This window comes from Neolamprologus multifasciatus, chromosome 4, assembly GCF_963576455.1.
Source record: "Neolamprologus multifasciatus chromosome 4, fNeoMul1.2, whole genome shotgun sequence".
NCBI classification, from domain to species: domain Eukaryota; kingdom Metazoa; phylum Chordata; class Actinopteri; order Cichliformes; family Cichlidae; genus Neolamprologus; species Neolamprologus multifasciatus.
The window spans coordinates 27,463,339-27,565,596 of NC_140442.1; the positions used below are offsets into that span (position 1 = coordinate 27,463,339).

General features: G+C 40.8%; 6 protein-coding genes across 13 annotated transcripts; 2 read left to right on the forward strand and 4 right to left on the reverse strand.

Annotated features, from left to right (window-relative positions):
- Positions 1 to 2,809: 2,809 nt before the first annotated feature.
- Positions 2,810 to 19,132, reverse strand: LOC146520694 (uncharacterized). Of its 5 annotated transcripts, none has more exons than XM_085156023.1 (7): positions 17,974 to 19,132; positions 15,475 to 15,770; positions 15,134 to 15,380; positions 12,355 to 12,444; positions 9,292 to 9,498; positions 9,021 to 9,200; positions 2,810 to 4,419 (listed from the first exon to the last, which is right to left on the reverse strand). In XM_085156023.1, the coding sequence occupies exons 1-7, from the start codon at positions 18,106 to 18,108 to the stop codon at positions 4,252 to 4,254; spliced, it is 1,323 nt and encodes a 440-aa protein (XP_085012149.1). In that variant the 5' UTR covers positions 18,109 to 19,132; the 3' UTR covers positions 2,810 to 4,251. The 5 variants fall into 5 exon arrangements, 4 of the variants coding, with proteins under 4 accessions (XP_085012149.1, XP_085012150.1, XP_085012148.1 ...); XM_085156024.1 differs by having other exon boundaries at positions 9,069 to 9,203; XM_085156022.1 differs by having other exon boundaries at positions 9,021 to 9,203.
- Positions 19,133 to 20,662: 1,530 nt separating this feature from the next.
- rab11fip4a (RAB11 family interacting protein 4 (class II) a) lies at positions 20,663 to 43,602 on the reverse strand. The gene is made up of 15 exons (XM_085156009.1): positions 43,238 to 43,602; positions 31,389 to 31,476; positions 30,867 to 30,955; positions 28,053 to 28,198; positions 27,783 to 27,944; positions 27,253 to 27,387; positions 26,009 to 26,044; positions 25,676 to 25,784; positions 25,241 to 25,344; positions 24,856 to 24,996; positions 24,110 to 24,191; positions 23,742 to 23,879; positions 23,464 to 23,610; positions 21,156 to 21,299; positions 20,663 to 21,075 (listed from the first exon to the last, which is right to left on the reverse strand). Exons 1-15 carry the CDS (start codon positions 43,388 to 43,390, stop codon positions 20,959 to 20,961), a joined length of 1,791 nt encoding a protein of 596 aa, XP_085012135.1. The 5' UTR covers positions 43,391 to 43,602; the 3' UTR covers positions 20,663 to 20,958.
- Positions 43,603 to 43,959: 357 nt separating this feature from the next.
- coil (coilin p80) lies at positions 43,960 to 52,193 on the reverse strand. Its single transcript, XM_085156011.1, has 7 exons — positions 51,855 to 52,193; positions 49,880 to 50,852; positions 49,698 to 49,787; positions 46,819 to 46,866; positions 46,627 to 46,696; positions 46,335 to 46,423; positions 43,960 to 44,737 (listed from the first exon to the last, which is right to left on the reverse strand). The coding sequence occupies exons 1-7, from the start codon at positions 52,103 to 52,105 to the stop codon at positions 44,690 to 44,692; spliced, it is 1,569 nt and encodes a 522-aa protein (XP_085012137.1). The 5' UTR covers positions 52,106 to 52,193; the 3' UTR covers positions 43,960 to 44,689.
- A 1,211-nt stretch (positions 52,194 to 53,404) lies between these two features.
- scpep1 (serine carboxypeptidase 1) lies at positions 53,405 to 62,173 on the forward strand. The gene is made up of 13 exons (XM_085156990.1): positions 53,405 to 53,562; positions 53,765 to 53,904; positions 55,319 to 55,408; positions 55,532 to 55,687; positions 55,828 to 55,902; positions 57,813 to 57,885; positions 58,057 to 58,094; positions 58,516 to 58,644; positions 59,331 to 59,415; positions 59,580 to 59,693; positions 59,809 to 59,946; positions 61,665 to 61,828; positions 61,937 to 62,173. Exons 1-13 carry the CDS (start codon positions 53,502 to 53,504, stop codon positions 61,997 to 61,999), a joined length of 1,326 nt encoding a protein of 441 aa, XP_085013116.1. The 5' UTR covers positions 53,405 to 53,501; the 3' UTR covers positions 62,000 to 62,173.
- Positions 62,174 to 62,215: 42 nt separating this feature from the next.
- On the reverse strand, positions 62,216 to 77,069 carry engase (endo-beta-N-acetylglucosaminidase). 3 transcript variants are annotated; one of them, XM_085156988.1, is made up of 14 exons: positions 76,785 to 77,069; positions 74,825 to 74,901; positions 74,540 to 74,741; positions 72,620 to 72,768; positions 72,309 to 72,463; positions 70,099 to 70,247; positions 69,770 to 69,938; positions 69,592 to 69,698; positions 69,074 to 69,185; positions 66,216 to 66,403; positions 65,946 to 66,088; positions 64,465 to 64,564; positions 64,264 to 64,375; positions 62,216 to 63,758 (listed from the first exon to the last, which is right to left on the reverse strand). In XM_085156988.1, exons 1-14 carry the CDS (start codon positions 76,868 to 76,870, stop codon positions 63,381 to 63,383), a joined length of 2,127 nt encoding a protein of 708 aa, XP_085013114.1. In that variant the 5' UTR covers positions 76,871 to 77,069; the 3' UTR covers positions 62,216 to 63,380. The 3 variants fall into 3 exon arrangements, with proteins under 3 accessions (XP_085013114.1, XP_085013113.1, XP_085013115.1); XM_085156987.1 differs by lacking the exon at positions 76,785 to 77,069 and having other exon boundaries at positions 74,825 to 75,581; XM_085156989.1 differs by lacking the exons at positions 62,216 to 63,758; positions 64,264 to 64,375; positions 76,785 to 77,069 and having other exon boundaries at positions 64,465 to 65,041; positions 74,825 to 75,591.
- Positions 77,070 to 78,157: 1,088 nt separating this feature from the next.
- On the forward strand, positions 78,158 to 96,526 carry csnk1da (casein kinase 1, delta a). 2 transcript variants are annotated; one of them, XM_085156992.1, is made up of 10 exons: positions 78,158 to 78,659; positions 86,278 to 86,388; positions 89,691 to 89,839; positions 90,034 to 90,262; positions 90,348 to 90,518; positions 90,613 to 90,761; positions 91,153 to 91,321; positions 91,413 to 91,522; positions 92,329 to 92,387; positions 93,614 to 96,526. In XM_085156992.1, exons 1-9 carry the CDS (start codon positions 78,584 to 78,586, stop codon positions 92,374 to 92,376), a joined length of 1,212 nt encoding a protein of 403 aa, XP_085013118.1. In that variant the 5' UTR covers positions 78,158 to 78,583; the 3' UTR covers positions 92,377 to 92,387; positions 93,614 to 96,526. The 2 variants fall into 2 exon arrangements, with proteins under 2 accessions (XP_085013118.1, XP_085013117.1); XM_085156991.1 differs by lacking the exon at positions 92,329 to 92,387 and having other exon boundaries at positions 78,159 to 78,659.
- Positions 96,527 to 102,258: the final 5,732 nt, after the last annotated feature.

Sequence of the window (102,258 nt, forward strand, 5' to 3'; positions counted from 1 at the left end):
TGACGACTGAATTACCCTGTCAACTGAAAACGAGGCGGTATAACGTAATAAGAACAATTTCATGAGCGGAAATGGGCGTTTTTATTGAGCTGTAAACTCCTTGCAGTGGGCTATTGTTTGGAAATGTTGTGTTTACAATTAGCATGAAGTAGCATCAAGATATAGAAGTCAGAAGTAAAAGCAGCACAAGGATGTAGGCGGAACTATGTACTCTCTAAAACTGTTATTCTTAAGTCAACTTCCTTTTTATCCGTACAAAGACAAGAATCATCGCGCCTCATATGCTGTACGAACATTTTATTTTTTAAATCTCACACTGCCGCATTTAAATCTTGGCAATGAAGCCTAAATGACATAAGCTTTGTGTTCTGCTTGTGATTGGAGGTTGCAAAGTAAAACAGCCCACAGTAAATTTGCTGCATGCGGCTTCTGTCCTCTTCTCCGACCCATTACCGCCACCAAGCGGCTGACTCCGGTCGCTGCACTGTGTCGTTAGGCCTGAAAGAGGAAGTCGAGGCCTTCAGCCGGGAGGCCCGTCGAGACGCAACAGTCTCAACCAAGTAACGCAGAAACGTAATCATTTGCCTGAAATAAAGTACTTAAAAAACTTTTTTCTTCATAAAAAATATTTAAATAATGGCTTTTGACTTTTTCATTTTTCTAAACGGCCCTTTTCGGCCGTCATATTTCTTCGTTATTAAATTGATAACTTATAGAAAATATTATCTAGATTATTATCACTCATTAAATAATATTATTTTATAAAAATTATACAATTTAATTTGTAACAACCCACTCATATTCAACGCATATTTCGATTTTGTATTAAACAAACAAAGAAAAACACGTTTTTGAGTCGTTTAACGCACCAACACAGCTGCTAATATTACACGCCCTGGTTCGTACATCATTGGTTGTCGGGGTCAGGTATGGCACACCGGTCTGTAGGTGAGTCAGCGAAATGGGGGCAATTTGGATCCGTTTAAACACGGGAGTCCGATCCACCGAGGCCCGCACACGCTGAAAAATCCGAGCCTGGTCATCGAAACGGCAAACGATTTTTCATCAGTGACCAGCGTCCATACGGAGCAAACGCTCCATCCGCTGACGAGTGGAAATTAATTCACTGCCAGCCGCGCCGGAGTGTCGCGCGGCGGGAAAGTTCACAGGCTACCGGAGGTCCGACAAGAACGCGCGACCGGCTCATTCACTTCTCCTTCAGATGGAACACAATGCGCGTTCCCGGCATGTGCACGCAGTCTTATACACTATATGGACAGATCAGACTTAAAGTGACGACACCTGTAGACTTTAGACTGACATAATAAACCAAATCATTCCCCTCTTTATAAATATTTCATCTCTTACTGTGAGGCTTCCCGGTTTAACGATTGATCACGTTAATGATTGTGATTGTTCGATTAAAAGATGTCGCTGCAGTGTAAACGCCCACGTCCTTGTTGTACAACTTTAGCCTACTTTCACGACCAAGGCATTTAATCACTCTCCATTTAAATAATCTGCCTCCCCCCCCCCCCTTTGTTTTTAGAACTCAGTATATTAAAAAAATATATATATACAAATTCCTCCAAGTAACGTAACGTCCTTCCATCCCAGTACAGCGGTCTCTTATCACGTGGCTTCAGTCCCGACTGACTGGAACCTTTAAGATATAGAGACAGCTTTTACCCACAAAAAGCTAAATGCAAACATCCTAAAGTGCCCATTACTTCATATGGGGCAAACCTGAGGTTTGAAGCACCTAATTACCATTCAATGATTTTCTTTTCTTATACTTATCAGACTAACATTCAAGCTGCACTGTGCCGTTTGTTTTCACATTCATCTGGGAAGAAAAGGTTTTCACCTGGATGTATTTGACATCAAATCCTAGTATGAATTTGGACAAGAATGACTTGGAGTGTTGAACTGTTATATGTTAGCATAAGGACTTTCTGGCAAAGTCCAAAAGTCTATGTGGGGAAAACCTTTGAGGCTTAACTGTTAAACTACAGACACTTACCTGAAGACCATTTGTCATGTGACGATGTCCATGCAGAAGACCAGGCATCTTCATCTGATTAGCCATTCATTCAAAAAGTTCACTTTTATTTGAATTAAAATATAAATCAGTGCTTTGGGTGCATTTCAGACAGTGATGTGACGAGCAAACAGATGTGAGAAAGAGCTACACGTTTGTTTGCTTTGCTCTCCTTTTCTCCCCCAAAATCCAGAAAATAAACTCGCCAAATCCATAAACCCATCATTAAGTTTGCGGAGGTCACAGAATGAGAGAAATGAAATGCTGTTTTTCCACGGAGGTCTTTAGAAATATAAGAACAGTCCTCTGCTGGGCATTACAAAGAGCACAGGTTTAACCTCTGAATATTTCAAACAGAAAAATCCACCTAAATGCTACATAATCGTTTAAATTAACCCACGTCTTGCAAATATACACACCCCGGCATAGGTCACTAAGAAAACACAGCAGACTGGACTGATGTTAAACAGCAGCATATTACAACTACGAGGTGCGATTCCTCGGGTCCCATTTTGCTCACGTGTGGACTATGATGATAACGATGAAAACTTACTTATTCTGCAATTGCAGCTGCATCACAGTCTTCAGCGGGGCTTGGCTTTTCTGTCACACAGAATTTAATACTTTCCAAAACTTCAGGCAACTTTTAGACTCTGTAAAGTTGAGCGTGACCTCTCAACAGCTGCTGTTGAGCAAAGCAGAAATTCTACTTCCAAGTCAAATATTTACGTCTACGTCCTCTCTGCGAGAAGAGCAGCACTGATGGTGATAATAATAAAACATTTTATTTGTATAGCACTTTTCTAAATACTCAAAGACACTTTACAAGGATAGAGAAAGCAACAATGAAAACATATGAATAAAAATAGAAACAACTTTAAAAAGAGAAAATACAATGTCAGTAGAACTGTGGGTATTTCAATGAACACCATGTTAGCGAGAGATAATCTAACAGAACTACATACTGGAGCCAGTCTTTCACTGTCAGATTGGACTAAAGTCTTATTAACTTGGCCAGAAGTGATTGGCTGCTTACTGAAATCTAGGCTTTAACTAAACCCTGGGAGTAGTGAGAGTCAGGTGGTGTCTTGTGTGTGTTTGATTTTTCCCTACAGGAGCTGGAGGTGTGTGGGAGCCAGGCCTGGTGCGACCGCTAAGTCACTGGTGATGGCGTGAGCGAGTGGTGGTGGCAATGTCACATCTTTACAGCAGACACAGCTCTCGGTAGAGGGGTGGAAGTGAGACCGTGATAATTATACAGCACTTCTTCAAATGCTTCGAAGTGAAAGGAACAAACCTGGTAACAGTCAGTTTGGAACAAAAGGGATGGAGACTCGCTGTGTTATCTTCTAGATTTGATTCCCAGCCAACATATTATTAAAACTACAATAACCACAAACCACCAGTTTAGAAAAAACGTGAGCTTTCAGTTGTGTGTTAAAAGAACAGCACCCCGACTGTCCTTGTTCGGTGGCTTCAGTCTCCACAGCACACCTGAGCTGAGCGGGCAGGAACAGGGAGAGATGGGTTTTTGCAGAAATGTTTCTTTTGTGGTCCTTGCTGAGAGAACGGAATTCATTACACCTCCTAACGCACAATATACACAATGTTCGTTCTGGAGCCGAGGGGCGGGTGGAAAAAAAAAAATGTTTCCCCCGTCCTTACTTTTTCCAGAAACCTCATTGGACGAAAAAATAAAATAAAATAAAATGTTATGTTTAAAAAACTTTAACAATTATTTTTACAACTTGGCGCCAGGAATCCATTATCATTCATGGGTTTGGAACACACTCTTAATAAAAATAGGCTTCATTTAACATACGGAAAAGGTGGTGGGAAGACACTACTCATAATGGGAAGGATAAATATTTCATAACTAGGGTGGCAGAGGAGGACGAGGGAGATAAATTCTTAGTGAGGACAGATTAGGAGACAGACATTTTAACTTATATCCAGTACATGGCATAGATCATACATGAGGGTCAAGGCAACACATCGTTTTAAACCTACTACTAGTAATCAATCTCAACTAGTTCTCAACGGTGCCCTCCCCCAATCCCAAACAACGTTCCAGAGGAGGACTGAAGGAAAAGGCAGGCGTCCGGCAGTCGTCCGTCCTTGACGCTGGATCTGAGAGGGTCGGGGTGGAGAAGGAGGGTGTGTGGTCATAGATGTGACGCGAACAGGGAGGTGTCGGGTCCCCAGGTGTCTCATTGGTTGTAGAGGGAGCGCTGTTCCCAGGGCATGGCCTGGATGGTGCGTGGCACGGGGGAGGGCTTGAGTGTGGGCGCTCCGTTCGGATGAAGGGAGTGGCCGATGGGGTTGATGGTGGTGAGGGGTCGCTGGGGGGGCAGAGAGAAAGTGTCCTGGTGCTTCGGCTGGAGAGGGAGGTGGAGAGACAGAGAATTGTGTCACCGGTGCAGAAAAAGAGTCGGTGGATAAAATAAAACGACAGTCATGAATAATGCAGCGGATGGACGAGGAGGAGTAAAAGGAAAGAGTCACAGCGATGCATGAACAGTGGGAAAAGCCACTGCGAGGGCACAAAACACAAAAAGCAATGGCGGTGCGAAAGCTGCAACACAACACCTGACTGCTGTGATATACATCGTCCCTTCTTACTCAGGTGGAATTAAACCATCAGGGCTCATCAGGCAGTTAACTCCATTTTTGACTTGCTGTGGGAATGTGCACGAGTGGACGCGCAACACAGAAGGAAACGGGAAATGTTTCCTGATTTAATGACGAGAGTTTAGTTTTTGGTCGACGGAGTTTCTTGTTTTCGTTAGTTTCCACACTGACTTTGTTTATTTTAGTTTACCATTGAAAAATCTTTGGTTATTTCACTGCTTTACTTCATGAACACTCTTACAGGTGGTACTAGAACAAGAGCCAGTGTTAAATAAACTTCACAGTCAGTCCTATTGATGTTATTGGTTTTATAAACAGCATGCTGAAACACTCGACCACTCTATGAAAGACTAAGCCTGGACAGTCTAATACAGGGGTCTGCAACCTTTAACACCCAAAGAGCCACTTGGACCCGGTTTCCACGCAAAAGAAAACACTGAGAGCCGCAAATACTCATTGACATCTAAAATGAAGATAACACTGTTTATATTGTTTTTTACTTTTATGCTTTGTGTGAACAACTAAGGCATAGGTGTCAAAGTCTGGCCTGCGGGCCAAATTTGGCCCGCAGGCCAGATAAATATTAATAAATATTATTAAACAATAAATATTAATGTTAGCCCGTGACTTTGTTCCAGTTTTGAATTTTGGCCCACTGTGTATTTGAGTTTGACACCCCTGAACTAAGGTGTGTTGCTTATGAAATCCATGAAGTGCTACAGAGAAAATTACATTTTATTTATGTAATTAACACATTTGAACTCTTAAAGAAATATAACAAAAGGAAAGACACCCAGCTGAACTAAAATGATCCAGCAAACAAAAACTGTTGTGAGCTGCCACCCTTATGTCTCCTTTGGGCTTTTGGAGCCTTGACCTGACTTTTAAAAAGTAATTGGAAAAAAAGCACTATGCTGCTAAAAAAAATAGATATTTGCAAAATTCTGCCTAAATATGTATTTTACCTGGTTAATGTGTGTGGCGGGGCGTGGTCTGCAGCGCCGCTGCAGGGGAGGAGGACGCACCTGAGCGGCACCCGCAATCACGCCTCAACGTTTGTGCCATCTATGCTGTTGTGTTGGTGTGTGTCGGGCTGTGAGCTGAAAAGCTACAGCCGGCTGTATGCGTACAGCAACCGTGTGTGAAAAGCTTGTTCATGCAAACATCGTCGGGTCTGCCGTGATTTAAGATAAGATAAAAACTTTATTAATCCCTCGGGTGGGTTCCTCTGGGAAATTTGGTGTTTACAATGGGACTTCTGCTCCTGAACCTCTGCGCACAGCATCTGCAAATCGGGGCTTTACGAAGTCACTTTCATCTTTACGCAGGACTGTAAGCTTTCATCTGTGAGGCGTGAGCGGTGTTTGTTTAACAGCGGAGAACAGCTGCTGACAATGTGGATCCGAAGATCCATAACTGGCCTACCTGGGGTTGATAGTCTCGATAAATGCACGGCGTGTCGGCGGGTACACCGGCTTCCACGAGTGTGACGCTTATTTTGAGCGATGAAAAAATAATAAGATATAATTTTATTTTCATATTTCAAAATCACAATAATCTTCCAATTCAGAACTACTAGTAAAAAAAGAACTAACATAAATAAAATACACTTCAGCTAAATACTTTTCCCAAACCACGCGGAGCCGCACTGTAAGGACTAAAGAGCCGCAGGTTGCCGACCCCTGGTCTAATAAAATAACGGCACCAAAGTGGAATGGTGGTTAGAAGAAGGCTCTGGGTTCAAATCCTTCAGTCTTCAGCAGGTTTTCTCATTTCTTTAGATAATATGACAAATTATAGCAGCATAAATATATTTTAAATACTCCAATCTTATTTGTATGCCTTGTTTAGAAGAACTAGGCATTTATTCTTTTAATCATAAACTACTCCATAGAAGGAAAACCTTTCAATTTGACTGTAAAGTTAACTGGATGATTATTAATTCTGAGACATAAAGAACTTTTCTGTGTTCATTCACAAGAGGAGCCTTATGGAAGCAAGCACATTGATTAATAGAGCCACTGGTTCTTTATCATCAGCTAAGAAACACTGGTTTTCTCTTGAACTTTTAGCCACTAACGCAGCACCGCTGAGCAGCCGACAGAGCAGATGTAGACCTGTACTGCTTTTACAAGGTTTTTACACTGATTTTTCTGCCTTTTATTCACAGGTCCTGTCTGTCTGACCCGGAACATGTTCCTCCAGGGTTTTTAGAAGTGTTTGCAACAGATCTATGTTGCAGATGTCCAACTTTTTTAAACCTAGTTTTGGACTGCTGTATGAACATGGATGTCATAAATATGTTTCAGTATGTGATGGCGTAAAGCCTAAAATACAACATGGAAACGTGCAACACAAGCTCACAGGGTGACTGGTGTGAAAGAGCAGAAGGCACAGCCCCAGGTTACTAATGTTAGAGAGCCTCATACCGCCAGTGAAGGTCCACAGGTCACAGCCCACGACAAAGGATCACCATAGCAACCACATTTTAGCCTGTTTTCTTTGCTGGCTGACTAATTGAAAAATGAAATTTCTACCATAATTGGAGGCCGTTAGTAATAAACATCCTTCTTATGGAACGGCGGTATTTGATTCAATACAATGATTAAGGTTTAAATTAAAGCCAGGAGTGCTGCTCAGATGGGCTTATCAGCTGACAGGAAGAAGATCAGCACTAAACTGGCTTTATTGTTTACAACCAAGCAATGACTGAAGCCCTTTGTTACAGCATTACTGTAAAGACCATAGGGCTGCACGATTAATCGTTAGAAAATCGCAATCTCGATTCATACTTATGTGCGATCTCATTTCCAAATGACAACGATTTTTTAAAAAATTTAAAAAAAGACGACGATTGTACCGCATTTTGATCCGGGACATAATCTGCATGAAAACAAGCGCTCACTCTTCCTGCTCAACAAATGACGAGGGCGGAGCCTTATACCACGTGATACAGAAGCTGGCTGCTAAAATTAGCAGGGAAAAAACAACGGAGAGCACGCCAGGGATGACGAGAAAGTGACAGGAGAAAATCCGTCCCGGTCAACCACCCAAACATCAATAACAGGAACCTTATACAGCGCTTCCCTATACCCGTCGAACTCCCGCAGGTACAAAGAAATTACGGAGGCGATTACTTATCACCTGACCAAAGATATGGCTCCATCAACACTGTGCAAAACGAGGGATTTAGGAAAATGATCAACACCCTAGACAAACGCTACACAGTGCCGTCCCGCAACTATTTTTCTATTGTTGCACTACCTGCTCTATACACGCAGTGTCGAGCAACGGTGGAGACGGAAGTTCAAGCAGTACAACATTTTGCGGCAACGACAAAACGTGAGACATTTGTTGTTTTTATGTTTATTTATTGTTTTTATGTTCAGTCTCAACTGTTACGAAGTTGATGTGCAGTTAATAAGTGCAATAAATATTTATACTGGAAAAGAAAATCGTGAGAGAATCGTGATCTCAATTCTAAGCAAAAAAAATCGTGATTCTCATTTTATGCAGAATCGTGCAGCCCTAAAAGACCAAGTTAACACTAACATGTAGTATAATAATACACTAGAGTCAGTGAATCACTGCCTGTGTACGTGAGGCTACAGACTGTAAAACTACCTGGATTCTTTTAATAATTTTTCTTAAATTAGAAAGCTTAGATTTTACATCCTAACCTAAGTTACAAGTGACCACGCTGAGCAGAGGGTCAAAGGTCAGCTCTGAATCACAGCCTGTACAGTTATGAAGGGGGAAGCTATTCACAGACACCCGAATCATTTTTGTACCACGCTGAAAAACTTGTTCATTTCATTTCTGAAGTTGAGCGTTCTAACACGGGACTCCTTCCTGTTACCCAGTAATAAACTCTAAAAGCCTACAGTTGTTCTCTTCGGACAGCGCTTTAAGATCCAGCGTAGGTCACAGATTCGCCGCTACAGAACTGTGTGAGCACTTCACAGAGAGTGGACGCTGAAGGAGAGCATCTTGAAGTCTGGCTCAGTGGTAGCTTTGCGCAGTTCTGCTTACACAGCTGAAAATGACACGTACAGTTAACCGACACTAATTTGGCGTTGTGCAGACAGACTCGCCACTCGCTTCACTCTGCAAAGAGGAAGCCACGAACTCATTTCTGTCTCTTAGAGATGAAACTGTTTCCCGATAGCAACAGAAAATGTTTCTCTGCGACTTTGTCAAGAGTGAGAAAGACCTGTGAGGAGAAGCTGCTGGTAGAGAGAGTATTATAGCACTAGTCTCTCTCTCCTGGTGTTATTAGGTAAGATAGAGGAAAGGCAGCGAGCCAGCAGAAAGCAAACAGCGAGTGTGTGGCGGTGCTCTCTCATACCATGGGGTTGGCGCTCAGCCTAGTGTATCCTGAGCTCATCTCCTTTACCTCAGGCACCAGGGGCTGAAGAAGGGAGTAGGAGGAGGACGGGGTAGCACTGGACGAGGAGACGTGTTTATTGGAGGACGAGCTCCTCATGTTCTGCTGGCTGCCCTGAGAGGACACTGAGCTGGGGCGGCCCTGCTGAGACACAAAGAAAGCTCGACGTAAACGCCGACAACAACAGAGCTACGAAGAAACAATCGCTCACCGGAGCTCCTCCTGACATTACCTGGTGGGGGTCAGGCACAGGCTGACTAGCCACGCCCCCACCCTGCCCTCCTTGGGACATCGGTGAGACGCAGTGAGAGGGGAGAGGTTCCGGCTGGCCGTGTCCGCCATGCGGTTGCATCATGGAGTTAGCGTTATTCTGCTGCTGTTGCTGTTGTTGCTGCTGGCGACGAGGTGTAGCTGAGAAGTTGGAGCGGCGACCGCCGGACTGGATGGAAGCAAGGGTGGGAGAGAAAGACACAGGAAAGGGTGATTGTACCTGTCGTTAGACACGCTGTTAACAGAAGAGGTGACAGATGAATGTGATGTCACTGTCGAGGTTGGTCTCAAACCTCTTGTGCTGTTCAGACCTGACTCTTCCACATCTATCTCACACCTTTCACTGCCCTGTCTAAACCTATTAATATGATGAAGATGGAGTGGTAAAGTTACACCCACACCCACGCACGCACAAACATATACACGCGCGCACACACTCAAACAGAAATTCAGTATTTCTATTAAGGTTGCTGCTCCTAAAACGGGACAGTCGACTCCAATCTCGTCTCTGTCATTTAATCACGGAAGACGCCGTCGTCTCATCGTGCCGTCCTCCAACCCCGACGGCGTCAGGATTTCTGCTGACATTAATTTAAACCTAACATGCTCTCTGACGGTTTCCCTGAGCAGCACATAAATACCTCTCACCCATACCTTTGCCTCCTCACACCTCTAACAAAACGAGCGATTTTATGGGAATTTGTGGTTGGTTGACTTTTTTTGTCTGTTTTACAACCTTCTCATCTTTGTGGATATCTCTATCTATAGAGCAGTGACATGGAAGTGAAAACAAATGCGAATGTATGAGACTCGGGCAGTATTAAAGTATGTTTGAGTATTTAGAAATACAAACACTAATGTGTTTTTAATAATGAGATATTAAAATGTAGCATTGGGATTCTGTATTGTGCTGCCATGGCAACAGTAGAAACAAAGTAACTGTTGCACTGAATTGAGCCCAGCTGATAAAGGTGAGCCGATCAGGAACAAAGCTGCATGACTTCAGCCCGCTGACGTCAGCAGCTGCAGCAGCTGTCTTCAGCTTTAACAGCCAGATGTTTCCTGAGCTGCTGATTTTCTAATCAGTAACAGAAATTTAAATCGACATGACTGAGCTTGTCTGAAAGCTTAATGTAGCCTGCGCTAAATTACAGTTTGGGCTACATACAAAATACTCAAAATACGGCCTTCCACAGCAGGAAAACCACACGTATAATCAATACATTACAACACTAGAGATCAATGCACTGATAGGGCGTTTTCACAAACTCTCAGATTTAGTCCATTTAAACCAAAGTCTGGACAGTGTTTGACTTTGATGCTATTTATTTGTGCAAAAAGACAGTTATAATTCCAGGCGTGGACCTTTGGAGTAGCTGGTCTCAGTCCTGTTCCAACAAACTCTAGAACAGTTACCTTGATGGTGAAAACATGATCCAACCTCAACCCAACTACTAGTTATGGTAGTTGGATGCGACAGATGTCCAGTACACGTTTGCCCATTAACTAAATTAGGAGCTATCCACTAGTCCACAATTCAACACCAACTTCCTGTTTTTACTTGTGTCTGCACAGACCTCAGACATATCTGGCAGACTGAACATCCTGATGTGGTTTGTAGTGACACGTTTTGGTTCACCTGCTGTTTTCTGTGTATGAAAAGAAACCAAACTGTGGGAAAACGCTACATACATATCAACTGATTCAGACCCAAGTAAATAAACCACAGGTCTGACAACAGCAAAATTAGAAGTTGTTTAAAATAATAATTTAGCTCATGGCCTCTTTTGGTATCAAATTTTTTTTTGTTTCCTTAATTTGCTTCTTTCTTTTCTGCAGTTTCCAGGACTGATAGCGGCTGATGCTTGTTAAAATCTGCTGATGCGTCACTGCATCCCTACAAGCTCACACTTCAAGCAGAGATGCTGCTCAATATTCACCATTCATCAAACAGCTGTGCAAAGCTGGGGTAGACTTGTGGATGTGTTAGCTCTCCCTGGCAGGTTTGCACTGGATCTCATTTTTGCTGGTTTGTTTTGTTTTTTTAAAGAAGATGACTGCAGTAGTCTTTACTGTTCCATACTTGTGCTGTTTTTTCAGTTGCCTCTGATCTCACAGCTCCGCAAAAAGGTCAAAAGGTTTGCCAAGTAAACTGACATCAACTCTACTTAAATATGGTCAAAGAAGTATTGCTACACACCTGCACGCCAAAATAAGTGGAAAAAGTAGAACCCATAACAGGGCTTGCAAAATTTCAAAATCCCTGGTAGCCCTTCGGGCAGGGACGCTTCAGTTTTTGGTAGCCCAAAATAAATTTAAGTAGCCCGAATAAAAAAGAGAGCAATTTTTTGCTTGATGTTTTGTTTCCTTTACAATATTATACATTTCAATATGTCACATATTGACAGTGGCTCACCGATGCCAATGACATTACCCAGCTACATTTCCGAAAGAATGCAAAAGCATTGACATATATTTTTCCATCCTACGATAGGCCGACGGGCAGGGCAGAGATAGATTTTGGTAGCCCTGACTGGAAAAATCGCTAGCCCCGGGACATCGGGCTAGCGATTTTGCGAGCCCTGCATAAGTCTGCTGGTCACCGTCTCTACTTTTGATTGGATTGAGACGTGTCCCATGACTAAGGTTTAGTTTGAGAGTTCGACATTGATGCTAATATTAGCTGAAGTTATCCACTTTGCCCACCTTGCACTCCATCTCAAATATCAGCAGTCAAGTGTTAGGAAACAAATATTTCTGTTATGAGATTTTAGATGTTATAGTCAACAGCAAGCTCCAAATATGGAATCCAAAAGTGTAGCGTATACATTCTGTGAAGCCAGCGCCAGGAAAAAAGAACATTGTGATGGTTTTTTACTAAAGAGCCGCGCGTACATCAGAAGCAGGCTGCATCAGGAATTGGATCTAAAATCTAAAATGCCCGTATGCGCTGGTTCTCCCTGAAACTGCCGATTCTGCCTCACACGCCACATCCACACACATGCTCACTCACGCTCACACCAACCTGGTTTTTGGCCGCGGCGCTGCAGCGGTGCTGGGCCAGGTCCAGCATGGTTCGGTAGCTCTTAAAGCAGGACGGGCAGTTGAATCGGTTCTTATGAACCAGCCCCATGCACACACAGACACACACAGACACACACACATAAGTTTGGATTACTGTACTTGTTAGGAAAATCAGCTGAAATGTATTCATTCTCTGTCATCTGAGCCCTGAGCCTTTCCCTAATCTCAGCCTAACCCTAGTCTAACCCTAGTGCCGCGGCACACTTCCACTACAGGAAGACTGGATAAACATTCTCCCAAGCAGGTCAGTGGAGAGAGGAAGGAAAACACAGTACAAACTACACTGTATTACATGCACACACACTTCAGTGTAGAAAAAGTCCTAGCCATACACATCAACATCCATACATGCCAGTGTTCCCACTAATATACATATACATACATATATTATTATATATATATTATTGACCCCCACCTCTGTTCCAGCAAAATCAAGGAAACATCTTTACAAGAAAAAACATAACACATTTTCTGAAAAATTAAAGTCTTCATTACTCTTCAGTTTAAATATTCACCCAATGCAAAACTGGTGTGACACAACAGCTAAAGCGTCAGCAGCTTTAAATGAGTGCATCGCTAATGTTAAAGGTTAACAGCTGTAACATGACTGAAGAACAACATAACATACGTTTTGTTTGATTAGACAATAAGTGTGTTTTTTATCTGTTCAGCATCTCTATCGAGCTCTAGAGCTACTTGAACGTAAGGGGAGTAAGGGCTAATGCCAGGTAACAGAAAAAATTATATAAATGATCTTTCATATTGTTCTTTATGTTAAAAAAGATGCTAGCTTTGTTAGCAAAGTGTAAGCTACAGCATACCAAAGCTACAAGTCAGGATCTCCCTGCTGCTGCTTCATCATTTGAGTCTTTTAATCGATGACGTGAAGCACGACACTAAGGCTACGTTCACTCTGCAGGTCTTGATGCTCAATTCCGATTTTTTGATCAAATCCGATTTTCTTGTCTGCTCGTTCACACTACAAATAAAATGCGACAGCAAACGCGCTCTAGTGTGAACGCTCAAAGCGGCCCGCATGCGCAAAAGAAGACGTCACACACAACGCGCTCTGTTTAGACCCAGAGCAACAGTATTGTTTGACTGATGGTCCTTAATATAAAGACTTTGGACTTCACGTTTCCCAATTTTTGCTTTAAGTTATTTTGTTATTTACATAATAATGTAAATAACCTAATAATTATCCTTATTGCTGTTTTAGAGGAGCGGTGCTTCAAAGGATAGTTGCAGATTTCTCTCAGAATCTGCAGATTATACAGTACAAATAAAATGTTCACGTTTCTCCAACGTTGTCTTCCCAGCAGTTTCACCGGATGGTCAGGAAGCGTTCGCGATGTCTTCTCCGGCGCTGATAATTGGCGTCTGTCTTGTGTCAGTGATGCAAAAGGCAGATTTAATGCGACTTGACCATCAAACAGCAGTCGCTTTCTAAAACATCGGATATGTATCGGATTCAGCACCACATACGAAAGTGACCCAGATTGGATTTGAAAATATCGGATTTGTGCCGTTCACACTGTCACACCATGATCAGATATGGGTCGCATAGGGTCAAAAAAATCGGATTTGATGTGCTTTCGCCTGCAGTGTGAACGCAGCCTTAGTTGCAAGATTACCCTTTAAGAGGTTAGCTAGTGAGTGCAATGTTATTCTACAAACTAGTTACTGGGAACAGTTGGTTTACTCATGTGTATTTTATGTGCATAGTAAAGCTGGGAGCTTGTAACAGAGGACCCAGCAGATACAATAAGGTTGGCTTACATGGAGCTCACATTACATCAGTGCATTGAGCTAGCAGGGTCTGGCTGTTTCACTCTTATGCAGGTGCACTTACTTTATGACCAACTAAAAGCTAAGCTGTAATAACTGTTAGTTTTTCTGATGATGGTATAGCATTTTATCATGAAGGTGATCACACGGAACAGCTTTGTATTGATGTGCAGTGTCCCTTATAGCAGTGGTCCCCAACCCGTCCATGGCCCAGGTACAATGAGTTGAGTATCGAGTGGGAAATGTATGGTTTTCAGGGTTTTTTATCGTTTTTATCGTTATTTTGTTATCGTTTTTATCGTTAACTCGGTTCCCTGGGTCTTTTCCCGTGTGTTATGAATAAATCTTCTTCTTTTTTGGTACTGGTTTTATTTTGTTGTATTTATCCACGACACCTTAAAGGCCGGTTCGTGAAAATATTGTCAGACATAAACAGGTCTGTGGTCCAAAAAAGGTTGGGGACCGCTGCCTTATAGTTAAGAGGACAAATGGACCCAAAATGCACAACTCCCACAACACATCAACACAAGGGTCGAAGGGTCAATTTGCAACCAGTCTGTGTATTCATTAATTTATGCTAGGAAAAAAGAGAAAGCAGACTTCCCTTTAATGATATTCTATATTGCTCTACTTGTGTAATTACTTTACCACTGAAAATAATCCCTAACGAACTACATTTCCTCCTGTGAGTAAAGTTTAACAACTACGATACCCAGGTGTTTCAGGAAAACACTGAGCCTTTTTCTTTTAGATCACGCTGTAGAATAGACACACTCATCAGTGGGATGTGTTTTTGTAGCAAAACAAGTCACATTTAAACGCAGCTGCATTTTACATTTCTTTCAAATACAACACAAAAAAGCGGCTTCGAGAGAACTACAGTGTTAGTCACATCAGTTAAGCCCACGCTATCATCAGAAACACAGACCTACCTGGTTGGACGCAGCGGCGCTGCAGCGATGCTGAGCCAACTCTAACATGGTTCTGTAGCTCTTGCAGCAGGAGGGACAGTCAAAGCGGTTGGGCCCATCGTCGTGGATCCTCTGATGGTTACGGAGGTACCGGGCCAGGCGAAAGGCCTTCCCACACAGGTCGCACATGTAGCGCTTCTGACCGTGGATTCGCATGTGGTTGCGCAAGGACATGTAATTGGTGTAGGGCTTACTGCAAAAGTCGCACCTGGGTTTTGGAGTTGAAAATGGCGTGAACATTAGTAACAAGGAAAGGAGTAGAATGTTTCATGCATTTACGCAAACAAGCCTCACGTCCCAACCTGAAGTCTCCGGTCTTGTGGGTGAGTTTGTGGTTCAGCAGGGAGCTGGCGTGTTTGTAGGCGCAGCTGCACAGGTCGCAGACGTACGGCCTCTCGTCTGATTCCATGTCGTCTGACACTGTCGTTGCTGGTGGCGGCGCCGGTGCTGGTGCTTGGGACTCCATAGAGAGCCTGGAGCTGGAGAGCGACGCTGAGGAAAGGCTGGAGCTGGAGAGCGATGCTGAGGAGAGGCTGGAGGTGGAGAGGGCTGCTGAGGATGAAGGAAGCTGATCGCACCAGCTGATCGTTGAACTTGGCTGTGACGGTAACGTTAAAGGAAATGTTAACACTAACTACATTCATACATTAAAGAAAAATGAGCAAAAATTCCTCAACAGCGACGCAAAAGACTCATCGATAAGTGCAAACACTTGATTGCAGTCACTGCAACCATTGACTGTGAATTACTTTCTTATACAGGGCGAGGTTTTCTTCCCTTAAATGAATTCATCATGCAAAAAATTAAATCATAACACTTGTTTATAGCACTGGATATTCTTGATATTTATTTCAGCATTGACCTCCTCTCTCTTTCTGACCACTTGAAACACCTGACAAACCTGCACATGCAGCTGCCTGCTGTGATATGTGGATATCTGGGATGATAGACAGCTCTGAGACAAAGCTTTACACAATTCCAGCCAATCAGAGCCCAGATCTGACATAGCTTCAGTACCTAGTGGGAACATCTAAACACTTCAAATAAAGGGTACAGCCCTTCGTAAATATTTATTACGATGTATTAAACTTAAACATTTAATTATATTTGCATTAAATGACAGCTAACGACTCTTATTATGTATTTAATACGTATAATTTTACTCTTTCACACGTACGTATCTTCACATAAGTTCAATCAGTATGTTGAGAGTAAATTCTGAAAAACTACTGCAGTACCACATGTAGAACTACACTGTGGGCCTAGAAACACTAGAACCAAACAGACACAGATTCTAACAACTCAAAATCCTCAGGTCATTCATTAGACTGACACCAAGCATAGAGCAGAATGGAGTAATTAGATAAATCAACGCTTGTGATGCTTTAACAGTTCAAACACAGGCCTAATATCAGCCTCTAATGTGTATCCCTAAATAAGATGTCATCTATCAATGGGAGTCTCTGTTTATCTGTTGTGCCACATCAAGTTTTCCTTGCCCCCTGTCACAAAGGGGGTAATTAAAGAAAAAAAAAAAACCCGCACACATTACAGCAGCAAAATGATGATTTTAATGCTCAGTGTCACTATAATCATTCTTACAGCTAGTGCATCCCAAAAAAAAATCACTACGTTAGATAAACACCAGAACTGTCTGCTTGTGTGACAACTTGTTTTCTCACCCCCAGAGTGACTAAAACATCAGGACAAACACAGAAATGTAAACATTAAACTTCCATATTTGGCACTACATGTTTAAGATGCTACGTGACAACACACCAGCAAGCGTTTTATTGTTTTTACATATCAACTCCTACGTGGAAGAGTATACACTGTGAGACAAATATCATGCTGGTGTGTCCACTTTACACTGTTGGACACTAAGTGGGAGAGGGAAGGAATACAGAGTGACACACCGCAGAACGACTTCCACAAGTCACAAATCACAACAGATTCCTTGGACCTAAAAGCTACGGGACGCTATGGGAGCTACAGTGAACTCAACGGTTCATACCCCCGCAGGCCGTCCCACAGACTATTATGTTTCGATTCTAAAGATTAAAGTGTGGTTGTGGTCGCTGATAATCTGTCGGAGAATGAATGAAGTGCAGTCCTCCGCGGGGCGTCTTCCGCTCCCGTTTCCTGCGAGGTAGCCAGCCGTGTTTACTTTGCGCTGCTCGCTAATATTGTAGGCCTGATACATGTAAAACTGGTTCTACTGCCCAGAAATGCACGCTTATTTTGGTCTTACACCAAAGACAGGTTAACGTGTAGAAGTCTACACATTTAAACTGTTTTTCCAGTCATCCAGTGTGCAAAGACTGCTGCTGGCTAAGCGTACTCGGCTTTGACTGAGACAGTGTTGTGAGAAGTTAGCTTAACCGCGGTGCTTAGCTGCTCCATCATTATTTTCCTAGCAGGTAGTCACTTGGTGTTTCTCTTTTCAAGACAGCAATGACAGCATGCGTGGACATAAACGTCCAATTTCGCCAAACCGTTTGTGGAGTTGTAACAGAAACGAAATTCAAAAGGAACTAGTTATTAGCTACTTAGCTCTGCAGCTATGAGTCAAACTAGGCCGGAAACCGCTCAGCATGACGTTAGCCGAATGCTAACGAAGCTGCTCTGTGACACAGTCTGCAGCTTCAGCTCACCCACAGACACTCAACCAAAACCCACGTGTAACAGAGAGGCTGCGCTAAATGCTTAGCTGTAAAATTGTTGCTCCACTAGTTATTTGGTGCAGCTATTTCTACCCATGGTCGCTAGCTAACAGTGATGGCAGCTGCTGGCTTTCTTACTCCGGAGTCGTTGGGGTCCTTTTTCCAGAACAATTGAGCGCAGTGGCCGAAAGACTCTGTCGATGTAACATAGTTCACCCCGTTTCTATCTTGGAAGTCTCCATGTGTGCTGCTGGTATTTGTCCGAGCGTACATCGTCGGTTTTCAGATTTTCGACTATGTTTTATTTTTTTAAGCTGAAAAGAAACAGGGCCGCTTTGTCGGGATCTTCTTCCGAAAAGAAAAATATTGTTTCTGTGAAATGAGTGTTTTGGCGGCGGGTATATCGAAGCGTGTGGAGCATTACTGCCGCCTCCTGGACCGGAGTATGACAGCGAAATGAACGCATAGACGCTAAATTTCAACCAAAGCTTCATATTTTCTTTGCAATGGTTTTAAGACTAAGCGAGCAGTTTATTTACACATCTATGCTGACGAAAATCTTTACCATAATGCAGTGTGTGTAATTTTTTGAGAACGAAATGACCCAACAGCTGCCAAAACAATATCATCAACTTTTTGAAGACTGGTTTTATAATTACATGAGAAATACTTTTTAAGAGTTTCCTTGAATTTTTTTGAGTAATAAACATGACAGTATTTCATTTAACGTAATTAACTTATTTACTAAAACTAACAAAGCCACACTAAATTTTACCTTCGTATGTAAATGGTCCATTTTACAGGCCTACAAGTAATTTCCAGTAATTTTGATCCCTCATAGTTTAAATAGGATGTCAAGTTGGTTAGAAGGTTCCTTTGTAAATGCGCATGCGCCATTAGCGTGCTGCCTGCTGTAACCCTAATTTCCTTCGGGATTAATAAAGGATTCTGATTCTGAAAACAGCACCCATTTAATATGTATACAGTTTTTTAAGGGGTTCTGCTATTGAAACTCCAACATAAATAAGACCTAATGATATTAATGCCCAAACCTGTTCAGAATAAATCCTGTTATTTAGATATGGTGACTTAGTTGCAGCTTTCACAGAGCTTAAATATGCTTTCATGTGACCAGTTCCTGTATGTAAAAATGAGTGCTAAAAAGAAAAATAATACCCAAAAGGAATCAAATTTCAACGCTGTAACGTGGGGACAAACACCCAGTTAATAATTCACATGACTTCATTAAACATATTAAAGCGACTGTATGTATGTCCCAACTGAGGTTGGACAGAATTCCTATCATTCTGTGTACAACATGACATCACACCTGCATTAACATATTTGTTACTGTGTACCCAGTAACAAGAGAAGAAGACTACGAATAAGCAACCAGGACCAACTTTGTGGTGCTAAGCGAATGGATTTTATTTACACATCTAGTCACCCATTGCTCCATGTGTGGTACAAAAATAAAAGAAATCAATGTGAACATGTGGATTTTGACAGAACAAGAATGTTTACACCCTATTTTAAAATCATTGTTCCAGGTATATAAACTTTGCCTACGAAACAAGTGTGTTACTATATCACATGCTATGTGCTTTCATAGTTGGGCTACAGTGCAGAACCTGATTTTAAAGGTGCCCCACAGAGTTTTCTTGTAATCTATATTCAATGCAAAGAACATCATTAGTTCACACTGTTAAAATCCTCGAGCTTCACCACATGTGTCACATGTATTCATTTCCTTGCAAAGCTAAATACAATTTCCTGAACCTGAATATTTTCATATTTGGTGAGAAAATTTGGAATAAGCTCAGATCAGAACAGCACGACACGATCTGGACTTGCAGTTTTTATGGTGTGCGCACATTTCTACACATTTATTAATAAATGCATGTTACAGTTCTGGATTCATAGATACACATGCTAATTTGGCTGATATACAAGTACATGTAAGCTATCCAGCTCTGCAGTATGCTGCTCTTCATCTACTAGATTATTTGTGGAAAACACAAATGATTTGGCACATAATTCTGTTCATTGGCACCTTTAAATATCTCTATAGTGAGAAGTCTTCAGAAAGTAAAGGCTTCATGTAGTTACTGACATTAACATTTGGAACTACTACTGAAAACCGATATAAAAGCATATGGTTCAATGTAAACACTGGCTGTGTTCAAACAGCTAAATTAAAGGGTTAGAAATGCAATCAAATGATCACAAGAACTGAAAAGTTGAGTGTCACCAGAAAGGCTTACATCAGTGTTCATGTACTGTGAAGCTATCTACAATCTCTACAGAACAACTAGTTTCTGATTTTACTACAGAAACCTTCCCATTTTATTTGCTTCACTTCTTAAATCTGTTTTCCACTCGGTGCCTGTAGGTGAGTCAAAGACGGTTGTCCAAATTACATAAAATACAGGAAAGATTTTTTTATGTACTTTCAAACATATAGTGATAAACATCGGTGGATAAGATTAAAATGGCAAAGTTGCTCTACAGTGATTCCTTATAAAGACGCGTTTACTTCGGGTGGATGTGGAGACCAGCTGCTGTGGTAATGTACATACATTTGTGTGCAAGTGTCAAACATTCAGGATGTTAGCTGCTATGTAAAGTTGTAATCCTTAACTTTTTAGTGACATCAGATTCTGATTGTACCCAAACCAAAAACTGCCCATTTATTGCATTATCAGTAATTTGTGGTAACATCCACACATTAAAATGTGTTACCAGATTCAAAGTGGTGACACATTAAAGGGATTAAATATGCAGGGTTAGTGTCACCCTCCAAGTAAAAGCAATGACACCCAAAGAGTTGATGCTGAAATGCAGGAAAGCTTTAATGTGAACGGTTTGCTGTACTGCAGTTCACCAACAGAACATTTCCTGCATTTTGTACTGCAGCTTAAGATTTACATCTCACAGGGGGGACCAAACGTGCACAATATCTGTGAAAAAAACATCACTGAGTGAACAATGCGAATGTGTTTGTCTGTAGTGTAAACAGCTCCATCAGCTTCAGCCAGGACAGGAATCTTATGGATTACAACTTTACGGACTAAAGGAAACAGTAGATCAGCACAGCTTCACTAATACAAATGTGCATTGTGTTTAATTCTTGATCTCCAGGATGGAAGGATTGTGGTCGAGAATGGCCAGAATGATTTTGTCCATGTACTGCCTCAGACGCAGGTTGATCTCCTCCTGCTCCTTCAAAGCATCCACAAGCTGAGAGAGAAGAGGAATGCATTACAAGCGCAGTTTTATCAAGAATAACCATTTCATCCAACCAACAGTAACAGACCAACCTCATCTCTGGAAGCGTTGTCAATCTCAGCTGCCAGGCACTGGGCCTTGGTTTGACAGGAGAACAGGTTCTTGGCCTCGTACAAGCTCAGACTGAGAATCTGAGCGTTCAGGTCGTCGTTTTGATCGCGCAGTTTGTGGTTCTCCTACAGACACAAAGGACCCAGTCCTGACTCGATGTGTGTGTGAATTTGAGAAAGCAGTGAGCTTGAAAAATCTCACAAATATAACCGAGCCATATCCATTACATGTGATTAGGATTGCCTGCCTTTGACTGTGGGTGCATATCTCACTCTCCCTCCAAACATCACATACACTTGGGTTTCTCTTTAATTTTTCTGAGTTAAAAGGAAGATTTTTACTTTATGAAAATATTGTTTTAATGATTTAATCAAGTATGAAACCACCGCTGACCAATGCCAGTTTGGCAAAACTGGGTATTAACAGGGAAATGCAGGGTAGCCCAAATGAATGGTCATTACCAGTAATGGGAATAATGGCGTTAAAAGTAACGGTGTTACTTTTTTCAGTAACTATTTTTCGACACACAGACTGTTGAAGCTGTCTTCAGCTTACTGGGAGCTATGGGGGTGAAACAATCGCACAAGTGCTGCTGATTGGCTGAGAAAGAATAGAGTAGTCATGGTTAAACCAATCACATGACCGATTTAAGATGACATAGCAAATCCTAGTTAGTGTGTAGTGTAGTGGATTGTTTTGCTGTGTGTGTCAGAACAATGAGTTGCTGCCATAAAGCCACCAAAGGCAGATAACAGTATAAACGCTGTCTCCAGGTAGAAAACAGGACGAGTGATGCACTTCCTGTTGTCAGGCCTGCAGGTATCAGGCCTGCAGGTATCAGGCCTGTGATGTTCTCCTTTATCTCATAGTGGACAGAAATTATTTTTGCACAAATAGTTCGTGTGGCATCTAATTTGATGCAGAACACCTGATTGTTCTGTAAATAGTTTGAAATTGTTAATAATTTTTTTCTTTAGGTAAATAGCTGCATACAACTTTGTTGTTTGCAAAACTTGTGCATAGATTTGTAAAGTTTACAATGTAGATTTGCATTTCAAATTATGAAAATGATTCGTTTGTGGTTGTTACAGTAAAAAATGCAACTTTTTTCTACTCTGTTTTTTGTCAGATTTCAGATCAATTGTGCTAATGCAGTATTTCAAAATGAAAAAACAAACAAACTGTAAATTCAGACATGTGAGGTTGTGCTGAAAAGAACGATACCAAACAAGGCGAGGTAAACACTTTAAAGGTGAAGCGTAGAGGTAAAATCAAAAGTAGTCAAAAACAGCCACCCTGGACCCCAGAGGGTTAACCATAACGCAATACTTACTTTTCCTAGTAATTAGTTACTTTTATAATATTGTAACTCAGTTACTTTTTTGAAGTAGTAACTAGTAACTATAACTAATTACTTTTTCAAAGTAACTTGCCGAACACTGGAGATTACCCTGTGACTGTTGGGAAGAGAAAAACAGACAAGGACACAACAGAGAGCATTTCTGACCTGACAAAGCGCCATTGGGCTTGCTGTGGACTTTACAACTAAAGACTAATATTTGGCCTCTGCAGCTCAACATAAACGTAGAAGTTTGAAACAGAAATTAATGTAAGAGCAGTTACGAAATGGAGCGCACGTTACAGGCAGAGATGGGCTTGTAACGCGTTACTGTAATCCGATTACTTTTTTCAAGTAACGAGTAAAGTAAGGGATTACTATTGCAAAAACGGTAATTAGATTACCGTTACTTTCCCGTAGGAACGCTGCGTTACTGCGTTACTAAAACCGTGATTTTTTGCAAGAATGTCTCATGACAGTGACGTAAGCGAGCGCGACGTCGTGAAAACAGCTGTGTGCAGATCAACAATGGATCATATATCGAGTGCAGAGAGAGTGTGAGCGTGCAGCGTTTAAAGCGTGGAAGTACTGACCTTACTTTAGGTTTAAATATTAAACTAATTTGTTCCAGTCAGAGAATGTTGCATATAATTAAATTTTTGCTTGATGCATAAAGTTAAAAGATTAAAACTGATAAAACAAGTTTTAAAAAGAGACTTTTCCATTTGATTACATTTTGTATGATGGATTATGCAGAAAAAGTAGAATTGGGCTGAAAGATCTATCGCTTTATCACCTATTCAGGTTGTAAATCGTGTTGTTAAAAAGCAACTAAGTAACCAAGTAACTAAGTAATTAATTACTTTTGAAAATAAGTAATCAGTAAAGTAACAGGATTACTTTTTGGGGAAGTAATCAGTAATTAGTTACTGAGTGTGTTCTGTGTGGACCTGTTTCAGTCGCTTCACTTCATGTTCCATTTCCATCTCCCTGGTTTTGGCGTTAAACTCGGACAGCCCCTTGCCTTTCCCAGGATGTTCCATCTCCAGTTTAAACAACTGCAGATACTCGAGCTCCCGACGGAGATCATCAATCAGCTGCAGACAAAACAGTCGGTCAAACACAACTCTAACATGTTCCACATTAACCTTTTCTTATCTTACCTGGTGACTACAGCGGGAAATGAAGTTATTTTCATAGAAATGATTGCCTGGGAGGAGTGTCTCACCTCCTGCATGGACTCTTTTTCCTTCTGAAACTCGTGACGGTTTTGCCAGAGCTTGTCCATTATCTTCCTGTACAGGTCCATCTCATCTTTCAGCCTCAAACTAGTGTCCTCCAGTTTGTCTGTCACCCTCTGCTTCTCCTGCAAACGAAACAAGTCAGGAAACAGTGGCTGAGAAAAAGAAACACTCGTGCTTTTATGATATATGTAGGAAAATACGCAACATTTGAGATATGGGAACCTAGCAGCAACCAAGATGAGTACAGACAAACTAAAAGAAAAAAGCTTGTCAGGGTGAAACTACTCATGAAGTTTATATAAAATAATAAAATGATTACATCATGATGACACAGGAAGATACTTCAGCATACCTGATCCATTTTTTCAGTCTGAGACTTGAGTCTGCACACATTCAACTTCATCTCTGTGTTCTCTTCTTCTAACTGCTGTAACCTTAGGGTGAACAAACAAACAGCTTTAGTTTGGTATCACAGGTACCCCAGTGAACTTTAACCTCCTAAGACCCGAACTAATTTATGGCGTGCATTTTCAATTTCTCTTTGCTATTTGGGCTGATTGGGACCTGATGAATATAAAAACAAAGAATTACCTGTTTTGTATTGTTTTTTACCAGATTTGTGTTTCTGAGAAAAATTAGATCCATTTGTTTTACATGTTGATAGAAGTGGCAGTATAATGTCCCTGTAAGTGGATATCAGGCCCTTGTAGAGCACAATTTAGTATTTTTGTCTAGACAACCCAAAATGTGTCCACATATATGGACGCCAGGTCCTCGGAGGTTAAAAGACACGAGTAAGGCTTGGTGTTTTTAAAGTGCCAGAACGCTGACCGTCTTTGATCAGCACAGCAGCTTTTAAAATTGCGCTGCACATTTCCTTATTTCCTGTCTTAATAGCAGGCAACGGCAGGGTAACAAGGGTAACAGCAGTTTTATTTCATGAGCCCTACAGCCAATCAGTGTCTGATGGTTACAGAATACCTGCCTTAACAGCAGATGTGTAGTTGATCTTGTGTCAGAGCCAAATCTAGCACCAGTCTGTTTAGGAGTTGGATTATGGGGGAAACTTCCCTTCAAGTAAATTGCTGGTTAGTTTACCTGTTACAGAGCAGCTCTATCTCCGTGTTTCTATCTCTCTCCATCTTGGTGTAAGCCTCCCGGTGTTTCTTCACCTCTTCTTTGAGACTCTCTGCAGACTTTGTCTCTGCATCCTTCACCTGCTCCTCTAGCTCATGAACCCTTGGAAGCAAAAACACAGAAGTCATTCAGACTGGTACAGACTAGTTAGCTAGAACCAAAATGCTGCTCAGGTTTATATAAGATCTACGGACTAATTCACATCACATATATCTCATATCTGCACCACATGTAAAGAATGATCAAACAGGTGCAATTAATGTTATTTGTGTGAAAATAAACACCACGCCTTTTTGTACAGGAACCAAACCCAGCCAAAGCACCCACTCAGCTCAGGTATTCTTACCTGTGCACAAGGTGGGTGTTGTCATGCTTGAGCTTAGACTTGAGGTCATTGTTGGCCAGGCTGTCACTTTCCAGTTCTGTCACCTTTTTCTCCAGGTAGCTGACCTGAGTGACACATCACACAGGTAAGGCCTAAAGGTTAAAGAGCATCTTCTTCATTTGCATACAGACATTCCCAGTATGCCTCTACACAGCCCGTTGTTAACAAGAAATTAATCACCTGTTTTAAATTGATCCATCCTCCTACACACTAACACTATTTTTCCCCACCTCACAGATTTCAATTTATTTCAGCATTGTTTTTATTTTTCATTAGCTAAAACGAGGCTGCTGCTTCACCAGTTAGACTCTTAGTTTGTGACAGTCATTGTTCTGCTCTGGAGATGTGCTATGAGCTAGAGGATCATCCAGCAGGTGAAGATTATTATGCGTTTACTTTCTCTGTGATGTCAAGGTCACAGGAGTCGATGCTGTCTGTGAACAGATCCTCTGTGCTGCTGCCCTGACTGGACCCAAACACGCTGTGATTGGCCTGGAACAGCTGACTGCAGGGAGAGAGAAAACATATTTACACTGCATAAACATGTAAATCCTGTATATGCTTTGCATTAGTGTCTACTACCACCATGTTCTTCAGTGGCTGCATTTTTTATATTGTAATGAGAAAGATGCCAAAACTAAGCAACAGCTTATGATATCTACAGTGCACAGATGATTTAGAGAAGCAAGAATTTAAAAAGGTGCTTTGGAGGAACGTCAGGTCACTCACCGTCCAAATGCTGTGCTGGAAATCTTCCTGTTAGGACTGCAAAAACAGGAGAGGAACCGAGTCACACATACTGACAGTAACACAGGCTTCAACTATCCATTTTAATAATCCAAAAGCCTTTGCTACAACTCTTTTTGCTGGTAGTAAAATTAGTGCGATGACGCCTCTGCTTTCATTCACACAGTGGTTTCAAACAATGTTCTTCTGTGGTTGCCGTACGATACAGTTTCAACCACAGTCAGTTTTCTTGTTTCAGCATCGCACACAAGACACAAAAACTCACAACCAGTCATCCCGCCACATTGGGATACAGTTGCTATAGCAACAACTCGTGCTCACCCTTTGATGTGGATGCAGCATCTGATGTCAAGAATGAATAAGAGGGGATTTAGCTGGATGGCTAAGACGGCTAATCCAAGCTTTGTTACATTAGGGCGATGCTGAGGCAGCAAGAGTCATTTCACTTCATTCCTTCTGTCATTACCAACAGCACCAAAAAAAATAGATAACTGTACGAATGTGCTATACTCACTGGTAATTAAAGCTTGATCTTTTAGGCTAAGCTCTCGCCTCCCTGCCTGCATTAGTACTGATGCTACACCATCAGTCTTACGAACAAGACTGCAGCGTACTTGCAACATCTCTATCTAAACCCAGAGGTTCGAATCCACCGTTTTCTCACTGAAAATGAAGGCCTCATACTTGGAAGTGCTTCCCTGTCTTGAAAGGGTAATCAGGTGTTCCACAGCTAGCATGGTAGCCACGGTGGTCCTCTTGGACCCGGGGTTCAAGGCTGAGCAGTGTGATACCCCAATGATGGGGTATTGTAGCTAGGGTGGCAGAGCGGATCAGCCACCAACCAGAAGGTCGGTGGTTCGATCCCAGGCTGCTCCAGTCTGCATGCCAAATATCCTTGGGCAAGATACTAACCCAATGTTGCTCTCCAATGCATCCATTGGAGTGTGAATGTGTATGAATGTTAGATACTTAGCACTTAAGCTTAGAAGTGCTTGTGTGAATGGGTGTGATTGGGTGAATGAGTGTGATTGGGTGAATGAATTAGCTGTATAAAGCGCTTTGAGTGCTTGGACAGAGTAGAAAAGCGCTATATAAGAACCAGTCCATTTACCATGATGCCCACACACCATTTTTTCTTTTTTAAAAATCTGAAATTCATTCAGTCTTAGGATGAAGACCGTTCCAGGTCACTCCCAGAAATGAACATCAATGAATGTGTGCTCCACCTGTTGGCCTTGAGGTTTCTCAGTCGAGCCTCCAAGTCATTGAGTAGATTCACTTTCTTGCAGCACTGCGAACAGTAGATGTCCAGCAGCTCACTGTTATACAGCTGCCGCATCTTTTGAGGGGTGTGGCCAGCACTGGAATTATAAAGAATGAATTGATTAATGTCCACATATATAATCAAACATAAATAAGCATGTCTGAAAAAGTGAAAGTCAGCTTCTCGCTGTTAGCTATAGATATTTGCAGTGTCTGCTGAGCATATCGGCGTGCGTCAATGAAATGTCTTCCAGTCTCTACTTTTTCAAGCCATGGTTCAGAAAACTTGCAGTACTGTCTAAAACTATGCACTGCATTCAAATCAAGCAGGCCCATTGTTAACAGCCCTGTGCTTTTCCCTTTAGGACAAGCAAACAGCCAAAAAGTCTGATTTGTCCTTTTCTGCATGAAAACTGTGTCTTAAGATATGTTTGTATGTAATTCTGCGTGTGCATACGATTAAGGGAGTGCTTCCTTCTCATCAGACACCAACCTGGAGGGAAGCGAGGATCCAAGATCTGAGAAACCATTTGTTCGTGTTTCTTCTTCAGGGCAAGGGCTGCTGGGAGTAAAATCTACATCCTCCCCTTCACCGTAGTCTTCAAACTGCTCCTCTCTAGAGATGACGGGCGCAGACGCTGAGCCAATCAGGCGGCTAGGGTTGCATTCCAAAACAAAACAATAAAAGGGAAAAGAACAAACCCACAATCAAAAGAAGTTCTAAGCCTTCCTAAAGTCCCAACTCAGACTGGTTATGACTGACCTGCGTTGCTGTGTTGGGTGAAGCGAGTCAGAGCTGTTGGCGTTTTCAGTGCTGCTGTCCATGTCGCACTCGCCATCAGCACACGTGCTTTCCTGGTAGGACCGTGTACACATGATAATTGGAGGGCCAAGCTTTGCCTCACCATTCTGAACATACAAGCAAAATTATGTGAATTAGGATTAAAAATTGAACTTTACAGGACTTCAGAAATAGGAGTAACAGTCACATTAGACACTTCAACACGAGGCATCGCTTCATACAGTAGCAAAACAGGACAAATTGAATTATAAGTTAACTTTACTTTTTTTTTTCAATTTCAAAGCAGAAACTCTTGAGTTCAAAATCACATCATCACACAGATGTTTACTAAAAACACATGTAAACAGTTATTCAAAGAACAGCTAAAATCATGCATGAGATACAAGTCCGATACAGTGCCTATTCACTGATTACACTGAACAACAGATCATCAGCATCTTAACATATAGTTCTTAAAAATAAACATTTCAAATAAAAAATGCCAAGATTATAATCTTGCTTACAAGGAAACTGTCATGAACCACCGTGTGTAAAAACACAAAAGGTGAAGCTGGCGAAGAAAACAGCTGGGGAACAAAACACAGCTGAGAATAATCAGGTAATAAGAGAGGCAGGAAAACTGAACCTTTCAAAGTAAAGGCAGGAAGTAGCTAAAGGGAGAAAACAGGCCAAAATACAAACACAATAAGGTAACGAAAGGCAAAGACAACTAGATATAAGACACGAGGAGCCGAAATAAGCTCAGGGTCACCAGTAACTAAAAATTAAGGCAAAAATGACAAGACTTAAATTACAAAGGAATTAACAGCAACAACACAAACAGAAAACTAAATACTATCAATAAAAGAAACCTAATACAAAGATGACCTCAAACTAGAAAGAATCCCACTGCATTTAGACTAATCCAGGAATGTCAGCCTACATTTATTAAAAGGCTATTTAGAGAAATCAGTCTTGCCTTCCAGTGCTTATTTTAGCAGATTTAATCAAACAATGGAGTTTTAAGGGTTAGACCATAGTTTAAATAGAAGTTTAAAAATGTTTCTGCTTGTAATCTACTGCTGTTTCAATACCGCATCACATACTAACTGTATGAGAGGTACAAACTCAAAGAATTTCAGCTGTTTAAGTTTAATCTCAAGATATTTAAGATCATTTTTATTGTCCAAACATTGGATATTACTAACAATATCCAGTGTTTGGACCTTTGTGATTAGCATTAAGGTTAGCTTTAGGTGTGAGCCAAACATTTTCCCCAGAAATCACTAAAGCAAAGAGGGGAGTTTAAATCAGCGACACAAAGCGACGGCTTTAAGAGAGAAACAGCAGTACAGCCGGTATTCTGACCTGCTCTCGTGATTTGAACAGAATATGATGAAGTTGTATTTGAGGTAGTGTCTGTGGCTGATTTATCATGTGGGAGTTAGCGTGCCCCAGATAGCATATTATTAATAAATCATGCTGCTGTCTGGCTTAACCCCACTGTAGTACCACGACAAGGTCACACCCAAGCGCTCTTTCACACACACAAAGTCAAGTTTCTCATCATTACCAGTAAAAGCTCCATACTCTGTTCTTACTTAGGATTCTGCTGGATTGTGGAAGTATGTTTATAAAGACACAAGACAGACACAATACGGCATCTGAGGGGCTGCTACCCACCTTTCACTCATTAATTATACACATTTTCTGTCTGTGATGACGGGGTGTGGGAGCATATGTATATATATTTATATATATACACACAAACAACATAATATATCCCAATTCATCCACACACAGCAACACCACATAAAATGAAACACAACTTTAAGCTTTGTGCCAGTCTGTGTGCTTTTCCTTTATTGGACTAATCTTCTCTTTCAAAAAGTTAGAAATCAGTTCGTCTGACACATTCGTACAACTTACCAAGTAAGTGTGGACACCATCTCACTCATCTCCACTACAAAGTCACAAATCACACTAATGAGTGTGTACGTGTGAATGCATGGCATCTGCTGTGGTGGAGCTAAAAGCAAAAATCTACTGTATTCCCAGTGCCTGAAGGCTCAGTGTCCTCAGAGCTTAGACACAAATACGACTGCAGCTCCAGCAGTAATGTGGAAAGCACGGCGAAGCTTTAGCTGGGACAAAACCACACCTCGGCTCTCTCTCTCTCTCTCTCGCTCTCCGTCTCGCTCTTGTCTCGCTCATCCTCTTGTTGCTAAGCAACGATCCAGTTAGGCTAATCTCTATGAGGGACATAATCAGCCACGCACAGCAACATACATATCACACAGTAGATTTATGATACAAAAATAATTGAGATATATTTAAGCTAGTACACATGCTAGAAACAGCATCATCAGAGCTGTATGGAAGCCCAGCAGTGCAGGTTTATATAAAAAAATGTTTCTGAAAAGTCAGTCACTATATCATATTTTTGACACTTAAACTCTGGTGTTTAGGTTAGAAATCAGTGCCTCGTGATTTTCATCTATTATGACTATAAATCTAAACCTTGAGAAACGCTGTTCTAAATAAATAAATAAGTAAATTAAAAAAAATAAAAAAATAAAATAAATAAATAAATAAACAGTTATCGATGATCTTAGCTTCACTGCTGAATTATTGCTGTTTCACTCCATGTAAACAACGTCCACTTTCACTCTGACATCTGAGTTTACAAAAACAAAAAAGTGTCTTTAAAATTATTTGCAGTATTAATGGAGACGTTTCAGGGTGTGTTTTCACATCATGCCACAGAATTATGTGCACCATTGAAGATCCAATCACCTGGTATATATAGCCATTGTCTGTGACAGAAGGCTGGCTGGAGGCATGGCTGCGAGGACCCACAGTCATCTTCATTATTTCTTCACAACCTAGGAGGACAAGTGTGGGGAGGAAAGTAAATAATAAGAGGGGAAATAACATAAACAGACTGTTTCCTCTGTAATAAAACCAGTAAGTTTGAGCTACGTGAATAAAGTGGTATCATCTTCAGTGTTTACATGTTTCATTTTATAATATCCAAACTCTTTTTGTCATTTTCAAGGTAAAATGGGCCATGTAGCATTAGAAGAAGAGTATGGAGCAGATTGTTTCCATTCTGACATGAAAGTGCTGACAACACTATGATGTCTGTATAAACAACACAAGTGTGAAGTCAGCAGATGTTTGTCTTAGCTTAGCAAGAAAACTAAATAGTAGAAAACAGTTTACTGAGCTTTAACTAAATGTGACAAGGTTACAAAGTTACAAAGCTCACACATCTTCTCGTGACAGAGAGCAGGACAATCAAAGTCCATGTCTCACCTTTGATAGCAAACACTCCGTGGCAAAAGTCTTTGAAGTTGATTTTCCCATGAGCGTTAGGATCCAGGTACCTCGTCAACTTCTTCACCTGCAAGACACAAAAGTAAAGTCAGCCTTTTCTAAAGGAAACCCGCTTTACTAAAAACACAGAAGGTAACTCGTACCCTTGTTAACTGACATCAGCAAAAATCTTAAAGGTGTGCAGAGAAAAATATTAGACGATTCACACAAGTACATCAACCACGTTTTACTGTTAGAGGCGTCTGAAGAGACACCAGGGTCCAGGTTCACAAAGACTGCCTGTAACTACGGATTACAGAAACCAAACTGCAGACATCACAAAGAACTCCAGATTTATCCTACTTTTTTGGAAAAAGTGGCAGACTGAATAAAAAGTATCGAGTCCCTGTTTTCCCCTCCAGAAGATGCCTGTCTTACAGCAACGGTAAAGTAGGAAACATCCTATTGCGTGAAATTAATAATAAACTGCACAGCTATTACTGATGTCCTTAGATTAGGGCTGTTTTTTTCTCCCATTTTGTCACGGTGCTGGGCCATGAGGGCCAGGGTTTAAGTTCTAATGCATATTTTTGTATCCACATGTGTAGTTTAACGCATCTAGTTGTTTTCTAGTTTGCAGTTTACTTCTTGGTTTCTTTGGATGTATCCCAATTCAGGGTCTGCAGCCTTAAAGTACGCAGCCTCAACGATCCTCAAGGGCCGCGTACTTAAAGACCGCTAAGGCCGGAAGTGCGAGGCTTGTGAAATGGGACGGTCTAGCCTCCGTTGCGCTGCCCAGGTTGCCTAGCAACCATGATACTAACAGCTGGAAACGTTTCATACAGCTTTGTTTGACAGAAATGAAGGAGAAAATCTTTTGTTCATTTGTTTGTTTCTACATGAGCTTTGATCATTCTCTGTAAGATTAAGCTCAGCTATTGAACGGCGTATATTTTAAAGTAAAGGCTTTAAAACTAAGTTAGTACAAACGTCACTAATGTCACATAACTTTGCTGACATGTGGCCAACAGTAATGTTTTAATGTTCTTCGTTATTAAACATTTGCACATAAATAAGTGACATAATATTCAGTACTTAGTTTACTAAGTTACTCTTCGGCCGCCCCTCATCTGCAGTTTTTTTTCGGCAAAATTATCCCCACCCACTGCCACGCTATGCATTCTGGGATATGTTGGGCCACGAAGTCTACACCGCCACGTCCTTAAGATTCAGGGAAATGAAGGACGCATTTGAGGGCCGCATTTGGAGCAGCCTTCGAATTGGGACAGCCTTCGTCGCGTCGCTGTGACGTAATCAGCCTTAAAATGCGGCCTTTAAGGCTGCAGACCCTGAATTGGGATACAGCCTTAGTCCCCTTTGTAATCTCCCTGGTCCGTGTGTCTACCTGTCATGTTTCATGTCTCTGGTTAGGTTAAGTTCATGTTCTATCTCCATGTCTATGTCTCTGTGTTTCCTGTTTTATTTTGAAAGAGTCTGGTCTTTGTTCATTGTAGTTAGTGTTACTCTCCCCTGTATCGTCATTATGTTTCCTTCTAGTCAGCTGTGTACTTCCCCTGATCACCTCATGTGTGTATTTAAGTCCTCAGTCTTCCTTTGTTCGCCGTGTCGTCTGTTCAACTTTCCCCGTGTCACGCCAGGCTTCAGGACTCTGTGCTGGTCATGTCCATGTTACTTACGTGTATACGTTTCATAGTTCCTTGTTGTTCCAGCACAGAGTCCTGTTCACAGTTGCCTCCGTCATGTGCGTCATTGTCACCCTGTCTTAGCTTTCCCTGCTGTCTGAGTTAAGTGTCAGTTCTTAGTTTTCTCAGTTCAGCTTCTAGTTTAGTTTTGTGCTTTCTGTTGTTTGCCACGTTAATCAGCCCAAATAAAGGCTTGCTTTTCGTTTCAAGTTCGGTACTGTCTCCTCGTCTGTGTCTGCACCTGGAACCTCACACTCCCACACTCGGTCCGCCCACCACAGACCGTGACACATTTGATCTTCATACATCAAAATGGAACTTAAAACAATTTTTTTCTATTTATTTGAATCTATATTACTAAAAGAAATAAAAAATATATACAAATTTTATTAAAATAATTGAAAATCTATGTTGTAAAGGAAAAATTTCCCGGAAAAAAATTAATTATCTGGGATGTTTATCCTCATATGCAACTATGAGTACTCTGACAGTACTACTACTACCCTGATATAGACTGTCAGATGTCAGAGTTACGGTGGCCCCTAGAGACAAAGCACGTACAAACTCCAAAACACTTGCAAACTCCAAAACACTTGCAAACTCCAAAACACATGCAAACTCCAAAACACTTGCAAACTCCAAAACACATGCAAACTCCAAAACACATGCAAACTCCAAAACACTTGCAAACTCCAAAACACATGCAAACTCCAAAACACATGCAAACTCCAAAACACTTGCAAACTCCAAAACACATGCAAACTCCAAAACACTTGCAAACTCCAAAACACATGCAAACTCCAAAACACATGCAAACTCCAAAACACTTGCAAACTCCAAAACACATGCAAACTCCAAAACACTTGCAAACTCCAAAACACATGCAAACTCCAAAACACATGCAAACTCCAAAACACTTGTAAACCCCAAAGCACATGCAAATTCCAAAACACAACGGAAGTGCTCCAGGACGCTAGGGGCAGTGTTGAGCTTTTGTTACCTAGTAACTACACAAGCCAGGATGTACCAATGACCGGATTTGGGGTCTGCAGCCTTAAAGTCCGCATTTTAAGGCCGATTACGTCACAGCGACACGACGAAGGCTGTCCCAATTCAAAGGCTGCTCGAAATGCGGCCCTCAAATGCGTCCTTAATTTCCCTGAATTTTAAGAATGGGTCGCTGTAGCCTTCATGGCCCAACATATCCCAGATTTCATAGCTCGCCTGTGGTGTGGATAATTTTGCCGAAAAAAACGGCTGAAGCGGAGCCGCCAAGAGTAAACTTTCAGAAGTAAGTACTGAATATTATGTCACTTATTTATGCGCAAATGTTTTTTATAATGAAGAACATTAAAACATTACTGTTGGCCACATGTCGGGAAAGTTATGTGACATTAGCGATGTTTGTACTAACTTGGTTTTAAAGCCTTTACTCCAAAATATACGCCGTTCAATAGTTGACTTTAATCTTACAGAGAATGTGATGATTTTATGGATAATTAAAGTCAGTCATATATCCACAAACACAACAGGCTGAAAGTCAGTGATGCTGCTCGGTTTGCAGTCCTGAATATCACGGCACAAGCAGGATTCACTGCACTGTTAATGTTAGCTATGTTATATTGCTGCCACTGTTCGGTGGTGTAGAGCCAAACGGACTTTAACGTGTGTTTGAACGAGCTGACGGTTCACTCGTTAAGCTGAAAGAAAGGTGCTTTAATCACAGGAGTCACACACGTGTCCACTGTACCATCTGGGAACTCTTCTTGTTTCGTAATAACACAGTCCTCCTTCTTTTGTGCTGTTTTGTAGCAGTGTATACACCTGAGGCTGTCACCTGTCTGTCTGTCCTGCACTCTCTCTCTTTTTCTTTCTCTCTGATTGTGTAATAAAAGTATGAACATGTATTTATAAGTTACATTTGTGTTTGAATCCTGCAGCTTATCACGCATTTGATTTCCATGTGTGACAACTGCAAGTGTCCAGAGTGAGGACAGACTGAGGGACTCACTGCTGCACATCATCTGTGAGGCTTTGCACCCCTGATGATCCACCAGGACTCAGCAGTGTGTGAGGAAGAGGAGGAGGAAGAGCCAGCAGCAGCTGACAGATGGAGAGAATAGACAGACTGTTCCCTGTTTGTGAAGGACTGCTAGGAAAGTTTAACATAACTAATTGTCTGTCCTGAATCAGTCTTATTAGGTAATGTTCAAATAATTTTATCATTCCAGTGTTTGCAGTGTGGGAGAAAGTACTCAGGGCCTTCAAGTTACACACTATGAAAGGAAGAAACAAGTTTAATATTCAGAAACCTAAAGTATGTATCAGCAGCTGAATGGACCTAAAAATAAATGTTTGTTTCAGTTCTATGAAGCTTTGAGTATTTTGGATTAGTAGCAGTGCTGTGTTTGTTGCATCATATTGCTGTAATTGTTTATATGCTTTATATATTCTGAGGTAAGTTGATCTATAGTGTTACATCATATTCTATAATGATGCTATGTGTTTGTATACTTTCTGCCCAGTTTGACCCATTTAGCAGAAGTCAGCCTGTTTAAGGCTCTGATATCTATTCTGTATGACTTAAAGCAGTTATGACATGGTCTGATTTTCTCACCCAATAAAGGAATATTCAATATATCAGTCTACTCTTCATTTTATCAGAAACAGTTATCACAGCTCATATAATTTCTTTTTACACACGTATGTAAGCAATGAGCCAAATTTAGTAATGCCAACATACTGAAGGAACAACATTTCTCTCTTATATATGATACACCTATATATGCACTGTCAAAGATACTTGTCTTTGAGTGAAGATTTAAGGTGATAAGACCTATAAATAACTGCAACTTGAATCTGTACTGTGGCTCAGTATTTGACACAGAGTTCATGTTCACTGCTGTAATAGCTAATAATGATTAATATAATAACTATAATATTGGCCATATTATATTTACATTACCAAAGTGATATGACTTTAGTCTCATGAACAACATTAGCTAATTGTTATTTACTAACTAATCTTAAATGACTGTTCAGTACAGAAATGAAGCCCAAAAATCATGTTTTACTGTCCTGTGGTCTCAACCTCAGATACTTATCAAATCACACAAAGCTCTTGTAGAAACAAACAAACAAATGAACAAAATATGTTTTCCTTCATTTCTGTCAAACAAAATTGTATGACACGTTACCAGCGGTTAGTATCATGGTTGCTAGGCAACCTGGGAAGCGCGACAGAGACTAGACCGTCCCATACAGACAAACTTGCCGTTTATTTTGCAAATCGAGCTCAACACTGCCCCTAGCGTCCTGGAGCACTTCCGTTGTGTTTTGGAATTTGCATGTGCTTTGGGGTTTGCATGTGTTTTGGAGTTTGCAAGTGTTTTGGAGTTTGCATGTGTTTTGGAGTTTGCATGTGTTTTGGAGTTTGCATGTGTTTTGGAGTTTGCAAGTGTTTTGGCATTTGCATGTGTTTTGGAGTTTGCAAGTGTTTTGGAGTTTGCATGTGTTTTGGAGTTTGCAAGTGTTTTGGAGTTTGCATGTGTTTTGGAGTTTGCAAGTGTTTTGGAGTTTGCATGTGTTTTGGAGTTTGCAAGTGTTTTGGAGTTTGTACGTGCTTTGTCTCTAGGGGCCACCGTACAGAGTCGCCCCTTGGAGGCTCAAATGGAGTCAGACAACTCTGACAACTAAAATCTAAAATGTGACAAATTTGTAGTTTTATTTGTAAAAGTAAAGAAGCTTTTAGGATCGCTGTTCTGTTGACACAAAGATGAAATAAGTCAGAAGAGGATTATAGCTCCAGGTCTGGAAAGTGGTGGAACTACTCTGTGACACAGGCTTTGATCTCGCTCTCAGCTTTCTCAGCGAGGATAAAAAAGATGAAAATAAGAGCTGAGGGTATACTGTGGGACAAGTTGTGTTATATCAGCATCTATAGAAGCACAAACGGACACGTCCTGGAGTTCAGTGTCACGTTATCACAGAGGATTAAATGTAAACGTCAGCAGCTGTCTAACCGGTTCAAAAACCTGAAGACTCTTTAATGTCACACGAGCAGAAAGCAGACACTACAAACCTCTTACAGCATTAGAATTCATGAGAGGCTCTCTTGGGTCATCATTTTCAACTTTAATCCAAAAGACAAAGAAGGTCCATCCAATGCCAACAAAACTTAATGCATGTATATAATAAAACCATGACAACAGTATTTTGTACAAAACCAGAAAGTAGCGCCACTGTGGATCTGACACTCACAGGACGGTTAGACAGGAGAGAGCTTCAGGAACAAATACTCAAAACAGAAATACAGGCTGTATCCCAATTCAGGGTCTGCAGCCTTAAAGGCCGCATTTTAAGGCTGATTACGTCACAGCGACGCGACGAAGGCTGTCCCAATTCGAAGGCTGCTCCAAATGCGGCCCTCAAATGCGTCCTTCATTTCCCTGAATTTTAAGGACGTGGCGGTGTAGACTTCGTGGCCCAACATATCCCAGAATGCATAGCGCAACGGTGGGTGTGGATAATTTTGCCGAAAAAAGCGGCAGATGAGGGGCGCCCGAAGAGTAAACTTTTAAAAGTAAGTACTGAATATTATGTCACTTATTTATGTGCAAATGTTTAATAACGAAGAACATTAAAACATTACTGTTGGCCACATGTCGGCAAAGTTATGTGACATTAGTGACGTTTGTACTAACTTGGTTTTAAAGCCGTTACTTTAAAATATACACCGTTCAATAGCTGAGCTTAATCTTACAGAGAATGATCAAAGCTCATGTAGAAACAAACAAATGAACAAAAGATTTTCTCCTTCATTTCTGTCAAACAAAGCTGTATGAAACGTTTCCAGCTGTTAGTATCATGGTTGCTAGGCAACCTGGGCAGCGCAACGGAGGCTAGACCGTCCCATCTCACAAGCCTCGCACTTCCGGCCTTAGCGGTCTTTAAGTACGCGGCCCTTGAGGATCGTTGAGGCTGCGTACTTTAAGGCTGCAGTCCCTGAATTGGGATACAACCACAGACTGCAGCCAACAGGAGCACACTAGCAATGCAGCCCACTTGAAGAATGACACTGACTATAACTTACTTTGGCATCTTTAAATTACGGATGGTTAAAACTCTTTTTAAAAAAAAAAAATTGGTGTTTTTTCTATGTAGCGTCAGAAAAATGTGAGGAAAGTTAGATCGAGACCACAAACCTGACACAATTATCAATAATTTAATTTTACCTCAGGGTAACGAGACTGCTGCAAGCTCAAACTAATAACAAGAACAAAGGAAGACAACGAGAGGCTACTGGGGAACCAAGTCCACACAAATATAGCACCTCATTGTACTTATACAGGTACCTCGATCTGTCACTAGGTACTGCTGATACTAGGGGCGCTTTTAGCTTCGCTTCCTGTACCTTACAAAGATAAGTTTTCATTCATGTACCTTCATACAGTACTACAGAGTTAAAATAGTGCAAATGTGCAAAATATAAAAAAGTAAGAGAGATGAAAATGGAAATATTCAGCTCAGAGTGCTGAAACATTTCATGTCATGTTTTTACAAAGACTATAAAATGCAGTATTGTATTCAGTGGCTAAAGAAAAGTACAAGAAGCTAATAAACTAAAAGGATTCATATTACGTTTATGGACGCTGCTCTTTGCCAGCCAGCTCTCATATCTCAGATTTTGTGTTTCACAAACATTTAACAACACAGTACATCAGCGGTAGATCTTTCCAATTGGTCTGCAAATTGTTTTTACCATACAGTGAGAAGGTAATTCTGCCAAAGGGGAAAACGACAATGATTCAGTGCCAGGCTTTCAGCCAGGAAACGTATTAGACTCAGCGACTGCGACAAGAGAGATTCTGTGCTAATAAATGTCGCACTTGTTTCACTTAGTGGAGTCCATCTACTTAACATGAAATGTGCAACGCTTCAGAGAGAACAGTGAGAGGAGGGAAGAAAGTAACGTCTAAATATAGAATAGAGAGCTCACCGGATCCCAGTTGGCCGTGTCCACATTAAAGTGATGAATAGTTTAGCCTGCCATGTTGCGTGGACATAGATGAAAAGATATCAGGTGTTTTTGTATGTATAACAAGAAATCAACAGCAATGAAGTATTGGTGGCCTATGTATTAAATAATAATAATGGACTGGATTTATATAGCACTTTTCAAGGCACCCAAAGCGCTTTACAACTCCATTATTCATTCACACACTGGTGGAGGCAGCTACAGTTGTAGCCACAGCTGCCCTGGGCAGACTGACAGAAGCGAGGCTGCCATATCGTCCCATCGGCCAACACCAGTAGGCGGTAGGTGAAGTGTCTTGCCCACGGACACAACGACCAGGACAGAAAGCCCGGGGATCAAACCGGTGACCTTCCGGTTACAGATGCGCTTCCCAACCTCCTGGGCCACGGTCGCCCCATGTGTGCCCATGTTTTTCACATATTGCATTGAAAAGAATAAACCAATCGTTTTGGTTTCATGTTTTATTCATGCTGAATAAAACATGAAGTTCATTTTGTAAATTCTGATCATTCTAATTGTCAAAAAGAGGATAACTGGAGTATAACCAAAGCATGCATCATCTTACTAAGACCGATCTCTCACTCATCACATCTATTTTTCAAAGACCAAAGTGATGACAGAAATGCTCATCTCTATGCTGTTAGTGTCACTGGGTGTTACTATAGGTAATTCTCCTTTATATTATCTATGGTCAGAAGCAGATCAATGAAAAAGCTACATTAGTGTTGCATGCACATACACTCACCAGTAGAGGTGGGAATCACCATACATCCCACGATACGATATTATCACAATACTTAACGCACGATACGATATTATTGCAATTTTTAAAAAATATTTTGCGATATTCAGATTCTGTACATAAAGGTAAACTTTATCAATATTCATTTTATCTAATATCAAAGTCTCACACTCAGTCTTTCTCTCATTTCAGTTTTATTGTTGACAAACTGAACGGTTTGTATTACAGTCTAGTCCAACTTAACTGAACAACCATCTGGTACAATTATAGCTATTCTGAACTATGCAGTTTATGAAAACTATGCAGCCCCTTCAGCAACTGAAGAATTTGAAAGTAAATTAAAACAAAATATAATTTTACATTAAATAAAAAAGTTTTAAACTTAATTAAAATAAAACATGTCTTAAATTAAAATAAGTAAACTGTCATGTTTATTGCTGCCAAAAAAAAGTTAAACACATTTGGACAGTGAAGGAATGTCAGGATTCTTGCTCAGAAAAAGGATCAACATGCTCTGAAGTCAGAGCACAAAAACCTTTTTTGTAACAAAATATCGATTTCTGCTGTCCCTGTATCGATACATTATTAGCAAACAAAATATCACAATACTACACAGTATCGATTTTTTCCCCCACCCCTACTCACCAGCCACTTAGATACAGCTGTTCAAACTGAACATCAATGCAAATAATCTGATCAAATTGAACGGCAGCAGTTCAATGTGTTTAGACATGTGATAAAGACAGCCTGCTTAAGTCCTAATCGAGCACCACAACGGGAAAGAAATGTGATTTAAGTGATTCCAAACATACAGGGTTGTTTGCGCCAGATGGCCTGAGTCCTGTCAGCTAAGAACAGGAAAGTCTGGATACGGTTCACACAGACTCACCAAAACTGGACAGCAGAAGATCAGAAGAATATTGCCTGGTCGAATCGTAACGTTCAGATTATAGGCTCATAATTTTGTATAAACAACATGAAAGCATGGGTCCATCCTGCCCTGCCTTCAGGTTGGTATTGGTAGTTTAATAGTGTGGGAATATTTTCTTATGACACTTTGGGCCCTTTAGTAGCAACTGAGCATAAATCCTACATTGTACCTGAGAGTTGTTGCTGATCATGTGCATCCCTTTATGAGCAGCAGAATGTAACACAAGTCACATATTTCAAACTGGTTTCTTGAACATGACAGGGAGTTTATTGCACTTAAATGGCCTACACAGTCACCAGATATCAGTCCAATAGAGCGTGGGATGGGGTGGAATAGGGGATCTGTAGCAACTGTGTGATATTATCATGTCAACATGGAGTTTCCAGCACCTTGATAATTCTATGCCATGCAGGATTAAGGGAGTTCTGAAGGCAAAATGACATCCAACCCAGTAGTAACGAGGTATACCTAATAAAGAGGCATGCAGGTGTATGGTCGAAATGAGCACAATAGGATTTGTTTATTTTAGATGATAAAATATAAAAATGTACATCTTTATATTATTGTGTATATTTCCAGTTTTTGTGTTTTTATCTGTTGTACAGTGTCCTTGGGTGCTTTGAAAGGCGCTATTTTTAAATAAAATGTATTATTATTATTATTATTATTATCTTTAGCAGTAAATTTCTACACAAAACATACAGAAATATGTCTTCAAAAATATGATGAAATAATACAGGATGTGTGTATAACCCACGATCCACAGACGCTGCTGGAACAAACAGAAATGCAGAGCTGCTGGTGTTGTGAGTTGTTTTGAGCAGCTGAGCAGATCATTTAATTACTTAATAATCAACCAATCCACTTGCTAGTGAAGCTCCCGTTCCCATGGTGACAGAGCACAGAGATGAGTGGAAGTGCACGAGGGGAGGAGCGACATGAGGAAGTAGCTTCATTTTAGCATGGCTGAGCTATTTTTAGTGACATGTCCTGGGTTTTCAGCCGCTGTTGCACTTTAAAGCAAACTCCACAGTCACAAGCAGACATCACTCCACCTCTTCAAATATGTAAACTCAATCAGCAAAGGACTGGAAACACTTGCAGACTAAGCCCACTTAAAGTCATCAGTTATTATTTATAAAGCTTTCTTATTCATGTAAACCTGAACAACAACAAGCATATTTCTAAATAAATTGAAGATATACACTGTGTGTGTGTATATATATATATATATATAGTTAGGTCCCTGGTTCGGGACTATAGCCCTGCTTGGGGTTATTATCATGGCACACAAAAATCATCATCCAATATGGAAAATTATATAATTCTGCTACAGAAAATATTAAATACTCTTTGATAAAACATCACTTCACATATTTGGGGCTGTAATAAAATGTTACATAGCATCACATTTTTCATTAGCTGCTCCCTGACAGCTCAACGGGTCAGACGCATGACAAAGATATGGTGCATCTCCAGGATCAACTCTGACCACTGAAGCAAGGCTCATCGATGGTTAACCACGGTAACTATGTGTGGAAATCTACGTGTGGCTCGGCTTTCTGGCATAATCCCCTTAAACACGCTCGTCCCAGGTGTGGACAAACTGTTTAGCTGCAGCGAAGGTTTCAGGGCGACATTTATCACAGTGTTTTAGGAACAACACAAACACGCTGATATCTGATCTTGCACACAGAATGTAAAGCCATTTCACTTTGTGTGTTTGTTATCAAGGTTAAAATGACAAATGAAATTCTTCACTCCAGTCTAAACATTCAGACTGGAGAACAAAGCACTGCTAGGATCCTGCATTTGCCCACTTTCTTCTATTAGTACAGTCAGTATCTAGGATAATATTACAATATTGTACAATAAAATAGCCAAACATGTTTCTTATCCTGACAAAATCAGAGCACCTGTATTAAACAATATATTTTATAATGCTGCAAAAATCAGATTTCAGAATTGTTTTTTCCCGCACTGACTTTATACAGCCACTGACACTGATGTATTAGTTAACCCCTATTGAGGAGGGGGGATTACAGAAGACCTTCATCATTAATAAAAGTGTAGCTATAAGCAGTAAAGCTGCATTATTAGGCTTTCTAATTTTACAGAGGCTGTAATGCCCCCATTGTCGCCAGTCTTCAGCTTTCCTAATGTTGTGAGGCTGGAACAGTTTAACTGAATGGGAAACGAACAAAGCATGTCAGCCACCACCGAGGATGTCAAGTCTCCTGTAGCCTGTCCTATGTCATACCGCAGCAAATAAGCTGCTGGCACCTCTAACACACCTGTGACTGTTAATAAGCAGGACAGGTTGTCTGTTGTTAAAAGCTCCACGTATTACAGATTCACCATATTGGAAACATTATATGAATATGAATGCAGATGTGCTATTTGTCCTTTGTTACCCAGTCCCTTCCAGTCTCTCACCTCGTCTCCTTGACCGAATTGAAGACCGAGGTCCATCAAGTGCTCCACCCGGATGAAGCCGTCAGCATCCTCGTCACAGACGTCGAAAACCTCCTTGAGCCTCCTCAAAAACTGTAGGAGCTGTTCTTGTTCGGGAAAGACACGTCCTTCCATTATACGGGCTTCGTGCTGCACACACACACACACAGCTTATATTCTGGTTTTCCTCAATCAAACGGACTGTAAGACACCGACTCCGACGGTCGCCATCACCATCCCAGCCTTCAGCTCCGCCGGACCGACTGGTACCGCTACTGTTATACAAGCAGCGCGGCACGCTCAAGAGGCGCGAGGAGTGTCGGAAATACGCGACGACTTACGAGTTCATCACGAGGCATTACGTCACAGGCCAGTTGCTAATTCATAATCCAGGTGCGCTGTCACTTTCCTCCCGCTTTTGACGACAAACTGTATGGAAGCCCAGTTTGGCCAATAATAAAAGAACTATATGACAAACAAGATTGAAATACTCAATCATACCATGTGAGACTATTTACCCTACCACATGAAAACTAAGCAATAAGAATATTTAATTAACATTGGGAAACAAAAAAGTCGACTTAATTTAAACATAAAATTAGCATAAATAGTATAAATTAACATAAATATTAGCTACTATAACTGAACTCTGAACTAACCATGTCGTAAAAAGAATTTTTAGTATATAACTGGCTTCCAGAAAACTGAATAAGAAAACTTAAGAATTAATGTATTAATTGGAAACTGTGATACTTCAAGCAGTCAAATACTGCTCAAAAAATGAAAGGAACACATAAATCACCGGTTGGATCTAGATGAATGAAATGTTCATCTTGAAAACCTTCACTGACGTACATTAGGTAATTTGTTGAGAATAAAATGACAGCATTCAGTGAAAACACAATAATTGTTTAAGTGCTGGATTTGAGGGGAAAAAGAAAATCACAACAGTTAAAGTTGAAAAGTGTGTGTTTTGTTAATTATCAGCATAATTACATTTTAGGTTAAACACTTTTTCAAAATGAATTCTGAGCAAGGTCTTTTTGTTACGAAATAAAACAGTCAGATAATTTTGTGGATAACGCGCTAAAATTTTGCCCTCATGTGTGGCTGAGGATGCAGTTTTTTATTGGAAAAGCAGTTTATACAAGACTTATCACAGTCACATCTCTGTACAAAAAATAAAACCGTTACAGTGTGCCCCAGAGCTCAAAATCATTACTCATCCCTTCAGCTGATTTAAGCATAAAAACCATTTCATCTCTAAACCCAGTTTAAACAGAGCTGTTAAAAATGTGCTAACAGAGAAGCACAGATAAGAACGTTTAAATGGACCAGAATTAAAACCATTGGATGTTTTAGCTTTTAAAAGATAAGTCCAGGTCATTAAAAAAATAACTATGTGGGTGTATGAATTCACTCTTTTTCTCAAACTTAAATGATGAGTCTTGGCTCCAGCAGAGACTCCCACCGTTCTGTCACCTATGAGAAGAAAGTGAACATGTTACTTTAAGGACTAGTCAAGTCAGATTTATTTATACAGCACAATTAAAAATAAGAGCTGTGCAGCTAAGAGAACAGAACAATGGAAGACAATAAATTCAATCGTGTCTACGACGATGTAGGCCAGCGGGCAAACACTGTGTCTGAGTCTGACAACGCCAGAGCACCACAAGGGACTGTGCGCTCGCCTTTCCTATTCCCCTTCTACACCACAGACTTCAGCCACGGCACAGAGACCTGCCATCTTCAGATGATGGTTGTAGGATGGTAGCTGGATGCATGAGTGGGGGCAATGAGACAGAGTACTGGACTGTGGACAACGTGACAAAGACCAAGGAAATGATTGTGGACTTGAGGAGGACCAGGAAACCAGCGAGCCACGTTTCAATCCAGGGGGTCGAAAATAAAACTTGTAACCACATAATTTTCACAGGGATTAATAAAGTATTCTGATTTTGATCTATTCAGAGTGTAAAGGCTTTACAAAAACCAAAACAGCACTTACCCATGCAAAGACTTAAAAACAAACAGTAAAACCTTAAAATTAATCTCAAACTGACTGGCAGCTAAGACGAGTGATATGTGGTCCTGTTAACTCATGAAAAAAGAGAAATGTCTAAAACAATCAGACCTTTTGGGGTTTTTTTTGGGGGGGATAATAATTTATTTATTTATTTGGGGGGGGGGGGGGGGATAATAAATAATAAAGTAACATGACCTATAGGGGTGGGGGAAAAAATCGATTCTGTGTAGTATTGTGATATTTTGTTTGCTAATAATGTATCGATACAGGGACAGCAGAAATCGATATTTTGTTACAAAAAAGTTTTTTGTGCTCTGACTTCAGAGCATGTTGATCCTTTTTCTGAGCAAGAATCCTGACATTCCTTCACTGTCCAAATGTGTTTAACTTTTTTATGGCAGCAATAAACATGACAGTTTACTTATTTTAAGACATGTTTTATTTTAATTAAGTTTAAAACTTTTTTATTTAATGTAAAATTATATTTTGTTTTAATTTACTTTCAAATTCTTCAGTTGCTGAAGGGGCTGCATAGTTTTCATAAACTGCATAGTTCAGAATAGCTATAATTGTACCAGATGGTTGCGTTCAGTTAAGTTGGACTAGACTGTAATACAAACCATTCAGTTTGTCAACAATAAAACTGAAATGAGAGAAAGACTGAGTGTGAGACTTTGATATTAGATAAAATGAATATTGATAAAGTTTACCTTTATGTACAGAATCTGAATATCGCAAAATATTTTAAAAAATTGCAATAATATAGTATCGTGGGATGTATGGTGATTCCCACCTCTAATGACCTAATGTATGTAATGTAAAAAGGGTGATAAAGGGTCACACCCACAGAATTATCACCCTACTCAGCATCCATACATATATCTTTAGCCTCTTATCTCATGGTTTTATTTTGCTCTTATCAGTGTCACATTCAGCAGCAGCAGATTGACTCAAGTAGCTCTGATAAATCTGCTTTTAAACCACACCCACACTGGCTTTACTTTTACACTACCTGTGGCTTCAGAGGGTTATTAACAGCATATAAAATCTTACCCAAGACCCTCTGGACACAGCATACTCCACCCTCTCGGAGCCATCTGGATTTTGATAGACTAGATCAAATTTTCCAGGTTCTACGGAAGCTTTGGAAGAAGAAACAAGTTAGGAAACATTAGAAAGAGAAATAAATTAGGAAGGTTAATTCTTAAATCTCTTAACTTCTTCTGAGAAAGTGTTCAGTTCTCTGAAAATGAAAAGGTTTTCGCTGTAACGTATTATATATCACTACCAGTGATATATAATACCAGTTAAGATATTGTATGCCAGCGGTGAACTGATCTCCTACCTTGAGAGACATTAAGGAGTTCAAGTTCAATCTGTCTGTTGATTGGGTCAAAGCTCACGATCTTTCCCTCCTAATGTAAACAGAACCATAGTTGGTCATAGACAGTTTATACCATAGTCTGTATTAAATAAGCTTTTATTAGTAAAATCATTCCAAGGTTGTGATTAGGTCATCACAACTGACTGCACTCACCTTGTATTCAGATACCTGAGGTGTGTAGTTTTCAGTTAGCTCCAGCAGCTGCATATAAACACATATAATTAGGAAATTAATGCAATTCACTTTTTTATTCACACATTATTATTTATATAGCTTCAAATCACAACAGCAGTCGCTTTAAGGGGGCTTTATTCTGTAAGGCAGAGGCGCTACAATAACACAGAGGAAACAAGAGCACTCTGACAGCGCAACTCCCCTCGAAGAGCGAGGGCTGGAATACGTCTGTGATGCTTTATGATGTTTTTATTACAATGCATCAGAGAGCAACTTAGTATCTTCCCCAAGGAAATTTGACATGAAGCAGCCAGCCATGTATTTATTTTATTTTATTACAATATGCCCTCATAATTATAATATTACCCTGCTTTTATAACAACACACTGATGTCTGACCTTTGACCTTTAAGCATTACATACTAAAATGATGTATTTTATTATCTTTACCAATATAATTGAAACAGAAATGGCCGAAATCTTTGGTTTCAATAAGCTGAAACAATGTGAGTGCGGCAGGGTGTGGTTTGTGGCTCAGCCGCAGGGTGGAGCAGCGGGTTCAGGGTGCAGTGTCAGGGGAGTCTGACACACACCTGAGCTCCATCATCTAGCCATGGCTCCCTGATAAAAGACGTGCTGGGACCTGAGGTGGGAGTTGTGTGTGCTATAAGCAACTGCAGGCAATTATGGGCAAAATAACCACTGGCAGGGCTCTAGACTAACTTTTTGCCATGGGTGCACCGGTGCGCACCTTTAAAAAGTTAGGCGCACTCAAATTTTTCAACCGCATCACTGAACACCGCAGTTTTACATGTGCACTTTCTTTGGGGGGGAATTTATTTCTAAATTATTCGTGCATTTATTGCGGCATATAATGCGTTTTCTGGATACACTGTGCTTTTTCAGCATTCAAAGATTGATGGCACCGTGTCAGAGCACTGGCTATGAACTTAACAAAAAAAGTTATCAATCGTTCTTTTCATCTTTTCTTATTACCCACAGCTACATCCACTTCTGTCAGGCCTAGGCTGCTCACTAGGGCTGGGTATCATCACTGATTTCTATAATCCATTTGATTCCGGTTCTCAAAGTCCTGATTCTATTCAATTTAGCCTCAGACAGTCAGAAATATTTTAATTCTGATCATTTATCAGTACTGATACATGTGAGACTTCATCAGAATTGTGAACATCACAGCAGATGCCTTTGTGTCAAAGTAACTGAGAATAAAACACAGAAAAACATGAAGGAGATTTTTCTGGCCTGGCTTTTTATAGCAGATAACCGTCGGTGAAGTTTGGTTGGAGAGAGACAAAACCTGCAGCTCAGAATCAGCGCAAACAGACGTAAACACAGAGCGGACCCGACGCATCAGAATCGCTGAGCTCCGACAGCGTGTCCGTCTACGGGCCGTCGGGTGAGAAAGCCGAGAAAGAGAAAGCTGATTCTGATGCGTCGGGTCCGCTCTGTGTTTACGTCTTTGTGTGGAGCCCATGTACCTGCTCTCATTTGCTGTTTGGTGGTTGTAGAAATAGTTTTGTGAGCTTTAATCTGAGAATCTGGCGTTTCTGGTAAAACACATTTATATTTAAAAGCCGATTCAGGATTTAATGAATCAATATCGCTTTATTCAATCTACTCACCTCCCTCTTCCAACTGCACTTCCAACTGGACCACGGCCAATCAGGTCCCGCCCCTGACTATCTCTGATTGGTTTAGTCCACGATAGGGGCATAATGTGTGTCTGTTTTTGACCACACGGAGAGTTGCAGAGATTTTTTTTTTTTTTTGTTACCCGAACAGTTTTTTAGTCGCACCATTGAAAAATTTGGTCGCACTCTAGAGCCCTGACTGGTGATCCAAAGTGGACAGGATAAACAATCCTCTGTTTCCAGGTGAACAATTAAAGGACTACCTATGAAAAAAGCTGAAAACTGGTGATTGACTTATGAGCTACTTAAATATATTAAGGGGTTACCTAGGCAACTGAAATACTCAAAGGTGACCTGCCGTCAGCTTCAAAGATATGGGCAACAAACTAACTGCTTCCAGTGTGGATGCAGTTTTAAACAACATAAAAAGCTGCTGATAATGGGTTCACAAAAATCTTTGTAAAACATGGTTCCTCATTCTTAGCGACTGCTACCCATAGTGTTAGCTTCTGAACCACTGTAGCTAACGAGCTAGCCTCTAGCTAGGCAGGGCTAACTACTGCTATTCAGTCACAGCAGCTTTTTTGACTTTTTCGACTTCTCTATAAAGAGTTGCAGAGAAGAAAAAACCCCAGAGGCTCACTAACAGTGTATTTGCTTAGAGAACACTGGATTTAAACATTACATAAAATACTGCACTGTAAGATAAACTCATGGCTTATATGTCTGTGAAGCATTTTGATTTTTCACATAAGTTTACACCTGAACAGAAAATCTTTGACAACTGTCCCCCCGCCCCAAAGCTAAGCTAATTTTGAGTATATTAGCTAAAACAGTGTACTACAGCTGATAAGGATGTTGAAAAAACAAGGCACAGAAAAGCCACGCAAACTTAGAAGAGTTGACCTGATTTGTACAAACTGAAATGGCTTGCAGTGGACAGATGCAAGGTCATTGATGTCTACATCCTTGTGCATTAAAGAGGGAGTATGCTGCATTGTAAGAGGGCTGATCAGCTTGTTTCACTAACTCATCTACAGAAGGCAGAGGGTACAGCAGATTTAGACTTTTTTTTCAAAATAAAAGTATGACATTATTCTCAAAATCATCAATAGTATTTTTTTCTTAGTGTAGCCCTAAAACTCCTTCAGAACAACACTATGCTTTCATTTTTAACCTGGAGATGACTGCAGCTTACAACACCCACCTTAAAGGCAATCCTCTGCCCCACCTGTGGAGGAGCAGCTAACAGGGGCATGGAGTTGTAGTCCTGCTTGGGTACACTCACAGCTTCATTCTATAAATGGAGACAGAAAGTCAAGAATACCTTTTAATTCATTTTGAGAGCAGATATTACATTTAAATTTTAGGTTTCAGATACAGACAAACCTGCAGGATCACTGACGTGTTGGTCAGTGAATCATTCTGGTAAGACGGCTCTGTGGCTCCATTATAGCTGGACCCAAAGCTGCTACTGTTCCCTCTGCTTGCTCCTCCTCTACCCCCACCCGTAACACTTGCTCCCTGACCACCGCCACATCTGGCTTTCCCTCTGCCGCGACCTTGCCAAGGAGACTGAATACCTATGCCACCTCTGGGCTGCTGCAGCGGCCTTCGTATCACCAACTGGATCTCGTCTTCACTGTCCGAGTTGGAGCCCTTTGCTGCTGTATGAGGTGGCTCGGCTATGCTGGCGGGCTGTTCTGGATCATCGTTTGTAGGCTGCGGGGCTGAAGGAGCTCGACTCGATTCTGAGCTGGCAGCCGTGGTTTTTAAAGGTTTGTTTCTGGGCTGGGTTTTCACACTGGCAGCCTCATCAGGAGAAGACTCTGTTTCTGAAGAGGATGACGACGACAGTGGAGGTTTTTTGGGGGCAGGTTTTGTGTTTGATGGGACCGTGGAGGGAGCAGGAGTGGAGGTGGGTGTTTTTGTTGTTTTTTTGGCTACGACATCTTCATCACTGCTGCTACTACTGGAATCTGAAGAGGAGGCTTTTTGTGGTTTTGATGCTTGGAGCTTCTTGGTGCTTTTACTCAGCCGGCTGACAGCAGCTGGAACCTTTGGGAGATCAGCTGGTTTGGGAGAAGCAGGAGCACCTTTTTCCTTTGGCTTCTTCTTCTTCTTCTCTGTGGGTTTTCCCTGTACATTCTCATTCTGGTCATCACTTGCCACTAGGTTGGCACCGTCTGTCATTCTGTCCTCGTTATTTTTCTTCCTCTTTTTCTTCTTCCATTCGACACTCACTCCATTTTCTTCTGGCACAGTGTCTTTTGTGGCTCGCCGTCTCTTTCTGCCGCTTTCACTTGCTGCATCTGGATGACTGCTGTACCCATTCAACTCATTCATCCAGCCCACCTTCACCCTGACACAAAAACAGAACACATCTTAAAGGAATAGTTGAACATTATACATTATACAATTGATTTATTATGTCAAATTTCCTTGACACAAATAAAAAAGGTCAGTAGCAAACTATCCAGGGTGTACCCTGCTTCTCACGGACGGACAGATGACAGAAATGAACGTCAAACCTGTTTCCTTACCTAGTTATCCAACCCTTACAGGGAAGTTAGAACCTTAAGACACAATCTTGATGACACAGGCTAACACTGAGAAACAGCAGGCAACCACAAAAGCACATTTAAACCTACACATGATTTAGAATCAGCAGTCTGCCCAACATGCAGATCTCTGTGTTGTGACAGGAAACCCACACAGATCTGAACCCCAGAACCATCTCATCGTCAGATGACAGTGCAGAATACTGAAAAACTGTCTGTTGTAAAGCATACAGCATTTGGTTTGTTGTAGCTTTTGAACTAACAAAATGAATACGTGTGAATTTAAATATTGTGTTGCTTATGTTAAGACTTAAACTTAACAAACTTGAGGTGTGTTGGTCATTTGAAGTATGTTACATTGGTGCATACTTCAAATTAGGTTCAAATTAGATTAGTACAGATTTAAGACTCTGGGGTGACAGGAGAATAAATGGTGCCACAAATTTTGGAAAATTAAGTCTACATGAAGTTTGTTTCAAATCCACACTTCACTCAATAGCCCTGTGCCAAATACGCGTATTTCGTTTTTGCAAACAGAGCCTAAGAATAGATAACATTGAAAGGATGTTTTGGTTGTATTTTATTAACGTTTTTTTCCCCTTTATGACGAGAAAATGTCTAAAAAAATCACGATATACCGTGCCATGATCCAGGTTTTTGTTCATACCACCCAGAGCTAGGCAAGCAGCGTCCACATGGTACTGAGCTGAGTGTTTAGACTCATGTTGTAACTAAATAACTCGTATTAAACATTCCAGAATCTATCGGCGCTTTGAAAGTTACAACTAACAAAGCACGCGCACCTGACGCTGTCGTTGTCCCGCACCACGTAGATGCTTTCCGTGTGCGGCAGGTAGCAGTCTTCTATGAACAGGCTGAGGATGCTCCCGCCGCTGAATTCAAACTTCTCCCTGATGACGCTCTCCAGGTCGGCCACCACGCGACACACGTTTAGGTCTACGAGCAGCCAGCACATGCGGCAACCGACGACAGCCGGCGGCGGGTAGTCAAAGTACAGGCGCAGTCGGATAAAGTTGTTACTGTGGGCAGCCATGACGGCTACAGCACCAAAACACGCCGGCTGCTGTCTCTGCGAGCTCAAAGACGACACTTCCGCTCTTCAAAATAAGAGTGCAAACTCAAATGTATTTCATTTCCCTATTCAAAGAAAAGATTATTATAGTAATAATAACTCTGTAATGACAGCTATACCCACATCATATCAACTTATCACGTATTCGTTTGTAGTCTCAGACTTTTATTTTAAATTATCACTTTTCAACGGAAGTGAGGCGCACGTGTTTGGTGCTGTCAAGACCCTCGTTTACAATATTGACCTCTGCTGGCGTGGAGGAAGTACTGAATTATTACAGAGCTCCATCGCAGCCAAATGATCGAGAAATATTCACCAGAGGCTCGTGTCGTAACTTAAAACTAAACTCAAACTGAACTGAAAAATGACTTAATAAAATAAAATAAAAGCTTATCTTCATTCTTGTTGGGATTTTTTCTTTGTTAAAGTCCTTAAAACTGACTTTATGACTCATTCAAGCATTAAAAATGCACATAACTAACGGGTTGAACCACTGGTCTGTCTACACATAATAGACAACTTATATCAGCATGGTTATCAGATTTTCCTTAAAAAACGAAAAGGAAAAACATTAGGACCAAAGAAAAAGTGGCAAGCCCAGAACACTGTCTACATCAGATGACCAGTTTCTGGAATCATGTCTGCTAGAAATAGGAAAAATCCAGCAAGACCTGGAAAAATAAAAAAAAGAGATATATTAAGACCTTGATCCATCTACTCTTGGCCAAAGTCTTGTCGGAAATGGTCTGAATGAAAAGGTCGCTGTTAACAAGCAATTCCTAAGGAAGGGTAAAGGCTGCAGTATGTCACAGTACACAAAAACTGGATTGAAAATGAGGGGAAACAAGTCAAATCTAAAATGGTTCTAACTATTATCAGCGTGTTTGTCTCTGTAGGACACAGAGTAGGAGAGTCACTTTTATCCTAATACAGCAGTTCTGCACCTAAACTCTGAGCCTTTCCTGCCTCCTTGCCGTTTCTTTTATAACTGAACTGCTCACTTTGTCTGAACTGTGTGCATTTACATTGATGCTTTATGTCTGTGTTATGAGGTGCAGTGCTCTCTGTGCCTGTTTTAATTGTTAATTGCCCCTTGGGGATAAATGAAGTGTTTCTGGGATTTGAAATGAATGTTAGATCAAACTCATCGTCTTTTCTTCTTTTCTTTTGATGTTCATTGAGGTTTTTCAGAGTCCTTAAGTCACTTTACTCCCTTCAGTGCTCTGAGGTTATTCTAACTTTACTTTGTGACGCAATATTTAAAAAAATGTGTCGGTCAGCTGACCACGGGTTTGGTCATGTGACTTCTCGTTGCAGTTGAAATTATGCGGAGCCTTTACAGCTAGACACTTTAACGATGGGTTCCTTCCGAGTAGACTTTACTTTGTGTTTCTTACTCAGCGTTGTGCTGTCTAAAGGTAAGATATCCGCACTGTGGACGAGGCTCTTACAGACTTCTCGGGGTTTTTTTTACCTCCCACTTTGACTTCAAAACGAAAGTAACGTTTTGATCGCTCATCACAGACTGGTTTATTGTTTCTGGTTGAATGACGATGTAACCCTGTCACACTGTAACCGAACACCAAGTTAACGAAGTGGATGTGATTGAATTCTGCGCAGGGCTCCCCTCTGCTCTGCGGAGCAAAGAAGCCTGGAACTATGTGGAGGTGAGAGACGGGGCCCACATGTTTTGGTGGCTCTATTATGCTGACAGTGTACAAGCCCAGTACAAGGACCTGCCTCTGGTCATGTGGCTGCAGGTAGGACTTCATGATTTTTGTTTTCCACCTTAACTGGGCTTCCAGCGATGTCAGCATTTCAATCAAACTCCCGATTCGTCCCATTTACGAACATTTTACGCGTTTAGTCGCTTAGTATCAGTCCCATTCCGTTTAGACCAAATAAACTGTCAGTGAGATTTTCTTTTTACACGAATAAATAAATAACCTATATAGGAATTTAAACTGTGAATTCCTAACTTTGCCTGCAACTTCCCCCACGACCTTATGCTGACAGCTTAAAAAGTTATTTTTCATTTAGGCAGTAGGCTGTCTACAGTCTGCACCTACAATACCTGCACCGTCTGTAGGGTCTCATATATTTTTGTAGTTCATTCAAGTTGAAGCATGCAGAAGTTTTTTTTGTACTGGACACAGAGAGTGATCCATCCCCAGACACTCAAGCGTTCAACTAGTTGGAGTAAGACTTAAGTGAGGGTCAGTCTTGTCTGTATGTTTCTGAGGAGGAACAAAAGTCCACAAGACTAATAATGCTTCAAGTATTTATGTCTTATTTAGCGATTCTCATCCCATATAACTGTCTGTCTTGCCCGTTGTATGCAAATACTGATTGAATAAATAATAAAGTCCACAGGAAGCTAAGAAATCCCCTGAAGCTGTTCGCTGGGCATCATTAATCACTTAACAATCAGGTCTGCGACAAATCGAGCACATGCATGGTTGCATTCTCAAACATGTGCAGCATCATGCTACTATTCCATCTTCCTGTACAGTGATGTCTGCAGGAAGTTGTGATGTTCAGAGATTGTGTCCCCGTCTCAAATGATCAGGCCTTTGGTTAAAAATGGAATGGGGCTTAGACTGAGAGGTGGTAAAAGTGAGTAATGGCAGTGTTGTTTTTATTTCTAACCACAAAAGAGGAACAATTATGGTCTAATTTTAAACTTTCCACTTTATGACCTTGTATTGCATTATTTTTCTGATCCCACCCCCTGCCACCAAAAACAAACAAACAGTAATAGAGACGTGTACTTTAATAATAATAATAATAATGGATTAGTTATATATAGCGCTTTTCAAGGCACCCAAAGCGCTTAACAATGCCACTATTCATTCACTCACATTCACACACTGGTGGAGGCAAGCTACGGTTGTAGCCACAGCTGCCCTGGGGCAGACTGACAGAAGCGAGGCTGCCATATCGCGCCCCTCTGGCCCCCTCTGGCCCCCTCTGGCCAACACCAGTAGGCAGTAGGGTAAAGTGTCTTGCCCAAGGACACAACGACCAGGACAGAGAGCCCGAGGATCGAACCAGCGACCTTCCAGTTACAGATTTACTTTAATGGATTTACTTTAATGGCTCGTTTAATACGAATGTGGCTTGTGCTGAGTTAAATGGCAAATATTACAATGTTTACCTGTGCGTGTGTTTTAGGGTGGCCCAGGAGGATCTGGAACTGGCTTTGGCAACTTTGAGGAAATTGGACCCTTGAACAGAGATCTAGAGCCCAGAAAAACAAGCTGGGTAAAGATTTATTGTAACTGAAGAGTGCTTCAAAGAAAGTATAAATGAATAGATTAGCATGCTGACGTGTGTGTGTGTGTGTGTGTGTGTGTGTGTGTGTGTGTGTGTGTGTGTCACCTTTAGGTCCAGGCAGCCAATTTATTATTTGTAGATAACCCTGTGGGCACTGGCTTTAGCTACACAGATAGGCCAGATGCCTATGCTACCAATGTGTCCACTGTAGCCTCAGACATGCTGGTGCTGCTCAAACACTTCTTCTCAGAAAAGCCTGAGTTCCAGGTATGTCCATTATTGCATTTTTTATTTTTTTTGCCTGTTTGTCAGAAAGATGGGCTCATCAAACGTTGTCTAAACACTAAAGTGACTCCAAAACACATTAGTATTAAAGGACCTAAAGTGTACTGTTCTGTTCTTCTCAGAGCATCCCCTTCTACATTTTCTCTGAGTCATATGGAGGGAAGATGGCAGCTGCTATCTCCTTAGAGCTCAGCAAGGTGAGGTGACTTATTTTGGGATCTTTCTGTTGTCCTTAGCACAGCATTCAGTTCAGTGTGAGCTCCCTGCTATTGGAAAGTCCCAGTAATAAAGATGTCATGTGATAGAAAAGGGAAGTAGAGACAACGTGACGTTTAAAGAAAAAAAAACCTGTCTGACAGCTTGTAAAGCCGATTCTTCTGGAGAATTAAGCAATAACTTTTATTGTAGTTTGTTTTATTTTTTTAGCTGGTCACATTTTTTATATTATTTTATGAGAGAGAGATATTTAGAGCTGTTAATGATTTATGTTCTGTTTAAAGCACATTGATTGAGTTAAGTAACATGAAATGTGCTTTATAAATATAGCTGACATTAGCGATGTTAAATTGATAGGTATGCTGTATGAAATCAGATTATGATGGCCATTTGTACCACCAGTCAAAAGTTTGGACACACCTTCTCATTTAATGGGTTTTCTTTATTTTCATGACTTTTAACATTGTAGATTCTCCCTGAAGGCATCAAAACTATGAATGAACAGATATGGAATTATGTAGTAAACTCAAAACATGTTTTATATTTTAGATTCCTGAAAATATCCACCCTTTGCTTTGATTACTGCTTTGCACACTCTTTGCATTCTCTCGATGAGCTTCATGAGGTCGTCACCTAAAATGGTTTTCCAACAGTCGTGAAGGAGTTCCCACTTGTTGGTCCTTTTGCCTTCACTCTGCGGTCCATCTCTGTGGAGGCCAGGCCTCCATCACTCTCCTTTATGATCAAACAGTCCTTACACAGCCTGGAGGTGTGTTTGGTGTCGTTGTTGTTGAAGAATAAATGATGGTCCAATGAAACCCAAACCTGATGAGATGGCATGCCGCTGCAGGATGCTGTGGTAGCCATGCTGGTTCAGTGTGCCTTCAATTTTGAATAAACCCCCAACTGTGTGACCAGCAAAGCACCCCCACACCATCACCTCCTCCTCCATGCTTCACAGTGGGAACTTCCTTTCACCTTTTCTGCTTTGCACAAAGAAATGGTGGGTGGAACCAAAGATCTCCAATTTGGACTCATCAGACCAAAGCACAGATGTCCACTGGTCTAAGGTTCATTCCATGTGTTTCTCGGCCCAAAACAAATCTCTTCTGCTTGTTGCTTTTTCTTAGTCGTGGTTTCTTAGCAGCTATTTGACCATAAAGGCCTGATTCACACAGTGTCCTCTGAACAGTTGTTGTAGAGATGAGTCTGCTACTGGAACTCTGAGTGACATTTATCTGGGCTCTAATCTGTTAACTTGAGATTTGTGAGGCTGGTGACTCGGATGAATTTATCCTGAGCAGCAGAGGTGACTCTTGGTCTTCCTTTCCTGGGACGTCCTCATGTGAGCCAGTTTCATTAAGGCACTTGATGGTTTTGCGACTGCACTTGGGGACACATTCAAAGTTAGCAATGTTCTGGACTGACTGACCTTCAGTTCTTAAAGTAATGATGGGTTGTTTCTCTTTACTTAGCTGATTGGTTCTCGCACTAATATGAATTCTAGCAGTTATCAAATGGGACTGTCAGCTGTGTACTAACACGACTTCTGTCCAACACAATCTCTCTGTCTCAACCCCAATAAGAAGGCACAAAATTCCACAAATGAACCCTGACACAGCACACCTGTGACGTGAAACCATTTCAGGTGACTACATCATGAAGCTCACTGAGAGAAGGCCAAGGGTTTGCAGCCCTGTCAACAAAGAAAAGGGGTGGTTACTTTGAAGAATCTGAAATAGAAAACATATTTATTTATCAATATTTTTCTTTGTTACATCATTCCATGTATCTTGCTTCATATATTTGATGTCGTCAGTATGTATCTACAATGTAGAAATTAGTAAAAAATAAATAAAACCATTCATTTGTGTCTCTCATCTGTTTATAGGCCATAACCCAAGGGACAGTCAAATGCAACTTTTCTGGTGTGGCACTTGGAGACTCATGGATTTCACCACTGGGTCAGTATCAGATATTAAGTATCAACACCATGTGGCAAGGAAGACTTCATTTTAACCATAGGATGAGAACAAATGGCAGGTTTTTGCTGTTGGGGTTAAAAACTGAGAATTCTTTTATGTAAAACTTCAAGCAAGGCTGAGTGAATTGATACACTTTTGTTTCATCCACAGACTCTGTTATGACATGGGGACCATATCTCTACACCACTGTAAGTAACACACCATAGACCGCATATATGAACCTGTCTTGATGTCACCAGTTGGTACAATCCTGCATTTTCACCATTGCGATCTTGGCGTTTTAAAACCGGATGTGATGAGTGAAACATGGACTGAAAAACGTTGCGAGCTCATTGGCTACCACTTATCATTGGGTTCTTTTTCCTTTAGCATAATCGGTTTATCCTCCTTTCTGTCTCTAATAGTGATCATAACTTACTAAATGAACTCCATTTTGCATTCACTATGACCTGAAATTAGCATCTAATCTCAACAGTGTCATCATTTACAAAAAATGATGACACTGTTGAGATTATGAAGTACGATGATCTTTCATATACAGTGTATGTAACACACAGGTAAGAGTCTTTTTGTCCATTGTGTTGAGCTTCCATATGATTCTGTGTGCAGTCCCTCCTGGATGATTACGGCCTGGCAGATGTCAGTAAGGCAGCAGAGGCAGTGAAGCAAGCCGTGGAGCAGGGCCAGTTTCTTAAAGCGACTGAGCTGTGGTCTATGACTGAGTCTGCTGTAGAGCGGGTTTGTACAACACTACATAATTTGGAGAAAATGCTTGCTGGATATTTAATGTATTGTCTAATCTTAAATTGCTTTATGGAAGTGGTGTTCCATCGGGGCAAGCAGGGCAAGCAGTGCTTGTCTAGTAAAATCTACCAACAGACATTAATTTAAACATACAAAAGAGAAAGCATCTCTCCTTTCATCTTAAACCTTGTCGTAAAACTTCTCACCTGTTTGCATTTTTCTTGAAGTTACTGCCATCTTGTGGCCATAGTTGGTTCATTGCTCTGGAAGCAGAATTAACTCCGCTTGACTCCATTCTTTGGAATCTGCATCGGCCAATGTTTTCATGGGCAAATCTGTGTCCCAATAAAAATGGCTTCAGCCTGTCAAGCTGAGAAGCCATGTTTGCATATGTACATCATAAACTTCTACTCTCTGACTGATAGTGGAAACTAATATGATCTCTTCAACAGTGTTATAAGATAGTGTGTGTATGGAATCGCTGTTGCTTTTATTCTGTTATACATGCATAACCTGTTTAACTGAGATGACTATTAGTACAACTATATATTAATATGGTCACCTTTGGCTAGGAGCATACACACTGAAGATATGTTATATTTTTGTGAAAACAAAATGTTAATAAAGTAGTTTTAGCCATATTTATGTATTGTTTTGTCTTATTTTTGGTTTCCCTTAAGAATACCAATGGAGTCAACTTCTACAACATCCTAACTCAGAGTTCAGATGAGAAGCTCACCTCTTCTGCAGGGCTGGACTTCATCAGTAAGACTCTGATCTAAATGATTCCATCTAGTCAGTAAACTAGACCACATGGGTTTGGTGATTTTAAAATAAACCTGTCCTACTTAAGTCTAAATGAAAAGTAAAAAGTAAAAAAATAAATTCTTCGATGACTATCTACTGATGCTCCTCCTACTTTATACCAGGTCTGCAGAAACATCGTCACATTCGCCCCCTCCACAGCCAGTCCCTGAGTCAGCTGATGAATGGACCAGTAAGGAAGAAGCTGGGTATCATTCCTGACAATGTCACATGGGGAGGTACGATTTCTTGAAGTGAAAGATCAAGGAACTGTTTGTCCTTTCATTTTAGATGCTTGAAAATACTAAATATCATAAAACCTTGTTCCCTCTCCTGTTTTTGCTGTGACCTCAGGTCAGGCTGATGAGGTCTTCACTAACATGGCACAAGACTTCATGAAGCCAGTGGTGGACATAGTTGACCAGCTGCTGACTGCTGGAGTTAAAGTCACAGTCTACAATGGACAGCTTGATCTCATCGTGGACACTATGGGTTAGTTACTCAGTAAATTACAAAGATGGGTGACGCACCAAGTACAGGGTGGGCCATTTATGTGGATACACCGTAATAACATGGGAATGTTTGGTGATATTAAAGTCCTGTTTGTGGCACATTAGTATATGTGAGGGGGCAAACTCCTCAAGATGGGTGGTGACCATGGTGGCCATTTAGAAGTCAGCCATCTTGGATACAACTTTTGTTTTTTCAATAGGAAGAGGGCCATGTGACACATCAAACTTATTGGTAATGTCACAAGAAAAACAATGGTGTGCTTGGTTTCAACGTAACTTTATTCTTTCATGAGTTATTTACAAGTTTCTGACGACTTATAAAATGTGTTCAATGTGCTGCCCATTGTGTTGGATTGTCAATGCAACCCTCTTCTCCCACTCTTCACACACTGATAGCAACACCGCAGGAGAAATGCCAGCACAGGCATCCAGTATCCGTAGTTTCAGGTGCTGCACATCTCGTATCTTCACACCATAGACAATTGCCTTCAGATGACCCCAAAGATAAAAGTCTAAGGGGGTCAGATCTGGAGACCTTGGGGGCCATTCAACTGGCCCACGACGACCAATCCACTTTCCAGGAAACTGTTCATCTAGGAATGCTCGGACCTGGCACCCATAATGTGGTGGTGCGCCGTCTTGCTGGAAAAACGTGCCAGCTTCAGTGCATAAAGAGGGAAACACATCATCATGTAGCAATTTCAAATATCCAGTGGCCTTGAGGTTTCCATTGAAGAATGGACCCACTATCGTTGTACCGCATATACCACACCAACCCATCACTTTTGTTGTTCCAACAGTCTTGGAGGGATCCATCCAATGTGGGTTAGTGTCAGACCAATAGCGGTGGTTTTGTTTGTTAACTTCACCATTCACATAAAAGTTTGCCTCATCACTGAACAAAATCTTCTGCGTGAACTGAGGGTCCTGTTCCAATTTTTGTTTTGCCCATTCTGCAAATTCTGTGCGCCGATCTGGGTCATCCTCGTTGAGATGCTGCAGTAGCTGGAGTTTGTAAGGGTGCCATTTGTGAGTAGCTAATATCCGCCGAAGGGATGTTCGACTAATGCCAGTCTCCAGTGACATGCGGCGAGTGCTACGCTGTGGGCTCTTGCTGAATGAAGCAAGGACAGCCACTGATGTTTCTTCATTAGTGACAGTTTTCTTGCGTCCACATTTTGGCAAATCCAACACTGAACCAGTTTCACGAAACTTAGCAAGCAACTGTAGCATGGGAGATGGGTGGTCTCGTAGGGTGTCTTGCATTGAAATCTGCTGCAATGACCCGGTTACTATGTTCACCAGATATCAACACAATTTCGATCCGCTCCTCACGTGTTAACCTCTTCGACATGTCAATGGCTGTGAACAAAGAGAAAATTGTAAATAACTCATGAAAGAATAACGTTACATTGAAACCAAGCACACCATTGTTTTTCTTGTGACATTACCAATAAGTTTGATGAGTCACATGACCCTCTTCCTATTGAAAAAACAAAAGTTGAATCCAAGATGGCCAACTTCTAAATGGTCACCACCCATCTTGAGGAGTTTGCCCCCTCACATATACTAATGTGCCACAAACAGGACTTTAATATCACCAACCAGTCCCATTTTATTACGGTGTATCCATATAAATGGCCCACCCTGTATATGTCCCTGTTGAGTCTAATCACCTGGATCTTTGTCTTCTCACAGGTCAGGAGCTGTGGGTGAAGCAGCTAAAGTGGGAGGGGATTCGTAATTTTAACGAGCTTAAGTGGACTCCCCTCGATGATCCTGCCACCCCGGGCGTTACTGGAGCTTTCTGCAAGACTTTTAAGAACTTTGCCTTTTATTGGATTCTCAAAGCTGGTCACATGGTAAGCTAGAATGAGTCAGTTGATGAAATGTAGATAAATAGAACCTAATTTCTTTTTATTAATATTAATATTTAACATAAAATGTCATCTTTTTGTCTGTCCTCACAGATTCCTTCAGATCAGGGACCTATGGCCTTGCAGATGCTGAAGATGATCACCCAGCAGGCCTGAACACCTTTCTCTGATCCAAGCTGGAAGTGCACTGACAATCATAATGATCACATTATTTTTAAAAAATATATAAATTTCACTCCCTGCTAAACAAACTCCAAAGTGCAGTTGATTACAATACTGTGTAACATTTTAACCCAATAAAAAGCAATAAAGACACATTTGTTTCATAAAGGCTACTTTGTTGTCTTTATTTAAATGTTGTACAGAGTCAAATAAAAGTTGTACAGTACACAGTCCTGAGCCACCCCTCATTTTATGAAATGGGGAAACGGATGCAGTGATTTATTGAAACGTGTAAACAAATGGAAATGCTGCATATAAAGCAAAAACAGTTTATTCTTCAGCAGTCTGAACTCTGTTAGGTAAGCATTCATGAAAGTTCTTTAAGTAGAAGAAGAAAGACATCCTGAGGTGCTTCTTGGGATCTTAGTTGCCTTTTTTGTTAAGATGATCCCACACTGCTTCAGTAATGAGGATGTTGAGGATCTTCGTGTGTGTGTGTGTGTGTGTGTGTGTGTGTGTGTGTGTGTGTGTGTGTACACATGTATTAATATTTTTCTGGGGACCAAAAATTGGAAGTTTACTAAACTTATGGGGAACAAAATCCCAGCTCCTACAAGTTTGAAGACATTTTTGAGGCTCAAAATGTGGTTTTAGTGTCAGGGTTATGATTAGGTTTAGGCATTCATTTTTGATGGTTAGGGTAAGCAGCTAGGGAAAGCATTATGTCAATGTGATGTCCCCACAAGGATATGAATACACGTGTGTCAGTGTGTGTGCCATTGTCAATCTGAACAATTAAGCTGCTGTCAGTCTTTTTTTTTTTTTTTAATGCTGCATGGTGACTAACAATCTAATGGCGTTTTACTACAATAATAATTTCCATAAATTGTGTTTTGGTTTTGACAAGCTGCTGCTGCATAAAGACACAGTTTAAAATTGGCCCTTTGCTAAACTGTCTGTTGTGTATGAACACAAAACTAGTTCATCCCTTGAGTTGGTTCCTTTTTTATGCTTGAATGGTAAATGGCCTGCATTTGTATAGCGCTTTACTTAGTCCCTCCGCTTTACACTACGTTCAGTCATTCACCCATCCACAGATGAGCATTTATACTCGGTTAATGATTCGTGGTTAAGAGGCTTGACAAAAACATTCTGAAAATGGTCAGGTACAGCCTCAATTCACATTTCACAAGATGTTTGACATGTTTCTTTAAGCTTCTACTACACTGGGATGAGATTGGTGATTACATCCCTGATGCACACGGATCCTGAAACAAATAAAGGCATTTCTCCACATTCTGCTTCACAGGTGTGATAGTAACAGTCGTGGCATGAGAGTAAATGAAGATGCTACTGGTTGGTATTTATGTAAAATTCATTTTGAGGAATCCTTTGTGTAGCTGAAGCTTCTTCTTCCCCAGTGGCTCTCTGGGACTGGGAAACCCATCTTGATCACTGGCTCCACCACCAGCTCCAACAGGCCAGGAGGCTCTGGCACTCTCAGCTCCGTCACCCTGAACAAATTGGAATACGAGCGACCCACCAGAGCCAACTGACCGGGGGGGATGCTGGGATGAGGTCCTCTCAGCTGTCGCCAGTACACCTTGAAGTGACGTACGAGGTTGCCAGGGTAGTCCCAGCGCAGAGTGGCGTTGAGGAGTGAGGTTCCAGCCCCACGCAGCCACACCACGTCATCAATGCACACACCTTGAATCCTGTCTGGGGGCACCTGCAGGCTAGCTACATCTAAGACCTTGTAGAAAGAGACAAATAAGAAACATGCTAGAACCCGATTTAAGTTCAAATTTTGAATAGATTACGTCTCAAAGAAAACTGGTAACCTTACTGCTGACATTGTGATAGTTGGCAAAAAAACTCTTTCCATCATTTCTTTGTCTGTCTTGAAACCTGTTCATTTAATCCGCTTCAAACTTGGAGAGTGTATTCTCCCAGTTTAATCTCAAGTGGACTGGAATAAACATATTTATCAGTAACTTTACATTTGTCTTCATGTCATGTGTGGCTAATAAAATGTGTACCAAATACCACAAAATAACCCCACACAAGCCCAGTGTGTAGGGCTTATTTTTTGTTGTTTGGCTTATGCTTTTATTTTGTTGTACTAATGTAAAGGTCTTTAAAGGCGCCTATAAATAAAATGTATTATCATTATTATTTATTGATCCAAGCTTACATTCTAATCTCTAACAGCAGGCACAGAGTAATACATCGAGGAGTACTTGCTCCCACCGTCTCACCATGAGTTCTCCCAGCCTGCAGCTGAAAGGCCTGTCCTCAGGCTGTCCGATGCGTTCGATCTTCACACAAACTTCTCGAAGAGTGCAGCCGTGAAGCTCCAGCTGTGAACACCTGCTCACAAACATGGGGAAAAAAATGAGTCCAAGAACTTCAACTCTTTGGAGAAATTAAAATCACTCAACTGTTAGCGCTCCACACACCTCATGGTCCAACCATTGTGGTTCAAGTTTCCACATAGCTGAGTGAACTTGTTCACTAACTGGTGCTCGTCATCCAGTACTTCAGGGGATACACTGTTAACTATAGACACACAAAAACACCCAACAACGACTCGACTTGCTGTGCGATTTGGAGGCAGGATCACAAACCTTCAATAAATGATGAAGTATCAGCAACTGTGTGAAACTAAAGCCCCTAAGCCTGACGAACAGCAATATGTAATAAATTGAGACATTAATAGTAACGTGAGAATGAAGGGCACTTTTTAAAAAAATAAATATTCATTTTCAAAGGAGAATTTTTATATATACACTGCAAACACCTGTTCACACTATATATACACACTATGAACTGGTGCCTTTTATAGCACCAGTTCACCTCAGCACACTGTTTTTAAGGCCTGTTGATCAGCATCTTGGAGAACTTGCCACAGTTCTTCTGTGGATTTAAAATGTCTCAGTATCTTCTGTCTCCTCATGCAATCCCGGACATAATCCCCGATGTTCAGATCAGGGCTCTGTGGGGGCCACACCATCTGTTGCTGGGCTCTTTGTTCTTCTTAAAATAAGATAACAAATATTTCATTTATCCCAGTGTTAGATTTTTTTAATAGCAGTTAAAAATTAAGTTAAACAAACGTACTAAATGGCCTAAATCATGAGGATACTCCTTTATGACTCTGGATGGATGATGTGCTCCTAAAGGAATTAGGGACCAATAGGATGGTTCTACAAAGGTTTTGTTTATTGAATATTGGTTTTTGTTTGAGACCTAATGACCTCTAAGTGCCCATACTCTGCTGTAAACGTGTTTAAAGTTCTTTATTTGCAGGTCTGCCAGAACAGGTTTGCGCACTGTAATGTTCAATAAACACATTTTTTGCAACACTTCTTTTGACAAACTCTATATTTTGCCTTCTGTCTCTTTGAGAAATCACAACAGAATCGAGGCGTCAAAAAAGCAAAAAAAAACCATCTCTAAAGAAATGGAATTATGCTGATTTAAGCGAGAGTTTTGCTTAGCAGAGTGTCTATAAGCCAGACTATTCTCACAATCATACAGTTTAATATTCAAACAGCTCAGTGCCAACGCTGAGGTGTCAACCTGTGGAATCCAGAAACCAATGGATGAGTCTCTTAATCCATCTTTTGTATACAGTTTCCAGTAATAGTAATTTCATATAGTGTGGATTGAAACACTGCAAAGTCTAAATATCACACACCAACGTAAGGGTCCTTTTTCTCGTTTTTAAAGAGGCACTCGCTGGGTAAACTGTCTATAATGAAACTCAATAAGGTAACAGTTTATAAAAACAACCAACAGCTGTACAAACTTTCACACATGAAAATCAGTCAGTTTTTAATCCGTCTGCTCCTTAAATGTTCTCAACTATAATGTAAACCAAACACCACCAAATGGTGGTGATTCAAAAAGATTTTTTGAAGGGTCTTAAGAAACTCACGTTGGATTTCCTGGACATCGACGTGTGTGCACTGACTGTCATCAGTCGTCTTCAGCTCCAAGGAGACTGCGATCCCAGGAGACGCCTTGTAGATGAGGCTCACCAGTGTAGTGGACGGCAGGGGTACATGGATGGAGAAGATGCTGAATCAAGGAAAAAAAAAAAGAGAGAAATGAGCTGTTGCATATGTGCCATAGACTGAAGTTTTCTATGTGAAAATAAGGTAGAAACTAAAACAAAATAAAGGCTCAATCAAACAAACCCACACACTTGGCACAAACTGGAGTGGTGTGGCTTGCAGGGATGAGTCCGTCGAGCAGCAGCGAACAACTTCCATTCCAGGCGTCCTTCGGGCAGCCAGAGCTTCTCAGCCAGCCGAGGCCCCCTAGAGTCTGGTGGTAGTACAGAGGCTGAATCTCCTGGGCTGTCAGGTTGAACCAGCTGCTGTTTGTCTCATGCTACATACAGAAAAAAAAAGAGTAAAAAATACAAAATTACTCTGCACATTTTGTGTGTTAATAAACAAATTTCCCAGAGGAACCTACCCGAGGGATTAATAAAGTTTTATCTAATCTAACTAATAAAGCAAATAATACACTTTAATAGGTTTGACAAGTAAACTTTTGAGTGACAAGTAAGCTTTCAGCCGCTTACAGCTTAACGATGACCTGTAAAACATTACATGTTACAAACCTCTGTAAGCATGTTACTGTTAAAGTTCATGACCATACAATTAGAATAAGACTGGCTTGTTGCAATGGTTGTAGGAAAAATCCACTTCTCTCTGAACATGAGAAGACGGCAGCATGGTTTAGGTTTGCAAAGTTGTGGAATAACGTCCTTTGGACACACAAGGAGAGGTGCCTGCACCACATGTGGAAACAAACACCTCATACCAACTAACGAGCAAGGTGGTGCAGAGATGACGGTTTAGGTTGGTTTTCAGAGGATGGGACCCGGACACCCTGCTGACCCTGAACTCCTCCGTACACCAAACTAGTTTCTTCTATTCTAGCTCTATAATGATGTCAGTGAGATGACATCACCAGAGGGGGACACCCTAAATAAAGCCATTAAGTCACAAACAGTGTTGGTCAAGTTACTTGAAAAACGTAATCAGTAACTAATTACTGATTACTTCCCCGAAAAAGTAATCCCGTTACTTTACTGATTACTTATTTTCAAAAGTAATTAATTACTTAGTTACTTTTTAAAAACACGATTTACAACCTGAATAGGTGATAAAGTGATAGATCTTTCAGCCTAATTCTACTTTTTCTGCATAATCCATCATACAAAATGTAATCAAATGGAAAAGTCTCTTTTTAAAACTTGTTTTATTAGTTTTAATCTTTTAACTTTATGCATCAAGCAAAAATTTAATTATCTGCAACATTCTCTGACTTGAAGAAATTAGTTTAATATTTAAACCTATTTTCTGCACATTCCAGCACATAAAATAGTTTTTTTTTGTGTGTGTTTACACTCACTCTTTCAAATAGATGCAAGTAAAACACAGCAGAAAATAAATAAAGTCAAAGACTAGCGGTCCTGTTGCTCTATTTTCACCTGTAAAGCAGGAGTCAGGCAGGCGGAGGTTTACCCTGGTGGAGGTGTGCCGCAGCGGTCAGTGGAAGAATCCGCGAGTTTCTCTGTGAATTTCCCATTACGTCATAGCTACTCCGTGCTTGTTTGGGGGGGGGGTTTTCGCTGTAAAAAAAAGTTTTCTTCCCACGCAGAATGGACACTAATGTTTTTGTCACTTTGTATGGAATCAAACTCAAAGTAAGGTCAGTACTTCCACGCTTTAAACGCTGCACGCTCATACTCTCTCTGCACTCGATATATTATCCATTGTTGATCTGCAAACAGCTGTTGTCACGAACGTCGCACTCGCTTACGTCACTGTCATGAGACATTCTCGCAAAAAAAAAAAATAACGGTTTTAGTAACGCAGTAACCTTTCCTACGGGAAAGTAACGGTAATCTAATTACCGTTTTTGCAACAGTAATCCCTTACTTTACTCGTTACTTGAAAAAAGTAATCAGATTACAGTAACGCGTTACTGCCCATCTCTGGTCACAAAGCTCTCTGTAAGCACAGAAGACCACCTGCTGTTCAAACAGCTGTTTGTGAGGAAAAGCTCTGTTTAGAAGAATGGGAGACGGGACAGCAATGGCAAAGCAGCTTAAGGGGTGCACATCAAAACTATACAACACCTGAGAAATCAACCCTTTTCTACACAATCTATGATGCTAACACAAAATTAGCACACCCCTCCACACTAGCCAAGCAGATGAAACTTGACTGGGATTGAAAACAAAACTAAAGAAGTGATGCAACAGCTTTTAGAAGCACACCTTGTTCCAAGTGTACTCAGATCACTGTCAGCGCTGTAAAGTGCTCCAGGGCTGTTTTTGGCTTTGCCGTTAGTTTTGTGGTAAAACTTCAAAGAAATATTTATGGAAGTTTTCCTTATTAGGATAGAAATATGTGCATATATGTGCATTTCTTTTAGGATTCGTTTTAAAATCCTTTTATTTGCTTTTAAAGCCCTCCATGGCCCCATCTTATCTCTCTGAGCTGCTACAGCCTTATACACCCACCCGCTCTTTCAGGTCAGCTGATCAGCTGCTCCTGAATGTACCCAGAACTGAGCATAGAGGAGGTCGTGCTCCAACCTGTGGAACGATCTCCCTTCAGAGATCAGACAGGCTTCTTCTCTACCTGTTTTTAAATCACTCCTGGAGACCCACCTCTTCACCCTGGCCTTTGACACCACATGAGATGTTGGTTTTTATTTTCAGTGTTATTTTAGTTGTTTTTAGTTGATTCTATGCTGTTTTATCTTGTTTTTTAATATAGGGCTGTTTTAATTTTTATGTATTATGTGTTTTATTTATTTTTGCTGTTTTCTGTTATTCTATTGTTTTTAACTTATTTTCTGTACAGCACTTTGGTCCTGTGCTGGGTATTTTAAAGTGCTTTCTAAATAAAATTGGACTGGATTGGATTGGATGAGCAAAAGAAAGTTTAGTGTCATATTGTTATTGGCATTTACACAGGGAGTAATGCAAAGGTAATACATGAAGCAGTGTAATACATAAATAACGCTTTACTTCAGTACCTGTCCTTGCCAGTAGACGGCATTCCCAAAGCCCTGGCAGAAGGAGGAGACGAAGGGGAGCAGTGAGGCTAGTCGGTGGATGTACAGGTAGTTTGACAGAAGAGCCCAGAACCTGCACACAGGACAGACCATCTCAGTCTTTACACTGACTAACATGCCCCACATCAATTTTCCACATATTGTCTATGTTTGAAAGATGGACGCTGTGTCCAGTTCTCAGAAGTGTTGCGAATGCACAAGAACCTTAACTTAGCATTTATTCCAACAGCCAGCAAGGAGTGATTGTAAGTCTGAATGTGAAAAAGACTCTCAGCTTCCTCCCCCGCTTATAGTTCTCATTAGAGCCCAAAAGTCCTGACAAGTGAGAAGTTACTAGCCTCTCAGTGCACAATCTCACTTCTGCTGCTCGCTGTTAAAAAACAAGACAGTGATGGCTAAAGCCTTCAACTAATGGTGCCTACACCCGTCTATAAATACAGTCTGATTTTCTCACAGAGTAGATGTTGCACTAGTCTCACTTGTCTTGATTCTTGCGGAATTCACTCTTATCCTCATGAGTCTCGTATACCCAGCCAGGAGCAAAGATGGCTACAGAGAAGTTGTGCCTTCGAATGATCTCCAGCGCCTGCAGACAACCAAAATCAGACGCTGCACGGTACAAGCACAAGCTGGCAGACACAATTCACCGTTTCTTACCTTATTTGTCTCAAACATTCCTCCTACTACCTCTCCTCGAGCAAACACATCCACTCCAACATAGACGTCAGCTTGGCGGTCTTGGAGCGCCAGGTTGTTCATCTCCACTAGGTTCTCCTCCTTCCAGTTGTAGTTGGTAAAGAGGCCATCACAAGCATCAAAAAACACCCTGGTATGGAGATATTGACACGGGTACATAACTGTTTGCCAGGAACTGACAGGCTAGAAGCAATCGTGATCTAAAAGGTCTGACACACTTCTGTTCTCTTTGTCAGTCTTTGTTTTTGATCAGATGCTATAAAGGAAACACGTTTTGTTTTTTAATCTACCTGTTGGACTGGTTGAGCTCATTCTGCCATTTTAGCTCTCCATTGTCAAGTACACTGTCGTACCACAGCACAAGGCTGCCGGACACTCTCTCGTGCATCTGGTCTGTCAGATAGCGCAGGAACAGCGGCACATTTCGCACTGCAACCTCCTGTAAGCAGAGAGCAGCACACATGATCCATCTGCTGCAGGTGCAAAGACCGACACCGTCATGCAATCAGTTTACTTTTTTCCAAAAGGTAAGCACAAATCAAAGCATACATCAGTAGTACAGTGGTCCCTCGCTATAACACCGTTCACCTTTCGCGGCCTCGCTGTTTCGCTGATTTTTGTGTGCAATTTGGCATGCTTTTATTTATTTTTTTTATTTAAATACACAGCACATTGTGTTCTGCATCCTGATTGGCTGTAGGCCATTGTCAATCGTGTCCTGTCCAGTAGAGAATGCGTTCAGCTTGTCAAATTTACATAAATCTTCAAATGCTAGCAGTGTGACTCTGAAGTGCTGCACTGTGTGTTTGTACGTTTTCTCCCCAACAAACACGGCAATGTCAACGAAACGTTTTATACTACTGGACTTATTTTTCTACAAAGGTTTGAACTTTAAGAGTCTTTAAACAAGAGAGAAAAGTGTGAAAATGTTCATGCCTGTCTGAGAAAAGTGTATATAGTGAGTAGTGAGGGGTTTTACATTAAAACATCTCTAATAATTGTAGAAAATAAAGCTGACTACTTTGTGGATTTCACCTATCGCGGGTTATTTTTAGAACGTAACTCCTGCCATAAACGAGCGAGCGCTGTTTATGATTAAATCATTTCTTTGGTCTGCTCCAATAGATGGTAGAGTAAAAGCTAAATACTCACAACCTGTTATTAATGACAAACGTAGGATTTATTTTTGCTTCTGTGGCTTTTTCAGTGATTTAATAGGTTTTCAATAAGATTGCATAAAGGCTGTCTGGAATCCTTCCCCCCTACATCTACTGACAAAGACTGCTGGCGCTGCCATTTCTGGGAAAACTGTACATTAAGACTTACAGCCTACAATTAAGTATTGTGTAAAAGATGACTAATTCGTCTCAGTCCAGCGGGACTCAAAAAGAAGTCCTGTTGTATAGAAGGATGTTGGAAAATGGTCCCCTTGGCCCAGGACTCCATAGAGCCTTGAGTTTAAACTCTCAGTCATTCATTTCAAGTGTTATTAAAAAAATTAACTGAAAATAATTTAGGCTTTTTTCCTTTTTTAGATAGTTAAGAATAGAAACTGGAGACAGAGAGAGCGGGAAGATGGAACAAATGGCATCCGGTTGAAGTCAAACCTGCCACTGCATTAAACACAGGTTCATTACGTCAGCTACACTGGCACCCAATATGTTGGCTTTGTAATCATCAGGAACTCTGTCCCTGACTGCCTCCTAATCCATGCCATTCCAAGCTATGGTCCTCAATTGGAAAAGAGTGGATTGCCCACTCTGAATCCAGGACAAGTTCTTGATCAAGTGCAGGAGTTTATGTACCTGAGGGTCTTGTTCATAAATGAGGGCACAAGCAGCAGAAATGAGCTTCCTCTGAAGTGTGGCTGAGCTCTCTGTTCAAGATAGGATGACGAGTTTGGTCATTAGGAAGGGACGTGGAGTGGAGCTGCTACTCGTCCACATCTAAATAACACAATTTAATAATAATAATAATAATGGATTGGATTTATATAGCGCTTTACAATGCCACTATTCATTCACTCTCACATTCACACACTGGTGGAGGCAGCTACAGTTGTAGCCACAGCTGCCCTGGGGCAGACTGACAGAAGTGAGGCTGCCATATCGCGCCATCGGCCCCTCTGGCCAACACCAGTAGGCGGTAGGTGAAGTGTCTTGCCCAAGGACACAACGACCAGGACAGAGAGCCCGGGGATCGAACCAGCGACCTTCCGGTTACAGATGCGCTTCCCAACCCCCTGAGCCACTGTCGCCCAATTTAGGTGATTCGGGCATCTGTCTACAATGAGTTGTTGCGAGGAAACCCCAGAATAAACACAGGACACACTGGAGGGATTATATCTCTTGGCTAGCTTGGAAAACACCTGCGAGTACCCTGGATGAGCTGGAAGAGCTGACTAGGGGTAAAGCTTGGTGCCGGTTGGGAGATGGATTAAAAAGTTGGCTGTATTTCCTAAACAGTTTGTTTTAGAGGTGAGCACAGAAGCTTTACTCACACTGAGCTTGTTCTCGATGTTAATGAGCCAGCCGTCAAAGCCAAAACTGTGGCTAATCTGGACAAGTTTATCAGCTACTCTCCGGTACGACTCCTCATCTTTCAGGAAGTCTTCACACATCGCAGCTCCATTTGTCCACTCTGTGATGAAAGTCCCTGTAGACCACAGCAGTTTCACATTTCAAGACAAGAAAAGATACCATTTTTCTTTCTGCCAACATACTCCATTTCTTTTAGTATTTAAAATGTATGATGCTATGTCAGACGTACTAAACTGGGTCTGGTTCTGCTTTATTTAGACTTTCTGCTCACCAATAACGATGACTCCATGTTTGTGTGCAGCGTTGGTCCACACAGCAGGAGGAATAGTTACCAGGTGGTGTGAAAAGTAGTTAAAAATATCAATGTACTGCCAGTGGTAGAAAGCATATGGAGCCTCTGCATTTGTGCCCTGAACAAACCTTAGAGAGGAAACAGAAGACAGCCTGTGTGAGACCAGTACAACAGTGTGACTGTAACAACATCTCCTTGTGAATAATGAACTTGAACCAAAGAAATAAAAGCTTAAGCCACAAGTTTAGGCTGTTCTAGGTACGGTGTATCAAACTGTAGCATTTACAGTACATGTAGTTGGTTGTAACTGGATGTGTGTTGGGATTTACAAGCATTTCCAATTTTCTTCTAGCTGGGAACAAGTGACCTGACATCTTTTCTCCAGAGGAAGAAAATGTGTCAATCAGATCTAAAATAATTTAAAGTAGTAATGAAACTCTACGCGTTTTAAGGTTATTTTACGCCATGGAGCCTCACTAAAAACTGTCATACATACAAAACTGCCGTTTGCTGCAGTTTTCTTAAGTAGCTATACCATGGTCTAAGGCAGGGGTGTCAAACTCAAATACACAGTGGGCCAAAATTCAAAACTGGAACAAAGTCGCGGGCTAACATTAATATTTATTGAAAAAAAAATCTTCCTCCAGATATAAGAATGAATCTTTTCTTATGGACTCAAACAAGTTTTGCTGAAAAACTGAATATGGAACAAGCAAAGCTTAATACTAAACAATATATATATTAGCTGTATAATACCAGTAGGCCAGCTCTAATAGTAATTTGGTATGGCTTCGCGGGCCAAATGTAATTAGGCTGCGGGCCAAATGGGCCAGAGTTTAACACCTATGGTCTAAGGCATAGTTTGTGGGCTGGCCCTTAGTGTGAATGATGGATCTCAGAACTGGGCAGAGCGGCAGCCTGTAGCCAGTTAGAAGCTAATCGGTTGGATGACCTGGTGTCCAAGAATAATTCAGAATGAATAATTACAGATTGTAATATAATACACTAGTTTTAGGGTGGACCCTTTAGTTATTAAATCAAAGGCAGGGGTTAGTTGTGTTGACAAAATCTTGTCAAAGTAAATTAAAGAACTATTTGTGGCAAAGATGATAAGAGGAGAATATGTCCAATATTGTTGCAGTCTCTTAAGCATACAATAATGCTTAAGAGACTGATGTCCTAAAACAGGAAGAAACTAAAATGCTGTATGTGCCACCAGCTACACACACACACGAAAAATAGGGTCTATGCTAACTAAAGCCACAAAGAAATTATGCTTTCAAAAAAAATTGTTGGTAAGATAAAAAAGACAAAAACAGCTCTTTATCACCTGTTTGCATGTTTTCTGACTGTCTGCACTGAGACAGAAGCAGCTACTGTCGATGTATTAGCCTTCCCCGTCACATACGCTGTCTGTGCTTGAAATGCACAGACAGGATAATTTAATTATTAGGCTGCTCCATGGCCTGTTTCCTGTCACGCACGCTGCTGCTTTGGCTGCAGCTCATTATTATTGTAAAAATCTGCCACTTTGACCGTAGGCCTGCTGATATATTGCGAAAGACACTTTGTTTTCTAAAGCTCTCATAAACATAGCTTTTGTTCATGTATAGAATCGATTAGCATTGAGCATGATTGCAGGTGTCAGGGTAAATGAGGCAAAAATGCCACTGAAAGTGGTTATATGGAAAAGGACTAATATACAAGGACTGCTGATTCAGCGTGGTCCTTGTGTAAGAGTACCAAACAATCAGGATTTAACACAATAACACACCCACACACATCCTTTTTGTGCTTAACATGCACGGACAGAAGAAGGTTATTATTTAAAAGCACCATAGTAAACTGCTGTATTGATAGTCTATGTTAAAATACGAAGAAAACTCACTCGCTTCATACCTGTCATCAAGGTAGCCACCCATCATGTCATGAGACACCAATGTCCGTCGCAGACAACGGTCCAGAGGAGGCTCTCGAGGTGCCAAGGGGACGACTGCCACACTGAAGGGGTTTGCCTTACTTCTTGTCCACGACAACAGATCCTCCATTGATTCAAGACCGCAGGTGATTGGTTCAGTGGTGTCAGCATCATAATGTTGCTCTTGAAGACAACAAGAAACAGCATGTACAAGAATGTACAAGATACCAGCTTTAACTCAGATCTTTTTAGACTTGTAACCTTACTAGGAAGCGGTGACGCTGTATACGTGACGACTTCACAAATAACTGAGTCCGTGGGCTGATCCAAACAAGATTCCAACCTGATAAAGGATAAGAAACCAGGGAAAGGGTTTTTTTTTAAATTGGTTTTTAAACTAATCTGATGTGACAATATTTCTGAAAAAGGTTCCCAGACATCAAAAAGTTTTTGATGTCTGGGATTTTGGCAAATACCGGAAATCAGTTTTTGGCAGACGATCATTTTTTGGCACAACAATGTGGACAAAGCTCCCGTAACAAGGACTGAATGGCTAATAACAATGGGCCGGACACCCCATACTCCCGAAGCATCCCCCATGGGACACTCCAATGCCTTTTCCACACACCCTCAAATATCATTGAGGGGATAAAGAGCTGGTTCAGTGGTCTGCGACCAGGACAAAAAACATGTTGTTCCTCCTGTATCTGTGGTTCAACTAACAAACACTCTCCCTTTCAAACAAACAAACTGTGGTTTATGAAAAAGTCCAAAAACAAAACACAGCTCGGGATCAGTTTAGACAGGTCGTTCCTCCCAGTCACGCTCCTTGATGTCTCCTTGTCGTTGCCCACTCAGTGAGAGCAACCTTCTCATCCACCGACGAGAACCCCAATGTATCTGGCATGATCCCCATAAATGATCATTCCCTTCCTAAGGCAATTATATATAGATGATATTCGATTTTGTGATGTAAAATGCAATAATAAGTTTCTAAGATCTTCATTAAGGAGTCTTTATTCTCCAAATTTACTTAGACGTAATTACATATTAAAAGATTTCCAAAGGGAAGAAATTTAAAAAATAAGAACTGATTATATCACCTTCCCTATCCCTCCTAAAGGGAAAGAAGTCCAATTTAAAATTTTGAATAAAATTTACCCGACAAATAGACTCCTTGGTGATAGATTCAAAATAGAAACTGGTAATTGTGTATTTTGTGAAACAGAAGAGGAGGATTTGGACCATCTATTCTTTTTGTGCAATTATATACAAATATTTTGGTTGGATTTTCATACCTGGCTTTGTTCAAGTGGGATTCAAATTACCCCATTTACCTTAAATATGATAATGTTTGGAGTGTTTTTGAAAGAAAAGTTATGGTGTTAATGTGTTATTAATTTTGTGCAAACAATTTATACATAAATGTTGTTGTTTTTTAAAGACCAAACCAACGCTAGCGTACTGGAAAAACGACTTAAACCTGTTGGTTAAATCTTTGACTTTAGTTAAAAAGAAAAAGGCTGCTTTTTTTGTTTCCTTTGTGGAAGATTTTGATTTAGTGAGTTAATAATCTGTTAAATTATGTGACCCCGTCTTTATATATATTTTTTTCCTATGTATAAAAGTTGTTAATATGTAAGGAACGTTTATTTTCTGAATGTGCAATATATGGTGCATTTTGTCTGTATGTTAATTTTACTAATAAAAAAAAAAATGTGTGCAAATTATAAAAATAAATAAATAAAAATCATTCCCTTCCTGCTTCCTGTACTGTGTCCCGTAGTTTTCTCCTTTCTCTTCTCCTAGGTGAAGACGGAGCTTAACTTGACAAGACAGAAGATCTTGACCGGAAGTTCTCTAACATAACAACTTTTTTTGGCAACGTGATCGATCATTTCCTATCCTCTCTTTGAGATTTAAAAATCTGTTTTACAAAAGACACCTGACAAATATCTCATAGCATTTCAATAAAGACATTTCAAGTGGCAAAAAGGTGATTAATTATAATATCAAACGCAGAGCAGGAAGAATAGCAGACTGTTAAAGATACTTGCAAAACTGTTCTTTATTTTATATTTAACGCCGTAGGTTATGTTGACTACAGCCTATTTACCAAAATAAATAAAGATATAAGGCATAAAAAAAACAAATACGTATATCCGGAACTTTTAGGCCTAATTTTCACAGAGCAGGCAGAAGGACTCTCCTGACTAAATGTTGTACCTCTTTCCTGCGACACCATCACTTTCCTCTCCGTTCTTTCTTTTCCTTCGTAAAGGAAGCTGGATTTCCTCACCACTCGATGCCATTTCCCTGAATTTCGTGCAGAGAGTAATGAAGTGTCAAGTTATCTGAAGACATGGAAACTGAAACGGCTTTTCAACCAGTGAGGACGTCGTTCTCTCTCATTCTCTCTCAAGTTAATAGGCGGTTGCAGACAGCTGAAAGGTGCTCACCACCACCTAGTGTACAGTGTGTACAACATCATGTTATTAACAAACTGAATCAGCTCCCAACCAGCTGTGTTTCTCTCAAATAACAAAAATTGCTTTCCTAGTTCTATTTACACCTTCGGCCCCGCCCATCTGGTCCCCTTTAATGACCGTTCCCTTCCCTGCTTCCGGTTTCCCCTTTCTCATGTATTTCACATTTTTAAAATATTTTTTCCTTTCTTATCCTCATTATCTTTTCTGCCATAGTTCCATCCTTATCTTATTGATAACTGCCCTTCCTTCACATTTTCCAAGTGGAATGGGTATTGTTATTTCTTTTAGCAAAGCACCTTTTGCTAATTTATCGCCATTTTCATTTCCATTCCAATTTCACAAACCAAAACGACGAAGCTGGACAACGTGGGAGCTGTTTAATTAATATAATGTGATAAAAAAAAAATCTGGTTTGTACTTTTTGATGTCACTATGCTCGATATACGAAACCGTCAAAATCCAGTTGATAACACTCAATTTAAGCCACTGTTAATTACCAAACAGCTATAAAAGAATTGATGATCTAATTTATTTTATTTTTTTAAAACAATTTTTAAGAAACGGGTTAGATTAAACATTAAACTCAGTGCCCGATCAGTAACATTTTGTATTAACGGTTTTATGATAAAATAAATATCTATTTAGGACTTCTTCTTTTTTTTTTTTACCATGTCATACAGCAAATGACTGTATTTGTTTAATTTGTTTATGAGAAGGTGGACAGCGGCCAGCTGGACAAAAGAGTACATCTTTTGTTTATGTGCAGGACCAGACTCTTTCGCTTTGTAAAGATTAGTCTCTAACGGAAAATACAGGTGCAACATCATAGAGCCCCGGAGAAGGTAAAAATGGCGGCTACGGATCAGGCGAAACCTCACACTCTTGTCCCGTGTGAATGATTTCCATTTATTTTTCATTACACTGTATTTCCGGGTTATTTAAAAGCAAACGTTTTTAAATTTAGCTCTTGTAACAGTTCAAAGTGAAGAAACTACCAAGGCTGGAGATGTGGTTGGGTCCGTTATCGTTAGTGGTATCTGTTGGGAACTCTAGAGCAATATGCTCTCTGATAAGCGTCCTCCCCCACTTCACCCTGCAGGGAAGTGATGTCAGACACATTCAGAGAAGTGCTGAACAGGGTCTTCACAGAGAGCAGACAAGGCAGCCAGAGGAAGAGAACCAGAGCAGAATCGTAAAAGTAACCTACTCAAAATCCGCCTTCATCCGTGGAGAATTAAAGTGTATCGGCACAGAAAACACCAGGAGCAGAAAGTACAACGATTAACCTTTCCAGTGAACCTCATATTGTCACATTATGAAGTTAGGAATACTTTAAAACAAGAGGCGAAAGATTGTGAGTATCGACCTCATCCGGCGACAGCATAGAGAAGAGTCAGTCCTTCGCCTGAATAGCTCGTTTGCGTTGGATGCTTTTGGCTGTGGTGCTTTTAAATAAGGCTGAGCTCTAAACCAGGACGTTTTTGGCTGTTTCCGAGCTAGCGAGCGTGCTTGCTAGCCGACTGAAGCTTGCTTACCATGGAGTTGAGAGTGGGTAACCGATACAGACTGGGGAGGAAAATTGGAAGTGGCTCTTTTGGAGACATCTACCTAGGTAAGTTATTGGCGGACAACATTTTTGTAGTGTTTCCCGTTGTTAGTCTCGTTATAATATAGACGTCTCTAACAATAGGTCATCTTCTCCGGGTTTCCTATTCGAGCTCACAATCAATCAGCTGTTCTGTGTTTAGTCCCAGTAACGTTAGCTACTAAGCTATCAGTCTGTGTAGCAAAGGAGCTAGCAGTGACATCCGCTGCCATAAAACATTTGATAATAAACGATATCATTCTTCATTGTGTTTGACTTCGAGAGCATTTTCTCTGTTACAAGATTCAATTATTGTCCAAATTAATCGTCCTAACGATAAGAATTGACACTGACGGCTCTTGTGTAACTAAATGTCCACTGCCTATAGATAGCTAATGTATAGGTTTCCAGTCTTTGCTCCCCTGGAAACAGCAGCAGTGATAGTCTCGAACAAAATAGCAGATCAGGCCACAGGCTTTCATTTAAGCTTTTTTGGTAACCGATATCCGGCGTTTATTTACTTAAGCTGAGCATCCTTCTTTAAACACAACAGACCGGTTTAATTTCCTCCTCTTGTTCATAAATGTACTAAAAAAACTACCTTAGTGTTCTTGAGAAGTGAGGAGGATATGGTCCTTTATATCCTATAGATACTTTTGAAGACATCTTTATTTATTAAAATGATAACCTAGTTATTCAATCTGTGAGGATGGTATATTTGGGACTACATTTGATCATAGGAGGCTCTATGGCCTGCTGAGACAGGCGGGGGTAACTTTGAATATAGTACTGGTTGTTTGGTTTAAGGTACACGTTCATATAGTTTTTCATCTACACTTTTGGACTGCTGGCGGATCAGTCCTTACTATAATGAACTGAATGTCCTTCCTCTGTCTTAGGTGAACAGTAGATGTTAAATATTATTTACTGCACAGGCTGTGTGGGTTAATACTGGCTGCTAGCAATGATGCAATTTATTGTGTGATGGGGGAAGTCGATAGTGGCAGAGGGAAGTGTATCTTTGAGCTCTCCAACTGAGCTATGAATATAAATATGCAAAAAACATTCTCTATCAGGGCTTCGCCAGCTGCTGTAATGTGTTCTCTTGTGGCCATGTTGGAGGTTTTGGCATCAGCAGTGGAGAACAGCTGATCACATTTTTGAGCTTAAAACCTAGTCATCTAAACAAATGTAGAAGTTATTAATTTCAGTCTTTCTCTGGTGGTGGACTGATTATTCTGTGACTGACTGCGATCAGCTCTGACTGCTGGGACTTGGTAACAATTGAGTATGTTACACAGTATTAAGTGCAATGTTTCCGCTTACTCAGGAAACAGTGAGATGGGTACATATGATTGGTTAAATGTTTCATCATCAGTTTAATTTAATCACTAAGCGTTTTGAATTTGCTGTCTTAAGTTGGAATTGTGGTTTTCCTGTGATTGTATGACATGAAAGTCAACACGATCAGTCCAGTTATAATAAATACAATCTCTGTTAAATTTTTAGGCTAATTTGTAACTTTTTCTTTTTCTTTTTTTGAGTAAACGATAAAATGCTAAACAGCACAACATGTAGAATTACACCAGTAGCATTTATTGTCCCTTCTTGAATTAGTGTTGGGTTTTCCCCCCCATGTAGTGTGTTAAGGTCTCAGTCTAGAGCAGTTAAGCTGCAGCTGACTTAATAGTTTATTCATATTTAAATTTTACTTGAAAGGATAAAGTATGTGTTTGATTATTGGTTAACAAGCCCAGTTTCCTGTAGGGACAAACCTGTGTACATAGTTTATATAGCGTTTTACCCAGACTTCTTGGTTTTTGACATTTTTCTTTGTGGAAAAAACAAATAACAACTTGTGAATGCCTAAAAATTTGGTGTCTGACGGCTGTTACGGTACATGATTTAATCATGTTGCCCTCTGCAGTATAGCAGATGACTTTTTAATCTGTGGAATCAGAAATTATGCAGGGTGGACTGCAGGTTTAACAAAGTGCTTAGATTCAGATTCATAAATGCATTTATTTTTGAAACGCAAAGTTTTAAACAGAGCAAAGTGGAAGTTCATGCATCAACTGTATCCAGTTTGCTTTCCACGTGATGCGTTGTTTCGACTGATAGTGAGCTCTGCCAGCTGCTTGCATAATCACTTTGTGGTTTTGTCTCTCCCTCCCTTCCTCTTTTCTCCTCCAATTGGCTGGTGGATAATGTGATGTAACATTGTTAATCAGCCAGAACAGAGAGTCACGCATTGTGCAGAGGTGTTTTTCCAAGTCTTACAGCACAAATTTGCACTTTAAGTGAATAATTGAATTGAACAAGTCAAACGCATTTGGAGAAGTAAAATCTCCAGGAAGTAAACAAATTCTTAAAAGTCTTGAGAAAATGAAACTTTGACAGTTTAGGCAACTGGATTTCACAATCATTCCCACATGAAGGCTCCCACACAGTGTGTGAAAACAGCGCGTTAATAATGCTGACAATGTGTGAGCAGCTTGGCTGAGCAGTGGATTGTGCGAGAGATCGGTTGTTGTTAGCAGGATTGAGGTCAGCTCTTGGAGGCCTTGTACTCTGTGTGCTGTGACTGGACGCAAATGTGGACTGTCAAATATTCGGGTACAAGTGGTAGAATAGCTTTTCCACTTTTGAGAGGCTGTCACGACAAAATGCCAGTTATGCACAGAGCACACAAGCGCTTAGTCAAGGTCTGAGTCATCTTGTATTTCCAAAGATCTTCCGTTTGAATCTCTTCTTGCTGTGTTATCTGTTGGGTGATGTGCATGTTGAAACACGGTTCAAAAATCCGGATGTGGTCTTTATCATTGTCCAAACTCCTTGAACTGTAAAGATTTTCCCCTCATCACAGCACCAGACGTCAATACTTGTTTGGTATCGCCTGAAAAGGAGCATTCAAGTACTGCCAATATCTAAAGTTTAAACTTGGGAGATGGAAAAACATGTTGGTCTTTCATTGGAGTTCTGTGGCCAATTACAGATTCTAACTTCGGCAAAGTTCTTTTATGTTTTTCTGTTGTACAATTATTTTAATCAACAATTTAGAAATACGACTTATTGACTTTCTGTAGAGTTATTTAAAGTGAATGTATTTATACTTACTTTCAGCAAAATATTGTTATGCTTTGAATTTACTAGAGTAGTCTACAAATTTGAGGTTTCAAAATAATGCTGTTGTTTTGGGGCCTTGGTGTAGGTCTAAATTTGCCAAAAATAAACAATTTTATACATTTCCTCTCTGACAGCAGCATGGAGCCTGAGCTTTTGTTTCACAATGACTGCTTGTAAATACACTTGCTTTATTAGTGGCCTTTTTAATATAAGAATCCACCTTACAAATGCAAAGTAAATGCAAAGTACCTTCATAGCTAGCTCTGCCCGTTCGTATTAAACGCTATCGTGGTAGCTTGAATGACCTGAATACCCTTCAGATCTGGAAGAGTTGCTGCTTCAGTACATACACTGCATATAAGTATCGGTTCTGTGATATCCCTATTCTGTATCATTGTACTCTGTATTTATGACTAATATTGTATAATTTTAGGGCGATTACCGCACCCCTTCACCCAGAGGCACTGAACACTCTCATACGTAATCAGTGCAAAGTTGAAATGAAAAAACTTGAGTGAGTTTGTGGAAAACTGTCACTAAACTACCCATATTGATATGCTGTGATGATGCGTTGTATTGACGTAAATTTAACCATTGATGTATTTCTTTTACACCTCATTATTCATCACTATCAGTAAGAATAAAACCTGTTTTTCAAAGTGTTCAGAGCTCCAAACTCGACCTCAGCCTGTTACTTAGCTACCTGAGACTTGTCTAACATTTTCCCAGCTTTTGATTTTTGAAAAGCTTCCAGTAGAGTATACCAAAAGGGATGGGTCTGCTTACACAAGGAAAAATAACAGTGAGGTTGCTATAAGGCTGCCATAATAACAAAGAACCTAAGACGTGCTCGGAACTAATGCTGGCGGTGAGTCAGTCTTCAAACTGACGACGCGTTTCGTTGCTTCCATCTGCCGTGTTATGGTGTCAACAGTAGCTATAATGACGCTGTCTCATCCAGCCCAGAAATTTGGTATTGAGCAATCTTGAGTCTTTTTTTTTTTTTTTTTTTTAAACTGAGCGTAGAATATGTTAATGCAGCCTAAATTAAGCCGTAGTTCAGTATAGTCCTCGCACTGAGGACTTGAACCACTGCAGTCTTGGTCATCTTCTGTGTGAAATGCCAGCTTAGACCTGCTGCACTATGCTTCAGCATTATTGGGGATCGCTGGTCTGACTGGTTTTACTTGGATCGTGTTGCCTGTGCTGTCAGTTTCTCTGATTTACTCCCTGTTTGCCTCGATCATGGTAGTCTGTAATATATTTCTATTATGCTTATGGCAAAAAACAACTTTGATTCTATAAAGTGTGTTAATGCTGAGTTTTGTTTTTATTCCTATATAGTCATTACAGCACAGTTTTGTGCGCTGGTCTCTATGCAAATCTCGTCAAATATTTGCATATTTAGAGTCTCAGTAGCCTGCCTGTGTTTGTTTGTGAGCCAGTGTGGAGAGACGTGTCAGAACACGTTTCACAAGCAGGACTGCACTTGATAGAAACACACACCATGTACATACACTGTGTTTTTTTTCGTTTTTTGTTTTTTGGGGGGGTGTTCCACTGACAAACACATCTATGCCCCCAGCCTCGCCTTTAAGATCATGTGGTTGAGAGAAGGGGGTTGTGGGTGGAGGTGGGGGACTACATTCTCTAGGAAATGTGTCCAGGCAAATCACATTCCTATGATGCAAGAGAGCAGACACCACAGTCAAACACGCGCTAGTTCTCCCCATAAAGAGGCTTTGAAGCCTTTTCGTTGTGGCTGCTGATTGATTTATCAATCGATTGGCTGAGCACATGCTGGATTAAATACTTATTTCGAGTTAAGTGTCTTTGTGTTGTACTGAAAGCTTTAATAGGGTAGAAACGCTAAGGGTGTGTTTTTAAAAACTAAACATATTTTGCATAACTATGCAACTGGATTTCTATAAGATTATATCAATCCACCAATGAATAATAGATTACTGCATGTTCAGGAACTACTTTGACATTTCAAATAGGAGAAGATTAATTCTGCAGGGAAGTCCATAAAGAAATGTTTATTTAGATTGTTGTGGGTTCTCTGTGCCAGGTAGATCTCATGTATTCTGCCTGGGATCCACATATACAACATGTATATGCATGCAAATATTTGTATATTACATTCATTGCAATGAAATCACATACAGCAAGTTACAGCATTTCAGTCCACAGTGGGATATGTACCTGAAAAGTGTATGATGTTAATGCATTATTGTTTACTGTGAACAGAAGTCAGTATCTGTTACACTAAAATACTGATACAATGGATTGTGTGTACACGAGGAACAGTTCTGAGAACTTACATTTAACAAGAATCGGCCAGGAAAAAATGGGAGGAGCCAAATGCAGGTGGCAGCAGGGAGAATATGCTGTCGTCTGAAAGAAATCGTAATAAAAATTTCTCTGCTTGTTGAGAAAAAGTGACATTGATGATGCAACATTGGTTCTGCTTCTAGTTTTATAGGATATGTAAGAAAATGTATGCTAAGAGAGAAAAATATTTCTGAGTGCAGATGACCAAGCGATTTGGATAAACTTTAAAGTAACTGTCTCGAATGATTTGACAGTGGGTTTGGATTGCTAGCATGGAGTAGATCAAAGTCTAATTTAACTGCATAGATGAGGAGCAGCAGGTGCATCATGCATACTCATGCAGCTTTAAAAAAAATGAAATAAATATGAAGTCCTCTTCACCCTGTTAGTGTTGTTCTTGTATTAAAAACTTTGATTAAGCAGCTATGGTGTAAGTTGGAAGCCCCACCCATGAATGCTACTCGTTCCAGCCCAATGACATCATTTAGAGTTGTCTGATACACCATTGGTTGGCCTACGTGATTGAACAGTTCCTTGTGTGAGATCCTGTATGCGTGAGAGTGTGTGTAATGGCATTACATAACCTGGTGTCCAGTTGCTGTTTTCATGTGGAGGGAACTGGCTTCTACGGCTGTGTTTGGGAAGAAACGAGTTTGTCGGTTTGAGAGCCATTTCCCAAATGCTTGATTGTGTGAAACCATATCTAAATGTAAGGATAGTTGTGAGGAATAAGAGCGTAGATGTATGAAAGAAGAGCAGGGTACAAGTACATCCAGTACACAAAATTGGCTGGTGTATCTTACACTTGGCTGGCTTTGCTGTGTTAATAACCACTGATATTTCCTTGTGTACCCAAGCAGGGCTTCCTAACTTCATCCACCAGCCAAGCGCTGGTTTATGATTTTTCTGTGACATGTTGATAAGGCAAACCTTTAAATGACAACGCAGCACATTAACTGCTGCTTTTAAAGTAGTGAATGACATTGATCTAATCGACTGGTTACTTGTTTTCTTGATTTTCAGAGGCTTATGGCACAGCTGATGATGCAATATTGGTTTATCTGCTGATGCTGTAACTTGGTTTCTAAATTACTTGTCAGCTAGAACAGTCCAACTTTCTACTTTTTCCCTTCCTCATTTTTCCCAATATCCACAAGACTTTACTATTGCTCCATATCAGGACCGCTGCTCTTCTCTCTATAAATTAAGAACCTTAAAAATTTATCAATTGCTTCTATTTTTATGCAAATGATATGCAGTATTTGCGTATCATCAGATCAGTATGTGTCATTTAAAACTCACACTGAAAGGCATTATTTAAGACTAAATCTTGTTTCTCTGTCCAAGTGAGGAAACTTGATCTCTAAAGGTTTTTTTTGTTTTTTTTAACCTTTATTGGATTATGGCGATCTGCTCTTTGTAAATGCACCAGGCCTGGGCGCCGGTTTGAGCAGGCGGCCGCGTGCTGTATGGCTGAGAGCAGCCAGCCCGGATTTGAGTCCGACCCGCCGCCCTTCCCCTTTCTCTCTCTCCCTCCACTTTCCTGTCATTTCTTCACTGTCAGTAAAGCTGAAATTGCAGCAGGCCAGACCTAAGGAAGTTGGATTCTGTCTGTCATTGTGCTTCTCATGTTATTGCTAGCTGTCCTGTCCTACATCATTCTGTGTGCTGCTTCAAAGTTGCAATCTCTGTTTATCTACAGATTTCCCCATTGGTTGTTTTTTTAGCTATAAATTGTCGCTAGTTCCTCATCTGTATGTGTAAAAACCACAGACGGTACACCATACAGGGTTTTAAGGTTGCTGTTGTAATAATCGGTTATTTTGTACGATTCACGTGTTTGTATCCACTTGTATTTGTTTCTTGCTATATAATGTGTTGCATTGTTGTAACTCCTACTGCCCTATTGCCCAGGTCCATCTTGGAAAAGCGACATAAATGAAGGATAATAAGATGATAATAAAAACGACATTCGTTATCTTCATCATTAAATTCTATAACCATGACAGAGTTGTGTTGGACTTTGACATGACAATAATACTCCCTTGATTGTGTTGACCCCTGACGCAGTGCCCATTGTTCATATTGTTGATTAGATACAGTTGGGTTTTATTAATTAAATATAGGTTCAGACTGAATGTGTAATGCATCTTCATGCAGCTAACCCCTCTGCTGTTTTGCCCAGGTACCGATATCTCTGTTGGAGAGGAGGTCGCCATCAAATTGGAATGTGTCAAGACCAAACACCCACAGCTCCACATAGAGAGCAAAATCTACAAGATGATGCAGGGTGGAGGTACTGTACACTGTGACACTCACTTTACACACATGCATCCATGCAGCTTTTATAAGTTCCTCATCATTTTAAGGTACTTGGATGGAGGCTGGTTTACACTTTTGTCATTATAAACCACAAAGAAAATGCTCCGTACTGGCTGTCTGGTAGACATTGGTAAAGGATGTTTGTTCATTCATTTTTTTTCTGTTATTAAAGTGACCCTCCTGAACTGAACACCACCCAATGGCTGGGTGCTTAAAGCACACACCAAATGATTTTTCCCTTCCTTTTTCCTCCATTCCCTCTATTAATCACTTCTGACACCAGATTTTTGTAAGCATAAAATTAGCATTGTAATTGTCCATGAACTGTTTGGGCTATCTGACATTATGGAGTACAGTTACCGAGTGCTCCAGCGATACTCTGAGTCATTTGTTTACCGTTGGCTCTCACATCATCAGCTGCTAGTATCTCCTCCTCGTGTACCTTGTTGTCAAATCACTTGTTGGATCGTCAAGTTTTTCCCGTAATTTTTGCACACATGTCATACAGTTTCAACTCATCTGTCAAAGCTGTTGTTTCACCACTTTGACTTTAAACAAAAAGTAGAGATTAGGATAAGATAAGACCTTAATTGATCCCATAACGGGGACATTTTTGCATTACCTCAGCTCAGGAACAGATATCAGAAGGAAAATACAAAAAATACAAATAAAATACAAACAAATAAAAAATAAGTAATATAATACACTATATACAACAGTAGCATACACAGTATGTGATTATGGATATGGTTGTGGAAATATGCAAGAGATAAACTATATAGCTTAACATAACTATTCTACCACTACTATTCCTATGTATAGACATGTACACACTAACATTAAGAGTTTAAATCACATAAAAGATAAATACACGAGTGTTGAGCCATGCAAGAGAGAGTTATTTACTTCAGTAAAGCTGCAAAGCTCTTTACAGTTCAAGCTTCATAAATCGAGGACTGATGTGGAGACTGTTGGAAAAACACAAGTAACACCTTTTTTCTCTCGTATTAGGCAACAGGTTACAACTACATTTTCATGGAAGCGGGCCAAAATGCACCACTGATACTAAAAAATATTCAAATTTGCACAGTATTGTGGCCCGATAAAAACATAAAGCTGTACTTATCTCCTGTTGGTGTTGAAGAAACCAAAAGAAAAAGGATTTGCATATAGTTTGTATTTAGGAGAAATTTCTATAGACACCGTGAATGGTTCCTGTTGATATTTTTTTTTAGTTTAAACCAAAGTGATCATTCAGTCTAGCTAACTGGCTTATAGTCCGACTACTAGCATAGCTTAAAGAACCCCTTGTGCCACTGCAAAGGTACCAAGAGCAAAGGAAAAGAACATCTGACTCTGAAACATGCTCACACACTTCCAACATGAAAGAAGCAAGACAGGACTTGCTGCTTTGAGTCAGTAAACATGGGTAACGTTTGTTTAATTGTTCTGCCAGTTCAGTAGTGTCTGCAACATCATACCTGGGGTAGACTTGTTTGCATGTTAGTATTTCTGTACCTCATACTGTATATTACTACACTGTGTGTGTAGTATACCACACACTGTGTGGCATGAAATGTACATTTTGAAATGTATTTTTCTTTGGTGACTTATTGATTCATGTCGTCTATACTACTGGCGTCTTCCTTTAAAACGGTAAACTTTAGAAGTCAGCAGTTTGTCCGTATGCACAGCTATGTCCCTACATGCATTTGTATTTTAGTTCCAGCATAGTTAGATTTATTAGGGCACAGTAGCCCACTCAGACTGTGAGATGTATTTGTGTTTGTATGTATATAAATAGCTTATGCTGTGTGTGTGTTGCTGAGCACCAGCATTTTGTTGCTGCTTGCCTGTAGAAGGAAATGCCAGATGGCCTATTCGCCTTGGCAGGGTCACCGGCTCCTACGAAACCAGCTGGCCTCTGTGTATGAGGGCAGGAGTCGAGCCACTTTTATTATTTGGAGTTGTATACGTTTGTTTCAGGAAGTTTTTGTTTGTTTGTTTTTAAATAATGCATGCAGAGTAAATGTGTTATGCATTTCCTGTTTACATGTACACAGTGTGACTTGCTTACTTGGAAAAACCCCTTCATGACAGAAATCAGAAAAGTGTGTATGTGCGCTGCACTAATTGTGTTTGCTCAAAAACCTCAAAACACACAAGCTTGTCTGTAATACGATCCTCAGAAAAGGGAAATGACATTGCACAAGTTCATAGTGTGAAGACCTGGCGTCATTGCTAAACACTGCCATCAGCAGTGATGGTTGATCAGACTCACATACGTCTGTAGACTTCTGCAGATTTAACCCTGAAACGTGTTCACCAGTGCACATGTGCACAAACAACAAAAATAAAAATGGAGTAGAAATACTGTTATGCATACACACAAGGAGGGAAATCTACTTTGTTCAGGAGAAAGTTTGTCATTTTAATCCCTTAACACAAAAATGGGATTGAAATTACAAACTTTCTAAGTGAATGCCAATTAATCAAAAATGGTTTACCCTCTGCAAACAACCCAACAGCAAACCGCATGCTTGCATCACAGATTGACACATTATGGCAGACAGTTTTTGAAACCAAAAACGACAATAATTTTAGTTTTAGTTTACCAAAGGTTTGTTATTCTGGTTTTTGGAGAGTTGGAAGAGTCCAAGAGTTGGAAGTTCGCCTCGTAATCGGAAGGTTGCCGGTTCGATCCCCGGCTCGGACAGTCTCGGTTGTTGTGTCCTTGGGCAAGACACTTCACCTACCGCCTACTGCTGTTGGCCAGAAGGGCCGATGGCGCGACATGGCAGCCTCGCTTCTGTCAGCCCAGGGCAGCTGTGGCTACAACTGTAGCTGCCTCCACCAGTGTGTGAATGTGTGTGTGGATGGGTGGATAACTGTGTCTGTTATGCGCTTGGGGGTCCCTAGGCGGGACTAGTAAAAGCGCTATACAAATACAGGCCATTTACCATTTAATATGTGTGCAACCATGAGACTTGCTGTTGGGTTGCTTTAACAGAAGACGTGATTGTGGAGGAGTCACAGCTGTCAGTACTAAACACGCTTGACCTTTGGCTTCCTTATACAGGCCTGTAAAGTCCTATATTTGACTTTTAGGATTCTGATTTGAGGACTTGCACATTCCAGCCTTAATAGTGGCTGCAGTTTCATCAAGTTATTACAGTTTAGTGTCGGCTTGTGGTTCTCACTGAAGTGCCAACATGAACAAAGTGGCACCAAAACAAACTATAAATGTAACCCTTGTGTTCCCTACATTCCTTGCAGTGGGTATTCCAACAATAAAATGGTGTGGCGCTGAGGGTGACTACAATGTGATGGTGATGGAGCTGCTGGGTCCCAGTCTGGAAGACTTGTTCAACTTTTGCTCTCGCAAGTTCAGCCTCAAGACAGTCCTGCTGCTGGCTGACCAGATGGTGAGTTCCCAAAAGGAAAAAGAAAGGGAATAAAATGAGGAATGCTGGTCCTACACTTGATGTTAAAGATGCATCACAAATTGTATGTACAGTAGTGCAGGACGGTCTGTGTTCACTGATTTCAAATATCTACTTTGGTTAAGCTCCTGGAACGACGCCTCGTGTTAATTTTTAACCACCGTTTTTCCTTCCAGATCAGCCGAATTGAGTACATCCACTCCAAGAACTTCATCCACAGAGACGTAAAGCCAGACAACTTCCTGATGGGCCTGGGCAAGAAGGGAAATCTCGTCTACATCATCGACTTTGGCCTGGCCAAGAAATATCGCGACGCACGCACGCACCAACACATCCCCTACCGCGAGAACAAGAACCTGACAGGCACCGCCCGCTACGCCTCCATTAACACACATCTGGGCATTGGTAAGGCCGACCTCCACAAACTGATGATTAATAACTCTGATTCGTCCAGATCCCGACTGACCTGGCCCTCTCTCTGCATTTACAGAGCAGTCCAGGCGGGATGACTTGGAGTCACTGGGATACGTCCTTATGTACTTCAACCTGGGGTCTCTGCCTTGGCAAGGCCTTAAAGCTGCCACTAAGAGGCAGAAGTATGAACGCATCAGCGAGAAAAAAATGTCGACACCCATTGAGGTCCTCTGCAAAGGCTACCCGTGTAGGTTCTAGTGCTCTTATGTACCTATGAGTAAAGGCACCACATCAGAGTGTTAGCCAGCACTAATGTTTTAAACACCTCTTTGTCCCCAAAGCCGAGTTTGCCACCTACCTGAACTTCTGCCGGTCTCTGCGGTTCGATGATAAGCCCGACTACTCATACTTGCGCCAGCTCTTCAGGAACCTCTTCCACAGACAGGGATTCTCCTACGACTATGTCTTTGACTGGAACATGCTGAAATTTGTAAGTTATAGCTTCACATCTAAGAAGACTTTCTTTGTGCTTTTCACCACTGTCTTACTTTAATTATATAAGTGCTTTTGTTAGAAGGTTGTGTCAAAAACAAACAGTGTTTCTTAGGAATTTCATTGGCAAGCAGAATGTGAGTCAAACTTGAGAAGAACTGAGTGATTTGTACTTCCTGTTTACAACTGGAACATCAGCATTCTCAGTGACATAAACGCAGCTATAAACATGTTGTGTAACATAATTTTAAGTTGACCCTCCACTGTTAAATGGCCTTGTGTCTTCTGCCTAGACGCATTTTCACGCAGCATGTTTTGTTATTTTGTTTATTTTTTTTAAGTTTGCAGCTGTCTTAAAGGTTAATAACCTCAGCTGTCTTGTGTGTCAGGGTGCCAATAGGGCCGTGGAGGATGCAGAGCGGGAGCGTCGGGAACGGGATGAGAGAATGAGGCACAGCAGGAACCCCGGGGCCAGAGGTATGGCCTCGGCCTCAGGAAGAGCCAGAGCCCCTCAGGAAGTTGCAGCCCCCTCCCCGCTCAACCCCGCCTCACACACAGGTGAGCAAAAAATATAATGTTTTGTTTTTCCTTCTCTTTAAACAGTTGCTGAAATATTTAGCCTACCTTGTACCTTTGCTTTGTCTTTCAGGTATGGAGAAGGAGAGGAAGGTGAGCATGCGCCTTCATCGGGGAGCCCCTGTCAACATTTCCTCGTCAGACCTGACAGGACGCCAGGAAACATCCCGCATGTCCTCACAGGTAACACGAACTGCGTTACAAATATCATGTTGAAAATCCACAGCAGACAGCTGTTTGCAGCCACATTTCTTTAGGCTGTGGCATATCTCAAGTGACTGAGTGGCAGGGTACACGCTGTGCAGGTTGGCAGACCATAAAACATTGTGGTTAGAAACAATCGGTTTACTGGGAGGACTTTATGATTGCGTGTCAGTTAATAAGAAGAACTTGAATCATTTGTGCTCAGTTGCCCAACAAATCCTGAAAACAGGAAGCGTCTAGCATAAGAGAACAGAGTGTTTGTGCAGACAGCACATGCATACATGTTCTCCTTTTCCTTCTGTTCAAACTGAACAGTATCTGTACTGGTTCATTTCCACTGACACAGTCCTTCCCAGTTTGTACAATAAGCGTAAAAGCACTCATGGAGGTCATTGTTTAAAGGCTTCATTAAGTCCTTTGTTCTCTTCTTTGCGTGGACCTCCACGCCCCCCAGAGGGCAAAGTGGAGAACTGCTGAACAAATGAAAAGAATCAGTCTCCTCCAGTCACTTTGACGTTTTTCTTTTTTCTTAATCGAGTGTTTAAAAAGTGAAACATTTCTGTGTATTATCCCACACACAGACACGGGATAAGACCTTGCATGTCAGTTTCATAGTAGTTACATTTATCCATGAATAAAATGAACCATAATTAACTTGTCTCTATAGCTTTATGGAGCATTCGTTTAATGTTGTGGCAGTATGATGAAGAAAAAATTCAAATGTAGAACAAAAGTCTGTGAAAATGTGAAAATAGGAAAGTTAAATGCAACTTTTGTTTATTCAGAACAAAAACAAAGAAGTGTTTCCAAGGACAACCAATGGAGGCCGGTGATTTGTCCTTAGGTAGGCATCCAGCTCATTTATGCTTCTGGCTGGCTCCTGATTTGTCAGTTTGTACCTGCTGCACTGGCTTCTTCAGCATATATACAAGAGTATATTCACAGGGAAACACAGTCAAAGTAGTACATGAACTTCAGTGTGAATTATACTTCAGCGGAAAAGCTGCATCGCAACTTATGAAGTAACCAGAAGCTGACGCGCACCTACTGGGAAATGTAATCACAGTCGACGTAGCCTGCAGCAACCTGAACAGTGAAGGTTGTGGTGTAGGGGGAAGTGGCGTTTCCAGCTACATTGCGAATTGGGATGTAGATTTCCCGCTGAAGTCTAAAATCAAGCCCAAGTGTTATCTTTACTTGAGCAGCGTCTCCTCTACACAGAATGTAAGAATGAGTGGGGAAGAGAAACGGTGCAAACACAGTTTAGATTCAGCTCTGCACACAGAAGCTTCATCAGTGCTCGTCTTTTTTGCAGTGACGATCATAATCATTTCCAAGGGTGCAAATATGCAAGCATGGTCTGCATGGGTGGATGTAGCCAACATGCTGTCACCTGTTTGCTTCGGGGCTGCAAAGTTCAGGACTGTACTGTTGTGTTGTGGCTGCAGCCATCTTGTTTTATTTGTTTTTGGAGTCAGGTTTGTCTGTGGGTGAGAGTGGTTATCAGCCAATACACCCAGGCTGGGCTGAAACTGTACTTTTGTAATCCACAGACACGGATATCTGCTAATTAGTGCCGAGTAATGAATCAAATCTTTCGTTGTAATTCAGTGAAACTAAAGTTTTTGGAAAATTTTGTGAAAGTGAGGCTTAGCTGTGTGTCACAGCTCCTCCTTTTGCTAACGAAGGCAGTCACGTCCACGTTTGTATCAGTCTGTAAACATTTTCACTTTTAAATATAACGTTAGCCTTTTTAACACAGGAGTGTTATGGCTCACTGTTGGAGAGTCTTTATTTTTTTAGCCTCTGAGGTTGCTCCTTGCCTACATCAAACTATGACGGGGCATTTAATATTAACTGAATCTTATTAGTATTAACATATTGGATGTTTGGTAAAATAAATAAAATAAAATGGGCTATTTCAGTGTTCATACTAGCCCAAGGTTTTGAGCAGAACTCTAGTATGCAGTGTTTGCGCTAAGCTAGGCTGCTGGCTGTAGCATCACAGTATGCAGTAACTGTAACTGTGATGTGCTTCCTGCTCAAACTGTGACGTTATTTTTCTTTCAGGCTCTGTCCCGGGTCACACCAAGCGGCCTCCAGTCTGCAGCCCCTCGGTGAAACCCTCTCATCCAGCTGTGCACCATGGAGGCCTCAACATGCACCACCTGCAGCCACACACACACACACACACACACTTTACACACAACACACTTACACATATGAACAGGACTTTGCAGATCACACGGAGGACTTACCAACGATTGCACAAGTATCTGGCTACTCCCCTGTTCACTCGACAGAAGAAGAGGTGCACAGCCAGAAATGAGTGTGAGTGTGTGACAGAGAGATGGGCAGGTGGAGTACGGTTTGGTTGCCTTAACAACAATTTGGGCAAAGTAGCAGCCGCAGCATCTCTTCTTCTCCGTGGGAAGATTTGGACCCCTCCCCCTCCCCTCCTCCTCCTGCCTCCCCCTTGCTGTTGATGAAGCCATGGATTCACTTCTCTGTGGCATCATCTTCCTGTTTTTTTTCTCCCCCAACTTTTTGTTTTTACTTATTTTTAATCATTAAGAGAAATTGTACTGCACCAGCTGGTCAGACTTCACAAGAGAGAATGACATGTCTGTTAGCTGTCAAAATTAGCCTGTGGGATTTATTAAAACTACCAGAGACACGTGATCCATCGTGGCAGTGTTGAAGAGCAGTGCCTCAACTCTATTTTTGTGTCCTGAAAGACTGTCTAAATCCCACAAGTGGACATACTTTTCTTTTATTTTGTATTTTAGGTGTTTGAGGTTTAGCTCTACAGTTACATTAACAGGGGATTTAATGTTCTCTTTGCAATGATCCCAATGGTATGAGTAGGTGTTTTGGGGGTTTTGTTTTTGTCTGCGTCCACCTCAGGTGCGTTGCAACCAGGACATTGTAGTAAATCCAAAAAACCCATACAGCACATATAGTGTGTCTTCAGGTTTGTGGCTGCGGTGGGAAAAGCTGTGAATGAAACGATGATCTAGTCTGGAGGCTGGTGTGTCCGCACCGAACGGATGAGAAATTGTTTTTAAACTCAGTGCATAGTGATGTGGTTTTTGTGTGTTTGTGTGGTTCTGTCTTAGGGTTATCTTAGGGTTGTACAAGCTTCAAATGGTTGTGGGATAAACATGTTGAGGGTATTTCTTTTTTTTTTTTTTGTCTCCTTTGCCTCCTCAACCTCACTCTAGACCATCTGTCCATCTGCTTCCAAAGATTTTGTTTTGTTTTTCACGCGTACTTTGACAGCTTTCTTCGTAAACCTTAATAAACACTCATGGATGATTTCAACCAGAATTCACAGGATGTTGCAGCCTCCTTGTCTCCACGTGTGTCTCTAGTAGAAGCCACAAAAACGAATCCCTCAAACGTTTTAAGTAAACGCAGCAGAACTGCAAGACAGAAACTTAAAGGATTAATTACATTGGAGGAAAGGCTCCAAGGCAGTTTAATGACTTGGATTTTACTGATACCCAGTTTGTTACATCGCAAAGTATTTTACATCATGGTTGCACAGTGCAGCGGAAGCCGCTTAGATAAGATGTCTTTGATTTGCCTTAAATGGGTGTTTCACAGTTTAAGTCTGTGGGTGGAACAGCTGAACTGTGAAAACACGCTTTGACCCTCAAACCTGATTTCCTGATTGCACCTGCAGCCCTCACCTAGTAGAGATCACACATTAGCTGCTGTTTAACCTGCCGACTCTCCAGTCCGTGCGTGTGGTGTTGGATTGCAGCTATTCCAGTGTGTTCCCCGCCAGCGTGTGCTGCCTCCAGAATGCACTGGGTCACCTAAACACAGTGGGCGTCTCTGAGCCGACTGTGCTGCCGTGTCATACGTGTGAGAAAAACAGCTGTACGTTTAAACCATCTTCAAGTCTGATTTTGCAAGTGCCGCAACTTTCTGTGAGCTAAAGACTAAATTACTGAGGTTACCTTTTAAAAAGGTAGATTCTGGTAATGTACTTTCCTCAAGCTGGGATCCATTCTGCCGATAGCAAGTTAAAGATACAATGAAAATAAAGATGTCATAGCCTCAGTTTGTACCTCCTGGTAGTATTTGATCCTGCATTTGTTTGTTTTTTTTCTTCACAGTTTAGCATTGTACTGTGCAGCTTATGTTGCAATGACTTTTAAAAGTAATTGGCATAGATGGAGCTTGATTTAAAGAAAATAAAGATCATTAGTTTCAGTGTGGTGCTGACCCACATCAGAGGGTCTGGCAAATAATGTGAAAGTTTGTGTAGAAAATGGACAGGATTGGTTTAAAAAGGATGATTTTGGAGACAAATGAAGCAAGTATTAATTAAAAAAGGGTGGGCGGGGCGGGTTGGACGAGTCCCAGTGGTACTAAAAGCCACGCACGGCTCCTCTCTGTGGCTCGATCTGAATCGTGCACATTTTAAAGTAGAAAACTGTCGATGTGGTACACTGATTGCAACGTAACGTAGGCCGATTTTCTGTAGTTAAAGGGGAAAGGGGTTGTCGTGGTATTTTGTACTCGTCGTTGTGTATAGGATGCGCCTACTTTGTCTACCAGGTCCACATGAGCCGCTGGTTTTGGATGATGACGACAGTGTATGGAGGGAATGGGAATGCCTCACTCCATTAGAATTCCCGCTAAGGCAGTTTTTGTTTCATACACTTCACCTGTGGGCTTGAAAATCAAAAAAGTGATGCATTAACTTGTTCGTTTCACTGATGGCTATAATAAATGCAAGTACAATTTACATGGGATAGATTGTGCAGTCTGCTTCACGCAGTTCTCCTTTTGTCAGTTTTGCTTTGAACTGTGCGTTGTGGAGATGGTTGCTCATGTCCCAAAATGCATCTCTCTGTGGATCATGGGAAATCGTTTCTTTTCACTCCCACCTCAAAACTTTTGCTCCTCATTTGTAATACCACTGTATTTGTGTATTTTAAAATTGTTTAAATAAATTAAGTACTTGTATGTGTGTGTGTGTGGTGTTTTATTTTATTTTTATTATTTTTTTTATATTGTGTTTCACTGTGAGCCCCTTAGGCACAGTCATGCTGAGGTCCTCGTTTATCGATTTAAACCAGCTGTATCGGATCAAGGACTCATCTAAAAGCTGCAGGACCCCGGCCCTCGAGGCCTGGAGTTCGAGGCTCTGCATCTCTAATAAAGGAAGTGACAAAAAAGGATTTGGCAAGAATAACAGCAGTGTTTGAAAAACGTATGACAATATCCATCATTCCAGTCGAAGAGAGGATGATTGTTCCCTCAAAAAGAAGCAAAAATCAGATGTAAGTCATAAGCGAGGCAATTACCTGAATAGACATAATGTACGTGTAACATTAATGCCCAGATATTTGAGCCCAGCACATGTAAGGTTGAAGGACAGAGCTGATGTATTCATGTGGAAACCTCTTTCTTTAGTAGTTTAGAAGAGACGAGATGTAGGATCAGTCACACAGACTATTGTCATAAGTAGGCAAGAAGTGAACCCAAAGGCAAGGCTATCAGGGAGATCACAGAAATGAGAACTATTTGGGGAATGCAGAAAGAAATGTGGTTTAGGAGGTAGAGCAGGGCATCTACTAACGGGAAGGTTGGTGGTTCGAGCCCTGGCTGTTCCAGTCTGCGTAACAAATGTCCTTGGGCAAAATACTAACCCCAAAATGCTTTTTGAGTCACACACACAGAATGAATGTGTGTGTGAATGTTAGATAGAAAGCACATATGAGTCAATCAGTCAATTTATAATTGATGAATAAAAATTAATTACAAACAAACTGAAATCCAAAAGTAAAAAAAACACAACAGCAACAAGGAACACAAAGAAGATGGACACACGAAGAGAAGGGCTAGACTGCACAAAGATACACCAAGAGCTATTTAGGGAACTAATCAGTGACAGGAAATAAAGCTGACTTCTCTGAGACACATAACTTCAAAGACTACTTCGGCAACTAGTAGCTGGACCAGCTAAAGGTGCTGAGATGCATTTCTCACATCATTCCGGGTTTTTCTTTTTTCCTGTTTCTTAAGAAGCTGATTTCAGTTCATCTGCTGTGGATGTTCTTTAGGTCTGACACTTTTTTGTCCTCCTTTTGTTCAGTTTCTTTACACTTTTAAGGGAACAATCTTAAAGCTAATCTTGAAACAACTGTGCTTTTATAAATGGGAGTCTTCTTTTTCTTATTTTGCGGTGCTTCCTCACAGGGGCGGATCTAGAAGGGTGGCATGGGGTGGCAAGTGCCACCCTAAAATGATCCCTTGCCACCCCAAGTGCCACCCCAGTCTTGCATATGACAGTGTTGTTTATTAAAATAAGATAGCATTAACACTTTGAGCGTAGTTACAGTCAACAGTGAATATAAATGCTAAAACTGAATATATTGCATAGTGTTCCCCCCCTGCACTGTTAACAAATGGTTCAGCCCATAGCAGGACCGGCTTTTTTCTTGTTTTCAGTAGCAAGCATGCTTATGATTGTGCCAGAGCACATTTTGAACAACACCATGGGAATTACGGATTTTACACAGGTGGTCGGTTGTTGCACTCTGGAAATGGAAGGAAGGTGAGTGTTATTAACCCTCTGTGGTCCACGGACACGCTGCACCTCCAAATCACATGACTGATGTAAGCTGACATAGCAACAAGCTGCAGCCACGCTGAGTCTTTATGTCAGCCCACACTGAAAGTTCAGACTTCAAAGTTTTTAAATTGTAATTACAGGCCAGTAAATCCACAGTTATGATAATATATATAAGCCACGCTTTTTTCTAAATACTGTCGTCACGTTTGTGTGTGTGTGTGTGTTTTAAGCGTTTTCTAAGGACAGCGCGAAAACAGTAAAGAAAGGGAAAAAACCCACTGCTTTCCACCATGTCGACCAATTTAAAAAAAAAAAGTCAACACTGAGATTTGGTTGTTTAGGAAGAGGGAAAAGTTTTGGGAGTGACGGTAACAGCAGCGAGACAGAGCCAGCGAGTGAGAGAGAGAGAGTTTTTAGATGTGGGAGATTTGTGACGTTTAGTGTGGAGTGGATTCTTAGTGTAGTTGTTCTGTTGTGTAGTCGTTGTTTTGTGTGTCAGTGAGGGCACTAATGAATGTCACTAAGTTTGCAACGTAAACACTGTCACTAAGTAGAAAACCAGCGGAGTGATACACCTCCTGTTGTCAGGCCTGCAGGTTTATCCCCGTGCTGTTCTCCTCTGTCTTTTGGCGGACAAACTTTTTTTTTACTGGCACACATCATTTGTGGGGCATCTTATTGCAACACCTGATTGTTCTCTCATTTTAGTTTTAGTAACATTTTTAAATGGTTGTACAAAATGAAAAAACAGCAGGTGTATTGGCTGCATTTTTAGACAAATAGTTGTATATGTTTACAAAATGTACAATTTATATTTACTCAACATGTCTGTGTTTTTGTTTTGTTTTTTACAGTAAAAAATACTACTAGGATTTTAAGTTCAGTAATACTAATGTAGTATGTCAGTGAAAAAAAACAACTAAATTCAGTTGAGCTGAAAAGATACCAAACAAGGCAAGGGGGAAAAAATAAAATGAAACAATCTGAGGGGGAAATACAAACGTAAACTCAAAAGGAGTCAGAAATGGGCAGTTGTATTTCAGACCTCAGTGGGTTAATCCAACTAATCATGAAAAATTAGGTTTAAATTTTTGTTCATGACAGTGCAGATTTCTGACATTTTGTGTAATTTAAGCTGTAACAATGTGATTGTTTTCTAACAAAAAACAGTGAAACTTAAGTTAGACTTGTGTTTGTAAATGAACCGCCCCATGTTGTGTAGCTTTCTGGAGTTTATACTTATTGGGCTACATATTTATTTATTATACAGGCTATATAGTACATAAGATCAAAACTCACATGTTTTATGTAACTAAAGTGTGTAATTATGTGGGCTACAGACAATAATTAGGTTATAGACTATATTTATATGAAAAACGTGTATACTTACTGCATTTGAAACATTTTAACCATATGTAACCACCTGCATATGTGTTTGGGGGGAAAAAAAGGCTTTGATTTTGCCACCCCGTTTGATTTCTTTGCCACCCTTATGCCACCCTAAGAAAATTTCTCTAGATCCGCCCCTGCATCCTCCTTCACTAAATCTGTGAATCTTCTCTGTGTGTTCCTTGTATGCTTGTATACTGAATGACAAAGTCTGTTGGTCTCTTTTCCTCACGGCTAGCTGCTCTATACCTTATATCCTTTGTCCAGTACATCTATCCCTCCTCTGCATATGTCCATAGATTCATTTCTAATCTTGTCCATCCTAGTCACTCCCGATGAAAATGCTACCTTCATCTTCACTTCCTGTCACTTTCGTTAGTGACACGATTTCCAAGCAGTGCACCTGGAAATACTTCACAGCGCTTCCATACTTTTTCATGATACAGCCTGATTCCAAAATCGATTAAAGGGAGATTTTCACCTCAGAATTCTACACCTAATACCGCATTATGACAAAGAGGGAAAATGTTTGGTTAAAATTCTTGCAAATTGATTAAAAACGTTAAAAACGAAACAAAAATATAATATGTACATAAGTAATCACAGATTTAGCTCAAAAGTTTTTGAAGCACTTTGGCAGCAATTACAGTCACATCTTTTTGAGTATGATGTGACAAGCTTGGCACGCATGTTTTGGGCAATCTCTCCCATTCTTCTGTGCAAACGCTCTCACGCTCCATCAGCTTGGATGGGGAGCGTCCAGTCTGGGCTCTGGCTGGTCCTGAAGACATGCCTTTGTTCTCTTGGCTGTGTGCTTAGGGCCATTGTCCTGTTAGAAGATAAAGGCCAGAGCGTTCATCGGACCAGAGAATTTTGTGGTGTGCAGTGCAATGAGGTCTTTTCAGGCCTCAACATAGAAGAAATCAAACAGCCACTCCACAAACTCGTGGCACAACATAGAAGTGCCATCTGCATCTAAAGGACAAAGGTCATTTTTTGGAGAATGGCTGTGATCACATTTCAGACGATGAGACAGATGGTTTGAAAGAGGAATAAAGGAGGCCATTGATGTCTACTGTAAATGACCACTAAACACCCCAGAAGCACCAACCCCCACTCACACCACACCCCAGGTGAGCTCAATAGGTTATGTGATGTGGTGTGTCATGGTCTCACATAGGGCTGCCACAAACGATTATTTTGATAGTCGACTAGTCACCGATTATTTTTGCAATTAGTCGACTAATCAGATCATGCATCCATTGGACGTAAAACATATAGATTATTGCACCAGCAGCATCTGCTCTTATATAACTATCAGTAGCTTACAGCTTTAAGTGTTTAAGGTATGTGCTAACTAAAAATAAAGACAAGATGATAGTTTATTAACTTTTAATGAAATTTGCAGATTGTTTCGGTGAAGCTTAATAAACTCCTTGCTATCTAAAATATAACAGGACACCAGAGTATATTCTTGAGCATCTCACACTTCTGATAATCAGCTGTCTGCTTGACGTTTATTCAGCTGTGTAAAAACTATAACTTTAATCTCAGCCAAACCGATTTACTCAGGAACAAATAAAATACTAAAAAAAGCCAAACAATAACATTTTTAAGTTATCTAAGTGACTTATATATCATGTTTAACCTGAGTAGCGAAAGACGGCGGTGGGTTTGAAAATGATTTGCCGGGAGTCCGGTGTTCTCATGGCTCTAGTGAGCCTAGCCCTCGGCTAGCTATCAAGCTAGTGGGTAACAGACGTCTCCGAAAATGTCGGAGCGCTTTTGAAAATATGTGGTGTCTTGATAAACTGAGCAGATATTTGAGGTTTACACAGTTACATTCTCGCCTGAAAATATGCTAAAGGTTTATTTTGTGACCCAGAAAGAATAATAAGAGTAATATTAAAACTAACTAGCTGCCGCCATTGTTGGAAACTGAGCTGGGCTGTGCTATGAATTCTGGGACACAACTTCTTCTTCTTCGGGGTTTAACGGCAGCTGGCATCCTTGTACATGCAGTGCTGCCATCTTCTGTTTCAGTCCGTTATTACACCCTTAAATCCTACTACTTATTCCTGCGTCTTTTGTGATCTTACAAAGCTTCAAACGACGCGTCGACTATTAAATCAGTCGTCGACGATTTTGATAGTCGACGTAATCATGACTAGTCGACTAATCGTGGCAGCCCTAGTCTCACAGTGGTTTTACCCTTAATCCCCAGTGATGGCAATGACCCATGCCTTTTTTCCCCACTTTGGCTCATATGATGACTGACATGATCAGTGGTGGGTTAAATCCATGTCCAAGGGGACAACCAAACCAGAGCATTCTCCACCATTTGTTTTTTTTGGGTAAGTCTGGATTATTCTTCAAATGTCTGCACAAACCAACAGAAGTCCAGTTGCCTCTTTATTCATACTCTGTAGAATTTAGGCTACTAGTTTAACATTTTACACATAGGATTGCCATTTCATAAATATTCTGGTCAAAAGAATTTACAACAATGATATTATGATGATGGCCACAAAAAGCTCCATCATACTGAGTTGAGTCCATTTGTTCCATTATTTCTACATTTCAGTTGCTCAGGTTGTATTTAATTTACATTTATCCTAAAATAGCAAAGTTGTAACACCGCAAATGCTGGTAAAACAATGTCAGGATTGTATGTTTGTATTTTCACTGCATCAGTGCCACAGTGAAACCAGTGGGCGGTGCTGTCAGACAG

Coding starts and splice junctions, on each gene's coding strand:
- LOC146520694 (XM_085156022.1), bottom strand. CDS start 18,108: ATGTACGCTCGGACAAATACCAGCAGCACACATGGAGACTTCCAAGAT. Junction 15,771..17,973: donor AGGACCCCAACGACTCCGGA/GTAAGAAAGCCA, acceptor TTACCGTCACAG/CCAAGTTCAACGATCAGCTG. Junction 9,499..12,354: donor GCGCCGCGGCCAAAAACCAG/GTTGGTGTGAGC, acceptor GCTTCCATCCAG/TCCGGCGGTCGCCGCTCCAA.
- rab11fip4a (XM_085156009.1), bottom strand. CDS start 43,390: ATGGAAGGACGTGTCTTTCCCGAACAAGAACAGCTCCTACAGTTTTTG. Junction 31,477..43,237: donor AATTCGGTCAAGGAGACGAG/GTGAGAGACTGG, acceptor TGTGTCTTGCAG/GTGAAGAAGTTGACGAGGTA. Junction 21,300..23,463: donor AAGTGAAGCGACTGAAACAG/GTCCACACAGAA, acceptor TTGTGTCTGTAG/GAGAACCACAAACTGCGCGA.
- coil (XM_085156011.1), bottom strand. CDS start 52,105: ATGGCTGCCCACAGTAACAACTTTATCCGACTGCGCCTGTACTTTGAC. Junction 50,853..51,854: donor CGGGACAACGACAGCGTCAG/GTGCGCGTGCTT, acceptor TTTTTGTGTCAG/GGTGAAGGTGGGCTGGATGA. Junction 46,424..46,626: donor ACTCCTTAATGTCTCTCAAG/GTAGGAGATCAG, acceptor CTTCTTCCAAAG/CTTCCGTAGAACCTGGAAAA.
- scpep1 (XM_085156990.1), top strand. CDS start 53,502: ATGGGTTCCTTCCGAGTAGACTTTACTTTGTGTTTCTTACTCAGCGTT. Junction 59,694..59,808: donor TGACAATGTCACATGGGGAG/GTACGATTTCTT, acceptor CTGTGACCTCAG/GTCAGGCTGATGAGGTCTTC. Junction 59,947..61,664: donor TCTCATCGTGGACACTATGG/GTTAGTTACTCA, acceptor GTCTTCTCACAG/GTCAGGAGCTGTGGGTGAAG.
- engase (XM_085156987.1), bottom strand. CDS start 75,158: ATGGGGGATGCTTCGGGAGTATGGGGTGTCCGGCCCATTGTTATTAGC. Junction 72,464..72,619: donor ACATGGAGTCATCGTTATTG/GTGAGCAGAAAG, acceptor TGTGGTCTACAG/GGACTTTCATCACAGAGTGG. Junction 69,186..69,591: donor TTCCGCAAGAATCAAGACAA/GTGAGACTAGTG, acceptor TCCTGTGTGCAG/GTTCTGGGCTCTTCTGTCAA.
- csnk1da (XM_085156991.1), top strand. CDS start 78,584: ATGGAGTTGAGAGTGGGTAACCGATACAGACTGGGGAGGAAAATTGGA. Junction 90,519..90,612: donor CCTCTGCAAAGGCTACCCGT/GTAGGTTCTAGT, acceptor TTGTCCCCAAAG/CCGAGTTTGCCACCTACCTG. Junction 91,523..93,613: donor CATCCCGCATGTCCTCACAG/GTAACACGAACT, acceptor TTTTTCTTTCAG/GCTCTGTCCCGGGTCACACC.